At 42.3% G+C, this 134070-nt stretch overlaps 8 protein-coding genes across 14 annotated transcripts; 5 read left to right on the top strand and 3 right to left on the bottom strand.

Moving 5' to 3' along the window:
* Positions 1 to 14334: 14334 nt before the first annotated feature.
* ankrd28b (ankyrin repeat domain 28b) lies at positions 14335 to 30735 on the top strand. 2 transcript variants are annotated; one of them, XM_072394435.1, is made up of 28 exons: positions 14335 to 14543; positions 18021 to 18104; positions 18635 to 18713; positions 19241 to 19311; positions 19409 to 19609; positions 20863 to 20950; positions 21057 to 21199; positions 21345 to 21557; positions 23647 to 23725; positions 23829 to 23943; positions 24224 to 24306; positions 24506 to 24569; positions 24681 to 24749; positions 24838 to 24978; positions 25136 to 25247; positions 25330 to 25356; positions 25484 to 25558; positions 25937 to 26138; positions 26236 to 26323; positions 26410 to 26527; positions 27200 to 27419; positions 27765 to 27852; positions 27944 to 28027; positions 28160 to 28305; positions 28449 to 28531; positions 28652 to 28734; positions 28857 to 28948; positions 29661 to 30735. In XM_072394435.1, exons 1-28 carry the CDS (start codon positions 14517 to 14519, stop codon positions 29942 to 29944), a joined length of 3159 nt encoding a protein of 1052 aa, XP_072250536.1. In that variant the 5' UTR covers positions 14335 to 14516; the 3' UTR covers positions 29945 to 30735. The 2 variants fall into 2 exon arrangements, with proteins under 2 accessions (XP_072250536.1, XP_072250535.1); XM_072394434.1 differs by lacking the exon at positions 14335 to 14543 and adding an exon at positions 17735 to 17834.
* Positions 30736 to 31979: 1244 nt separating this feature from the next.
* hacl1 (2-hydroxyacyl-CoA lyase 1) lies at positions 31980 to 39279 on the top strand. Its single transcript, XM_072394433.1, has 17 exons — positions 31980 to 32144; positions 32333 to 32437; positions 32537 to 32577; positions 32655 to 32735; positions 32822 to 32894; positions 32969 to 33046; positions 33176 to 33270; positions 33372 to 33484; positions 33616 to 33751; positions 34846 to 34951; positions 35253 to 35336; positions 35441 to 35542; positions 36262 to 36416; positions 36528 to 36686; positions 36776 to 36883; positions 36984 to 37170; positions 38733 to 39279. The coding sequence occupies exons 1-17, from the start codon at positions 32094 to 32096 to the stop codon at positions 38763 to 38765; spliced, it is 1707 nt and encodes a 568-aa protein (XP_072250534.1). The 5' UTR covers positions 31980 to 32093; the 3' UTR covers positions 38766 to 39279.
* A 1029-nt stretch (positions 39280 to 40308) lies between these two features.
* On the top strand, positions 40309 to 47239 carry colq (collagen-like tail subunit (single strand of homotrimer) of asymmetric acetylcholinesterase). The gene is made up of 17 exons (XM_072394432.1): positions 40309 to 40600; positions 41168 to 41277; positions 41585 to 41692; positions 42517 to 42561; positions 42724 to 42750; positions 43506 to 43577; positions 43891 to 43953; positions 44040 to 44066; positions 44151 to 44195; positions 44279 to 44314; positions 44419 to 44499; positions 45201 to 45297; positions 45952 to 46082; positions 46437 to 46556; positions 46636 to 46777; positions 46873 to 46975; positions 47067 to 47239. The coding sequence occupies exons 1-17, from the start codon at positions 40504 to 40506 to the stop codon at positions 47134 to 47136; spliced, it is 1374 nt and encodes a 457-aa protein (XP_072250533.1). The 5' UTR covers positions 40309 to 40503; the 3' UTR covers positions 47137 to 47239.
* A 4840-nt stretch (positions 47240 to 52079) lies between these two features.
* On the bottom strand, positions 52080 to 60636 carry plekha8 (pleckstrin homology domain containing, family A (phosphoinositide binding specific) member 8). Of its 4 annotated transcripts, none has more exons than XM_072394429.1 (13): positions 60472 to 60636; positions 59928 to 60044; positions 59675 to 59830; positions 59238 to 59362; positions 58812 to 58970; positions 58651 to 58694; positions 58043 to 58161; positions 57200 to 57539; positions 56328 to 56413; positions 54737 to 54795; positions 54234 to 54435; positions 54088 to 54149; positions 52080 to 54003 (listed from the first exon to the last, which is right to left on the bottom strand). In XM_072394429.1, exons 1-13 carry the CDS (start codon positions 60509 to 60511, stop codon positions 53806 to 53808), a joined length of 1707 nt encoding a protein of 568 aa, XP_072250530.1. In that variant the 5' UTR covers positions 60512 to 60636; the 3' UTR covers positions 52080 to 53805. The 4 variants fall into 4 exon arrangements, with proteins under 4 accessions (XP_072250530.1, XP_072250529.1, XP_072250532.1 ...); XM_072394428.1 differs by having other exon boundaries at positions 54088 to 54153; positions 54238 to 54435; XM_072394431.1 differs by having other exon boundaries at positions 58651 to 58691.
* A 246-nt stretch (positions 60637 to 60882) lies between these two features.
* Positions 60883 to 62460, top strand: fkbp14 (FKBP prolyl isomerase 14). The gene is made up of 4 exons (XM_072393298.1): positions 60883 to 61203; positions 61478 to 61629; positions 61724 to 61851; positions 61946 to 62460. Exons 1-4 carry the CDS (start codon positions 60995 to 60997, stop codon positions 62102 to 62104), a joined length of 648 nt encoding a protein of 215 aa, XP_072249399.1. The 5' UTR covers positions 60883 to 60994; the 3' UTR covers positions 62105 to 62460.
* A 1614-nt stretch (positions 62461 to 64074) lies between these two features.
* chn2 (chimerin 2) lies at positions 64075 to 87550 on the bottom strand. The gene is made up of 13 exons (XM_072394427.1): positions 86919 to 87550; positions 78962 to 79000; positions 77657 to 77712; positions 75543 to 75574; positions 75189 to 75302; positions 74762 to 75032; positions 70488 to 70571; positions 69429 to 69513; positions 66631 to 66804; positions 66368 to 66445; positions 66015 to 66152; positions 65820 to 65925; positions 64075 to 65374 (listed from the first exon to the last, which is right to left on the bottom strand). The coding sequence occupies exons 1-13, from the start codon at positions 86965 to 86967 to the stop codon at positions 65203 to 65205; spliced, it is 1398 nt and encodes a 465-aa protein (XP_072250528.1). The 5' UTR covers positions 86968 to 87550; the 3' UTR covers positions 64075 to 65202.
* Positions 87551 to 88836: 1286 nt separating this feature from the next.
* Positions 88837 to 93405, top strand: cpvl (carboxypeptidase vitellogenic like). The gene is made up of 13 exons (XM_072394426.1): positions 88837 to 88945; positions 89079 to 89257; positions 89392 to 89513; positions 90572 to 90686; positions 90776 to 90834; positions 90951 to 91030; positions 91119 to 91185; positions 91373 to 91495; positions 91750 to 91881; positions 92065 to 92163; positions 92248 to 92421; positions 92654 to 92836; positions 92942 to 93405. Exons 1-13 carry the CDS (start codon positions 88941 to 88943, stop codon positions 93038 to 93040), a joined length of 1437 nt encoding a protein of 478 aa, XP_072250527.1. The 5' UTR covers positions 88837 to 88940; the 3' UTR covers positions 93041 to 93405.
* Positions 93406 to 95270: 1865 nt separating this feature from the next.
* On the bottom strand, positions 95271 to 133307 carry creb5b (cAMP responsive element binding protein 5b). Of its 3 annotated transcripts, none has more exons than XM_072394423.1 (11): positions 133142 to 133307; positions 128570 to 128647; positions 128200 to 128293; positions 126225 to 126346; positions 124546 to 124694; positions 112768 to 112894; positions 111302 to 111412; positions 100616 to 100939; positions 99100 to 99327; positions 98775 to 98883; positions 95271 to 97877 (listed from the first exon to the last, which is right to left on the bottom strand). In XM_072394423.1, the coding sequence occupies exons 1-11, from the start codon at positions 133169 to 133171 to the stop codon at positions 97723 to 97725; spliced, it is 1527 nt and encodes a 508-aa protein (XP_072250524.1). In that variant the 5' UTR covers positions 133172 to 133307; the 3' UTR covers positions 95271 to 97722. The 3 variants fall into 3 exon arrangements, with proteins under 3 accessions (XP_072250524.1, XP_072250525.1, XP_072250526.1); XM_072394424.1 differs by having other exon boundaries at positions 133194 to 133307; XM_072394425.1 differs by lacking the exon at positions 95271 to 97877 and adding an exon at positions 98017 to 98694.
* Positions 133308 to 134070: the final 763 nt, after the last annotated feature.

The following is a 134070-nucleotide window of genomic DNA, read 5'->3' as shown; positions in this document are numbered from 1 at the left end:
ACTTTCACAGCAATTAGTGCCCGCTTTGACATATGTTCTTGAAGAGCCTCAGTCATGACCTACTCCTAAAAATCTGCACAGACATTTCTCTTAGCTGCGATTAACCTACACTTTTTATTTATAACTAACTTCCTGCGGCTGATGAGGGATTGCGGGATTGGAAATAGCTTTGCCCAATAAGCAGAGTCCGGTAAACCTGCAATGTGGCAAGCCCATTATAGCTCCTACTGCGTCACTGGCGGCCTTTGTCTACTTTAGTCCTATTAAAGCATTGAACGTCAGCATCCCTGCTGGAGAGCCACTCTGCTCTGCACTCCGGGGTCCAGGGCTTCACTGTCTGTCACCTCCCTCATATCAAACATAAACTCTTGTGTGGCTGCGTATGTGAGAGTGTGTGTGTGTGCATTTGTATATATTTTCTAACCAAAGCGACTACGCAGGGTTGAAGAGTATTAGAGACGAGGCAACATGGCAACAGCACCTGTAACCCTTGTAATATGTAAGGCATGACCAGTTTCACAGAACATGACACCATACACACCATCATCAAGTTGTTTTAAAACGTCCCCCAAAATGACAAAAAAAACACAGACTTCCCACCATGGTGTTTCAACTCCCTCCGGCTATTTTGAGAAAACTGTGGTCATAACTTGGAGAATTTGTTTTTTTTTTTCCCAGCAAATGAGCCTACTGACATTACCACAATTACTGTACCAGTTCCAAATAAACTCCCAAAGTTCTCCGGCTTAATCACCATAGCGCTGCTGCCTTGTGACACATTGTGCGTGATGAAACCCAGCAGGGAGGCAGTCTGCAGAAGGAGGGGAGTGGAGCAGAGCTTAAGTGTTGCAACAGATATAAGAGGTGGACGAACGCCACACCTTCCATCTAATTCCATTTGGCAGGAAAGTGTTTTGTCCCACTTAAAAGTGCATGACCCATGCGTGGGAAGGGATGAATCAGCCATGTTTTTTAGTTTGTGTTCTCTGAACTTCAAAGTTGCTTGTCCCTCTGCCCCGTAATGAAGCGCATTTCATCATGCCACCTTGGGAGGACTGTGGCGGATGTGATCACCGTCAGGTGCTGATTTTTCCGTATCTTCTCAAGAGAACAAGAACACGCTGACGGCAGCCTCTCGCAAGTTACCATGCACCCTGTCCCCTGAGTTGTGTCTCTTTAGTGGTAAGTCACAGCTCTGAGGGCAGCCCTGGCACAGGAGGGAAATTACCTCTCCACACCAATTACCTCAGCACTCACCATCTTACTTACATAAGCCCCTGATGACTCACTGTTGTTAACTGTGGTGGAAATCTTAGATCAATTTATAACATGAAGCCAGAATCTGCTTATGGAGAGCAGCACACAGAGTTTGCAACCAAAATTCAGTCATTGTACCTGTTAAAAGCCACAGCTGAAGTTGTGTCACTTCAAACAGGCCTTTTCCCCCTTTACCTTGTGGTTAGGAACTCGTAAAAGCACAAAGGCCCTACGACTGTTGATTTGATGGTAAAATACAATTAGCCTGTACATCTGGGGGAGTTATGTGAGCATGTTTCCTCTCTAATGATTGTGGTGCTCTTGCTTTTATTGGGTTACTCTGTCTGGGATCCTGTGGAATTTCCTGTTGGACTTGCAGGGTGATATAGGTTGCACTTAACAGGTTGGATCAAATAACACCAAAAGCCATTCAAATGCATTTCATGTTTCGAATCGAATCTCCAAACATTCCCAACAAAGTTTTGAAATGCAGCTTCGTGACACAGTTAGAGGCAGCCCGTGCAACTTTGTGTGTTCCGTGTGATCATTTAAACAAAGAGATGAATCGAGTCTTTAAAAGGAAAGGAAAACCTCTCTGAAAAACGCAAGCCTTTTATCAGGGATGTGAGAGACAGACTGAGCGATAACAGCGTTCCAAAGTCAAAAACTCTATTTCAAAGTATCCACTTATTGTTAACTGACCTTGAGGTCATTTTACTTTCTAACATTGAATAGGTCCTTGATAACATGCCTTCATTTGCTGCCATAGGCTTTCTAAAAATAGATGTGCAGCACAAAGGCACACTGGAAACAGAGGGCAGCTCTCAGTAGTTTTACTGATCAATGTGCTCATCTCTGCTGGAAACCATTGATCTACTGTTTGTATCAAATTGACCGTGTTGCTGTTGTACAACTTCCACCCTAGATTCACTCATGACAAGCCCTCTTTATGTTCCAATTTGTCCCTGTTCTCCAGCACGTCCTCAAAGCAACATAAATCACTGTTGTCTCTAACAATATCCTCACATTAAAAGGCTTAGCATTGATCAGAACATGCAAAAGATACATTTCAACGTCAGCTGGCATTTCAGCAAGCTTTTAGCCAATGGACATTAGGCAAGATTCTTCCCCCTGAAACCATGACAAGCAGACGGTCTTAGACTTACATCGCTGAAAGGCCTAAAGAAATCAAATGAAGCATCTGTATCATTCAAACACAAGGCCCCAGTAGACACATGTGACTTTGATGGAATCCAGCCAAGCTTAGATGACCTTAGAAAATCCCTCAGGGATTAAAAAAAAGACAAATGTTGTCTGTTTAGAGGCATCCTTCCAATCTACCCTGCGAGTCAATAGTGGATAATCACAGCATCATCCTGCCTTGGAGTCATCGTCTTTATATGATAACAAAATATATAGTTTTTGTTAGCACGACAGGCTTTTGGAAAAATACATTTTGTCTGTTTTTTATCTAAATGTCAGTGCTGTTTTTTTCAGTCCTGTTCCAGATGTTCTTGAAAAAGGATCTCCCAGCAGACACCTCAGTACATTAAGCGCACTTCTCAAAGCGTGACCTGCCAGCGCCACATAAGAAAAACTGCAGTTGTTGCGCTTGCAGCTTGATTGGATCCGTCATTGACATTTAAAGATGCAAACAAAACTTCATTCATGGATTTTAAAGGTCCAGCTACAAAAAAAAAAAAGAAAAAGTGCAACAGGAAATCAAGTTTACTATGGGAAGGGCGGGCTGACGCTTATTGTCCAAGCCACTTCCACCTACGCCATCGCTTCTTTTCTTGACCGCAGAACAGAAACAGTGCTCTCCTCCTGTGGTGTCTCAAAGGTCTCTGACACAACAATACCTCTACAAAAAATTGCTCTTCCTCTGATTATTAAGGTAGTGTCGTGCAAGCCGGGAAATGTCCCACAGTGCACCCGCCACCTCTGTTGCAATGTTAATGTCTGGACTGCTTCATATGCATAAAAGCTGGCGGTACTCCAGATATATTTTTCAGTGCTTTGCTGGGGTGACCTTGACTTTCTGTATCTAATTACAGCATCATACTCTCATATGGAGACAAATTAACTATGACTAGCTATGAGTATCATATGTTTACACAACTGAAGATAAAGTCTTGTGATGAATAATCTCAGAAATGCACTCTGAAGACATGTTCTATTCCTAACCAAGTCACAAAGGCCCCCATTTCCTCTATGGATACGGTTCAGAGGTCATCTCACTTGTTTGGGAGGAAAACAATCAATTTGCAACAGTTGCTTGCTGAATTCTTTGTTAGTCTCTGTGAGTTTTTCCATGTTTTCGTGTCTGTTTTAAATCTTCCATCTGTCTCTACGTTTCATATTTATCAAATCGTTTAATAGCACATAAACACAATTAAGCTGTGTAGTGGTTTGTGCCACTGAATGTGAGAATAAAGACTTTAAAAATGTCATACCCTTACACAAACCATCGGTTCTACAACTGCCCGTGAGTTTTACCCGCTCGACTGTAACAGGAAAATGCAGCTGTAAGTAAGGCTGTGGGACTTCTAATTGTGGTACATTGTCCGAGTGGGGCAAAAAAAACCCGCTACTGGATCCTTCAGCAACAGTGCACCCTGCAGGTCGATTTAAAAACAAGAACAAGGAATGCAGAAACAGAAAAAAAAAAAAAAAGCAAGAGATATATTACTGTGAACTTTCCCTGGCATACAGCAAGAAACAAACAAACAATGTGACACACGGAGGACTCTGTGCTAAAGGCCTCCGGAAGAGAAAATGTTGTAGTAGCACCGACAGCACAGAGGTCCAGAGAGCGCAGAGATACTAACCAGAGAGCAAACTAATATTCATGCACAAACAAACCACAAACTTCCACACACACACAGCCATGCACATGTGCACAATACCAAGTAAAAATGCCATCGTGCTGGGAGCGACTGCGGCATTCCTGACTTCTGCCTTTCATCTTATACCCAGTAACCAAAGTGACTTTTAGACTCAGCCGCATCAGCAGCAGAGGCTCTGATAAGTCTTGGCTGTCTCTTTCGGAACATTCTGCTAACACACACACAAAAATCTGTTGAATCTACGTGACTTCGTCGACGCTGTTTGCAAAAACTCAAAAGATATCGTGTCGTTTCCTTCTGTAGAACAAAGTGTGGAGATTCCCTCTATTTTTAGAGCAAAACAGACGAGGTAAGTGAGAGAAAGGGAAAAAAAAAAAACTTCCAGCATTGATGGCATCCTCATTCTCTCTTTGGTGTGAATACATTCATTCATTGATGGGTTCTCCATTCATCTCGAGGAGAGCTTCCCTTTCCTTTTTTGGTACGGTCTGAACTGTATAATACCCTACTGGTCCCATTTGGCATTCATTCATTTTGTAAAACAGTTATTAGTCATAGGTTACTGTTAAAAAAAAAAGTGAGGGGGAATAAAATGCTGCTTTCAAACATCTCTTTTAAGAAATGTTTAGTTGTATGAGCAACTTTGCCAAGTTAGTAATAGCACTGGAAGCCAAAAGGGAGAATTTAGAGTGCTCTGAGGCCGTCACCTCAAAGCAGGGGGAATTTTCTGTTGGTGAAGCAGATGGGCTGGTAAACCTTTCACACCTATGCGGCCACAGCGGCCTGAATGTGGGCTCTGCTCTTAGATATACAGCTAGTGTGTCAAATCTGTGTGTAATTGCTGGATCCGTTTGTTCTGGACATTTCACGCCAGGTGGGGAGGGGTTATAGCCATGACCTCCTGCTGTCCCATAAGTCACGGAATGAGTTAAGAGGAGAGGCGAGTACCCTCAGATGAAAGGCAACAACAAAGAGTTGGCAGTGCGGTCTGGGCCCCGGAGGATGATGAGATGGCAAGGAGTGACAACTAATGGGCTTGTGAAGTCTGAGATTTGTCTGTTTCTGCCATCAGGGTAACCGGCTCCACCCTAAGACAGTTAAGTGACAGTCTGTCCATCAGGCTGGGCATACCAAAAGCTCCAGTGGACCACTCATCTATCACTTTCAGTGATTTCACCTCAGTGATTTGACAGACCTGGATCGAGTTAGCGCAGGAGCACTCTCGGTGGCACCTGTCAGTGGGCATACTGAAAGAGAGGCTGACGTGTTAAAGTAAATAGACAAAGCGACAACACAAACACGCACACACCAGATGAAAATAAACTGCGCGAAATGGCAAGGCAACGCAAAAGCTGACTTGACCTAAAGAATGAAAATGTACGCGTTAGGAAAAATGAGCTACAACGTACAAAGTAGCTACAATGATGAAAATCATATTAATCTATCTCAAGTACTTAAGACAGGGGCCTTAAACCTCCCCATTTTTCATCCACACAAGAGGCCTCTCAAAGACAAGAAGGATTCATTTCTCCAACCCTATTTCGACAGGGAGTGAAAACAAATGGAAGTAAGATCCCCAAGAGAGCCCGGGGGTCTACGGTGGGGTTGGATGAACAACAGCGAGAACACCAGGCTAAACCCACCAAGCTTTGTGCCTCAGCTGCAACAGGAGCCAGATCCAACCGCCCCCCCGGGCCACAACAACTCTCTTCTTACTATCTATAGAGACAGAAAAATATTCCTCACACGTACACCGCTACCCACCACGTTATTCACCTACAGGTCAGGACCCGGCTCCTTTCCAAGCTGCAGCTTTGTTTTATCAAGCAGGAGTTGGGACACATCATCCTGCTGCAGCATGCGCCGGTCCAAAGGTTCCCTGTGGGTGCAAGAGATTTTGGAATTACGACTGAAACTGAAAAAAAAAGGTTTTAAAAAGTAGAAAGTGAGGAAAAACACGTCTAAGTTAATGGATTTGTATCACCTGGGCTACATTCAGCTTGTCTGCACTGTGTCTGCGGTGCAGCAGCACTGCAGCCAAGAGCAGCTAAATAAATAAAGGTGTGAACAAGACTCTCCATTTCATTTTCATGACAACACACTGAGATAAAGCCCAGGACTGCTCTCCACACGATTCTGTTCAAACTTAAAACAGATACGGCACACACACACACACACACACACACACAGAAGAGACTAATCAAAAGCAGAGCTTTGGGGAAATGCAAGGTATACGTGACGTTCTACTACCTATGCTGTCAGGGAAAAACGCACGAGGTCGGAAGTTTGCTAATAATGCAGATGATTTGTGAGTTTAAAGGAATAAGAAAACAATGTCATGACTTTGGCAAACAGCTGCTCGTGATTCACGCACCGTAACTGATCTTACAACAAGACAAGCGAATATATATTTGCTCCTGCCAGATTAACAAGGCTCACAAGGAATACTGCAGGAATATTCCCTCCAGCGTGAAACCAAGTTTCTCTCATGCTGTAACTTTCCAACGTATTACCTTCTCAGAAAGCAAGAAAAAAGTGTAAATAATACAACATGTAAAGCTATAACCAGATGGTGAAAATCCATCTTCTTCTTATGGGAGGGATATGTAGATTGTGGTGGCGTAAATCTTTTAGCAAAAAAGCACCTGGTCACCTTTTTGTGTAATAAAATGCGAGGATCAAACAATGAGCCACTGCAGAACAGAGAGTAGCACCGTTCTCTGGGCATCAACAGCTCCCCTCCTCCCACAAAAACTCGCTGACCCAAACCCATATTTTCCAGTCTAAGAGAAATGTCAAGTCCAGACCTAGAAGTCATCTCTTTGAAGGGAACACAGCAGCCAAATATAGCCTTGTAGCCTCTCCGCCTCCTGACATACATCAAGCTCCACAGGCTCTGCTAGCGGTGGTTAAATTTGGAAGGCTGCCATGTAGTCACTTACGATTAACCATCATAACTATACAAAGAAAATTAGAACCAAAGCGGTGGAGTGTACACTGTTGCCTGGTAACCCTAATGCCATGTTGGGGATTCATCTTGTTATGGAACAGAAAACACTTGCAGAATGAGCCAATAATAGACCGTGGACCACATGAAAAATAGTTTCAGGGTGTCAACAACCACGGCGAACGTGAAGCTGAGGAACACATCATGAGAGTTGCATGCAGCAGAAAGAAAACCTCTCCCTCGCTTTTGTCTTTCTGACAATGAAACCACGGCCGAAATCATACAGTTATTAATCATTTGCCATCATGAAATGACAGGAAGAACGAGAGCTTGATTCCAAGTGTAAAAATGCATTTAAAAAAGCAGCTAGAGAGGATACTGATAAAGGCACTGATTATCAAAGCTGTCTTTGAATGTTTCTCATCATAAAGAACTGCAGAAACTGCCTCTATTCAAAAATATGTGAAGGCAGGAATACAACTACAAGTATACTCAGGGTATTCATACTGTGAATATTCGTCCACAATGCCATCAGGCAGGCTCTGCGCTTGGCAGTGCTGCGGTTTTGTGATCTCATTATTTCACAGATGCAAGCCTCGTGTTGTTACTTATTATGACAGCAGCCTGGGCACAAAAAAAAAACGAACATCCGTGACATACTGTACGACTCATTCGATGAAACTGTAAATAAACAAATTAGCAGAGAACTTTTTCTCATAAACGTCAAAGAAAAATGGATTTTTTTTTCCTTTTGTTTTTAGGTAAGACACATCTCTGAATCTCTGAATTAGAACATGTGCTCTAATGAGATTTGTCCCGATGAATGAAAAGAAAACGGAAAAACATTTAGACTCCAGCTTTATTCTAGTCCGTTAAGGTTACTCCACTAAAAGCTAATGATCAAATGCCAGTTTGGAAAATGCCAAACCTTTCCCTGATTCACAGCTGGTTCACAAGTAAAAATCACTTTCAAAAACAAATAAACTTGACTTGTCCTCCAGCCGTGTACTGGGTGTGTAATCACCCACACAGAAAGCCGTGCGCACACCCACGCGCAGAAAGCCGCGCGCACACCCACACACAGAAAGGCGCGCGCACACCCGCACACAGACTCGCAGCTGATATTTCCCCGCAGTTTGTCTTTGCCCAACTGGGGCAGAAGGCCAGCTCGGTCGTTTTGTCATGTCATACTTTCTCTCATCCAGAAACACCCGAAATCACCGCAGCATTCTTTCCTTCTGTTGGAGCTAAAAATCTCTGCTGCATCTGTCACAGAGGCTGCCTTCACACAACCACAGTCAGTCAAACACGGCGCTCAAACACAGGGAATAAATCCACAGTGACAACACGTTATTCGTCACCGTGGCTGTCAACGGGGAAAAGTATTGTATGATCTTCCCTTTGACAAACAAGCTCACTCCCACATCTTATGTCATCTCTCCAAGTGGTCCACAGAATACTCTTACATACACAAACCTGCCAGACCACAACTTCAGGACAACAATGCTAATAATAATAATCCAATATAGCCACCGTGGATTACACAGCAGGGACAGCCTGCGACACGCTGCTTCTGTGAACACTTTGTGCCAACTGAAGAGATGGACGTGGTAACTTATCAGGTCCAGTGAATAATTCACAGATGCCTGCCAAAATGTGTTCCAATCGAAAAACATTCGCTCTCATTAACACATTCATTGGTACTATGGAATGATGTGTTAGGCTAAGTGTAAGGTGCTGTTAAAATGACTTTCTCTCCCTGACACAGCTCAGATGGTACCTGCCCCCTCAAGCCATCTGAGCAGTGTAGACATCTGCGAGCCCGAACCTGCCAAGAACAAGTCTAATGTAAAAATATTATAAATATTCTGAAATGGAAAGACGTCTCAAAGGGTCATTTGGACTGGCTGTGAAAGGCTGTGAAAGCACAAGCAGGGCTGACTGCATTGTGGCGCTGTCAAAGTGAAAATGTACATTTAAAGAAAAAATAAAAAGCTCCTTGCTTTCTCTGTTCTATTCCCATATGCTTACGTCTCCATTCACTCGTGTTGCGGAATTATTACTTCATTATCTGTATGAAATGTAGAATATGCTGGAAAATGAGCAACTCAAAGATGCATCAGATATGCAGTTCAGTGGCTATCCACACAAACCTTTTATTGCAAGTGTATCAAAACTGAGGAAAAAACATAACACATACAAATAGGAACTGGAGCATGAGAAGCTGAATAGAAAAGCTGAATCCATGCAAAAAGAAATATTGTGCAACCAAAGGCAAACTTGCAGAATGTATAAAACATGGATGCTGCAGCACATATATGATGTGGTTTAGCATTATTGGCTATTTGAAATTTCTGTTATCTAACAAACAAACCACTGGTAAAAGATTGACCAAAAAAAGAAGAAAGAAAGCTACAATAACACAGCTAGATTTGGTTCAACCAGCAAGATCTGAGTACTGTTCAGATGATAATGTGACAACAATGAAGTAGCCTTCTTCTAAAATGAGCTATCACGAGTAAACATCATTAATTTCTTTCTGCCTTTATCTTTTTTCTTTCTTATTAACTATTTCATTGCCAGCCTTTAGCTTGCAGTATTTGCAGTATTTGCAGTATTTACATATTTACATTTACATGCCTTCATTGGTTTTATATCATTATCGAACGTTTCTTCCATCTTTGGAACAGCAGAACTGAGAATTGTGTAAATAAAGTGGAACTTGTATGTTGAGATATGTCTTACAAATACTTAATTACTGGCTGTAATTAGTAAACTCATGTCCTGGATGCTGTCCTGTTTGATTTACATATCTAAAAGCTATATTTAGACCCTTTTAGGCCATTGGTTCTATGTAACGAGGGGGTGATGTAGCTTGGCTGTCTGACGAGTTTTTCAATAAGCACTTTTACACCTCAGCCGCCTCTGATGAGATCATACATACGCAAGCAGGCCTATTTATAGATGGCAGCCCGCATTACAATACCCCACATATTGGAACTAATAACAGTCTGCGAAACCACTGATGATGAAGCCAGTCAGTACTTGAGCGACAACCATTCGCAGTTCTGTGGTTGTGTGAGGAATGTCACGACTGGCGGTAAAAGAGACAGTTTTGGTTCACTTTTACCGGCGGACTCACAATCGATTGGGAAACGACCACCTGTGACCGCAGAACGAACCGTTACATCAAATATTAATGCGCCAGCAGCGTCGTCTACTGTGGTTTCAATCCAACAAATCGTTGAGCATTTAGCTATTATTACCACATTACTAATACATTTAGGCTAAATATTAATCAACCATTTGCTTTTCAGAATATAAAATACCAGTTCAGTCAAGCATCTTGTTGTTGTCCATACGTTAACAAAGAGGGGCATATTCCTAGTGTTCACTGTCTACCTTTAGGACAGGTTTGAGGATTTATCTGAGATGTGATGGTTGTCTGTACCGACATGAGGATGGAGCTATAAATAGTCTTACTTGGTCGACAGTTATAAAATCCCGAGCAAGGTAGTGGTAGACTGAGCACGCTGCCTCCTCCTCTGTCCTCGGATAATCTCTGTGACTGAGGGAGGAGGGCGGCTGCTGCTGACTGTCCTCAGCAGGTGCAGCAGCTCGTTCATCAATCATTTCGCTTTGATGGGTGGAGGGGAGGAGTGGAGAAAACAAAGGAGAACAGTTATGGGTCTGATGCTAACTTTCAGGACTGCCACACAAGCTGCACGGGCCTTCAACTCATACATTTCATGGTTTTATCAGTGTAGGATATTGACTAACTGGTATTTTACACTGCTCTAGTGAACGTTTCCCAAACACTAATGAAAGATAAATGCACCAAGAACTGTGATGACAGGTATATAGTATGTGTGCTGATTGTAAAGAGGCTTTTTTTTTTCTTGTCAGAACCTGAAATTTCAAATGTGAACGTTTTAGCAGCTGCAAACAATGGTGCACCATCTAAAAATAGCACCTGTGTCGTCCACAGGTCCACCAAAAGACCATTCAAATGGAAACATCGCCATCTAGTGGTCGTACGACTCATCATCAACAGCTGAAAATTGGTTAATATAATTGTAAATTATTCAAGAATTACTACTAGATTTAAAAATCTAATCCTCATTGTCTCGTTGTTTTTAAAGCTTGAGTAGATATCATTTATCAGAAAATGAAACAACAGCTCTCTGTCACGGCACTAGATTTTAAAAAGGAACACCAAAAGCTAAGAACAGTTGTTCTCTTTCCCACTCATTTGGGTATACAAGTATCCACTGGTGAAAATTTTGGTAACAAAGGAGACGCTTTTACCTCAGCTGGAGCTATGCTTGACTGATTACATGATTAGCAAAGATTATATGCAGATTTGCCATTGTCATAAATCTACAGCTGTCCAGGGACTCACATTTTTATTTGTCACTTCAAAGCATTCTTCAGTACTCCATCTTCGTTTACTGTTCAGACCAGCGGACAAATGCCTGCCCTTTCGGAGAGGAACAAAGCACCGATCATCTGTTTTCACCTGTTTCCCACGTTACTGCCTGACAAATGTGTTGGGATGTTTTGGGCATTTCCAGTTTTGCTTTGTTCACCAAAAGAAGCTTCATAACTTATTTGTGCCTCGTGTTTCCTATTAAAGCCTTGTTATGTCTGTCTTTTCAACAGACTTTTAGGAGACTGTACGACAGGAACTTATTAACTATGTGACCTCTGGCTCTGCAGCAGCACTCCAGGAAGAGTGGTGGGAAACGGAGAGATGAAATTTTTCCCATCTTGCCACTGTTCTGCGGCAGCTGGGACTGACCCAGTGGGTGACACCACTTTCATCCCATGATCCTGACTGTCCAGCTGTGTGCTATCTCTCATTCTGACATGTGGACAGACAAGGGCACAGCCAAACATCAGTGCATCCGAGGCACGATCCTTCACGCACTTCAGTGAGGCTGTCTCTTCCATTTGCAGGACTCCACAGCTGGCATCTGGACACTAAGGACCATGTCATTTCTCAGCAACATGTTCACAACTGTAAGAATGTTGTGATCCTAACAAATATCTAGCTGTTGAGTTGTCGGAATGATCATTTATCGTTGTCTTAAAGTTTGATGAGACATCATCAAAAATTGGGGAAGTACAAGGAGACATATGCAAAATCGCATGGTTCTCTCTTATCTTTGAAAAAAGGAAAACTACAAAGAACTGGCTGATTTAACTTGTTCGTTTATACCTTTATTATTGTTTCCCTGCCAAAAATGTCTTCCTCACGCTCTAGTGCACATTTCTGACTGACTTGATTAAAATGTCAAAAGTTCAAGAGCTCTGTCGCTCATTGCCTCTCACTCGCATACACGCAGCCTTGTAAACAAGCGCGATTAAAACGCAGGGTCAGAGTGCAGTTTTAGAGCAGCGTGGAGAGAGGGAAGGTATGTGTGTCAGCATCTGTTTTCTTCATTTATTCCTGTTCTCCTCCTCTTAATTTAATTTGTGGGAACCCCGCTCCATCACAGCCTCCACGGTGAGAAAGTATTTCTGTTGGGGTTACTTTGGCCTTTGGAGAGCTTATAGACAGATCCAGGAGGATTACCCCCAGCAAAGGTGACCAGTTTGTACTCGAGATCGTCCACATAGCTGCCGCTGCATATTCTTCTCTCTCCCAATTTTCTATCTTGATGCACTGAAATGTGACACCCTTGCGGAAAGTTGGTGACCGTAGATCACATTCTTTCACAAGTCCTGCTGTCACTCACTGAAAATACTTATTTTTCAAACTTTCAGTCGGCTCCTGTACGACCGGGTTGGATGGTTGTGACTTTGGTATATTCACCTTTCCATCCTGTTAAGATTGGCAGCTATCAGTGTTGCGAAAGCTTAACATAGAGTCCTTGCTGCTGTTATATTTAACTTTTTTTAATAAGAAGAAACATTTATAATCACGACCAAATGAGGTAGCTTAAAAAAAGGCATCAATACAATTGTTTCGATGTTGCAGCGCGTTATGCTGCATAAAAATGTTCACGTTTTCCATTTGTGTTGAACTTTTGAAGCTGAACAGGCTACATTGAATGACTACAAAAGCTATAATTGTAGGAGTTCCCAGTAGTAGTAATCTATGGCAGTATTTCTCCCATTCCTGAATTACCATGTACTTAGTTATATTTTTGAATCTCCTCATGTTGTGAGCCTGTGTCTGTCACAGAATCACTGAGTCACTCAGGGCACCATAAACAGACATTTTTGTGTTCAGGCCTTTTGGCTTTTGTCCACGGTGTCATTCCAGCCAATCCTAATTCATTCATTCATTTTCCACACCCGCTTCCTCCTATTCAGGCTTGTGTACCCTGCCAGTGCTGTTTGTGGTATTTTTTTTTACTGTGCAGAGGAAATTACTGTCTCTCATCATCAGCTGTTGTGGCTGTGACAAGAAGGATTCAGATTCATGGACAGATGTCCTTACTTTCAGGATTGTTATGGTATACAACTGTTTTCATGAGATTTTTGTACAAAATTTCTGTGCTCTTCTAAGCTAATCAATTTTATACTATCGTAGGCCACGTGAGGTTGCATTTAGTGAGACATTTAAAAAAAAAAAAACATGGGTCAGGTAGTAATTAAAGTGCACAAGAGCTATTTCCAGTGCCTGCTTGTAATTGAGGGGTATGTCACTAGAGGGCAACATTTCATCATGTTTTGGTGTTACAATATTGGAACTTGATGCACACGCCGTATTTAAAACCCCACAACTTTGGGAGTTGCAAGAATGCTTGAAAGCATTTAATAAATGAATAATGGAGTGTCATTTTAGTGTTTCTTCAAAATGCGGGAGTCTTGTAATCGAAGGTCTGTCTCGAATGACATATTCAAATTTTCTGCATCTTCCCCTGGCCCAGTGATAGCGAGTCCATTACAAGATTGCAATAACGTGATTTTCGTATTTGTGCATGTTCAGGATGAGTCGCAGAGTATAAACTGAAATATAATTCGCTGCTTATAACACTCAACGCAGCTACGTTGTCTCTTGCTTTTCTTTTACAGAGGCGCCTCCTGTATACACTATCATATGTATTTAAAAAATAATAATTTTAAATGACATTTTTCCTAATTAACTATCTACAAATATTACAACATAGATAGAGCTAGACATAAATACAAAATTCAACACAGAGAATATGTTTTAGAGCACTGTTAGCTACAACCAATCACTGACTCTCTTACTTATACGTAGCGGTAATTCAGCCTATTGGATTGCGTGTCTTGGAGAGGTGAAATACGGTGGCGGCAATGTTATGGAGTTTCCGCTACTCCTCTGCTTTCATGCCATCAGCATAGGAAGCTAGCTAAAGAGCTAAGCTAGAGTCACGCTAGGCCTCCAGCAGACCAGCGGGGGAGCTACTAAGATCAAACACTGCTGTTTGGAAAGAGACAAGTATCTCTTTATGAATCTGCATGAGATCAGTTAAAATCTCAGAAATATGGTGGTTCTCAAAATTCGAGACCAGGTAAGTGATCTTGTGTCAAAAGCAGGCGTAAGTTTACGCTAACGTGGGTTTGCTCATGTTAGCCTAGCTTCCCCATTTCTGTCTTCGCCAGCGGAATGTAATTCGAGTCTCTCCAGCTAGTATCTGAAACGGAAGCATTTCTTAAATGCATCTCCTAAAGATAAATCAGATTGGTACCAAGTAGAGGAAAACCAACCGAAGCACAACCAGGCGAATCCCATCTGAAATCTCGTTTTTCAGCATAATATTTAGATTGAAACACTGACGATTTTAAGTTAAAACCAGGTCATGATAGTGTTTATCTCCAGTATTTAGCCACATCCAACGGGAAATGCTATCAGCCACACATTAGGAAAGTAGCTAGTTTGGATATTGGGACAAAACAACACAGACTGGGCTCAAGTGGTCGTGTAAAAGTGAATGTACGGTTTAAGAATAGCCCCCAAATCTCTGTAATGAAGTGTGAGATGATTGCCATAACAGTCTAAGCGATCTGTTGATTGTGACATTACTGTGACAACTGGACATTTGTGACATATTAACATGCTGCCAGCATAAACCGAAGAGGTTTGTGATGGCTTAAACAGCCGATAAAATGTAAACCCCAAGAAAAGGTCGAACTTTTCTGCAGAGAGTTTCTTGACTCAGTTTGAAATCGCTTCTTAACTCCACCAGGATTGGTGATTATAGGATCAGAAGCTTTGTACTAGTTAAGTCATTTACATATTTGTTTAAAGAGACATTTAAGTCTGTGAAGTGGTGTAGATGAGACGTGCCTTTAAGCTTAAACCTGTGGTGTGTCTACATACTAAAAAAAAAATGTTTTGTTTGAGCCATTTAGTAAGTATTTCACTAAAACGCATCTCTGTTAACCAGGTGGTAGCCTTTGCTTTGTATTTGCGGGTTTATCGCTGTGTAATGCTATTAATTTAAACGAGATGACTAGACGTGTGCCCTTTCAGTTATATTTACCACTTGACGCCTACTTCTGGAAACGAGAATAGCTCTCTGTTGCGACTCTTAAGTGCTTGTTTTGCACATGCCTGCTATTCTTGTCACATATGTACGTGCATGTGTCTTTTTGTTGTCTGCCTGCTTGAATGATCGTGTGCCTCTGCTCCTGTGAGCTGGTGGAGTTGCCAGAGAGCTGTCTCCATGGTGATGGTATTAACTTGCCTGGCTCGTGTGTGTGTTTGTGTGGAGAGGAGGTGCACAGGCGAGCAACCAGAGAGGAGCATAGAAAATCTCCTACACGGCTCATGCAGGACTGGAGAACTGAGAGCAACTAAATGCAGCACTGCCTTTCTTTTACATTGTGGAGCAAATACAGTAATCATTAGTGGATGCAGCACAATTGTCCGCTTGTCATCGTGAATTTGTCAGCAGTAACTGGACCCTCCATTGTGCCCGGCAGGCATTCATGAGCATTATAAAAACTAAATAAGAGGATTGTCCTGTGTTTTTTAAAAAAACGGGGACTGTATTTTAAATGCTCCCGAGTCTGCAATGGCGGTCATTGTCTTGCTTGTTCTGTACGCTTAATGATCGGCCCTTTTAAAATGGCTCATATGCGTAGAATTTGTACAAGGCCCATGACTTGTCTTGATGACTTTGGTCTGCTTCAGTGGGAATGTTACCCATGCAGCCATGTAAACCTGTTGTGGCTGATGAGCCGGCAGTATTGGTCTCAACAAAGTCTGTTTGAATGTCTTTTAGAAATGAGCAATAATGCCTACAGTATTTGCCTCTTGGCTTTGTTTCTTCTCAAAGTCTCCTGCAACAAGCTCAGTTTCTTTGGATAAGGACTTACTGTACAACTGCAGCTAAACAGCAAAGCGCTCAAATCCATGTTTATTTCATACAAAAGTTACGATTTGAGATTGAGAGCCACTGATGCATGCTGGGAAGTGGAACAGCAACACATGCAGGGTATTTCTATCAGTATTGGCTAGTTTCTGTTTGACCTTAGTTGTACCGGCTCAGCAGATGCACTTTAGCTAATTGGTTGCCTGGCGAGTTAAACGAGGAAGGAAAGTCTCAGTTAAAGAAGAGGAAGACGTCTTAGTTAATTAATGTAACTCGACTTGTTCCATTGGTTTTACTGTACGAGATGAGAGATACGCCCATGAAACTGGTTGTTTGCGAGAGATGAACTTTATTTGCAAGTTTTTGTGTGTGTGTCCTCTACTAATTAACGACCCTCGTTTAATATTTACTCATCCCCTGCAGGTGAGGTCGTAATTCAGACAGATTAAGGTCTCTACCGGATAATGCAGGTTTTATTCTGCCAACATTGGAGCAGGTGACTCATACAATCTGCTGTCTCTTGGCACCTTATGTGACAGGATCGTCCTGTTTCTTCGAGGGTGTTTGGTTTTGGATGCATTTGGTGTTAGTCTATGAAGATAATAGAAAATGTTGCAATCGGAGCAACTTGCAGGAAGTGTTGGCTGAATTCTTTAAGGGTAACTCTGGTGTGGCCTCAGTTCACACAAGGGAAGAGCGCAGCTACTCTTGGTGGCCATTAATGGGGTTTTTTTGAGGGGGGGGTTTAGTTACTCATAAATATCAATGCTTCTAGAGAAAAAACTCAGATTATATGTTTGTGGTGTATCATGTCTAACAGTGTAAAATACACAGTGATTGTTTTCCTGCATCAGCCCTTAAAGAGGGCGGGGCAATCTTAACTAGTTTTTAAGAAACCAAACCAGATTCGAGACGACATAAGAGTTCGACCTCGCAAAGGACCTCATCCCTTTTCTGACTTTTAACATTTTTTTTTTTATTTAAATCTCTGCCGCTTGGGATAATTTTTTTTGTCCCGTATTTTGGCTTCAGACAGGAGACCTACCATGCTTAAGCTTTTGTGTAGGCAAAGTGAAGATGAGCAGCAACATATGGCTGGACCTGCCTGGTTGAGGAGGGATATTTATTTCCGTACCACGGAATGTATATTGTTTGGCTCGCCAGCAGACACTGAGCAGAGAAGAGTTTCAGAAAAGCGGCTGCACAGTATTTGTCAGTGTCAGATCAGATGTGGGATAACGTCGTACGGTGAAATGTGGAAGTGTGACCGTTTAGCTTGAATGTGAAATCGAACGTCGCCTTACCACCTGCCCCTCGTGCCTCTCTCTTTCTTTCTTTCTTTCTTTTTTTTTGTGCTGAACCATCACAGTCCTGCCTCCGTTCGCCTCAGTTCGAGCTTTTCTAAAATTAGAACTTTTCGTATCTGAGGACCAAATGAGTCGTGTGTGTATTGTGGTGCTTGACGATGAAGATGAAGTCTCAAAGGTCTGAATGGATATTATTTTCTCTAGTTTGACCTGTTGTGTGAACGTGGCACGTCAGACCAAACAAACAAGAGTTTTCGTGTCGTCGATGTTGCATTACATGCAAATTGTACAATGGCCACGTGATTGATTGATTGAAATTGATGTTTTATTTGCTTTCTAACCCAAGTCCCTTTTTCTTTTACAGCCTGCTTTGCTGAAAGCTATTTTTAATGTCGACCCAGATGAAGTACGCTCCCTCATATTCAAAAAAGAGGATGTGAATGCACAGGTAATCCCAGCAGCCATCAATCTCTGCATCTGTTTCCTCATATTGTTGTGTGCTCTCGTTCGATAACGCCAAAGGAAACCCGGATTTAAAATCTCTAATGTAAAATTGTCCTTGAAAGGCCTTATGCAGCACTTTCAGTCAATAGCTGCATACAAATCAGCACGTGGTCTGTTTTTATGGTTCCCACTGCATGATCTGGCTCTGCTTATTTTATTGCATTCCTCACCGTTACTGTTGTGGTGGGGGTGTTTGTTTCAAAATCTGGCTGGTTTGTACTTGTTGGTGTTGTACTGGAATGCTTTTTCCCAATTTGTGTTTAACCCACTTTGTAGCTGTGAGTGGAGACGTATATTTGTCTTTGTTCACTGGTTATTCGTCCCCTCCGACACTGTAACGGTGGGAACGGTAAAGGCGAAGCGCTGCTTTTCTGCCCTGAACAAGTGGGCCCGTATAAGGTGGAGAAAGAGACCAAAGCCAGCCGTTTAATTTCATTTCAGTCACGGCGGTGTCTTTCTGATCTCTTGTGACAGGACAATGAGAAGAGAACCCCACTGCATGCTGCTGCCTACCTTGGAGATGCAGAAATTATAGAGTTGCTGATTCTTTCAGGTACGTTTTCTAACCAACATTAAGCTGTTGCTAAGCTGTTTGCGACACGAGTTGTTCAATGAATGAGCATTGTGGCTTGTTTTAATCTGCAAGGTTCAGAATTCTACAAATATGACCTCATTTATCACCCCTTTCCTGACGAGCAGGGTTGCTCATAAAGTCTGCATCCCCTTAAAGCTTTGAAAATCAGTCCTCCTCACCTTTTCATCTGTAAGCTGTTTATGTCGGCTCTGACATTCTGATTTCTCTTTTCTGGACTGAAGATACTGGTCAGTGACTCGTGCTGACATGTCTGAGAGCTAAATGTCACCTTTAAAAATGTGAAACTAAGTGGGAAACATATTTCCAGATGATGCATCTGCTTTCAATGAGGCTAAACTCATCTTGGCACAAACCTTCGCAGCCTGGCCTTCACTTCCCCTGTTCAAAATACTCGAGTCATTCTGTTTTAAGACATCACACCAGATGTCATCAAACTGTATGGTATTCAATAATCTTTAACAGTCGCATTGTTCTCTGACTTTTAGGTGCGAGAGTAAATGCCAAAGATAACAAGTGGCTGACTCCCCTGCACCGGGCTGTGGCCTCCTGCAGTGAGGTATGTGGATTTTCCTCTGGCTCTCTTTCATGCACGCGTGGCATCTTAAGCGAGCCATGCGGAACGTGGACCTTGATGGTTTTTGTTTTTCTTGCAGGAGGCTGTCCAGGTGTTGCTGAAACACTCGGCGGACGTAAATGCCAGAGACAAGAACTGGCAGACGCCGCTTCACATCGCGGCAGCCAATAAGGCCGTCCGCTGTGCCGAAGCCCTCGTTCCTCTACTTAGCAATGTGAATGTATCGGACAGAGCGGGCCGCACCGCGCTGCACCACGCAGCCTTCAGCGGTCACCTGGAGGTAATGTTAAGCCCGAAGAAGAGTCTGAGGCAGCTGCAGGCTGTACTCTAGGATGTGCTTTAGTATTGATTCAGATGTATCATAATGAATAGACATGGCAGAGCAAGAATCTAATTATTTATTAGAGGGCCGGGGCTTTTTAGTGGCTGGACATTCCGTCGTGTCTTCGTCTGAAGTAAAATCAATCGCTGGGGTACTGCTCAAATTGGTCTCCTCTCTGAGAGAAAACCTGTCTGAGTGGGTGAGTGTAACTTCCTGATATCCTCCTTTAGCTCAGAGGAAGTGTTTCTGCTTGCTTCATGAATGTGTAAACACAATGGCTATTGTACAACGTTCCGCAGCAACATCGAGAAAATCCGCTCCGTTTTTGTCCATTTAAGAAGTCTGAGGTAAAACCTGTCAACATCCTTCGCTCTCCAGCTCCTGGTAGCAGCTGTGCCACAGTGTTTGGCATGAGCTGAGGCCTAATCTTCCACTCTGTCTTTGACAACGTGACAGTTCTGCTAAAGTCGCGCGACACAGTTTTATTGTAGCGTTAATCATTGACTTTTTGCGTGTGGGAGTCGCACAAATCCAGTCATGTCCAATCTAAACATCGGGGACAGTAAGATGGGTCTTGTTTTATAGTCCAATAAAAGAACTCGCCCAGTTTTTAGGTCGTTGTTGCAGACTGACACTGTGGGCTAACAATCACACAGTGTCTCGCACAAAGATGCTGTGTGCACAGACGGCTCTCGCCCTGTCATGTGGAGCCATGCAAATTGCTCATTAGGATCGTGTGCTCGCCCGCAAACCAGTAATCTTACAAGTGGAAGTGTCTTTTCAAATGTTTATGCAAATAAAGTGTGCGACTGTTGTTCCGAGAGCCTTTTCGGCGGAGCTGGATTCCTAGAAAACGACAAATGTAGAGGTAATGAAAGACAGTTGTAGCCTTGGTTACGTAATCTGCCACAGTGTTGCTCCGGCTCAACTCTTTCGTGTTAGCGTGTGGGTCGGAGCTGCAACTTGTCTGTAGAAGTTTTTGCACTTAAACTTTGCTCAGAAACCTTTCAGATAAATTCCAGCCTTCTTTGGGTTCAGTAAGTGATGACGGTATCTGCACGTGGTGTTGGAAGAGTTGTCCATTAGCGCTATTATTAAGACATAGAACGCACTAATTATGCAACGGTTATGCAAGTAATTACTCAGACTGCCAAAGGAAGTCGTGTGCTGGTTTCAGCTTCCCCTGATGGTTATCCTGACCGCTCTTTTAGATGGTGAGGCTGCTGCTCTCTAGAGGCGCCAACATCAATGCTTTTGATAAGAAGGACCGACGTGCAATCCACTGGGCTGCCTACATGGGTAAAAAAAAAAAAGCCTTTTTATGCTCTGAGGTATTTACAAACATCTCTTCTATGTATATTCATGAAATTGAAATGATACCTTGTTTCTTTTTCTTTTTCTGCAGGGCACATAGAAGTGGTGAAGCTGCTGGCATCTCATGGAGCCGAGGTGTCCTGCAAAGATAAGAAGTCTTACACCCCCTTACATGCAGCTGCCTCCAGTGGAATGATAAGCGTTGTCAAATACCTCCTGGACCTGGGGGTGGATGTAAGTTCCACCCACAACACCTGCTTATTATCGTTGGACTTGGTTTTCTTCTGTAACAACTGCATCATGTGAAGTAAGAGCAGCGGTTTACCGATCCCACCTATCCTCTCGGTCGCGATGACCGCTTCCTGTTTGTCTCGCTTAGATCAACGAGCCGAACGCCTACGGCAACACACCCCTCCACGTGGCCTGCTACAACGGGCAGGACGTGGTTGTTAACGAGCTCATAGAGTGCAGAGCGAACGTCAACCAGGTGAACGAGAAGGGCTTTGCGCCTCTCCATTTCACTGCCGCGTCCCGCCACGGGGCGCTCTGTCTGGAGCTCCTGGTGTGCAACGGGGCGGATGTCAACATCAAGGTGAGTGAACCCGCCATGTTTGCCCTTATTACCGGCGAACTGAGAGCGCGTGTTGGGATCTTGGAAGCTGTTGCTCGGTTCAAACTCGCTCATGCGGGAAACTGCGGTAATGGGGAGTCTGTTGGTGGGGGGTTAACCGCAAGGCGTGCACACTTGGTGTTAGAATGCGTCTTGGGTGGCTTCTGAATTAGGCGAGCGGACATAAATGCAGGTGCAGATGCATTCAGGTTTACATCCATTCCCAACAGATCTTCCAAAGTATAAGATTTTTTTCAAATAGAGACCTAAAAAAACAGCACTGTTGCTACCGTCTGTATAGACCAGCAAATGCAAATGGCTAGTAGGTCAAAGCTACCCCCTTTTGATCCCATTTGCAAGTTGTAGGCAGTTAAAATATCGTTTGATTTATATCCCCATTTTCCCCGCTTGTGAATGGAGTTGCAAGCCAAAGCTGACATCACAATAGCTGGCACTTTCAGTTTTTGTAACCTGGAGCGAGTGGCACGGGTTTTAAAACAGGAAGAGCTGCAGGGGAAGAGTGTGCAAACAGGTCCTGTCACGTTGGGCCATACATTTCTCAGTAGCGATCCCTACAGTTGAGGAAGAAAAGTGTCCAGAGTGTTGCTCGCCAAAGCTTCGGTGCAGGTCAGAGACGCACGAGTAGCCACAGCACACTCCATCGTCCTGCATATTTGTGCTACTCCTTTTGAAGTAACACACCATTATTCTCCTGGTTTTTTTTCTAAACACCTGTTTGTGATGGTGCTTTGCGGTTGCATTTTACCCCCTTCAAAGTTAGAGCTGATGTTGAAAAGACAAGTTTCATTAGAAAAGATTAATAAAGTCTTTTGAGAGTCACTGAGTAGCTGGGTTAAAAGCTCATGAACATAATATTGACCAAAATAGTTCTGATATGGATTTTAGCTTTAATTTAGCTGGCAAAATATTGATTGAGATATTAACCAAAGCTTTTAAACAACTAAGCAGAAAATAACTGGTATTTACGGCCCTAGAATGGAACCGGAACGGATGGATGATGTATTGAGATCTGATTGTTCAGATTGCATTTGAGCCAATTACAGCCACATTCTTTTCCTTTGAATGGGAACTGGCTTGCCTGCTTTAAACCAAGTTCACATTACAGGTTTTTAAGCCAGATTCTTCACCTCGCGGAAAAACGTCAGAGGTTTTAGACGAACGGCGCCGATCTGAGGCCGATCGGCAGTCATCAGTCGCCATGTGAGAACGTTTCAAAGACATGATCTGTGAGGTTCATTGAGACGCCTCAGTCTCAGATCAAATGTCTAGCATGTTTGATATGCTCAGGAAATCAGAGGGGGAGGAGTTGTTAAGGGTGCCATCAGCAAGAGGAAGTGGTCAGGGAACACAGCAGGGCAAAAAAATGGGAAATGATAAACAGAGATGACAGAGAGCCGTGATGAAGGAAGGACGGTGTGCTCAGGAAACTGAGACAGACTCCACCAAGACAGGTTCTCCTGAAAGAAGCCCTGGAGGGAAACTGCCTCACCAGGAGCTTCTTGTGTCATCGTGTAATGTTGTGGCAACAGAGCTTCGTCGGCATGACCGCTGGAACTGCTCAAGGGCCGAAAAATCTCGCAGTATTTGTAGACCTAATAGCTCCTCAGAAAAGGAGCCCACGGAAGAGCGGATTTTAGCATTTTAAACAGCGCAACCTCAATATCATAGCCGTCTGAGTGAATGCTGTGTATGTGGCGAGTTGTTGTTTTGTTTTTGTTTTTTTTATCCAATAAAGAACATCCATTTTGCTTGACATCATCACACACACACACACACACACACACACACACACACACACACACACACACACACACACACACACACACAGCAGCTGTACGATCTGCTACCGATGAGCAGTGACTCAAACTGCCCGAGAACTCAAGTGGTGTCTTGCTATGCATCGGAACACTTGATGAAAGGCATTTAGAGTTGTCTACCTCTGGTCAGCTCACCAAATTTACATGCTAATTTCAGGCGCCAACAAGGCTTAAGTCGTACGACAAAGTATAAATCTGCCTCGTGATTCCAATACGTCTTCATTTAATTTCAGAGCAAAGATGGTAAGACTCCCCTCCACATGACGGCGATCCATGGGCGGTTTTCTAGGTCTCAAGCAATCATTGAGAATGGTGAGCTCATTTGAAGAATCAGCGTCCCTTTGACTCATTCTGCAGTGTTAAAAAAAAAAGCTAATTGGATACTTTTTTTGTTTTTTTTTCCCCTCTCCTCAAGGTGCTGAGATCGACTGTGAAGACAAGAATGGAAATACGCCTCTACACATTGCAGCTCGATATGGACACGAGCTCCTCATCAACACCCTCATCACGAACAGAGCTGACACCGCTAAGTAAGCCAGTCCGTCTGCCGTTTTTTTTCCCTTAAGTGTCCTGACTTCCAGTGTCCCCGAAAAGCTGCAGGTCGGCGGATTTCCTCAGCCCAAAACGTAGCGTTACGTAACCGTTACAAATGGGTTACATGTGCATTTCGTGAGAAAAGCCTCCTGCTCTGTAGCGTACGTGCGAGTCTCGGCCTAATTCTCGGGCTCGGGGTGCTCGTGAGGAAAAGAAAGCGCCTCGTGTTACAAGGTTAATCGATGTGACCGTCTTTTTTTTCTTTTTTTTTTTCAGACGAGGAATTCACGGCATGTTTCCACTGCATCTGGCGGCACTCAGCGGCTTCTCAGACTGCTGCCGAAAGCTTCTGTCTTCAGGTGAGCGTCTCTTGATTCGTATCGTGAGCCGGCCCAGCGTACAAAATCACAAAAGCCGTTTTATTTTAGTCACTCTCATCTTACATTTTGAAAAAGGCAAAAAATCTTGACCTTTTCTTAATATTCCACATTTTGTCCTGTGTCATATTAATAGCTTCGAACTCGCAGGATCTCACTCTTAACTCTTTTATCTACGCAGGCTTTGATATCGATACTCCTGATGACTTTGGAAGGACCTGTTTACATGCAGCAGCTGCTGGAGGGTGAGTACAGCACAGCTGAACATTAGGTTTGATATTAACTCTTACGTGTGGCAAATAAAAGTACTGTGTTTGATCTTTTTCTCTTTTTTTTTTACCCCTCTGTCCTCTTAGAAACTTAGAATGTCTCAATCTCCTCCTCAACACCGGGGCAGACTTTAACAGAAAGGACAGCTTTGGCAGGTTTGTCGGATTTGAGAGTAGATTCGGGGTTACGAGTCGCAGTTGAACAGGGAACCGAGCTGTGTTTTTTTTTGTTTTTTTTGCCCAGGACCCCTCTGCACTACGCTGCTGCCAACTGTAACTACCAGTGTCTGTTTGCTCTGGTGGGCTCTGGGGCCAGCGTCAACGATCTCGATGAGCGGGGCTGCACTCCTCTCCACTACGCCGCTGCCGCCGACACAGACGGAACGTCAGTAATGCCTCAGTTCTTTTTGTTTGCGACCGCCGTTTGTGGTTTTGCGCGAATAAAAGATGGCTTGAATTGTGCGTCATTCGGTGTGGTTTCGCAGGGCTTGGAGGCGGGGATGTTGTTCCCTTGACTGCAGCTTGTTTTGTTGTGTCTGCAGGTGCCTGGAATATTTACTGAGAAATGATGCAAATCCAGGGATCCGGGACAATCAGGGCTACAATGCTGTGCATTACGCCTCAGCGTACGGACATCGCCTCTGTCTGGAGCTGGTGAGGACCACAGGCCACTTAACACTTATCCCTATATATTTTTGTTCTTTCTGGTATTTAATTTGTTCTTTTTCTCCTTCAGATTGCAAGTGAAACACCCTTAGATGTGGTGAGTTTCCTTCACTCTGCAAGTTTTCCGGCCGCAGTGCCGTGGATATCTGTTGGGCTGAACTTCAACAATGAGCAGGTGATTGTATCTGAAGTGGGCTCTAAATTGTGTGCCATCTGTGTTTCAGCTAATGGAAACCTCAGGGACAGACATCCTGAATGACTCCGATGTCAGAGCTCCTGTCAGCCCTCTGCACCTTGCTGTGAGTAGTTTGGAACTGTTATCGGGCTCCTGTTTCTGTGCTTCAACCAACAGAGAACCGGTTAAGTTTTATGGGTACAAAAGTTGTGCCGTAGCCAACTGGATGCATCCTTTTCCAGCCTACAGTCTGGTAGGTTGTTTTCAGGGGGTTTAGTAGTACACACCCACTTATGCCAGCTACTGCATCCCCGTCCAAGTTCTGTCTTGGCTCTGGCTCTCATTTGGAACAAACCTTTTTGGCTCCGTTTCAGCCCATTTGTAGCTAAATGCCTGAAACTTTTGACAGCAAAAGACAACCAAATCAGTTCAGATAGTCCAACATCCACTCTGCTTGGGTATATTTACCAATATAATCAGTTTGAATGAATTCATCTTTCAGGCATACCATGGTCACCATCAAGCTATGGAAGTTCTGGTGCAGTCTCTGCTCGATTTGGATGTTAGAAACAGCCAAGGGCGCACACCTTTAGACTTGGCTGCCTTCAAGGGCCACGTCGAGTGTGTGGACGTCCTAATCAACCAGGGAGCCTCCATCTTGGTGAAAGATTTCACCCTGAAGCGGACCCCAATACATGCTGCAGGTACAGACTTGCGGGAAAGCCGTGGACTCGGTTGATTCTGTGATTTCAGACTTAAAATGCGAAATGAGTCATTTGTGTGGCCTTTCCTTCCCTGCAGCTACTAATGGTCATTCAGAATGTTTGCGTTTGCTGATCGGAAATGCTGATCTTCAAAGTGCAGTAGACATTCAGGATGGGAACGGACAGTAAGTATGAAATATCTTCTTTTTTTTCTTCTTCTTCCACACATTATTGATCCAGAGTAATCGTTAATGTCGGTGTCATCTTTCAGAACCCCGCTGATGCTGTCGGTCCTGAGCGGACACACAGATTGTGTGTATTCCCTTCTCAATAAGGGAGCCAACGTAGAAGCCAAAGACAAGTGGGGCAGGACAGCCTTACATAGAGGAGTATGTAACAATTCTCAAGAGTTTTCTGCTGTTACCAAATGTCACACTCAACATTTTTGTTCTCAGTTGTGCTGATTTTTGTTGTTTCGCAGCATCTGTAAGAGACCTTTGCTGTAACGTCTCTTCCCGCCACTAAGAGGCGTTCAGGTTGGAGCCGCATTAAAAATGGCAGTAATAAGAAGTTCTAATCAGTGCAGCGTTTAATGAAAAGAAAAGATTGCCAACTGGCATGTAGATGAAAATATACGGTTTATATAGTGCTAAAAGAATTGGCTCCACAAAATTCAGCAAATTTCAGGTTTAATTGTGATGTGGTAAACCAAAAACCAAGTGTTCAGAGGCGGGCTTCTAGACCGTATATTCAAACTGATCTCACAACCCACCGTGAACTATTTTCAGTCCTGTGTGGACCTCACATCCCTGCAACTGCTTTGAAACTCTGTCAGGAGTCTGTTGTGTTTGCCCGATTCGGCCGCAAGGTGACGAAGAACTTTCACCCACTTTTTATGTAGGTGAAAGTTCTCCGTGTCTCTCCTTATCCAGTCGTTGGCTGCAGAGATGTCTCGTGTGTTGTTTGTTTTGTTTTTTTTCCTCCAAGCTTTTGCTGACACTCGTTTCTCATCTCTCAGAAACGGACATCAGTAAAAACGTTTTCTGTTGTCTTGTCCTCAGGCAGTGACTGGTCACGAGGAATCCGTGGAGGCTTTGCTTCAGCACAGCGCCAACTTCCTGGTGCGAGACTGCAAAGGCCGCACGCCAGTCCACCTGGCAGCAGCATGTGGACACATAGGGGTACTGGGAGGCCTTCTGCATGCTGCCCAATCAGTGGAAACACTCCCTGCCTTAACAGACAACCAAGGCTACACTCCACTGCACTGGGCCTGCTACAATGGTACAAACAAGAGGGCTTAAAGACCTCTTAGCAAAGCAATCAAAGCATTTACAGAAATGTCCATCTGCTGTGTGATAATGTATGCTCTTAAATACAAGCCTGCTGCGAAACAGTAGATAAGTATGCAATGGATGTGAGTTTAAAGTAGGCATGCACATTTTTATTTTCCCTTTCAATGCCTGTTCTTACTGCATTTCAAGTCTCTCTTTTTCTTTCTTTTTTTCTGCTCCTAAATGTTTCATTTGGACACATTTTTTTTTTATTTATTTTTTTTTAAGTAAGCCGTTATTCTGAGCACCTTTTATGATGAAGGCTGATTTTTATTCGATGCGTTCTCTTCTGCAGGTCACGATACGTGCGTGGAGGTTCTGCTGGAGCAAGAGGTTTTTCACAAGGCCGAGGGCAATTCTTTCAGCCCCCTCCACTGTGCTGTGTAAGATCCCTTCTCTCTCCATCGCTGCGTCAGAGAGCCCAACCTCTAACGGATGAAACGATTAAGCCGCCTTTCTCTTTTACCTCTCCAGAATCCATGACAACGAAGGTGCTGCTGAAATGCTGATAGACACTTTGGGCCCCGCCATTGTCAACGCCAAAGACGGCAAAAACAGGTACACGGCCATTTCAGCTTTTAGAGTTTTGCAACGACGTCATTCAGCAAACTTTAAAGTGGCACAAAGGTTGAGATCTGGATTAGCAGCATTTGACTGAAGGTGTGCCTGGCTTTGATGTTATTTGTGCAGGACCCCCCTGCATGCCGCAGCATTCACCGACCACGTGGAGTGTCTCCAGCTTCTGTTGAGCCACAACGCTCAGGTCAACTGTGTCGATGCTGCAGGGAAGACTCCACTCATGATGGCTGCAGAGAACGGTCAGACCAACGCTGTCGGTACGAATGCCTTCGTTACTTTAACCACCAGCTGGCAGCTGTCACTGTGGAGCATGCTAACCGGGGCAATATTGAATTGCACAGTATTGCTTTATCTTCAGCTCGTTTTACCCTACATTTGATCATCTCCCTGTCGCACTTAGAGCTGCTGGTGAGCAGTGCAAAAGCAGATCTCACTCTGCAGGATGCTGTGAAGAACACTGCCCTCCATCTGGCCTGCAGTAAGGTATGTTTGACCACGTGGTGGCACTGTTCTGTCGCTTTTCAGCAGCCAATAAGTCGGAATGTGTCGATGCACACCACTGCCTGTGGCTCTTCTCAACTCTCATCCCATTGTTTTCTGCAGGGACACGAAACCAGTGCCTTGTTGATATTGGAGAAGATTGCAGACAGAAACCTCATAAATGCCACGAATGCCGCCTTACAGACGTACGTGTCACATTTGCGCTTTTCTGTTATTTGCGAAACGATGATGTGAGATTGCTGTTGTTAATGTAGAGAAAACGTGACAAAGTAGGCACACTTGAAGGTTGTTTCTTCCTTTTTTTCAGGCCTCTACATGTGGCTGCAAGAAATGGCCTGACTGTGGTGGTGCAAGAGCTGCTTGCAAAGGGAGCCAGTGTCCTTGCAGTTGATGAAAATGGTAAATATGTTGGCTTTTTTTGGGGACAGGGATTGTTTTGAGCTTTTACTGTACATTGAGAAATGAACTCATTCTAAAGTCCTCTTCAGCTGTAATAACTCGCAGTCTGTCCGTGTCGCACACTTTTTGTTTAGAGTCTTTTTGTTTGTGCCTTAGAGCATAACCGCAGTGAAAAGAAACCTTCATGGCTTAACCTATTATTTGCTCTAAATTACATCCTTGTTGTCACAGCCACAGCTGGCAGGGCAGCTTCCTAAGAAGGAAGCCCAAGTATAAGAGTTGCCTCCTGCAGACTATTCAATAGAACTGGGGTTTAAGGTAATTCTGCACAGGCTTCATTTTTCTGACCGGGATGTTTTGTCCGTCCTTTGCAGCACGAGGACTGGAGACGGATCAAACTCATATGAGACACTAAGTTGTAAATGATTCGGTTCAGTTTTGTTTATACAGTGCGTTTCGTACAGCAGACAACAGAGAGAGGCCTGGTGATTCCTTTGGAATAACCATTTGGCAAAAGTTGCCTTTGAGCCCAAAGGAAATCTCCAGCGGGATCGGATGCAGAGTGGTGCTCAGTGCATCCTCCATCAGGTCCCCTAATAGTTTATAGCAGCAATGGCCTTAAACATTTTACCAAGTACCAATCTAAGAACCTTAAATTGTGCATGAATTTTCTGAAATATGTTACAGTGGTGTATTATTTTCTTCTCTTCAGGTTACACACCCGCCTTGGCTTGTGCCCCCAACAAAGATGTGGCAGACTGCCTCGCCCTCATCCTGGCCACCATGATGCCCGTGTCCCCCTGCACCTCGGCACCCACCCTCCCTTTCAGTGCCATTAACCACTACACCACTAGCCCCTCCAAAAGCGTCACCTTCGACAGCCTGCCCGTGCTCGGCGGTGAGCACAGCTCCTACTGCAGCTTCAACAACATCAGCCATCAAGATGGCTTCTATAAAGACGAAGAGCTCAATGACTCTGATTCAGAGACGTACTGAGGGACGGGAAGGAGTGACGCGTGCATAAACACACACACACACACTGTGTCTTAAAAATCACCCGCAGCGAGCTTGGGAGGGCAGGAAAAAATGAAAAAAAAAAAAAAGATGCAAGATCGCACAGGAGCCTTAAGAGTCCCCAACACCACGAGAGCGCAAGCAAGCGGGGGAGGTGCAGCAGGCTGGCCCACACTCATCCCGACCTCATCCAGCTCTAGGTGTCCGTCAGCAGAAACTGGACCTCGATAACCACTGCTTTACCAACACTGACTTCAAGAGAGTGAGAAACAGTTGTTGGGCACGCAGCAACTGTTGTATGGCAATAACAATGCTGAAAAGGTGTGGTTGCACTCCGCAGAGAGTCAAACCAACAGGGACCAAAAGACCTGGATGCATTTTAACCCAGTTTTACCTGCATAAACAAACGATACTGGGAATTTGGGGGGGTTCATCGGTTAGCAATGATCAGGCGTGGGGGGTAAATTTTCATCGATTGATATACGCACACTACATCCGTTAGAATGCACTTGTGCTTCGAGTTTGTAAGTCAATGCAGGTGAGGGGGTGGGGGGGTGGGGTAAATCATTTATTTTTCGAGATCAAAATTTTAATATACCCATTTTAATGTCTTAAACTCCTTATCCTCTAGAAGTCTGATTCAGTGACCCGAGTAACTTCAAAACATTTGATACATTCACCTGGTTATGATTAAGTTGATCAACCCTACCTTTGTACATTGACCTGTTCATCGCGGTTTAGTCTTTAAAGAATAAATTATTTGTGTACTTTTGGTTCCTTTTCATGTGTTCATTTTGTGCCTTCAGTAGTTACTGAGAAAAGATGGGTTTGCAGAGGCAGCTGTGAAAGTGCGCATTAGGTAAGTATTAAAAGCACTGATCCAATACTGAAGCGCAGCTTAATGAGGAGAAACACTGTAAACCAATGATAGGACAGCATTTCTTTCTCTCTTTTTTTTTTTTCTGAGTGATATTTTTGCTCCTATATTAGTTTTGCTTGCTTTAACTTAAACAAAAAAAAAAAAACAACAACAAAAAAAAGAAAGAACAAACCACTCGATTATACCATGATTCAAAAACTCCCCAGTTCTGTCTGAAAAAAAAAAAAGAAATCGTATTAACTGGAAATATGTACATTTGCTGGCTTCATTAGAATGGAGAGGATTTTTTTTCCTTGCTTTTTCTTGAAGAGGAATGAAACTAGCATGTATATAGAAATTATGACTGTGAATTCAAAATTCCAATGAATTCTTTCAGTACTGAGATTGCTGTATATTTTATGAGTAATAAATGAGTTATTTAATAATGAGCACGAGTCTTTTTTTTTTTTAATCTGATCATTGCCTTTAATTGTTTTCAATGCCTGGCGATGGATATTTTGACATGGCACATGAAAAAAGTTAGGGAATACCTGTGTTTCATGCTTTCATTGTACTGGAATTGTGTTTGCTGTATGATACACTGTTGTTGGTACTGTCATTAGTATAACTAAGTTGGTGCTTTCGCTGTCATGAACGACTGCTCAAACTTAAGTGTTTTGATAGTAAGGGAAGTACTTAGTGCTGTTAAAAAGTTTTTAATCTAAATTTGTTATTAATAACTTCAAACTAAATGAAAAAATACTTTATTTATTCCAAAGGGAAACTATATCATTTGTAATGTACTGTTACATTTTACAGAAAATTCCAAATTATATTTAATCACAAACAGAAATTATAGATCAGATGTTATTCATAAAAGCCCATGTTCACCACTTCCGTAGTTTTGCCATTTAAATGGATAGATAGTGCCATCACTGACTAAGCTTTTTGGTTTCAGATTTTTCAGAACTTTTAATAATACAAGTAACTCGTATTATTACTGTGCTGATCACATCACATCACAAATATCGCGCTCTGTGTGTGTGTGTGTATGCCTTTAAGACAGCCTGTGGGAGGTCACACGCAGCGACTCTGGTGATTGGCTTATAACTAGGAAGTGGAGTGGAGAGGGTGTGTCCGCGGGGGTGGTACGTCGAGAGAAGAGGCAAAGTTGAGACAGTTCAATAAGTAAACAGCCAAAGTAACGGATTGAAACTGCCGACTATGGCAGTTTAATGTTACAAAGTATAGAATACAATTTGCTGAAGAGTCATGGACGAAGTGACAGGTGCTGAGCTGATTGCGGAGTCACTGAAAAATCAGGTAAGATGGTTTGGAAACAGGGAACATCATACTAAAATGTAACGTAAGTGCTCCGCAAACTATGTCAAAGTTCAAGTGCTATGCGGTCAGGTTTGGCAAACTTTTAATGCAGGACATTCGCTTAACTCCCACTTCCTTCTAAAACTGGCACACTGAGATAAGACTGAGATAAATGTTTCTTCCTGCAGAATGTGGAGTACATGTTTGGGATAGTTGGTGTTCCTATCATTGAGGTGGCCATGGCTGCTCAGGCTGCTGGGATCAAGTATGTGGGAATGCGCAACGAGCAAGCGGTAAGAAAAAAAAAACACATAGTGATTGATGAAGCTCAATCTGTGAAAAGGCCATTACACTGTAATTTTGATACATCATAAATATCTGTCCCTCCACAGGCGTGCTATGCAGCTTCTGCCATTGGCTACATTACAGGGAGGTAAGACCATAAGCTACTGAACAGAATAACGTGAGCAGCTGCTGTCCCTCTTTGTAACTGTGGTTATCTGAACCCAGACCCGGTGCCTGCCTGGTGGTGTCTGGTCCTGGACTCATTCATGCTCTGGGTGGGATGGCCAACGCCAACATGAACTGCTGGTAGTACTCCATAAATAAACTTCTACGCCTTGACATGCACACTGTCGGGTTGTGTTGTTTATAAAGTGATTGTTGCTTTTGTGCAGGCCAGTGGTTGTTATTGGGGGGTCCTCGGATCAAAACCAGGAGACAGCAGGAGCCTTTCAGGAGTTCCCTCAGGTAAGGCACACCTTCTTGTGGATTTTCACCTCACTTGGCTTCACGGAGCTCATGCTGTTTTCGTATGTTGCTAGGTGGAGGCATGCCGCCTGTACAGCAAGTTTTCTGCCAGACCCAGCAGTCTAGAAGCCATCCCCTCAGTCATAGAGAAGGTTTTTACATTACCTGTCTTTATCCTGGTTTACAAATGCATCCAAGTGACTTACAGTTGATGTTTTGCACTGATGGATGATGGTAAAAACAGATGTGATGGAAGTTTTGTGGCGTTCGGTTGCTCATAGGCTGTCCGCACGAGCATATATGGCCGTCCAGGGGCTGTTTATGTTGACATTGCGGGGGACATGGTCAATGCTAAAGTGGACAGGAGCAAAGTCAGGTTTGTTGGCATTCTTAAAATACTTATTAAAATGTTTTTAATGCATAACAACACTGCCGCAGCTCAGGTGTAAGACACTCAGAGAACTGTGTCTGCTGCAGAGAAGTCAGCTGCTGTCCACCTCCACCAGTGAGTTTGGCTGACCATGCTGCAGTCACAGAGGCCATCTCTGTGTTAAAAGCAGCCAAGACACCTTTAGTCATCATTGGCAAAGGTAACATTTCCTGTTTCTGTTGGAATCATCACACTGGTCAAACTAAAAACCCAGACTTTGTCTCATCACTGATGAAGGAGTTTGGTGTATTATATGAATCCCGATGACTGGAACCATGTTGTTCCTGACAGGAGCGGCCTACAGCAGAGCAGAAACTGTGCTGCGGGACTTTGTGGAAATGAGCGGCTTGCCGTTCCTCCCCACCCCCATGGGGAAAGGAGTCCTACCTGATGATCACCCCAACTGCGTGGCTGCTGCCCGCTCAAGGTCAGTCACACTCTCTATCTAAACTAAGCAAGCTGCTTAGTTTTGATAGTCGCCGCAACATTTGTGAACATTGTGAAATAACCCCAATAACTGTAATAACTCTAAAGTTATATATGAAAACTGCATACTTTTTTGCACATAATTTCCAAAAGTCAGGGTCTCAGCTTTATATTCCCCAGAATTAAGTTAATAGATTAGAATTAGAATTGAGTTAATAGCTGTCTAGTTTCATGTTCCTGACAATAATGGGTAACATTTGGCCTAAATGCGTGTTTTTGATTCAAAGATTCAGAAAACATGGAGGTTATTATTATGTTTATACCATACCAACAAGCCAATACATTTCTAGATGTAATCGCAATTGTACACCACAGGAAATAGTTTTGTGTGTTTGCAGGCAACACGTAGCTAAGTAACAAGGTGCTCACAAGGTCACTTGTCACTTGTAATTTCCTTTAAAGCCAGGAAAAGGAAATTTGACATGCATTCTGTTTCATGATTTTATTACAACCGTCTGCCAAGGTAAGGGAAAGTTATTAAGTGTGTGGAGTGATGAGAACAGAAGTAATCTGAGTCCAAGCTGAGTCTGACACAGTAAATGTGGAAAACTTTCCCCTCTCTGGCAGTTGTGAATGCTCCAAAAACTGATACGTGTTCCTACAAATTGTAGATTTTGACGTTTTGAGGGATATTACGCTGCCTCTTCTTCCTCATTCAGTGAACGGGGGACCTATAAATATGCTAATCTGGTCCTGCTTTCCCCTGTCTCCGCTAAGCAATGACCAATTCCAAAATTTGGCGTTGCTCAGACGTACTTTTATATATCCAATGTGTCATGACTGTACGTTTGATAAAGCTTAAGTTTAGAAGCTTAAGTTTAGAAAAAAAAAAAAAAGAAATTCAGGCCTACACCTTCGAACCAGAGTGCAATTTTCAAGAGAGCCAAATCCTAATAAGTAATTTGATTTGATTTCCTCTCTAGCTGATTTTTGACTGTCTAATTAGTTTCTTGTGTCAAGGTAATGAATAAACAAATAATAAATACAAAAAAAGTCTCTTAACCCAGTGATTTATGTCTTTTTACTGTTACCAAGAGCTCTTCTCCAGGCTGATGTCGTCCTTCTGCTCGGAGCCAGACTAAATTGGATCCTTCATTTTGGTCTGCCACCCAGATTTAACCCTCATGTTAAGATCATCCAGGTATGTAAACGGCTGCCAGGTTTTCTGGGATTTGTTGAACATACAGTAACTGCTACCTTTCAGAACAAAAATGCAACTGTGCTTTGTCATGAATTGAAATGAAATTAGAACTTTTTTTTCATTAAATTAGATCAAATGAAAGAAAACTGTATTTATCCCAGAGGATGGTTATTTTGTTGCAGTATATGTGTCACCCTTTTATAAGCTATGAAAGAAAAGTTTTATGCCTTTAATTTGCTGATTCTGCAAATGCTGTATCATGATAACATTAAAAAATAAATAAATGATGCTTCTCTTGCAGGTCGACCTCTGTGCTGAGGAGATTGGTAACAATGTGAGGCCAGCTGTTGCTCTCCTGGGTGACATCAGCGCCATTGTCACTCAGGTGATGAGACTGCGATTTGTTTAAAGACGTACTATATCTGAACAGCTCGTGTGTGCGTCTGTGTTTGTTTTGTTTTTTTAAATCGGTTTTCTTCTCTTCTTCAGCTCCTAACATGCGTCCGCAAAGATGGCTGGAAATATCCATACGATACTGCGTGGTGGAGCGCGCTGAAGGATAAGATGGCTGCCAATGAAAAAATATCAAAGGTTGGTTTGACTGGAGGAGTTCAAGTATCTCTGGGTCTTGTTCACGAGTGAGGGACGAATGGAGCGGGAGATTGGCGGGCGGATCGGTGCGGCGTCTGCAGTGTTGCGGGCTCTGCACCCACCAGTCGTTGTGAAGAAGGAGCTAAGCCAGAAGGAAGCTCTCTATTTGGTCTCTATCTGGTCAATCTACGTTCCCATCCTCACCTATGGTCATGAGTTGTGGGTAGTGACCGAAAGAACGAGATCGCGAATACAAGCGGCCGAAATGGGTTTCCTCCGCAGGGTGTCTGGGCTCTCTCTTAGAGACAGGGTGAGAAGCTCAGTCATCCGGGAGGGGCTCGGAGTAGAACCGCTGCTCCTCCGCATTGAGAGGAGTCAGGTGAGGTGGCTCGGGCATCTGGTTAGGATGCCCCCTGGACGCCTCCCTGGTGAGGTGTTCCGGGCACGTCCCACTGGGAGGAGACCCCGGGGGAGACCCAGGACACGCTGGAGAGACTATGTCTCTCGGCTGGCCTGGGAACGCCTCGGGGTCCCCCCGGAAGAGTTGGAGGAAGTGGCCGGGGACAGGGATGTCTGGGTTGCTCTGTTAAAGCTGCTGCCCCACGACCCAACCCCTGGATAAGCGGCAGATGATGGATGGATGGTTTGACTTGCTCGCTGTTGCGAGAAGTGTCTTAAATCACAAAATTGCAAGGTTGTCTCTTGTGTTTGTCCTCCAGTCGCTCGCTCTTCAGGAAACGTTGCCCATGAACTACTACACAGTGTTCCATCACATTTCCCAGCTGCTGCCACGTGACTGCATCATTGTCAGCGAGGGCGCCAACACCATGGACATTGGACGCACCATGCTGAATAACCACCTACCTCGACACAGGCAAGGCTCAATAAAGAGGAGTGGATGACAGAAATGTTTCTATGTTTGACTGGAGAAAGTCTTGCGCCTCGTTTTAGAAGAATGTCGTCAACCGATTCTGATGATGTACAGGCTGGACGCCGGCACCTTTGGAACGATGGGAGTGGGCCTTGGGTTTGCTATAGCAGCAGCTGCTGTGGAGAAGAGCAGGAACAAAGGCCGGAGAGTTGTGTGTGTTGAAGGAGACAGCGCCTTTGGATTTTCTGGCATGGAGGTTGAGACCATGTGCAGGTTAGTTCCATTCTAATCCTTCAATCCTGTTATGCACTTTGTTATGCGCGTTTCACAGTTTTCTGCTTTTTTTTTTGTCTTTTAATCAGGTATAATTTACCTGTGGTCATTGTTGTGGTCAATAATAATGGGATATACAGTGGAGTAAGTCCTGAGACGTGGAAAGAAATGACAAAAATGGGAGATCTGACCTCTATGTGAGTCTTAGCTCAGTGAGATGGTGGTCGCAATGCAGTACAGTCACTGTAATGGTTGATGATATAAGCTGTGATGTAATGAAAGCATGTTCCCTTGTAGCGTCCCTCCTGTGTCCCTCCTACCTGAGGCACGCTACGATGAGGTCATGACGGCCTTCGGAGGTCGAGGGTTGCTGGTGAGGACGGTGGAGGAGCTGCGCAGTGCCTTAGAACTCAGCCTGAGCGACTGGGAGAGGCCGAGTCTGCTCAATGTGCTCATTGACCCTTCATCCGACAGAAAACAGCAGGTACCTACAACCTTTAATGTACCTTTAATGTTTAATGTATCAGTCAAAATGAAGTGGTCCGCTGGAGTTATGACTTTCAGGGCTGCTCATCTGAATGGCTTCTTTCAGGACGTCACTGATTCAGTGACACTTCTTCCTATTTCTTTGCAGAACTTTTAAAATCCAAAAATAGCAAAGTTACATATATGACTCATCAAATAGATTAACGTCCCAATAAACGTTACAAAGATCATTTAAAATTCAATTTAGCCAATAGACAGCGTATAAAAGATGATATTTGTGATATCTGTGCTTTCATTTTTAATTCAATGTTAATTCTTTATTTTGTTTTCATCTTAGTGTTATTTTTTTATAGGAAAAAGTCTATTTATGTCACATTTTTAACCTATATATTATTATTATTTTATATCAACTGTAGCAACAATTTATCTATTGAGCTGCGTATGTGTTTCTGTATTTATTTTAGATTTTCTCAGTTTCAGTCCTCCATATGCTTCAGCTTCGCAGTCCGCTCTCCATTCCAGGTTTATGGAGCTTCTGCTGGTGACGACAGCAGGTCGCCGTTCACTTTGTGGCACACAACACCATTTAGCATTTCACAAAACAAGCCGCTCTGTGGTCGTCCCTCTAAAAGCGAAACAGACACAACATCTAAGCAGTGACAAGACTTTAAACTAATTCAGTCGCAGGATACAAATAGAAAAAATAAATACATCCACTTTTGTCCATCACACATTTGACAGGCTTAGTCGTCACCTCGATCACCTGTAGTTAAATCAGCTATTCGCCCAAACAAGTGTTTACAGCAGTGGTTGGAAATTGGAACAAGTCACCCCTCTTTTTTCTTCTTGAACAAGCATTTACTTCACTTCCTTACATGCACAGCCAAGCTCACAGTCAACTGTAAGGGGTAACAAGCTGTCTTCATCCATGGCTGAATCCAGATCTCTGGGCGCTCTCAAATGGACGCACGCTGGCGTAATATTTCCCAAATCCACGACATGTGGACACTTTTTGCTGCCTTTCATAAAGTTAGAATTAATTATGCATCACAAGTGATATCTTCTGGGTTTCCCGCTGGAGCATCAAAAACTCTCTTCTCAACCTCCCAGCACGATGTGACTGACGCGCTGTACTTAATATTAATCCATACAGTCCAGGTGCACTGTAGAACTGCTGTATCCCATTCACAATCCCTCCACCTCACACCAACCTGACCTTTCTATTTCAAGGCTCCCATAATTAGAAAGCGTAGCCCTCTGTGTTTATGTTGAATGTATCCACGCAACCCTTTTGTGGACATGATTGAAGGTCGTATGGAGCTCTGAATCCGTGGTCCTGAGCTCCATGGCTGCTCACTCGGTGGCCACAAGGAAGACGACACCTTGTTTGAGGTGTGCTGCCACTATTTTAATTTATTTTGTCAGACCTAAAATTGAGTTTGAGTGAAGAGGAAATCTTTTATGAGTCACTGGATGACAAATTTTATGTTGGTTGGATGGATTCCACAGTAGAAGGCTAAATTGCCCTTTAATGTGATGCTAATCTGTCTGTTTTTACAGGAGTTTCCTTGGCTGACACGCTCCAACCTCTAGACATGAATCTCCATCCAGAACACTGTCAGGGCAGCTGTGTGGTTTTTCCTTGGGAAACAAATTTTCTTTGTTGTTGTTGTGATTGTTTCTATGAAATAACTTAATCTTTCATGATTGCTACTACACTGTAGTAAATAACCGTCTCATGCCACAGCAAAACATTCTTAACGCTATTGTGTTGTGCTATTTTTTATGTTGAATTATACATGTCTTTCTCCTAAAAAGAGCTGTACCTATGTGTGCAGTGTCCAGATTGTCATTATTTAGATTAATTGATCAATCAAATGTAATAAAAAACCGAATCCAATTCACTGTTTTTTGTCCAAACAGACCGAAGAAAGAAAAAAAAAAGCTCTCTAACCAGAATACAAAAGATACAAATAAAGAATGATAAAAATGATTGTATCTGATAACCTGGAAACAAAGACTAGACCTTTTTCCTCTTATATTCATACATTTGCATCCTCTAATTTCACAGCTTGTATTGGGAGTCTAATAAAGTGCTTTTGGGTCATTCTGCTTTTTTCTGTCCTTTTACATGAAGGAGAAAAATATAATATATTTTTTTTATATATAGCTTATAAAGCCAGTCTCAGAGGCTAATATTTGTTTCAGGAGTAGATGTTGAAAGCTTACAGAGAGTTACTTGTTTTTTTGGCCACATTTGGGTGCCTGTATGTACATATCTGTCCCCATAAGCAGTAAGATTGATACACAACCCTTACAAGCAGCCTTTTGACTGCCTAAACTAGCTCAGTGTGACACACCGTCAGTTTATCAACCAAAGTTGATTAATATTTTCTCAATGGCTCTTATATGTATGGTTTCTTCATGATTTTGATCCAGGAAATTGGTTGAAAATTGATGGGCTGCTGTTTAGCTCAGTGGGATGAGCGAGCAGCCCATGTACGGAGGCTCTTTGCCCCTTGGCAGCTGTCCTGGGTTTCATTCTGGCCTGTAGCCCTTTACTAGATGCCGCCCTCCCTCTCTCTCTGCCCTGTTTCCTGTCAAGCTACTTTCAAATAAAGGCCGCTAGAGCCAACAAAATCTTAAAAAAAGAAAATTGTTTGAACTTCCACAGAAATATCTTCATATTTTTTAGTATTATTAGTTTAATCTCTGCCTTTAAAATCACTAAAATAATAGAAACACCTTCCTTTGCAGTGCTACTGATATGTGATCTCCTTACCTCCTTATTTTTGATTTTTTTAAAATAGCTCCCATATCCACCAAAGAACCTATTTTGAAATGCTGCCACTTGATTTGGTGGAACACGAGGGCAGTGAAAATGACCTAAACTAAACCGATACCACAGTGCATGGTGATATGGTCATCAATACAGAGGACTCAGCGTTGTCAAAGGATGCACAAATGCACTTTAGTGCCTTCATACAGAATCCTTTCGGTAGTGAGGCAAACTGGGAGTTTGTCTCTATTAAGTCTCCCAAGAGAAGTGGAAACAACAATAACACCCTCTACAGTAGTAGAGATCTAATATTGGCACCAGAGGCAGCTGGCGGGCTGTCTCCTGTAATTTTAGCGCACACTGATGCGGAGGAAAGATTTAATGGGCATTGGTCAGCGTACCCTCTTGTGAGGGCGTAAGGGAGACTGACAGAGCGAGCAGTGAGAGAGGGCAGCAGAGGGAGAGGACGGTGAGGAGAGAAGGAGAGGAAGAAGGCAGTGTGTGAAGGCTGCTGTGGCTCAGACATAAAGTCAGGCAACTATCCGTAGCAGCATGACTCTTCTAACACTTGGACTATATCTGCCATTGTGGTTTTGCTTTGGCCTGGCTCAATCTTCACTTCTGGACAGCTTCATTTCATTCCCAGCAGGTAGGTATATTCAATATATCTGAGCTTGCGCGTCTGTGTGCATGTGTGAGCCTTCTGCTTCGCAGTCAGTGTGCACAGGTGTAAAAGCACACTCTCCCAATGCCTCGTTTTGAGATTCACGTTGAGCTCAACTTAATCGAGTATACTTGTTTTTATTTTCTTGTTTCCCATGAGGTAGACTGGAAATGCCTCTATAAATAGCAAGAGCAGCTTCAGAGCTTCAGTGAGGGGCACTTCATATCTGTGACCAGCTCTAGGAATTCTGCTGGAAGCGTGTCATGAGTTGATAGTTTGCACCTGTTTCGCTGTTGCTTGGGCTTCTCGAGCATCTTGTAACCTCTTTGATTTATCCCATTTTTACAGTATGTGTGGGGTTTGTTGGCATTTTGACAGATGTTCCTCAGTCGCAGATACACCTCGGTGCGAGATGACGCATTTCTTTACTCATGTTCATGAGGATGATTCCGTTTCACTGGTGCAGAAGTTAAAACAACACATAAACATGACACGTTCCGACTGTCCTCTCCCAACTTTGACACGTGATGTAATTTGTGACTGCATGCACAGCTCCCAGATCCCAGGAGCGGCAGAAGAGCTTCAACCCATGCTGTTTACTGAGCCCTCCGCCACCCCCGCTGTTTCCTCCACCCCCTTCACTTTGGCGCCGCCACACACTTGTGAGTCAAAGTCATGTGACTTTCTATTGTGGAATATGCGACTGTTGATATGTCCTTGAGTTAGATCCATATGGCCTGTCGCTCAGCCTATTGACAGCTTCTTGGGTATACACTGATGGTAGAACATGCTCTTCGGGATTAATGAGTTTGCAGGTTGTAATATAAAGTCAAAACAAACCTAAGCCTCTGACAAACTTTGGTAAGCCACCGGAAGTAGGGTACTCATTTCTCTGACTTTTCCCCTCAGATTGAATTGGTCACATCTGTGAAAAATAAAAAAAGGTTTATTAGCATTTTTGTTTTACAGGATGAAGACAGTTCACATCGTGATAGTGGATCTAAGTTGGACCATGAGGAAAAAGGTTCTGCCTGTGTCCAGGGCCCTCCTGGGCCTGCTGGTCCCCTTGGACCTCAGGTAGCGCACCAGACACCTCTCAAAAACATCATGGTTATCGGAGCAGTAAGACTGAACTGTAGATCTGGGACCTTGTCATTAGATTCTTCCAAGGCTTCCAATTCAGTTTGACGCAGATCAGATTAATTATCAGTATGGCTACATCAGAAACCATTTCAACTGCATAGCTTCAAGGTGTTGAGCATTGGTACTCCCGCAACATATTAGCCCCATCCCCGCTCCAACTCGACAGTTCCTGCGGAGCAAGAGATGGGGATTTCTCTGACTCACACGGCACAGCAGCTCATTAACGCTCTACATTTAGCTGTGACGCAAATAGCCTTTTTCCACTGCCTGCCAGTGTGCCACACATCATTCTCAGAAACTGTCCGAAGGGCTGTCTGCTTGGAAAGGCATACTGTGTCGCGTAAATTCCAGGGATTACCAACACACACTCGTGTCCCTGTGTTTGTGTTTTCCAGTGATGAAAGATAGAGACATTTTGGTTCAATAGGTCCTTGCAATCCAACTTCCTCTGCTCTTCGCCCAGCGTTTCCGAGGTGAAATGCAGGATCAGCAAATGACCGTTGAAGCTTTTGTCGTAGTTGTACATTTCCGACAGTTACAGCACCGGCGGGACTGCAGCAGCATTTCAGAGTATCAAAAGAGACCCGCAAGGCACTTTTTAAATCAATAGGGACCAGTCAGCCTTTAGCTGATTTAAAATGCAGCTGTGCTCTTCCAGAAGCAGACATGAGTTTGTGGTGGGATGCTGTGGACAATAAAACTGATTTAGATAGCTATCTGTATGATTTATGAACAAGTATTGTTTTTATGTTCTTAAGGGCCCTCCTGGATTACCTGGGATAAGTGGGCCTAAAGGAGAGAAGGTAGGCAGTTTATTTAGTGTGCTTGCATTTGATTTTATAATCTACTCATTATTTTTTATAAACTCAGGTTTAATTGACCTGTTGCACATGACTGAAAAATGCTTTCGGGAAGTGCAGTAAGTGACTGCTTTCCTTGTCCCCTCCTCCGCATCCTGTTGTCAGGGAGAAATCGGAAGACCTGGGCAAAAGGTGAGAGTCTCCATTAATCACTCCATACTCTTTGCTACTGTAAGTGGATTTACTCAAAAATGAGATACAAACCCTCCGCCTACTCGCTGGCTATAAGTCAGAGCGCTGCCAGCACCAGGGTGTGTACATCAAGAAACTGTGTGCAGGTACAACCTTGACAGGAGACAGAACAGTCACACAGGCAGGATGCAAGGGATGCAGGCAGGATGCTGAGATAGGCTGTTTTTTTTATGGCAAAGGGACGGTTAGTCTCCTCTGCTATGGTAGAGCAGCATATTGCCTCCCTATCGACATGTCAGATGGACCTCCCTGCTGTTTGAACAGCAGGAAGATGCACACAGCTTTACTGAAAGATTAGGGTACAGTTTTTATGTGGTAGATGAGGAGAGACCTCCCAAATTATCTGTTGCTGTGGTAGAGCAGTAAAGGCAGCCTCCTTACTGAGCAGGTTTCCAGCACTGCAGTGCAATTTAGCTTAGTGCTTCAGCCAGATCATTAATCATTTTATTCCCAACAAGCACAGACTCCTGTTCTATATACAGCTCGTCATTTAATTAAAGGGAGCAAAGTGACAGGGATCGTTAAAGCCATTCTCCCCCCTGCATGTACAGCAGCGACTGATAGATGCTGTCGCGGGCTGGCCGTCAGCTAATACTGCGTTTGGATTTCTCTCTTTCTTTATTCTGTATGTAAAACCAACAGACATTAAAAGCCCTGATATTATGAGCTTTAAAAAAATCAATATGTCATCTCAGGGTCGGACAGGGCCTCCTGGACTTCCAGGGAAGCACGGACCGGCAGGATGGCCAGGGCCAAATGGGGCCAAAGTGAGTAAGTCAGACCTCGTAATGTAGATCATATAAACTATGACATTACATGAGAGCACTAAGTAGCGGGACAAAGACAAGATAAAGATTCCTTCATTGTCGCTTTACGTAGGCATCGTAGAGTGAAATTGGAAGTAATAAAGTAGAGTGAAATAGCATTATTGGGATTTCAAGTCAATCCCATACAGTGATATTTGTGTTACATTGTAAAGTGAGTTCAGAGTCTTTGGGTTGGGTTAATATTATTGGTATGTGTTTTTTTTTTAAAAAACATTAAGCCACTCCAATACTCAAATGTCTTTTTCCACGTTAGGGTGAGAAAGGTGACCCGGGGTTGATGGGTTTGCCTGGAGGCAGAGGACCAATTGGGCCAAGGGTATGATCCACGCATGAAGCACTGTATTCAGCTTTACTCTGTTTATGTTTTATCTCATCTCACGATTTGCATATCTTAAATTGTAGGGTTTGCCTGGGTATAAAGGGGAAAAGGTATGTGATTGAACTGGCAATTATCCTAAAGTGGAAGATAACATTAAGGAACGCGCTGTAACACATTGCATTCTGCACCATCAGGGCTCTCGAGGAGACCGTGGTGAGGGTGGACTGAAAGGAGACAAGGTGGGCAGAGTGTCAGCTTTATTGTGCATCCAGTATACTGTATGTAATCTGAGTTAACATTAGCTGCTGCTCTCTAACCACAGGGTGCAATGGGTTTCCCTGGAATGCTTGGACAAAAAGTAAGAAAAATAATAAGAACACACTCTCCAAGATCTCTAAAGAGGCAGATTGAATCTATGTTTGGGAATATTGAATTGATGTGATTTTTTTTGTGTGTATGCAGGGTGAAATGGGTCCAAAAGGAGAACCTGGAATCTCAGGAAACAGAGGACCCACAGGCCGACCAGGGAAGAGGGGCAAGCAGGTGAGGAGACTGTGGACGAATCTGTTTAGATTGAGTTTTTAAGCATGTGTAGCTATATAAAAAAAACCTTTGAAATCATGTTTTTGGAGAAAATACGACGCGAACACATCTGACAGCACAGGCAACAAGAAAATTCTTGACTGATTTAGCTGCTCAACAGTTCCGGGCCTCTTTAGTTGGATGTTTTTAACGCGACCGATGTTTTTTATTGCGTTACAAGTCTCGACTGCACTCAGTTTAGCTCTCAGATTATTTCACCATACAGACCAATGCTGTTTTAATAAGTGCAGTTTCCACCACAGAATCTGCTTTTAACAAAGCGCAGAGATTTCTCTGGATTCTTTTAATCTTTTATTCATTTTCCCTGCCTTAGAAGATAAAATCTCTGAATTCTTTGCTATTTAAACTTGACAAATATCACTTTTGAATAATTCAGCTTTTTGGGCCACGCAATCTTTCTTTGAGTACTGAACGTCTCCACAGCTACCTCTGAAGCACTCAGCCTCTCTGGGATGCTCTTCTTTTTCCAACACGAACACATTTACGAAGAAGAATAGATTGCTGCTCAAGTAATATCTCTGATGTGTATCCCTTAAATGTTTTCTTTTGCTTACTCTATACCTTAGTTTTACTCCTCTAAAACACGCTGTGAGGAGATATTCTAAACTTTGCCTACTTGTATTGTTTTGATTCGGTTTCAGGGAATGAAAGGAGACCCAGGAAGAATCGGCCCCATGGGACCTGCAGGCCCACAGGGACCTGCAGGTCACCCAGGTCCTCCCGGTGCACCTGCCACAGGTGAAAATCCTTAGCCGACTTAAAAGTTTTGAGAATACTTATTCAAAATTGACATATTGCAGAGTCAGAGCATGAATTTGCACTTGCAGGGATTCAACTCTGCTCTTTTTCCTGTGCTGAGTGTGTGAAAGGCTGCGTTTCTAATGAGAGGGGAGGCAAACACCTCAGTCAGCAAAAGCAAGCACACTTTAGAGCAAAGTAAGAGGTAACACCAGTGGTCTTATTTAGCCTCCAGAGAAATCTGATCTCCTGAGCTGAAACAGGATGCTCTCATGATGACATCATGTGGCTAAAGTGGGTTCAAACATGGCAAGCCTTCCTAAAGTTTTACAAATATTATGTCACCACATAGTCAAAGGGACATTTATCTTGATCATGTTTCTGTATGAAATAAGCTGATTGTGTTTGCCTCTTGACTGATAAATCACAGATATCATATTTAATGACATATGGTATTTATATTAACTCCTGTGGCCTGCACTCCTATTTACAGTGTAACTTCAGCTAATTAAGCCTGCAATGTGCTGTTAGTCTGCACTAAACATGAAGCCTCTGCTTGTCTGTTTTGTGTGTGTGTGTGTGTGTTGCTTTTCTTAAAAATCGAATTAATGCATTTACTTTGTGACTTTTCATACACTTTTTGGCTCTGTGTAGGACTATACATGGTCGGAACAAAAGGAGCACGTGGTCCACCAGGGCCCCCAGGAAAGTGTGGCTGCAGCCCCCGTAGTAGTTCTCCTGTTGATGATTATCTGTCTACAGGAAACTACCCCACAGTACCTGTGGTGAGCAATGAGCAGCTTTGTTGCAGTCAAATGCATATTGTCTGATTTATAACTGAAAAAAACTCAAATGCAAAACTATGATTATTTAAGAAAAGAAATGAAATCATATTCTTGGATTTAATGATGCAATATAGACTAAAGGTTATTTTCAATAATGATGTTTTCGATAATGATGTTAGCTTTTGATTTAGTGTGGATGAATCAACTGTGATGAACAATAATATCAAGACAGCATGGATATTTTGTTTTCATGTTAGTAATTCAAAACTACGCTTCCACGCGTCTAAACTGATGCCAAAGTAATTAACTATTGAAAACTTGAAAATAATTCTTCTAATTTTGCCTCTCATTTAGATATTTGTGGTAAGCAACGAGGAAGAACTGGAGCACCTTCATACTGATAATGCGCTTGCATTCCGAAAAGATCAGAGATCTCTCTATTTCAAAGACATCGATGGCTGGCTACCAATCCAGGTATCACTGAGTTCAGTAAAACTGTATGGTTTATTTTATTTTCTGTTTCCTCTTTGTTCACGTTATTACTCTGCAAAAGACTCTCCCATTCCAGCTGACGCCCTTCCAGTCCATGGAAAACGCACCCGATGATGACGGTTACTGCGGGGACGGGATAGTGCAGATCTCCAGTGGGGAGGAGTGTGACGACAGAAACAGAGTCGTCACTGACGGATGTGTCAGTAAGTCTGCATTAGATGGTTTTTAACTGTTCCTTAGCTGTGCTTTGCTGCGCACGTATAACTCCCACGCTCCTGCCGTTTCCCCTACCCTTTAGAGTGCAAACATGCCTATTGTGGAGACGGATACCGCCAAGAAGGGGCCGAGGAGTGTGATGGAAAAGACTTTGGATACCAGACATGTAACTCATATCTTCCAGGGTACGCACAGAATATATATGCAGTATGTGTGCACAAAACGAACTTCTGCATGAAAAAATAAAAACTTTTTTTCTTTCTCCTCTTGTTTTAGATCATATGGTTACCTCAAGTGCACACCATACTGTGCCATTGAGTCCACAAACTGCAAGTACTTCACTTGAGGCGGAGCCTGGACAGCGCAGCAGGATCTTCTGTGTGTCGTTTGTCTGGCACATGATAGGAATATTTTTATGCAAAAAAAAAAGAATTTAAAAAAAAAAAGAAGAGAACAATAATACTCCAAGCAAGGGACTGATGAAAGAGGCAACCAATGAGAGGGGAAAAAGCTAATCAAAACTCATATATACATACATATATACATATATATTTATATGTATATATGTATAAATATGCACACAACTCATCTGTATTTCTGCGGACATGCCTCCCCAGAATGACAGTCAGTCAGTGAAGGTGAAAATCCACACTCTGGAAATGTGCGGGACAACTGCACTGCACTGTCTTAACAAGCAGCATTTCAACTGGCCTCCTCACCATGCTGGACTGGACTGGAACCAACCTCTAAATGCAACAGCTGTGAGACAGTAATGCAGACTTAATTAAGTGCCAGTGGGGAGATGTTGCAGAAAAGCAGTGGCCGGTACAGAATCGTATCAATCCTTTACCCAGTTACTGTTGAGAAAGGAAGGCAGCGGGAAACCCAAAGCCATGGCCCCAGGAATTTTACCGCTGTGTGAATGAATGACGGTGCACAGCACTTGCACGAGGCTGGAATTGCTCAGTCCACGACAGCAGCTTTACTTATTATTGTCACAGCAACTTTTGTACTGTATTCTCTCAATATCACATCAGGACGTTCTTATGTAAAGGTGGCCAGGCTTGTAATCTCTGAGTGAGACTGTTACTGTAGAGCAGGGTGCCACACTTGAAGACTCCCTGGTCCTCATTTCATGCTGACTAAATGCTTCATTAGCTTCTGGTGTACTATACTTGAGAGTGACTTAAAGTCTGGACAAGAATTCATACATCCAAAAAACTTCTCAGGAACTAACTGGTAATGCTGCTTCAGTCAGCACCGTTTCCACACATGCCTCGTTGCTCTAGATGTAAATGATATGGCTCTGACGGCACACTGAGGCACAAAAGTAACTCAGACAAAAGCATTAACACATAGGTGTGCATGTGCAGACCTGAATAATCAAAATCCCGCCCTGTGCTTCTATGCCAAAATGAACTATGTGAAGGCTTGAAACTGTTATTGCTCTTAATTATCTCACTGCACAGGAACAGCTGGACTCGTCTGTAGCTGCTAGAGGGGGGGGGGGGGGGGGGGGGGGGGGGGCGGAATTATAAATTCCAGTCTGTTTTCTGGTCATTACTGTACTTACTCTAATACCTCTTTATCCAATCGTTCTGTCTTATACAACAGATAAACTCAAAAGTATCCTTAACAGTGTAGATGTAGTTTTCTGTGTGCTGAAAGCAACTGTGTCAGGTATAAGATGACATTTTCTATAAGCTACTGTATGAGTCTCAGTGCCAAGGGAGACCTTTTCTCACCAACACTTAGATGAAGTCAGGTGTTATATAAGCATTATTCTATAAAAGGAATCAAAAGAGCAAGACTGTTAAATGTGTCTGCATGCTTGTGAAAAACTGCTGTAGGGTGTGAAATACTTCCACTGTGTTAAACATTGTTTTGTATTTATCACTGCATTCATCAGCATAGTGGGTGTCTTAAGAAGTGCTCTGTCCAGTGTAGCCAAGTACCGTATGTATGACAAACCATATAGTGATGAATTGTCTCACAAAGCTCAAAAACTGTGAGGAAACTATGTTGAACTTCGTGTCTGTGATCTGTGCCGCTCTGATGCTAAATGCTGAAATATGCATGTGATAATGTACTGTACTCCAAAGCTTTATGAAGAATAGTAGGCACTGACTGAGATACTAAATATTCATGTTGTTTCATTATTCTGATAAGATTTGTATAGTTGTTGTGGACAATTTTTAAAAAAGAATGCAAACAAGAGTTTAAATCTTTCTTTGTCTTACGCAGGCAAGTTTAAAATTTGGCAAGACTTTGTCAGTATCTTAGTCCTGTCTGTTGTGATTGATTGATTAGAAGAGGCACAAAACACCAACAGACATTGATAGAGATACAGGTGGAAAAAAGATGCTGTCAGCAGCTTCCTTCAAAGTGCTGCAACACACTCAATGGTAAACAGACCACCTGTTGAACTGTCACTGTTTCTCAGACATGGCAACAGGTTTTCAGCTCTTCATCCTTTCATAATGAAGCCCCACAGAGCCGAGTCTGTGCCTATAGATGAGACAAGGCGATAAAGGCTGTGGATGGGCAGCCAGGCAGCAACGTAACCGAGATGTTTGAGACTGGGTGCATCCTTTTAAGTTTATTAGTATGCTGTATTCCTTCACTAAATCACATCAGAACAAATTGTCTGGGAAGATGCCTGAGTAAAAGCTTACCTTTGCTTACTTATCCTGTCATGTGCCTTCTGACCAGGCAAATCTGATTTGTACCTCAGATGTCTCATTGCAGCGGGGCCAACCTGACTCTTCTGACTTAGAAAACGGGATTTGCTGTCCTCACATAAGAATCCTCAAAGGAAAGTTTAACAACTTGAAACACCTTTTCTGAGAATAAATAGATCACTTTCATAATTACTCTAAAAAGGCACAAGGCACCACTTGAACTCATTGGAAGCTGTCCAATTTGAACCCCTACAGGTATATAAAAGTCAACTGGACATGGTGATGCAGGCATTAGTGGGACGCAGGGTGCTGTGTTCCTGACAGAGGACAAGCTACCGCACATGCAAAAACTAATTTAGAGTCAGGTGAAAAATAATGTACATCCTCTTTTAATTCTAAGACTTTACATATCAGGACATGATGAAATAAAGAAATAAAAAATAATACAAACAAACTTGTAAAGCTTTATCCAAGATGATCTGAGATCAAAGTGGCACCACGTTGTGAGAAAACAAAAGACAATTTACAGCAACTGGGTGGACCACTGACTCCATCCGTTGTCTATACCTCTGTAACTGGGCCATGCAACAGGTCAAGGATCCCAAGTATAACAGCGCTTTACAACAGAATAGTTAAAAAAGACAAGAACAGTGTTACAATGGGTCCGTCAAAGTCCAGACCTCAACCTGACTCGACGACTGTGGTGGGACCTTTAGAGACCTGTACATAAACAAATGTACGCAAACCTCAATGAATTGAAGCAACATTGTAAAAAAGAGAGGCTCAAAATTCCTTCACACCGATGTCAGAGACTGATAAGGTCATTCTTACAACTGCAGCGTCTTGTCTAATAATATGCTAATTGCAGTGCGCAGGTGCCGAGCTCTGATTGGATAACACTGCAAGAGCTCATAGACGATTGGCTACCGGGGGAAAAGAGCTCCGATAAAGACACCTGGGATGATGACGGCGGCCACACCCATCTCCCTCTCCTCCCAACCAGACATTCAGTTAGCACAAGTCATGTTTGAGTGTAACTTTCTACTTTCATAGAGAGAATGTAGAACAATTACTTAAAGTTGTTGCTGTAAAAGGTCTATTGTCTACATCTCTTTTGAAAGGTACTTTTTCTTTCTTTCTTTGAAACTGTAAAGTGTTAACTGTAAACTGTCTATACAGTTTAATTTCTTTTGTACTGCGGTTATTGTGACAATGGAGCTGTAATGCTAAAAAGTAAATCAAGCTCCTCTATATCTGGCACAAAGAGTGGCCCATCAACAGCTGCCTGTCAGTTTTAGCCTGTGCCGTTGTTGGCATCTCCCTGTGTTCAGAACCACCATGTGATCACTTACCTCCATTGCTTTAATTTGGGAACAACTGGAAATGTAGATGCAGACCCCTCTTGTTTCTGTGCTCTGGTTTGAAATGCTGTGCAGGTCTGTCTACCGTCAGCCTTGTCAGAACGCGATCTTCAACGTTGATTCGTGTCCTGGGAGGACTTTGACATGAGGTCAGGCTCTTGTCAAAAGAGAGAGAGGGAGTTATTCTCTCCTCGTCTCAAATCTCCCCCTCAGTGTCATCCTCCCATCTCAGCATGCTGACCGCTGTTTAGAGCCATTTCTTCTAAAGCTCTGACAGCGTGTCACAACATACGACGTGCTCTGCCCACACAGAAGTTTTTTTTGTTTGTTTGTTTGTTTCTGTGGAGTGAAGTGAAGATTGTGTGAAATCTAAACCCTGACAGCAGGTACAGAGAGGACAGAAAAACCTGGAGGTGTAGAGCTGGTGTTGGGGAATGGCTAACGACTCTGGAGGAGGGCAAATAACTAGGAGCCCATCATATTCAGAAAAATGATCCCCAAAAAATGTCAAGCAAAATGACGACAAAGGCATAAAGCGATGAATCAACAATCTAACTGATCACAGAGGCAAAACATCTACACAAACAGATTAAAATATTGGCCACAGATATACAGCATCTACAAAATGACGTATCATGCTACTTCCACACAGTTCAAACTGGCAACCACTGACATGAATGCTATTAGCAGAGAATTGGTGTCTCTAAATTGTCCCCAGGAGCGAGTCTGAGCATGTGTGTGGTTGTTTGTCTCTGTGTGGCCCCTTTGATGAACTGTCCAGGGTGTACCCTGCCTCTCATCCAATGACGGCTACGATAGGCTCCACCCTCCCCAGCGACCCTAAAATTGGATTAAGCGGGTATAGAAAATGGAAGGATGGATGGACTTCACTCACCAGTTCTATTTAGTTAAAGTTGACTAACCTCGTTAAGCAGGTTTACTACAGCAGGTGAACTTCTGACCGACTGCTCCGTGTTCAGATGTAGGAGGACTAATGCACTTTCATAGATCTGGTTGGCTGTTTTCATCACACCATTTGGCAAAATTGACAGGCTGAAAAAGTATCAGATTTCACTCAGGGATACCATGGTTTGTCGTTTTTCGTTTGTTCACTTGAGGAGGATTTCTAAAAACCTAGCTTCGTGATCCTGTGGCTTGTCAGTCTCCCTCTTTCTGTCGCCGTGTCATCTCTCCTCACATATTCACGCCCATTCTCCACCCACGAATAAGGCTCAGAGCCTGAGGTCAAGTTACACTGTAATAATATTTATTAGGTAAAAATCAAATAGCATCTTATGTACATTCATACAAAAGAAAATCGATATTTGCTGTAATATTACACGAACATTACAACAGCACAACAGGATTAATATTGAAACGCACCTGTAAATGGAAATCAGCCTATTGCACATCTGTGATGTAAACAAACTGCCAAACAACTAGTAATTGTACAAGGGTTTTCCAAAAGGCTAAAAAGGAAAAACAAAACAAAAAAAAAAGTTATAAAACTTTGTGGGAACTAACAGTGACTCCTGGTAAAGCCCTGTGAGGATGTTCCTGAAGTTCCCGCTTTCTTTGAAAGGACTCGCACTTTAAACTGGCTCATGGCTGAATCTACACCAAAAAGGATCGAGTGTGCCTGCTCGCGACACTCGTTTACATGGAGAGGTCACGGGGTGAGATGGCGAAAAAAAGAAAATTTGAGATATACAAAGCAGATCTGAGCTGGAAGTTACTGGTCATTCTACATAAAAAGAAGGCAGCACACTTTATATTCCACAATCCATCACCTTCAGGATTATTCACTTGCTTGGTTAAATTCAAGCTCTTAGCTTATGCTGAGTTCCCGCTGGCACCTCTGTTATTTCATAAATAAAACATGCTCTCAATAAACATGCCCTGTGGACACAAATGTCCAAACAGTCGCACAGAAGGTGTAATGATCTACATGTCGTTAATGTGAACTTCATAATTTAAGACACGATAAATAGACACTGAAAATGCATTCGATGCATAGGTTTGTGCAGAACACATCCACAAAAAACAGCAGTCGTCACCAACTGAACATTTCATTCTTGTGTGGCGTCACTGTAGGCAGCGCAGGTTTTTAAATCCAGTCGCATCACAACTCCTCGTTGGTCCCGTGGAAACACTCCAGAGCAACGGCAGCGTTAAACGGAAACAATACGTCCTCACAGCTGATTTCACAGCTTAAATTTGCAGGGGAAGAATACTCATATATACCGACCGTACAATACACTAAAGTCTAAAAGACAGGGTGGGAAGAAAAAAAAGCTAACATACTGCGATAAAGTTAGCCTACTATGCTACTGTCACATATTCAGTACATGTACGGGGGAATGTTTTCAGTAAGAGTGCTTTGTGCTAGTTCAACATATCACCCTGTTTCATAAAGACCAAGGAAATAGGACAATACTAATTAAAGAATTCTTGGCCTTCTTATCAGGTCAAAGGGAATAACAAGCTGACTTCCAGGGAAGTTACTGCAACTAAATACGATCTAGTTATACACCTTGAAACATGTAGCGTAAGAGTAAAAAAAATTTTTTTTTTTTATTTAAACAAGCCATAACAACAAAAGGTTAACCAGAACACAAATGCTATAATGAATAATTATGGTTGGAATCTGCATAATAGGGTTTAAAAGCCTTTCGTGGTCACTGGTCTTTAGAAAGGAACCTGGAATTCACATTTCCTCAAAGCATAGTGCTGTAATTGTTCCTTCTTGCCCTCTTAAGTCCAAACTTTAATACCTTTAAAATGGAGACCCCCCTGCAGCTGTAGAGTTTAAAAACCACTGAAACACTTCACATTGCCGTGACACTGTTTCCTACATACCATAAGATGCTCCCTACGCATCTGGCACCTTCCTTTTAGCGGTTAGCCACGACTCTACGCTTTCGGACAGGCTCTTGCCTTCCTCCAGCTCTCATCATCTCTTGTTTCCGAGTATCAAACCACCTCGTCGGACTCCAGGTTGTATTCTTCATACAGCGCATCGAGGATGGCCAGCTGCTTCTCCATGGCAGGCAGGTACACCCCCAGGTCCTTGTGCATGCCGTCGATAAAGTCGCTCCTCAGCTCGTCACCTTCCGTTGACACCAAGGCAGCGGTAAAGCTTTGATAAGACGGGGCAGCTCGCAGTGCCAGCTGTGGAAAATAAAACACCCAACGGTCACGCTTAAACGGCCAGATGCCAGTCAGAGGAGAGAAGTAAGAGGAAGAAATACCTACAGCAAATACACCTCGTACAACCCATCCGTGGTACTGCCTGAGAGTCTTTCCATAGGCATTATCTAGGTGAGACAATACAAAGAGTGTGACAAAGCCTGACACAGAGCCCGCATCTGTTTGGATGGGAACAACAGAATCAGACGCACTCAGTGCTCCCTGGATGTCTTGTTCCCCGGCGTTGACCCCTGACAGAAACTCCTTGAGGAACTTCAGGCCTCGTCTGAGCCACAGGAGAGCCTCGGTCGCCGAGTTGCGCACCTGGGCGACATCTGTCTGCACTTCATGCAGAACTATGGACTGTAGCGTGGGGAAGCTGTCGGGGTCTGACATCTGCTTTTGGTGAATTTTCTGCAAGCAGAAGAAAACCGGCCGATGCAGTCCGGGACAGAAGTTTGATCTATCCTGCCCGTAAGTCTTGTGGTTTTTTTTTTTTGAAAAACTAACAGTGAACGAATAATACTTTTAATGACATCATTTATCCTTACTGGTAGAGCAGATATTCAAAAGAAAAAAAAAGTGCCTGATTTCAAAGACAAACCAGAATGGTGATCACAACAAATGTCATTCTGCTTCACTGTCGATCAGATTTGTTTAAAATGAGAACGTCAGAATGGATGATCATTACATTCGTTAGTTGCTGAGAACTCACCTTAATATTTCCAACAAAATCCATTTTAACTGGTGCAAAAACTGTGGACCCCAGTTTGTCTGAGAAGAGAGAATCTAGCATCACTTTGCTGCCGCCTTTCAAAGAAAGATTTCACTTTTGCATCATTTTTGAGAACGTATATATACGATATCTTGATTTGACAATGCGATTAAACAAAATAGCTTTCTTATTTTCAACAATAAAGGCATCGTGTCAAAGTAATTTTTTCCTCCTATTGCACACTACATCATCTACTTTTTTTAATGTCTGCATTAAAAATCGGAGACGCATAACGATGCCGAATCACTCCGTGTCAACATCAAAGTTGTCATCAATTAGGGCTGCAAACTTTTACACTGAAATAATGCGAGACGGCTTTCTTCTGTCAAAGGTCACGTCCCGGGGTCTATTTTGTTTGTGCCACAGTTTTATCTCGACCGTTATGTCCTTACTGTATGAGTGTCTGGTTATAAGTCAAAGGAGTATTATCTAGTAGAGCGATGTTCAACATCCAAGTCTTTTTAGAATGAATCAAGCACAGCATGCTGATCAAATCTACGAGAAACATACGGTAACTGAAAACAAGCAGCATATCTGAAATTGTAAAACAGACATTCGGCAAACTGGGAACGCATGACGACGATCTCGTCTACTCAATAGTTAAGCATCGGTGCGAAAGTCTTGGGCATGAGCCTGTTGCTCATAAAGTTTCACTGCGTGTTTGAAACTGTTCCAACTGCCGTTTCATTATTTGTTGATACATAGAGCAGAGAAAGAAAATAATTCCCCTGCATTGCTCAAAGTCAAGCAGCCGCGAGCAGCAGCTTTTAAGGTGGAACGTTTTCTTGCATGTTGCCAAACGCACAAGCTTGCTTTTACTGGCTCTCTCGTTTGGCAAATGCTTTAATCGCGACTGGGTGTGCTATTCTAAAAGGGACGTGTATAAGAATTTCAACCACGAGTGTTTGTTCATTTGAGACACACCGATATCACCGTGCATGTCCGTGTCCATCTGTGTGTGCCAATTAAACCCATTTGCATGAGAGGAGATTACCAACAACACAGATTCTCTCCCCGAACACTGGCTTCAAGTCTGATGATGCTCTAAAAAGGGATTCTTCACACCGTCATGTTGACTATGAGCGACTACTTTTATCTTTGTGCAGTACGCGACTCAGCGTACTGCACAAAGATAAAAAAAAAACCTAAAAAAAACCCAACACACAACCACAACTATGTGCACGAGCCGACCGGTATGATAAACTTTGACATATGATAGGTTGTTAAGCTACAAAGAACAAATAAAGCCAATGTCAGACATACAAGTGCAGTAGGAAATAATACAGGGCATGACAGAAAAGGGTGATGTGGAAACCGAGACGGAAAGCTGCCACCTCATTAATCACAAACAATATGAATGAAAGGGCATGCACAAATGACAGGTCATAAAAAAATAAATAAAGGAGGAAAGAAGCTTCCTCAAAGTCAAAGTTACAAAGACCGAAATAACCAAAGAGGCAAATGGACATCAAGACAGGTAGGAAAAGGGAGGCATATTAAGATGAGGAGAGACGGAAATGAACCGGCCTACCTAATACAGGTACTATTGCATAGCATGAATCCAAAAACTCTTGTGTAGGGATACCATTGTCGCCATCCAGTCTTATATCACTAAATCTAAAAAAAGTAGAACAGATTCAGACAGGAGAATAAGTTAGAGGTAAGTAACCCGCTTCAATTTTTATTTGACCAAATCAAACAGAAAAAGAAAAAAGGGGTACAAATGTCAAAGCAAAGTCAGGAATATGAATCACACAAAACATCATGCAGTTCAAGGCCTGACGATACCTGAGACTTTTCAGCTACTTTGGCTACACCTTAACAGAGTTCCTTTTTTTTTTTCTTCTCTCCTTTCTTTTCTCTTCTTTCCATCACGGTTTCATCATTCTTTTTTTCTTTTTTTTTTTTTACAAGAGCCACTCAAAGCTGAATACTGTTGGGAAAATATGGTTGTTGTTTTTTTTTCTTCGTTATAACGTTTACCTCAGAGTTGATAGTGACAGAAATCACAATGCACACACTAATAATACTCTTCAGTGTCATAAAGACAACAGAATACGTTGGAATTACAGAGAGAACTGTTAACAAAAAAGCTTTACAAACCCAAACATCAGATGAGCGCCTCTCTGTGTCATGTGATCAAGAGAGAAAACACTAATAAAACACTTTATCATTGCATCTTGAAATATACTCAAATATGCCGTGTGCAACAGTGCAGAACAGATATGCCAGCAAACTTAGCCACTGTGCGGTTTAAAGATGGAGCACGAGTGCAGTGGCTCAATGACAAAACTACTACGTACAGCTTAAACTGGTTTATTCCAATACTGCTAAACTGAAGTGTCACAGACAGTTCCCGTTGTACCCTAAGAGATGTGACCTTCCTGAGTGGCATTTTCATACCTGTGACTCATTGTGCTGAAGAAAGTTTCCACCTGCTCTTTGTCCTCTGACTCGGTTAATTCTCCGGGAGTCTCAACCTCTTCTGGAGCCTCCTCTTGGTCTAAATCAGCATCCTGTTGGTGCTGGACAGCATTCTCCTCGCTGTCGTTGTTGTCGTGCTCTTGACTCTGGTCCTCTTTGTGCTTCAGCTCTTGGTCTGTATCCCTTTGATCAGCAGCTGCATTCCCTTCATCTCCCTCTGCTGGCTGGTGGCCGTGCTCGATCTCGGAGGCGTTCGGGTCGGTGTGTGGAGCAGGATTGACTCGCTCCTCGTCAACTGAGCTGATGGACGAGTCAACGCCTGTGTGATGTTTAAGGAAAACAAACAAACAAACAAAAAAAAACAGTAGACATGAGCGATGGATGTAACCAGACAAAAAGAACTGAAAAGAAACAGTTTTTAACAGGCTGTTAAGCTGTTTCAGAGTGTGTTCAGAAGTGTTATGTTTTCCTTGAACTCGTCTTTGTTCAGATTTTGAGGTTTTGGGCCACATGGAAAAGACTCAAAATTCAATGAGAATCCACCACAAATGATGTTCTAATGTAACATGATGCCCATCAGGTATCTGTATATCTTTAACAATACTTAACCATAATCTTTATATTTACAGAATGTGCATCATGGATCATTTAAACAATACATCCTAACAGACTCTTAACAGAACCTGTCCACTTCTGTTCAAATGATCCACACACAACAACAACAACCAGGCTCCTTGTGGGCTCTGTGGTTTTACCTCTGCGGGATCCAAATCCAGTAAACCCTGCAGGGCATCAAGTGACTGGCTGGGCAACCTGATTTACCTGACAGAGAAGGATGCAGTTCTGGTCTGTCTGGTTCATCTGATCCCTCTGCTCCCGAGTCAGGGCTCTGGTTGTCTTGTGCAATTGCTTCCCCAGAGGTTTCGGCCAAATCTCTCATCCTAGGAGTAAATCATTAGGACAAAGAGTCAAGAGTAAAATTCTTCTGGACACATCTCATTTCTGACTGTGGCTGCTCGCTTTTGTGCGATAGTGATAGTGATAGTGCTCGTGCGATGGGAGTTCTAGTGTGGACATAACAACAAACGACACAACTAATGTGTTGAAATCAGAAATGATAGCCACTAAAAAAAAAACCTGCTTGAGGATAAAAGACAATGCAATCGAATAGCATCTATATCATCTCAACGCTGAACTTTAGGGGATCTCCACTGGCCTGGAAGCTGCAGCTGAAGATCCTCTAAATAACACGAGTCCACAACCTTTTGGAAACAATACCTCGTCAACTAGAAAAAAAACCCAATAAACAAAAAAATTGTCCTTTACAAATAGCAAAAAGAATCAACAGAAAACATGAAATGGGATACCTCGAACATCTATTTGACAGACAACATAACTACATGATAATGAAAAGAAAAACAACAACCTACTTTTCTCCAGGGCTCTGGTGTAAATGGTTGATGGGTTTAATCTGCTGGGAAAACAACATTGCGTTGATACACTTTAATCATCGAAAAAACAACGGCAGACCGATTCCGCCAGCCCCCCCCCCCGTTACGCTGGTCAGCCAAAGAGGCGGCGTAAGAAATACCTTCTGGGGTTTGATGGCTGCTACTGGAGGAGTTCCTGGTGGACTGTGTGTTGCCATGTCAGTACTGAAAGTACGATTCGCTATCTGCATGCATTCCTCCAGAGTCTTAAGGAAAGTAGAGCATGTTGTCTTCACCATGTTTCCAGTGTCTATGCCAGTCTGAAATGACAAACCCATCAGCACAGCTGAGATGCATCCCAACACAGCTAAATGTCACACATGTATGTATTTTTTTCCTTATTTTTTTTAAAAACAGGATGCTAACAAAATGCGATCAAGTCACGTGACCAAGAGTTAAAAATTATAATTATATCTGCACACAGGTATTAAAAGTTTAGCTAATTGCAAGTGGGCTACTTTATATTGCCGTTTCACACTGCCTGCAGCTTCTCTTATTTCACAGGCTCATCCCGACCTCAACTTTACCTCTGCTGATGTTTCTCCTAGCTCATCGTTCTCCTTGATCTTGTTTACTTGCTGGAGAAGAAGGTCACAGTACAATCTGAGCTCCGACATCTTGGTTTTCAGCGCCTCTGTGTTTTCCTGGAGCTCTGTTACAATGTGCACAAAAAGCGAATGAGATCAAGTTTGAAAAAGTTTCCCCCGGTGGTTCTGAAAGGCTCAGGCAACGTATATAAGGGGTCAACAATTCAAGCAATTTTGTGAGCTCACTATCTGTGACACATTTGGGTCTCACACTTTAATAACTGACACACACTTTTATTTCAGACAACACGGTATCTTTTCTCTTCAGAACAAAGGAAAACTTTTCACATGTGTGAGCCGCACAAAACCGTTTATTCTTAAATTTGTGGTAAAAACCCATCGAAGATATGCAAATGTTTGCTATAACATCCACATACCCTTTTCTCTCTTGGTTCGGTTGTCTGTAAGGCAAGCTTTGGCTGTTCCCAGTGCCACCAGCCATTTCTGCCTCTCTGCTGCATTAATGGCTCTGAGGTAAAAGTACTGCTCTCCTGGTATGGTCAGGTCAACTCGTGTAGAGTCAGATGAGTGAACTACAACACAGACCCAAGCAAGAAGGCAGAATTATCAGTAATACATCCCAAAACACTAAAGTTAAGCAGCGAACAAGGCAAAGGGAGGTGTGCCGACCTTGGATTTCACACACTGAAATTTTAATGCTGCCCTTGCAGCCTTTCCAGGCATCTTCTTGAGAGTCATAGTAAGATAAAGTTCCTCCATCAAGCACAAACCAGCGAGGCTGCCAACCTGAGAAAAATAAGAGATCAATGATTTAGCATTGTTGTTCTGAAAAAAATTAACATGACGAAATGTCATCCAGCTATATAAACTTTGAGAGAGTTAACCCATATTTACGGTATGTTAGCACCCAACTAATCAGTTAAGTCAGATTACAAGGACAGATGGTGGAAACGAGCTAAAAGGGCTAGTACTTACGTTAAAGCCTTATTCGTATTCGTTAAACGGCTCACTTAGTAAGGTATAAACAATTGTGATATTCTAAAGTGGTACATAAAGTCGGGCAGTTGAAAGCTGACAGTTGCTAACGTTAGCTCCCCCATGTTAATATGACCACCAACTCTATTCAAGTGGGCTGTGACGTTTTCAGGCTAGCTAGCCGCCTTAAAACGAGCCCTACGAAAGAAAACAAGAACCTCTTCAGGCATGAACTTACCACTTATGTAATTGGTCCACTTATACAACATGCCTTCCATTGTTTAATTATGCGTTTCTCCCTTTCATTACTCGTTTGTTATAAGATGTGTTGTACAGCTGATCGCTACGACTCCATCGGGCCCGGAATGTGAATTGCGGAGTAAGCGACAAGTCCTTCATTTGCACTACGTAGATAAAAGTGCGTAAACTTTTTCCGTGAATAGGGCTCCAACCAATCATTAGAGAAGCAACCGAGGTTCATCCTGCTTACGTCAGAAGGGTTTAGGTATTTAGGGTGTGGATTGTAGTGGTTGACAGGCAAAGGAACCAATAGAAATGGAGATAATAAATAAAGGTTGGGACTTTTTGATAAATGTGTCCAATTGTAGCGGGAGGAGGGCAGAAACCCGAACAGTGGACGCATATTCGATGCAGAAGTTTGGCTGCCACGTATGGGATTCACGTTAAGTGTTTAGTATAGACTCTGTAACTCATGGAAGTATTAAAATAATCTATTTTTATATCAAACGAGAGAGTTAGCTATGCATATGAAAATGATAGTTTTTGGTCTGTGTTTGATGATATCCTCAATGTTTGTTTTTGTCAATGGGAGAAAACTCCCCGAACCCGAGGTGAAAATTGAGGTGATACACAAACCTTTTATGTGCCACCGTAAGTCAAAATATGGAGATATGCTTCTTGTACATTACGAGGGATTCCTGGAAAGTAATGGCACTATGTTTCAATCCAGGTAAAAGTTTGCATTAGCATCGCATGCATTGCTTTACAGCGGATTAAACTTCTTTAAAAGGAATCTGATTAGGGTAATAACTAACAAACCGTTATTCACAGGATTTTATAATAGTACGTAATATGCCAGTAACTGTGTAACGATCCATTCAAACATCAGTATTAATCTGTAATGCTTTCACATGTTCCAGTCACTGTTGTCTCATACTGTATTCATGATATTATTTTTCTGTGTTCTTGACTTAAAACTGATGGATGTTTTTTGGTCTTGGCAGTCGCAAAGATGGTGATAAAAATCCTGTGTGGTTCACTCTTGGGATCCGAGAGGTGCTCAAAGGTTGGGATAAAGGTCTGCAGGACATGTGTGCAGGAGAGCGCAGGAAGCTGACTGTCCCTCCATCACTGGCTTATGGCAAAGAAGGAAGAGGTAGCACCGACTATATGTAAAACATGTCGGAGAAGGTGTCCACCATCTTAACACGTCTTTATCATGGACATGTTTTGTTTTGTTTTGTTTACAGGAAAGATCCCGCCTAGCAGCACCCTCATTTTTGACATTGAGCTCATGGAGATCCAAAATGGTCCCAGGTCACACGACACTTTCCGGGTCATGGATCTCAATGATGACTGGAAGCTGTCCCGACAAGAGGTGTGAAAGTTTTCTTTTTCGATTGCCCTTTCTGTTTTAAGAGGATGCAACACGAATTGAAACAGTGTCATATTTATTTCTGTTCTCTTCTCAGGTGAAAGCGTACTTGAAGAAGGAGTTTGAGAAACATGGCTACTCTCCTAATGACACACATCATGAAGTGATGGTGGATGACATCTTCAAAAATGAGGATGAAGATAAGGATGGTTTCATATCTACCCGAGAATTCACTTACCAGCACGACGAGCTCTAAATGGCTGACTTGTATCAATTTTTTTAAGTGATTTCTTTTTTAAAACATTTTCTTTTGGAAATAAGTGACAAGACGGAAGAAATTGCTGTTTTACAGAAACCTCTTTCAGCATCTTGTTTTTTAAACAGTACACGTAAACAGTGCTGTCTTACCTTTGGCTGAACGTGAATACCTTTGGATGATTTTGTACTTTTTAAAAAATCTTTCTATTTAAAATTGCATCCATAACGTATTTATATTTCCATCCCACATGCACTGATATTGTCTCTACAGATTAGGTCCCAGTTCTGGATTCTTTGTTTAAGTTAATGACACAGATATTTTGGAAATAAACAACATTGTGTGTTAATCTTTAATCATTCTACATTTAATATCCCTACTACTGATCTTTGTGTTTGCAGTCAGCCTCATTCAAACTGGTTCTTTGCGTCTCCATCAGTCACTAGATGGCACTCTTGTCCTTAACATTTGTTCTACCCTTTCATCTCTTAAATCCTTTTAAACTGCAGACATGCTCAACCAGTGCCACCCCTCAGTATTTGACTGACCTATTTTTCAAAATGGGAATATGGTCACACACAGAATTACTTGTTATCAGAAGTAGTTGCAGTAGTGTGTGTTAACCCGGCATAGTAAGGGGTTGGTCAAGTGTAATTACTGGTATGCATGTTAATATTCGGCACGTTATTTCACATTTAGATTTATTTATCTGTCACTGTAATATCCCTGTAGTGGTATCCAGAATGTGGATTTAACAGTGTGAAAACCATGAGAATCCATTTTATTCAGGATTCAAATATAAAATGCGACCTTGAACTTCATAAATAGGAAACACACCTTATGAGATTTTCACATAAGTTGAAAAAAAATCAACAGTAAGGTTGGAGTGGATCTTCATCTGACAAAATGCAGCAACTTGTTTTGTATGTCAGAAGGCATGATAATCCACAGTGTACATTCAGCAATGGGATACGAGTGGGTTCATTTAGTACTAAACTGGCTCACAGAATTGTTCCTGATCTTAGGATAAGCAAACACTTATTCAAAAGGAAAATTGCAAGGCTGCAAAAACATTGCCAGTCACAGGCTTTTAAACGTGTAGTGTAATTGTGGTTTATGGCTCAACTACTAATGCTAGGATGGAATCAGCCACGAAGCAGCAACAATAAGCACCGTGTTTTAAAACTTCAAAGAAGTCTGTGAAAAATGGAAATGCTATCAGCACTATTCGTAATCTCCTCTTTTGTTTTGTCTATATCATTTTGAGCATTGTAAGCTTTTAGGTGAGCGTTAAAAAAGTCCAGTGCTAAACTGACTCTGGAAGTTATCAGATGATGCAGTTGAGACAGAAAAGTGTATAACCTCCTTCAAAGCTTTTAGGTTTAAGTAACAAAGCTAATATCATAGTTGCTACTACACAACTACACAGAGGTGCATGAAAATGACACCATAAGTTAGTAAAACTGTATGGATATATATAACTTACTGCTTGTTGGAGGCTTACTTTAGTCTCAATCTTATTCTCATCTCATGAATAAATAAAGCCATTTGAGCAGATGATAGTTTCATTATTCTGCAACTCTCTCTATCTAAAATAACATTCTGATGACAGCTGGAATGCATAAGCGTTATTCTCAGGAACCACAAAGAGATTTCAGAGAGACTGGAGCTTTTAAGTGGAAAGACAGGATGTGACTGTGGTGCAACTTTTTCACAAAGAGCTCCACTGTGGGGTTTTTTTTTTGCCCCCACTCCTTCAGTTTATCTGGTATTTAGCTAAGTGCCACACCCACAGGTAGAAAGGGATCAGTGGAAGAAGGGCTCTCTAGGTAATACATGAGCTAAAAGAAAGGATTTAAACTCACATACCAAGTCGTCAGTGTGCTGCAGGCTGTGCGGGCTCGAGCTTTTACTCCATCAGAACCACTTCCACAGTTGAGGTAACGCGTTGAAAGTCACACTGTTTACGCTCATGTTCGACATCCTTTAATAAATCATCATTTCTTAAATTACATCTTAAATTGCAACCGTCACAAAAATACACTTTGATAAAATGGATCTGTAGAAAGGGTTCAATAATCACATTAAAAGAAGTGAGAGAGGAACATGCTTGGCACATTTTTTGTCGCATGACTATGGTGTTTGCAAAGTAAATGAAAAAAATCCTGCTGCACTGATTAATGTTACTGGCATCAAAAAAGAGAAGATGGAGGAGAGGGACGGGAACGCAATTCTTTTTTGTTTTTTCAGTTGATCTGATCCCAGATTACAGCATGTACGCTGAAATACTGCAACACTGCCAACCAGCATATGTACAGAAGCGGTTTGGGACATGTGTTGCAGGCCTCAATAAGACTTAAATCATTGACCAGAGTTTAATCCACCAGTGTGCTCCTCACCTAACACTGAATACAGTGAAAATGGTAGATTTTCTCCTTTTCTCCCACCAACCGCTGCAGGCAGAGAGCGCCACTCTCACCAGCAAATATCCTTGTGACAAAAGAATAATGCAGAGTGACAACAAAAAATATACATCTTTACAAAATAAATCTTTACACTTGATGAAAAAAGTGCTTCACGAGTGCCCAATTGTCTCATTTCTTATTTTTTAGTACAAACAGTTAGTATAGATCATTGAATGATCTGATCTTATCTGCACTGAAAGGACCTACATGTTATCATTCCGTTTTTAGCCAGAGTTCCCACAATATGCTCGTGTCACGTAGGAGCATTAACTTGGCAGATCCGTTATCACACAGCACTGTCACCGTGACTGAGTCTACACCAGGTAGGAACAGTCCTCAGATTACAGAGAGGAGGAAACAGCACTGTAAATAGTAAAAAATACAGGACCCCTTCAAAATATAAAATGATGGTCTTGGCTGAGTCTCCAACCCCAAAGTTTACAGTAACAAGACAATATCAACACTAGACCAACATAAAACTAAAACTGTCATGCGAGAAAAAAGGTCTTTCAAGTTCAGTTTGTTCGCAGACTTTTCAGAGTCTTCATTGGAATCAAGGTGGCTTGAATTTCCTCTTTGACAGAATAAATAATAGTCCGTCACTTCTGTTACAAGGCTCGGGTGCCTCGGTCCTTAGAATAAGACATCTTCATGCTCGATCATAAGCTGCACCACCAGTTTCTGCTGCCTCATGTCGTTCAGGGTCGTCAAGGCATTCTGCTCCGGCGGCTGCATGAGAGTCGGACCAAAGACGATCCCCAGGTTCTCCGAGTTCATTAAGTTGTCCTTTTCGAACATCGTCACCCTGTAGGATATAAGGAAACAAGTGCGTAGGGAGAGCGCAATCAGGAAAAATCCGAAAACTGTTCAAATGACTGTTTAAGGGGGTTATGTGCAGATTCCCCTTCTGGATATTACGTAAAAGGAAAAGGTTGAAAACAGTCTATAATCTCTTATTTTCAATAAGTATCATGTAAAAAAAAAAAAACTAAAAACCTATCATGCGTCAGTCCCTCTCTTGCACTCATCCTGCAAGGTCCTTTCAAATGGATTTCAAGCATTATTGCTTTTTCAAATATACCAAATAATTTCCAAAGCAAATGCAACACAGACGGGGGTCAAAAAGGTATTTGGCACTCAGCTGGAAGGTGTAAGTGACTGAAAATAACCTACGGTTTAATTCCTCTTTAGTATTTGTAAAGGATTTACCCACTTAAAATAAAATAAAGCTGGTTTGTATATGGACTAACCTCTTGAGGTGAGCCATCAGGTAACGTAAGGTTTCATAATGTGCCGGAGGAAGCTGCAGCAACCCTTCGTGGATGGCCTCCAGTCTGGATTCAGCATTTGGATTTTCTACACATCACATTAGTAAACGTATCAGAGCACTGCAGAGCAGTACCAACACAGCAACGATATGAAAATGCCCCGAGAGGACCTCTTACTTGCAGCTTGAATAAATTTGGAGTACAAGTCGAATGTAATGACTGGAATAGGGAGGTCTCTCAGGTAGAGCTTCAAAGCACCAGCAATTATGTTGATGTCTGCATAGGCAGTGGCACTGATGTCGGCCTTCTCACCATCTGTTGCCATAAAGCAGAAAAAGTCAACTGAAATGTTACATTTTTTTTATAAATTAAAGAATAATACTTTCATGCAAGCCACAAAATAAACAAACAGCACTACTTTGTGCTGTACTGAAGCTGAAACAAGCTTCTTATTCAAAATGATAAACCCGTGACAAAGAAAAATGTCAGTGACAGCGATCCCGAGGCAAAGACATCTGCGATCAACAAACCTCGGTCAAAAGCCAGCCTCACATCCTCGATGTGCTCTGAGAAGCCAGAGACTCTGTAGAGACCTTCTGATTTCATACCTGCAGAGGAAGCATCGATGTTGTCAGCGTCTCACAGAAAGTTAAGGCTTTTGGTGTAATAAAAGGATTATTTACCTTTTAACACAATCGGAAGAACACTTGCACATTTGAGTTACACACTTGCTCATGAAACTTTACATTCACTGTAAAAACGGGTCAGATTTAATGCGTTAATTGCATCCTACCTCTCAGTTCTATCTCTCGAATACACATGTCCACCACCATGGGTCGCGTGGCGTTGTGGGCTTTCACAAGCGTGGTGAGGTCACAGCTGAACACTTTCTTTATCCTGCGCAGGTCCGGCTGGCAGTCGCTGGGAACCAGTTTGGAGCACTGTTTGTGTACATTCAGCCCACAATCTAGCCGAGTCAAAGTGAGATAAACACACGAGGGAGGGAAAGATTAGCCTCCGACTGATGATAACACAATCATCACAGCAGACTTAAGACAGCAGTTGGAAAAGCTTTCCCAGATAAACTGCACTGTCAGACAGCACAGCTGCAGCTAAGCTGTCTCAGTGTGCAGCATCAAAGGTAGATAACAGTGGACATGGCAGCATGGGCGGGGGGGGCTTCTTGTTGTTAAGAGATGTGCCTGCTTGTTGGCAGCCCGGCTTTGAATAAAGGATTTGAAGGAGCAATGTGCATAGACTGAGGGAGAGTTCTTCTGAAATCATTCATCGCAAAGACGTTTTCATTGCCTGAGAAAGGTTCCTGCTGGTCTGCTGACTGGGTTCCTCCTTCGCAAAGAGAGAGTGCAGCAGGATGCAAGAAAAATAGAGTGTGAGAAGGGAAAGTCTCTCCTGTTTCTCATAGCACACGAGGTGTCTGATGATATCAGTGTTTGCCTCAGGCTTATCAGGATGGAAAATGTCTCAACAACAAACACTCTGTTTAGGTGAAGAGTAAGACAGTCCCCTAGTGTTTTTACCAGTTTGGGGATTGCTTTTGAGCAGTGAACGTAACTCATGACAGCCTTGACAATCCCCCCAGCTCTAATACGTAACCAATCACTTGGTTCCAATCACTTGGTTCCGCTGCTATATGCGATCAACTATGTGTTTGACCTGCAATTCATCATGGCTGAGACATTTAATTTCCATTAGGAGTCCAGCGAACAATGAAGCTGCTTTGGTCCCAGTGTTTCTATTCTGATTCTTATTATCATTATCAGCAAGACCGTGAAACATTAAACTTCATAGCCTGGCCACAAAGATGGCGACGTGATGAACAAGATTACATTAAATTATCTTGAAAACACTTTTTTTACCCAAAATTTGTCATCTTGTTAGGAAACACTGGCTCAGAAAACTTCAATAAGTCAATCTGTTGAGAATTTAAGAATCAATAAAAAAAAACTAATTTATTTTGCAAAATTATATTGCAAAATTTTGCAATAAATCATGAATGTGTTGAGACATTAACCTGAAAGACACACAGACAGAGTCTGCACTCAACTGTGTTATGCAGATAAAATGTATATCTTATATGAGAGAATGTAAAGGTCACTGCGTGTTGTATGCTGGGACAGGGCCATCTTGTAAGGAATGTTCTCCAGTTACCTGGGCTAACCTGTACTTTTGTTTGGCTAAAAAGTTGGTCAACATGGTCAGATCAGGTGGAGAAGGGAAGAGGATGAGAAAGGTAACGGAAAGAGAAGATGGACCAAACTGGAAGAAATTAAATTGTGCTGCTCACTGTAAGATGAGAGTGACGATAAATTAAAAAGTTGATATTGTGCCGGAATCTGATCCCGTGCTAAATTGAAACCCTTTTTTTGGACCAATTTTTGTGACTGTAAATCAATTGTAACACATTCAGTGGTGAGTTGGTGTTGTGGAGTAATATGCAGTGAGTTTTATTACACACTATATCAGTAATAAGGATTTGCTATAATCTGGCAAACGTAAAAAATTAAAATAAATAAAAACATGTTTCTTCTAAGTTACACAGGGCATTTAGGGGCTAATCCTACAGTGTGCGTATTAAAACACAACTGTAAAGTTAAAATGTACAGTCCCTGTGTACAAAATACAGCCTCAAATAAAGCAGAAATACTAAATGGCATCTAAACGAATCCATGCTTGATGTCAACTTCACCTTCTCGACTAGCTGCATGGATTTGTGTGAAATTGAACTTTTAAAACAAGGTGGAAGGTGTGAATCTCCAAGTGATCATGCACTTTTTGCTAAATAATTAAGCAGGTGCTTTTTCTTCAGCTAATGATTGAGGTCGACAAATGCTAGAAGTTCAAGTGCTTACAAACAACTTTAGTGCTCGCAGATTCTACCAAACATAACTTTCAGTTTGATGCATCACATGGCACTAGATTGAATTTATAAGGACATCCAAGATCAGTGTGTCAAAGCATGCATTTGCTTTCATATGAAAGAGGGTTCAAACAGGGACAGCAATCATGGCGGTGATTATATAAAAGGGATTTTTGAAGTTTTTTTATGAGTCACTGATAGGAGGATGTGGAATTATTTGCCCACAACTGGTCCACAACTTTATAGCAATTTTGTTAACCTTGTTTGGGTTCTGCAAAGCGCTTTTAAATGTGTTTCTGGAGACACTCATGCAGCGCTTCTGATAATACATATGCACTCTATATATGTATGCACTGGTTCTTCTATAAAATCACACATCGATGAACACATCAGGGGTAATAATGGGGTTCAGTGAGTTGAAACCATGAACACACGGACACACTGGAAATCAAACTGCCAACCACCCGGTTGGAACACGACCACTCTATCCTCTGACCCTCCCTGTTTGTCCCAAATATACCAGGAAAAAGGAAAACAACCACAAAAAGGAACACAAGCGAGTTATCAGCTTTTTTTCAGACGGATTGTGCAACTGAAACACGCATAACAAGACAGAGTTAGCCACAGATCATACACTATTTCTGTAATCCCATGTGACATGGCATTTCACGTAATCCATGATTTGCAGTATTGATGCTGTAGTGTACAGTTACCTGAGCAGCGGACGCCCTGTGCGATGAGGCCCCACATGAAGTTGGCACAGTACTCGCACCAGTGCGGCCCTCGGAAGGTATGTACCTGTGGTTACAGACATATCATGTAAGGCAGTGCACAATTCAAAGAGCTGGACCTCCCCTTTGATGTACTGGACTGTGATCCCAAACTACACAGCCCCTCACCAAATGAGAGCATATGTGTATATACAAGGCAGATTAAAGGATTTGCGACAATGTGTCTGGCATCTGTTGCTGGGCAATTGGATACAGGCGGGCACAGGGGGTGAGCCTGAAAGTCAAAATAACAGATGTACACCCACTCTGCACCATAAGATCACAGATACGATCACAAAGGGAGTCACAGTCAGGTGCACAAGCACACACACACCTTCACGGTTACTTTGAATAGGTATCAGGGAGCTAATGAGCGAAGAAAGCATGTGGCAGGTGGCGAGTGGAAGTTTTTTTTGTTCCGTTTCAAAGGAGAAGGGAACAAAAGCTGGGGTTCATTATAACCTGCCTGTTAGTTGAAACCCAAGAATGTTAAGGCACCCAGAGGCAAAGTATGATCAAATTCTCTTTTGTATGTTTCCAAAACCATAACCCTGAGTCAGTTTCCAAAGCAGTGGTACTCTAAAACAACTTTGGTAACACGCTCGTTGTTTTTAAAAAAAAACCAAAAACAATCAGTAACTTGGAAAAAAAAAAGGGCTTTAAAATCAATCAAAGAGTTCGGCTTTTAATGGATTGTGGTATAGTGCATCCATTAGTTCCCCTGAGTGCATATGAGTGTCAGCTGGATGTGTTCACATCAACAACAACAGCAGCACACACTGTGGGCTGTGATAGGACAGACAAACATGTTTCTCTATATGAATCTGTCTAAAGAATACTAAAATACAGCAAAAGAACACTACGGTACAAGCTCAACACTGCTTATCTAAAAGAAAATATCAAAGTTACAAGACGATCAATGAAGTTGTGCACAGCTACTCAGCCATCAGTCTTTTGTTTAGATTATTTCTTCATTCATGTGTGAAATAAAAAGCTGCTCACCTTGAAGTTGTGGATCTTTTCATAGGAACACAGCTTCTCATGTGTGTCTTTCAAGGCACTCCGTCGCACCAGTGGAGAGGAGATCTGTGGACAAGAGGCCAACAGTTTAATAGGCTTCCACAGAAGAGTGCCCTTAGTCCCAAGCTTGACTCCCAAAGCCAAAGCCAGTAGCTCCTGACGCTTCCTCTCGTGTCTTTTCGCCTTATGGGTAATCATCTCCGCTCCTAAACCAGCTCTGTTTTCTTCTGGTTCCATGCTTGACTGGTTGGGTTCCCAGATACTCTCCAACTCCTCTTGGGTAAGGTGTGGAGGGGGGACGTGGGTGCTGTTCACCAGACGCTGCCGGCAACAGCCCAGCGCAGTGGCAGCAGCTACGCTACGCTCCCCTCTGACCCAGGAGGACGGCTGATGACAACCAGCACAGGGTTGCATCTGGTCTGAATGCAGTGGCAGCAGTGAACAAGAAGAGCAAGGGAACAGGACCGGTAGTGGGCGGCCTGAGGGCAGGAGCGTGCCTCAAACAATGGTCCTCTTTCACACGCCCCGAAAGGAAGAGAGAAAGAGAGAGAACAGAGTCCTAGATGGCAGGGGCCAGGATGTTGAGAGAGAAGTGCTGTCAGGACCGCTTCGCACAGCTCAACAGCTCTCTAAAGCAGGATCAATAGTGCAGACGACCTCTTTATAGCAGAGAGCACATTCCCATTAGCACGCTGCCTTCCGGCCACACTCCATTTCACTCAGCCAGAGATAATACTCCATTCCCAGCAGTTTTCAGTCAGCAGAGTCTCCAAAACGGGTCACTCGGCTGCTCAAAGACAAACCCAAGATTGTCCGGTCTGACAGAGCTGAGGCTGTGTCGTTGTAATTCAAACAGATCTTGACCTCCAGCTATGTCGGTCTGCTGGTGGAATTCCCCACACTGCCGTCCAGACTGGATCTTCCAGACACACTGGCTGCAGACTACTTCTGCCTGTCACAACCAGTTGTCTCGCAGAACCTGCAGAGCCAGACCATTAACTGAGATTGGGAAGGATTACTACCATAATCCAACACGGGCAATAATCCGGTAGTGCCCAAATCTATGTAAAACCCCAAAGCAAGCTCCTTTGCGGGTCTGAAGCCATGTCGTTTTTTTGCTAGTGGGGGGCTGTTGCTATGTTCACGCTGGATTAGTACTGCCAGTAAATATCCTCACATGGCTTGATGCACAGAAATAAGGCAGACAAAACTGACATCAACTACACGTCATATGACTGGCCAAACAATAAATATATGCAAGATTTCTTGCAACCAGCTTCTTTATTTCAGAACAGCTGGAATACGTCACAAGAATAAAAATGAACTGATTAATTAACAGGGGAGAAAAGTTCAGAAAGCCAGTGAACGCTGGATTTATGACAATAAAAAGCTGGAGTACAAGCAGGGTGGTGAGGCGGAGACAAAAGACCCATACGGCTGAGATAAAATAAAAAGTTATGGGCTGATAAGACATAGAAACAATGTCAAAAAATGGTGTTGACTTTTTGTGAACCAACTATCTTTCTGTCTGCTCGGCACAAGCAAACCGACTCTACAAGACTGACAGGACAGGTGAAGATATTTGTCACTGGCATTCTTTGACAAGTCCTACACACAACATACCACACAATTCTCCTCTACAATGTCTGCGAGGACAAATGAGGTATAGACAACTCTGAGATATTTTAGCCTTGTGAGGAGGGAGGGAGGGTGATGAGGGCTATTCTCTTTGTCTGCTGGCAGATGGCTTCTAGTCTCTTAAAGAAGAGCTTTGGAAAGAAAAGGACACAAAAGGTGGTCCACACAACAAGCTCTGCCTTCTTTTCAGTAGCTTGGCTCTTTCATTCCACCAAGGCTTTGTGAGAACACAGCTGAGTGGAGTGAGTGGAGAACAGCACAGTAAGACAACAGTGCACAACTCGAACAAAACAAGCCTAACAACATAACAGACAGAAAAATGGACATACTGTGAGAGCAGCAGTAAAAGAGAAAAAAGGGGGAAATTGACACTTTTGTCTGTATTAGCAACACTGGAAATTTCTTTCTGTCTTTTTCTGTTTCTGAGGCTGAAAAAAAAAAGCCTGGAAAACTACACTTAAAGTTGCAGTTCAAGTAGATTTCTACCTTTTACAAGGCACGAGACAAAGTTTAATTCATTTCTTTTTTTTAATTAATTTTTCATTTTTGTGCACCAAACCTCAGGAGAGAACAGAAAATGATCCCAACAAACACGACAATTCCTTTAAAAAATCTTCAGGGCCTGCAAGTTGGATTAAGCCAGTGTGATGAGTATCAGGAGCAATGAGGCAGAGCTTTTAGCCACTGTGCAAACTTATGCAAAGAGACTAAAGAGGTTGATCTCGCCAAGCACTACTTTTCACCTCCTAGGAGCATTTTAATTACACAAGCATTCACAGTCGTGGCATTATATGAGTTTCAACCCGACCCTGAGTAAATACACGAGAATTTTGACTTTACAGTGGGGCTTCTGTGGCTGTAAGGTCTTCAGGGTGTGGCTGTGTAATTGGTAAACACTAAGGTCAAAAAGCGACCACAGATGCGAGCTGAGGGGCCAGGTCTGCATCTGAGACATGCGATCTCCGAGCTGACAGAAGACAGCTTTTTCTTTTGGAAGTGACAGGCAGGTGACTTTCAAACGCAGTCTGCCATTACCGCAGCTGTCAGTGACAGAGATCCTCAAATGAAAATCTGGAAGGAGACATGGATTGCCACATTTCACAGTCATTTATTAAAAGATATGATCCACATTTATCTGCAAAAGGAAGGCTGTTTGAAAAAGAAATCTGTGAAACATTAAATGGAGCTGCAAATCCAATGCAAAGGAACACTGCGAGACTGTTTTCAATGACACACTTTATTTAAGCAAGCAGAGCTTAGTTTGCATGTCTTAGAGATTCTCTGAAGGCTCTAAAGGCTTCCTACAGGCAGCTTCTGCAGCGCTATATTTAAGCCACAATAAGTCAACAGGCTACTGACTGGCCGATAGCCATACAATCAAAAAGGCTTTCTTTAAACCTGAGACTGATGATATTAATACTGCAAATGATGCTCCAGCTGGCAGAGGCTGTCATCTGTCTGTCACTGAGTGACAAACTACAGGCGGACATTTTGAAGTCAAAAAACCCCCAAAGCAATGAATCAAAGCTGAGAGGTACATCAAGGATACAGCTCATGAAAAAAAAGAGAGAACCAAGAAAACATGAGCATCTGTTAATGAAAAGAGCTTGCCATGAATCTGTCAGCACTCTGAGAAGACGGGAGGAAACAGCTTAAGATTGCCACCTTGTGGAGGAGCATCTTTTATTCCAGCGAGAAGCGACGTTCCTCATTCCTCAATGATTAATCATTCATAGACTCTAATCAGACAACAGCTCAGGAGTGCCAAAGAGAGAGAAACGTGAAATGTGTCTCACTCAAAGTGTGTGACATGGTTGACGGGCAGAGCAAAGTCCCAGTCCCCTCGGTCATCATTACCTTTCAGTATAAGCAGTGAAGCATGGCAGCAGAGAACACACCCAGAGGCTACAGGGACAATGTACGTCTCACTCACAGGACTAAGTGTCCTCTCAGAAGAACTCGGAAGTAGATCAAAATCAAAGTATAATGCAGAGTCAAAATCAAAAGTCCCCAGTGAAAAAAATATATTGCTTTACAACTATTAAACATGTGATCAATAAAAAAAAACTCAGACTTATGGCTGCTTTTGAAAGATTGCAGAATGATTTTTGGTCAATAACTTCAAGTTTGGTTTCAAGTAAGAAATTCATGTAAGCATGCAGTATTTTTTAAACAATGACTAAAATGACATCATACAAAAGCTTCTCTGTTGCAAAGTTGATTTCTCAGGGATGGTGACCTCCTCACCCAGTTCCATTCACAGTAATGTGCAGCAGCTTCCTGTGCAAAAGTTTTATGTCAAACTTTGTGCACATTGCTTAAAGGTAGTTGGCGAGTGAGCTATTTAATCTTGTGGATTTTTAAAAGATGGATTAAAGCTACCACAGCATCATGTGTCTGTACATGTAATTAAAGAATGACTCCATGATGCTGATATCGGGGCTCTGTGGGGGTCTGCACCATCTGCTGCAGGACGTCTTCCTCTTGCAGCTGAATATTTCTGGCTATATATTTTGGGTTATCACCATGCGCTGCACTTGTTTTATGGATATCAATCTAAATATTTAAGTGCTTCAAAAAATACAATATCTGGAGACATGAGCAGTCATTAAACTTACCCTTTCATCCCTCTGGAAGGTGACCCTGCGTGGCTCCGTGCGTCCTCGGCTCAGTCTGTGCACCATTTTGTCTTTGAGCAACGATGTATAACCAAGATGCTCATAGATGGGGTTGGTGGTCATTTTGGCGATGTACTCCGCTGCCTTGGTCTCGATGTAAAGAGTGATGAGGGCATCTGTCACCAGGTCATGGACAGACTCAAACCTCTTCTCCCCAACAAAGTGCTTCCCATCATAAAATAATCTGTAGTTGAGCGTCTGGTGCCCAAACCTGGAACGAGATTTAATGGATATCGCGGAGAGGAGTTAGAGAGAGATGAGCAGAGTTTGAATCAGTCGAGGAAAAGTTGGAGACTGAATGAGGGGTGGGCTGCTGGTCGAGATGAAGTCTCAATGCTTCTGTGCAGCACATTGATGGTGATGGTACCTTAAGGCCAAGGTGTGTGTCCCTGGCTGCCTTTGGCTCTCCCTGATGAGGTAAGAACCCTCTGAACCCCCCAGCAGCTCATCTGCATAATCTCGAGAGATCAAACCGTGAAATCTGGGAAAAAACATCATTAAAAAAAAGGTAGAATTCAGTGATTCAATGCAGTGTCGCATTATCATAAAACAAGTAAAGACCCACAGAAAGAAACACTCACTCAAAGAAAACCTATTGCATCCACCCTCCTTTACCTTCACTAATACCTGACAGCAGACAGTAATGATAAACACAAGCATTCACTGCAGTAATAATAATTGAAAGGCGTATAAATAATGACAGTAATTAGGTTATACTCACTCTCTGCCATAGTATTTGGGTCTGCTCTCCATCTGTAAACCAGAGGAAGAAATATTGGCTGTGGCAATATGATATGAAAGCTCAATTTAATAGCTTTACAAATTGTTCTTAAAGCCTGTGTGAAAGATAAAGGACTCTGCAGCACAGACCAGATAATCTCCATCTGTGCCCCTGCGTCTGTTCACAGCTAGCAAACCATAAAGCCAAATCACAGAGTGGAGAGATAAATGAGAGGCAGCGCAGGAAAACAGCAGGCCAGCTGCAAGAAATTAACACTAAGCTCGTCACACCGAAATCTGGAGGGCAAATGTTGTTAAATACATGACTAAAGACATGACTAAAAGCATATTTCAACCCATGAATTTAACAATATATATATATAACATTTTTTGGTCTTTACAGCACTGTTGATTATAGAGTAGAAGCTTGATTTGCAAAACGTAGCTTTGTATTGAATTACTGGCCAGTATTTGTTCATCAAAGTGTGGAAATCTCAAAAAATAAATACATAAAAATAATTGATGAGACATGCATCGTTTCTGGTAGGTTGAACAATCGAAGTTTGACGGGTCTCAGTGTGGGCAGGGACAAGTATAGTAACAATCTTATTTGTTTATTTACAAAACTCGGAGATTAAAAGTCTAATCTGTCCCTCACTCTAGTGCCCTTGTTCTGTAATTCTGGCACCTGTCCTTGTAACTTGTTTACCTAAGGTTAAAATGCGCTGCTGAAGCTGCACAGACAGATGACTGGCAACTTCACACGCTTTGTGTACATGCACAGTTATAGTCTGACCTTCATCTAAATAAGACAATATTCCAGTTGAGGCAGCTGTAGTAAGGTTATTCCATTCATATTCCCATTTACTTGTTACAGAGCATTGCAAACAAAGTGTTTGTATCCAGCCAAAGTCTTAATTATATCTAATCATATCAACATCCCTCAAATCATGGGCCTCTGGCCAACTCGGGTCTCTCCCAAAAAGAGTGTCTTCCTTTTACCGCAGCCTTCCTGTTCTGCATTCAGCAGACTCCACCAGAGCTGGTGATGCCAGATCTTGTGACAGAAAAAAGCAACAAGCCCAAAACATGCAATGGTATTCTAAAAAAAAAAAGGTACAAAGTTGTAATTAATAGGGTTAATTAATAATAATACTTAATTAATAAGAAAATCTGGCAACTCGGAAGCCTAGAGCATGCTTTATAAAGCAGCAATGGGTGTGAAAACAGAGTAAGATTGGCATACCTCACATAGCTCAATTCCATTATTGCTTAAGTATTTTACAACTTTATGGGTAAATGTGATCAGAAAATGCTGTTTGCAAGGCAGTGCCTGATTAAGAATAAAGTCTTAATCAGGTTAATAATACTGTGCATGTAAACATAGCCAACAAAGCGCCCTGCGACATTATCAGCTGAAAAACCAGAGTGAATGTTTTGGAATATAAAACACTAGACGCTTGTGTTCAAAGAAGCAGCCGGTCACTCCCCAACGGGTTGGTACTGAAAGCCAGGCCAGATTAAATCGTTTCTCCCTGAATGTTTTCCAGGCTCAAACCTGAGAGCAAAATCAGTTTAACGCCAGAGTTAAACTCCAGACACAGTGTGGCTCTTGGTCTGGCATACTGGTTCATAAAGGGGAAATAAAAAGAAATAAATGGGCCCTGCAGGTGTTTCAGCACTAGAAATTTGCCAATCCTCGACTCATAATGAAAACACACAGATGAGACTTGTGCATTAATTGTACTGTATGTCAGCAGAATTTTTTACCTAGTTTTCCATTAGAGTCCACTGTCACACACCCTTTTGTGTCTATGATTTATGCACTCAATTGGACTCAAAAGTCCATTAATAAGTTACCGTAGTTTAATGATTATTTTTGCTACTGATAATAGGTTGAATCAAATCAATGGCTTTGGTTTATTATCCCTCACATGTCTGAAACCGATGTTTCTGAGCTGTGATTTATAACAGCTTGCTTGGACTCTAGGTGGTTAAATCCAAAATATGTTCTTCTTTTCTCTTATTTTTTACAGACTTAAATGAATAACAAAACAAGAACACTCTCCAGTCCTCTACAGTAGCTGATTTTCCAAAATGTACGGATGTACTGACCTCCTGAGGACATGTGATCCTCTTTGGTCTCGGGGCTTCCTGCTGCAGCTGGTACACTGTTAGAGAAACATGCATGTTAATGAAGCTTGTCTGCTCTTCTGAGCTGTAACAGCTCAGTGCTGCTCAGTGCGAGATGTAGCTGCATGCATATTGCAGGTTTGCCATCCAAAACTAACTAAATGTGGTTTACAGCATCTATATACATAGCGCTGCTGAACATGAAACATTGTTTCCATTAAACAGACTTCAGCTTCTGTCTGCTCTGAGCACAAAGGTACAAAAAGGTACAAAAGGAGCCATTAGCTTATGGATGCAAGGGTGAGCAGATTGGATTACATAACAAGAGCCATATATCTGAAATCTATATATGTGAACTAAGACTTGTTTTCCGTTTATCTAATGCACATTTAGAATTATACGCCAGCTCCTATGCATCAGGTCTAGTTAAAATATTGGGAATACTGGTTTATAAATCAGTAAAGCAAAATTTAAATGAGACATTGCTGCCATTTCTGCCACCTCTCATGATGCTGCCATCGTGAGACGTGGCATCTTCCTCGCTGTTGAGCACAGAAATCGCTGCATGAGGCCGAGCTAAGTCCTCACAGCAGCAGATTCTCCAGGCAGGGGAAGAAAGACTCCTGACTGTGAATCTTCATCTTATGTCAGGCTGACTTTAGCCAACCAGCAAGATCTGGACAGCATCCATTCCTGTGACACCAACACCTCTAAAAATACCTCAGTGGAGGAACAGAAGAGTCAGATGGGAGACTTCAGAAAAGGAACATTGTTGGGGGACTTTACGAATGAGAATTTCAATAACAGGAAAAGTTTTAGGTTAAATTTTTTTTTTTAAATAAGTAAAAACTAAATTTCCAAGACAAGCACAGCCAGAATGATTTCTGCTGAGCTATGCATCAAATTTACTCTGTGGAGCCACACTATTTCCTCCCACCTGACAACAACTCTGTATAATGAGGTGGGTGCGGTTTGAGGACCCCGTTTTAGCTGAGCCGCTTTGTAGGTAGAACATCTTGTTTTCCTGGGTGCTGGTAACCTATTTTACCGAGAGAACAGGAATCCACGGCTTTGTGTTGGTGTAGGTGTAAATGTGTAACGTGGGCAAGTGTGTTTGAGCGTGTCTTTTGTGCACATGTGTGTAGCCAAGACCTAATTTGTCGAAGTATAAAAAACAGTTGGTGTAATCTACAGACCACAAATATGTGTGCTGTTTCTAAAAGAAGCACACTGAAGGGCAAAATCAGGTTAAAACACTGTTAGTATTAAAATGAATTAATTACTCACAGTAGGACTTCCATATGGGTGGCTGATAATCATCAGGGTCTGTAAAACACACAAAAACAGGCTTCTGTCATGAGCTCACAATAGTTTTTATAGACTTCTCTAATTAAAAACTCAATCTCTCTCCCCTCCCCAGTGGTTTTTATATGAGCACTTCAATGGGGTTACTTCACTGCTGTTTATCGCTCTGTTATAATTATGCATATGACTTCCCGCTGTGCAACTGCCTCTTGAAATGCACCAACGAAGGCACCTCTAATCAGTACTTCAAGGACAGTCGATATGGATGTGCACTTGTTTTGCTAAGCATTGCACACAGCTGATCTCTATTAACCAGCTGCAGGAGCCTGAAAACACATCTCCTTGCTGAGATAACAGTACAATCAAACTTAAGAGAGGTAAACACAGCAAGCCCCACATCTGGGGAATGTGGTGGCTGAGTTAGGATCATATGAACACTCACATGGGATTACACAACAGTGTGCATTTGCATTAGCTCAATAGGTGATGGAGTAAACGCCCTGGAGCAAGTCATGGTTTACAGTCTTGTTTTAATGACTTTTAATACTCTTACAACATACTTCCCTCAGACTGTCATAAATACAGCAATATGTTGCCCTGCCATTCACTTCCTCAACAATTTGCGACTCATACATAACGATGATGACAGAAACTTGTTAGTGCAACCGATTTCTCATTTCAAGGACGTTTTCTCAATGTTTGATCATAGGGCAACTCAATATAATGAGGGAGAGATTTGGAAGTTTTGCAATAAATACATTTTGCATGATAAACATAGATGTTGTGTTGTGTTTTTTTTTTTTTTTGGCAGGTTTCAAATGTCAAGAATTGAGTCTCACACTCAAACAATGAGGTTGCTTTTGCATCCCATAACAAAACTGATTTAGGGATACCCTTGTCGATGGTGGCACTGTGATGGCCACTGTTGCTTGGCAGAAAGAAGGATGTGAGTTTAAACATGCCTGACAGATGAAGCCTTTCTTCACAAGGTTTGCATGCTGTCTCTGTGCCTGTGTGGGCTTTTGCTGGGTGCTCTGCTTTCCTTCCACAGTTCAAAGCTGCACATGACAGATTGAGAGGTAGTTATAAATGTAGTTGTAAATTTTCGGTCTCTTTCCTTGGTAAAAGACGAGCATTATGTCTAGGTTGTACCCTGTCTGTCAGCTGGTTTGGGATCCAGCCCACAACCCCCGCACCCCCCCATGACACTACGGGTCACAACAGGTGTGTCTCCTGGTTGGATGATTTTAATCATTTTTTCATCATACAATTCACCATTTAAAGGTCAAGTGTGAAAGACAGCTTCTAACAGTGAGGTTACAAATTGACACTAACTATTCCCAAGCATATAGGAGAATCTCTGAAGGCTGTGAAAAACATGGAAAAGCTCTCTCTTGACTGTTAGGTCTGCTACGGAAGAAATCTGACACTGGAACAGAGTGGTGAAAACAGGATCCACTCCTGCTGCAGATAAAGAGCTCATTCTGCCCAGTGAATTCCACTGTGGACTGTGGCTGCATCACGTTACGGCTGCGAAACTACCACCAGAGCTGATAGCGGCCACTCAAGACAATGTTTCAATGTTTGTCATTCCTTCGGGCGCAGTGCCGCATGTTTCAGAGGCTTTCTAGAAGTGTTTCTATGCTTCAAAAAAAAACAAAACCTTTACGTAAGCCATGCCAAGTTTAATAAAGGTCTGGGCGGGAATCAGAGGGCAAATGAACTGCATGGAGAATCCAGTTAGTCCTAGAAATCCTTCAGAACAGGTCAGACACTGTCTAAAAATGCTAAGTAGGTGATTTGACTGATGATCTGTCTGCAATCATCTGTCAGAAATTAAGTTCAATCAATCAGAACAACAAAACATAGCTAATGGAGAGTAGATAAAACCCGCCATTATGTCACACTGAAATCCCATTTGACACTGATTACACTGCTATATTCTGGCCACAGACAGGTAGTGTGGAGCCTGACAAAATAGATTATTTTATGACTGATATTTTGCAAAACTCATGCGAATCCAGCAGTCTTGCAAGCTAGCTTCAACACAAGTGCTGGTACGTGGCCAGAAGTCAACCAGACAGAGGATGTTCATCATGGACATGACAAGAGGTTCACCGTTTAGAAAGCTTAAGACGTTACATGATACCAAAGATGTTTTTTTTTTAAAGACAACACCAGTTTTGGGAGTCTGCAGTATACTTTTATTCCTATGGAATAGAAACGTGTGATTTTGTCCAAGTGAATGTCACTTGTGTGGTCTGGCAGACAAACATAGAGCTTCAGAAACAATTAAGATGTGGTCTGAGGCTGTATGGAGAACAAACAAACCACACGAACGAAAAAGATGTGACAGACCTACGCCTGGTAGAGGTAACAAAAACAACAATCCTTTTTTTTCAGATGCTCTTACTCTAATGAAAACACTATGTGTACTAGATTCCATTTCTGCCCATTTCTACTAATGAGTATGTTTTACACACCGGCCACAGGTTTTCACCCACTTGCAAAAAAAACAAAAAAACTGCTGCATGCCAAGCACAGTGAGACCATAAGAAGAACACTGTCATGCAGCATCAATCCTGGTGGGCTTCATGTTTTGATGACACTTTGTTCTGTTTCTATCAAATGCAAAAGACCCATCTCTGATAAAAATCTCAGTGCCTCTGCAGAAAGATTTAATGGACTGCGTAAACAATGAGTCATGTTGGTCCAGAGGATACATGCTGTTCGTGTAAAGCATTCCTTTGTACTCATCAGCCGATCAGCGCCACACCTCTCTGGCCAGAGGGTAAGAAGTAAAGCACAAGGACGGGAATTAGTTCATTAAAACCAGTAAGCACATGTTGACTATGAGCACTGACGTCCGGATAGTTTCACTGAGACGCTCACTGCTTATTCAAATTGCATCAGTCCTAAAACTGCATCATTAAATGCTTATATTAAAGTTTTATTTTTGACTGTTTAACTGACAGCTTTAGGAGCAGGGGACCAGAGCTTTCTCCTCATGCTGTTCTCGTTGCTCACTGCAGCAGGAGTGTGATTGGAAGCTGCAGCATTAATGAAAGAAAAAAGAAAAACAGCTCATCTTTGCCTCTCGTCACAAAAGCACATCTACTTTGAAAAGAGCTGGATTCATGACGGAGAAAATACCATTCAGTTACACAAGATCACAAGCTAAATCATTTGGAAAAAATTATAGAGAGCAACTCAGTCGAGAGGCTGATGTTTTTTCGCGTAAATGCTGTTGCAAACTACACAATATCTGCTTCAAATGCAACTAAACGGCCTTCAAGGTCTGTTGGCTGATGAAAGGCCAAGCTGCATTGTCCTAAGGCGGAAGCTTTGTCACTGTGTACCGCACTGGCAACAGTCTGGAAGATTTATTCCACTGCGGCTTATTTAAAGAATGTGATTTTACCTGGTTGGCTGCCAAATACTCTCTTTTCGATCTAATTCTTATTAATGACAAACGGCATTTCGGTCTGGATTTCTGCAGCAGCTTCGGCCACAAAAAGAGAGAGCTCTTCGGGGTTGCTTCATATACTCCCTCTTAGCCTGCTACACACTCGCATACACAAGCACACGCGTGCACACGGACGCACAGAAATCCGAGGAACATGAAAAAGAATTTCTAAGTGGTTTGTGTGGCGTCTGATGATCATGGAGAATTTTTGAATTCTGGGGCAGCCAGAGGGCTCCTCCCCCCCGAAGAAACAACTATCAATTGTGTTGTCCTCCATTACTCACCAGTCAGAAGCATTCAACACTATAACTACCGCTGGGTGTTTGCTTCGGCAACAAAAGAGAATATGTGATGAATAAAGATCAAGCTAGGACTTCTATACCCCTGAGATAGCGTCTGCTCTGTCCATGTAGAAATAAATGTTAAACTTCAGCCTGTTCAGAGATATATTGGGTACATGGCAAAAAGCTCAGAAAAAGGCTGATGAAAACCCAAGAACAACAGATACTAACAGAAACAAGACCTAACAGCAGCTGATTGCACAGTGTGATAATATATTTTGAAGAGATTAATGTATTTGCTCCATATGGATTGTGAAACAGGATTTACACAGAATATGGCGTTGATCGTTTAAACAGCAAGTTACGTAGCTCTCTTGTAACGGCATCATGTTTCTAACTTTACAATCCTGCTAATCCGATCTGATTATTTTCAGCTTTACAGACTTACACAGCAGGAGGCATGAGTTAATCTTCTAACTATAAAAACGTCCATGCGGTCGGTCACAAGTAGTGGCTGCATGTATCCATAAGTTAGTTTGTAGTTTTCCTGATCTGCTACTTATCTGTAATATTTTAGGATCATAGTGACTGAGGCAGAATACTTTGTCTGCATCTCTCAACTGACGGAGGATGCAGCTGTAGAACAACAAGACAGTTTACAGTCCAAAAGTCAGAAGACACAAGAAAAGAAGAAAAAGAGAAGAAGAAAAAAATCAGGAAAGAGGCACAATCCACATATATATTAAATATATATACATGTAAAGGAAAAGAAAATCAGCTAAAAAAACACAGTTGTGTATTAGTCAGCTAACTGAATATAGATGGGGAGCCAACAAAGGCGGAAACCTGCTGCGCCACAAGAAAGATAACAATGACAACAAAACCGCAGTCGAGAGTGATGTTCATCTCTGGTGAGAGAATACTATCATTTCAGTCTGTTTGCTGCTCCAATATCGCTCAACTTTGTATATTGAATATTTATCAGTCCACTCAAATGCTCAAAAACACATCCTTTTCGTCCATTTTCAGTCCTTAGCTGTTCTACCAGCTACGATCCTTCTTTTGAAATCTTTCCTGAAATTCAAACTTGAAAAAAAAAAAAAAAGTCCAGAATTGAACGGTCTTTGCATCCCTTTTGAATGCATTTCGAATACAACTTATTTTCTTCCTTTGTTTACGTAGACACGAAAACAATTCTGTTAATTATGACAAGGCAAAAAAGTCTGTGCCGTAATGAACTATCATCTGTAGGACAGAATTTGCCCCTTTTGAATTTGTTCCACATTACACACATCCCATTTGTTTTCAGACTCTGCAGAATCTCACTGTTACTCCCGGTTTGGTGAGAAACGGGCATCTGAACAACTTTGTTTGGATCGTGCAATGAAAATCCATTTGAATTTGAATGAATCACTCAACTATTTCAATTAACCGTCTACTAATTTGAAAAAAAAAAGTATAGTTTCATTGCATTTATGTCTCACATCACATTTATTCTCATACACATGACTGGCATAACCCACTGGATTTGAACTGCGCTGCATACAGACCCTCGAGCACACACAAACACACACGACACACTGTGATGTCAGTTGGATGTAGCGGAGTGGCAGCAGGGATACCATCTGTGTATTGCACAATTTCAAAACACGAATGTTCACACTGTTGACTGACCGGATGAATATGTGACAGGTTTGAGGCTGCCTCTCTGAGGTGTGTTTGTGTGCCCCTTGATTAGGCATCCTCAGGGAAACAATGCTGTTAACAAGGCCTGTAGGTCAGTTAAAAAATGTGATAATTATAATTTGGGAACCTGTTTCTGACACTTCCTTATGTCTGCCACCGAGAGCATATGGTTTTTGCTATTGATCCTTCATTAATGATTAATGACAGGGTACAGTAGACTACCTGAGGGACAAGGTTGCCCTCTTATGCAGCAAAACATGCAGGTAATTTGTAGGTGGATCAGTGTACAAATCCATTGCCATGTGATTTACGCTGGAGACAAATAGAAGTAATGAAAGGCTGTAAAGGTGAAGTGCAACATTTTCCAGAAATATGTGCTGCATCACGTAGAATACATGGCTGGAATTCTCCCTTCCTGACCAACTTTGTCATTTATGGCCTGGAGCTGAAGACATGCTTTCATGGCCTATCCCTGGATTTATTTTCCAAACCTTTATTTCCTGGAGCAGTTTGGCAAAATGTGTTCTGCTGGTACAGTACAAGCTTTGATGCATACTCAAACCAAGAATGTGCAGGAATGTCTCGATATCTCGACAAATAGCCAGAAAAATGTCTTAGCAGGGAAATGGAGAGATTGCAATCATGCATTTCACCAGGATGTATACACATATTTTCAGCTGTGGATCGAGGATGCATTTAAGAGTTTTTAATGCGTACGCTGCAATATTTACACAAAGTGCTCCACTTTTCTTTGCATTCCGATAATGTGCAGGAAGTGCATGATGCTTGCTTACAGTCAGAACTCTGTCAGTAGTCAGCATCAAAAGCTAACGTCTGTGACACTTTGATTACTTGCACAGTCCAGTTGGATGAACTTTGTTGACTCACTATGCCCCAAATAATAGCCTCAAAAAAAAGCATTACAAGACAGACCACTCACTAGAAGCAGCAACACTAAATTCCCTATGGCGGCAGCCAAAACATATGACCTAATATGGCGCACAGATTTTAGCTGAGATCCATTTTTGAGTCATATACCTCATAGACAAGATTATTCAACTGTAGTGTCTGGCTGCCAAAGAGCTCTCCACGAAAATAATAATACCCTTGTGACAACCTCTCCATCCCTGGCAGCAGTACAGCTTGTAACCTCTGATAATTATATTGAGAGGCCGACAGTAATGACAACCCTCCGATGCCACAGAAAGAGAAGACTTTCCTCTTAAAGCAGCAGTGGTCAAGCGCTGTTTTCTGAAATGTACACATGAGATAATGCTTTGTGAGGCATGTGGTTACCACAGGCTATATCAGCTTGGAATACCAGCTTCTGTCCCGCCCACTGGGCAGTGCTTTGGGAAATGTGACGCTGCTGTGTGGTCTGGTTGGGATGCAGAGACAGTCAGAAAGTAAAACAAACACTGCTTACATAAAGCTTTTCCACGCAATATTCCACTTCAATCTTTTGTAGTCGGAAAAAGGATCTGGACATGTTTTAATATGAGTTTCCATCATAGTTCTGTTCCTGGTATACGAAGCAGCTCCCTCCCCCCATCACACACACATACACACACACCTCCAGTTACTTCTGCATTAACCAGTGGGGAGAGAGTGGAGTTTGAACTTTAAGCCCTGGTAAACATGAGGAACACAGTTATCAACACCAAGAGGAGCAAGGTATTGGTCTTTTGCTCAGGGTGTATTTCAACAGCCGCTAATCTACTCTTTCCTTCCATTCTGTGAAAACTGAACCCCAGTGTGTCCCTCGCTTGTAAAAATGCTTTGTCTGCTAAATGTGCAAAAAGGCAAATGTAGTTGCAGATCACTGAACTATACCGCCTTCTACGCAAAAGGGATTTGGTTGGACTTTTACTGTCGCTGTGCCATGGCATGTTTGAGTTTTTTCACATTGTCAGAAAACATCTCGGCCTGGAGCTGCATTTCGGGAAAATGGGCGACTACTTTATGCCAAAAATAATCTTTAAAGCCAGCCAAGTGGAAAGTCAATAAGGGATTTGTGAAAATGATTGGCAATCTAACAATAACGTTCAAAGCCAGCATCACGCTGACTGCTTCTCGGAACCTTATGATCCTTGAGCACAAAAAGAGGCCTCCTTTACATGTAACATTTCCACTGCTGCATCCAGTTATTACAGTCAGAGGCTCCTCCATCATCATTCATCCTAAATCACAGCAGTCTGGAAGACACTTTCACGAGAGGTGTGTGTTACTCAGCACCTATGAGCCAGCTGAGGTCCAATGAAGATGCCCCATTTATGGTGCATTTGTATGTGGTGCACAAGTAAAGGGTGTAAATCACATTTTCTTTTGTCAAAAGTTTGATTCAAGCCTACTGAAAGCAGAAATATGAAAACACGTTGACAAGCATGCTGATAAACATCTCACATTAAACATGAATATCAATAATAAACAGGAGCTGTTAACTGATTTTATCATCCTAAATGCAAAGGTGCGGTGTCTCCTCTGTGTGGGATATGCCAACTCTTACCAGAGGACATAGATGAACCTGAGAGGCTTGAGTTACTAGATGCTGCCATCCCAACCGGTTTCACGACCAGTGTCACTCCCGCTTGTCCAAGGTGGGCTCACAGCAGCTCGTCCCCGGCGGTGCCTCCATGTCACTCAGCGTGCTTCACCTCTGACGGCCCGACTGCTGATTATTTCACGTCTGCTTTAACCCCGAGCCCACCACGCGTCTGTGAGAATGTGCTGATCGCTGGTTTCCCTCTGCTCGCCGTGCGCCTTCAGGGGCTCGCGCTGCCGCAGACACCGGAGGTTGTCGCTGCTGCTTTGGATAAAAGAGAGAGGCTACAGGAACACGCTCCGTGGACCAGTCTCGCTAAAAACGTTTCCTCACACTGGACAGAAAGTGTGTAGGTTCGTGCCACGCACAAATCAGCTATGGTTTCCATGTGCCACTTTAAGGATTGCAATAAACACACCGCAGCGGAGGCGCGCCTTCTTAAAGTGAAAGTTTGTCAGATAAAATGCAAAACAAGCCCCAAACAAGCGACTTTTCCTTGGTCTGCAAAATCCCGGGCAGTTACTTTTTCCACGAAACTCGTAGTTTAATGATTCATTCAACGACCTGACTGGCTAAACCACATGACACCAGCTCCAGCACTGCATATTTTCATCAGATGTCATGTTATGTCATGTTATGTGCAAAGAGCCGATGGAATTGTTGTGTTTTTGCGCCATCTGGTGGCCTCTCTCCATGCCACGAGTTCACAGTTTGAATGAAAAGGTGGGCGTGATAATAAACATGTCAACCCAAATTAAACGAAGTAAAATGAACGAGAAAAATCCGAGAAAAAGATTGAAAACTGCCAAAAAGTTATTCAAAACCACAAAATGAGAAACAAACAACCAGGAAGTTGTCATTTTGGGTAGTGAAGGTGGTATGTGTGCAACCCAAATTAAACATAAAATCCCCAAAAAATGTAAAACAAAACTAGATGCAAAATGACTACAAAGCGAACAACCAAACCTGGGCCACAAAATGACAACGAGAGGCTGCAATGCAAACTTACCTGAAAAGTGACACGAAGCACACAAACAACAACAACAAAAAAACATTAACAGGAGACGCAAAACAGAAACAAACAGTATCTGCATGGTGTGAAGTTGTATCGTGTCCCCAATTCGTTTATCCTCAATGTGACAAGCATTAGAAGCAACTTCCTGCTCTTCACTCTTCACTCACTTTTTCTTAATGCAGTACCTCCTACAATCACCCCCGGTGTGAAAGCAGACATCCTTCACCCAAGAGCCTCCAAATAAACGTTCAAGCATTAGCTGCTTCTTTTTCTAAACTGTCAGATTTCCCATCGAGCCTTGAGAAGAAGCCAGATCAGCTCTGAAAAAGGCTCTCCGGCATCCTCATCTGTTGCATCCCAGTCCACAGTTTCCTCCAGTCTCCCAGAAGCTTCTTAATCTGCGCTTAATGGCAGGAAAACCGTTATCACAGAGATTTTATAGTTTGGAGTTCCTCGCTCCATAGTTTCAGAGTTGTGGCGTCTTACTGGGACACCCCGGTGCTGATGGAGGTGCTTTCCTCTTACATGTGGTTATTTTATTTCCACTGTAGCCGTGCGCTGGCCCTGAATGAATTGCTGGATTTATCTCTCAATGTAAATTGTCCTGAGATGACTTTTTCTTGACTTGAAATTGGTTTTAACTATTTCATGAATTAGTGTGAGAATAACAAGGTAGGCGGTCATTTTAGAGCGATGCTCCTGAACAAGTTGTCACAAACAAATCCATGGACTAATTGCCCATCAGCCCACGTGAGCAGCGTTTATTGAGAGCATCCTGCAAGACAGCGCTCAGGGCAAAATCTATGGTCCCGCGAATAAGCAGATCACGTGATCCACAATCTCACATGACTTTCACAAAGTTGGTCACGTGACTCACATTTACAGGCAGGATTGTTTTGTAACCGCCCCCCCCTGCATGTCCCTCTGATCGGGACAGAAGTTTTGCCCTTTCCCAAAGAAACGACAGGAGAATGAGGTGAGTTGCCCCCCCCTCTTGTAAGAGCCGCTGTGGTCGGACTGTCTGCACATGTGCGCCACTGGCGGAGTTTGAGGGTCACATATCGGTGGCCAGGCCTGTAGTCTGATATGACCTGTGTGGATGTTGGCAGGCTGCTGAGGGAAACTCTGGCTCTCCTGTTACTGTGGGCCTGTCTGGACTCTGCTGCTTCACGGAGCTGCTCGTCGTTTTTCTGCCGAAAATCTCACCGTGTCAGCGCCCCGAATGGAGTCGACCCCGGCTCCCCTCTCTTCCTCACTCCTTATCTGGAGAAGGGCGACATAACTGAAGGTAAATAATCATAATACAGCCGGGTTGCCCTTTATTTGGTGTAATAACTAGCACACTATGACACATCCTCGCCTCTTTGTGTTGCATGGACGTTGGGGCACACTGCGACAACATGTTGACTCTTGTTCTCTCAGCCAGGGAACGGAGTCTGGTCGGGAAGCTGCCTGGAGCAAACGTCAAGAGTTATGCTGGATACCTCACAGTCAACAAAAAATACAACAGCAACCTCTTCTTCTGGTTCTTCCCAGCAGTCCAGGTAGGCTCGAATCCTTCACATTTGACTGCAGTTTGAGAGAGGATCGGATCCTTTCTATTGGAACCCAACTTTTCTCACATACTTCACCTTTACCCCCTCAATCAACAGAGTGTGTGCATATATTTAACCAGCTGCCTTCTGTGATGATAGGGCACTGAGTGTTATGTCTGGGTACTCAAACCTTATTTGTCTGAGCTATTAATTAGTAACCAGTGGTTGTATGTAAGTCACATGCCATCCCCTCCATTTGTTCTGCATCCTGATTATTCTAATAGGTTTGAGATAGTGCATGAAATAGGGTTAAGGGCTGTATATATTTAGACACCATCACGATGTTTGTGTTTTCAGCTGTTCACCAAAACATGTTCATGTCGCATTCAAATGTGCTTCTGATCATACACGGCTTTGCAGGCCTCGGTGCTTAACAGTTTCCAAATGCGAATGCCACACCTGGAATGAACCTTTTACCTAATGAATAGCCCGCATCTGTCCGTTTTAACAGCTTTTGAGGAAATTATTGAGTTACATTTGAGCCTCTGAAAAATAGAACTCCTCACACGGGAGACACGCAAACAGCTAAAATAGCAAATTGCTTCTGTGTTCAAAGCATTTTCAGACACAGCTGCACTTTGCCAGAACACTGCACCCAATAGAAAAGTTCTGACAAAATATACAGAGAAGTTTACCAAACATGTTAACCCCTTATTAAGATACTGGACATCATCTGAACGAAGAAGCACTTTTGTATTGAAAGTGTGTTCCTCGTCATTCCACATGGTGATTCAATGTCGGTGATGCAGAAAAAGGAAAAAGCTGCATTATTCAACAACAACATGACCGGACTAATGCTTCAGATTGTGTCACATCTCTGCAGTCCTTTAGTCTCTGACAGCCATCTTAATCACCGTGACTGTTATTTGCCCGGAAGCTGAGTAATAGCATGGGCCTCTGTGCGAGTGAATCACAGTAAAACCGTTTGTACTTTTGGTGACAAACCAAAGCCACCACGAGGTGGTGCTGAGGGTTTAACTTGGTCTTTCCTCTGCTCTGACTGACAGGCAGACCCAGAGAAAGCTCCTGTCCTGCTCTGGCTGCAAGGCGGGCCCGGCGGCACCTCCATGTTCGGTCTCTTTGTGGAGCACGGACCTTATGTGGTGTACAAGAACCTGACAGGTAAGAACTGACCGGCTGCAGCAGACATACCATGTTGTGTAAGTCTTTGCTTTGTGCCGGAGCATTGTTCTTTTTCTCTGCCTCTACAGTCGGTTTGAGGGATTATGCGTGGACGAGCAGCTATTCAGTTTTGTACATAGACAATCCGGTATGTATTTCTTATTGAACATCCAATTGCATTTTTTTGAAAAGTCCCAAATAAACAAAAGACATTTCTCAAAGGTCAGTAAGTGTTTTTTTTTTTTTCTCTTTTCTATTTTTAAGGTTGGGACAGGTTTCAGCTTCACTGATGATGACAGAGGTTTTGCTCAGAACCAGGACGATGTTGGCAGAGATCTGTACAGGTTAGCATCTAACTCAGTCATTTCTGTTGGGTCATCATAATAGTATCTGTTACCAACTCTTAGTATTGCCATCTCTTTCTTTTCAAAGTGCTTTAACGCAGTTCTTCCAGATCTTTCCTGAGTATCAGGCCAATGATTTCTATGCCACTGGAGAGGTATGTTTAGCCTTTTATTCATTGCTAATTACCATTGACTTCACATTTCAACACAGCAAAATGACACAAGGTTAGCAAAACTGAGCTCATTAAAACTGACGCCATAGTTTTTAAACATCTAGTAGATGACATAGGAATACTTCGTGGTGTGAGATGTTTTACTTATACTTTCTCTGTTTCTGTGTAGTCATATGCAGGGAAGTATGTTCCTGCCATTTCTTACTACATCCACAAAAACAACCCCACTGCCAAAGTAAAGATCAACTTTAAGGGCATGGCTATCGGAGATGGGCTCTGTGATCCGGAACTGGTGTGTATCCAGCAAAAGTTCCCTTTTTGTCGTTCTTTCAACTGTTGCACGAGTTATATCTGCAGACATTACATGTTACTGAGGGCTCTCAAGTCTAATCTCTGCTCTGAAATCATGCAAACGGCATTACTTTTAAGTGGTGAAACATGTTTATATATTTTTTTCTAATTGTCCATACTGTATATTTGCACAGTTCTCATTGAGGTGCAGATGTGGAATGAATATACACCGATTTTACTTGTCTTCCGCGTCAGATGCTGGGCGGTTATGGCGAGTTCCTGTATCAAACGGGAATGATAGACGAACTCCAAAAACAGTATGTGGACAAGCAGACGGACCTCGGCGTTGAACTCATCCAGCAGCAAAAATGGGTGGAGGCTTTTCAAGTAAGACATGTTTGGGACATCCTCTGTCAATATACAGTGTAAAGTCATTTATCACGGATTATCTTCAAGATTTGCTGTTATTTCTACTCATCCCAGAAATGCAGATGTTGACGCAAACATCGAAATGTTTTATGAGCAAAATCAAACATCATACCAAAAACGTTTCCCCTTTTCTGACTTCAGGTTTTTGATAGTTTGCTGAACGGAGATGTGAACCCGTATCCCTCCTTCTTTCAAAATGCCACAGGCTGCACCAACTACTTCAACTATATGACATGTCAGGTACTCGGACCACAGAGCTGCCTTCCTCTGCGATGTCAAATCCTTCCGTGTTTCCATCCAACAGCGTTTTATTTGTGTACGCAGGAGCCTGAAGACCAGGAATACTTCTCCCAGTTTGTGACTCTGCCGGAGGTGCGACGCGCCATCCACGTGGGCAACCTGTCTTTCCATGATGGCTCACAGGTGGAGAAGCACCTCCTGCAGGATGTCATGAAGAGCATCAAGCCATGGCTGGGAGTGCTGATGGACAACTACAGGGTGAGGAACGCAGGCCTCCCATACACAGTGGCAGCATGTATATTTGCAGATAAGCATATGGCAGGAGAGTGTAGTTCTATTTATATATATATATATATATATATATATATATATATATATATGTGTTGACATGATATGGCAATTTTTACTCATCAGAATGTTTTAATTTGACTGAGATTTTGTCTTACATTCTGCATGATACCTCACTAATGCAAATTGAATGTATGTGCAGGTCCTAATCTACAGCGGTCAGCTGGATGTGATTGTCGCAGCTCCTTTAACTGAGAGGTTCCTGCCTACCGTCAACTGGACCAGGGCTGCCGAGTACAAAACAGCCCCTCGCTTCCACTGGAAGCTTCAGCCCACTGACACAGAGGTGGCGGGTTACGTCAGACAAGTCGGAGAGTTTTACCAGGCGAGCCGATAGTTACAGTAGTCCATGCAATGCGTTTCCGTGATCAGATGTCCCAGAGTATTATTTTTTTCTTTTTAAAAATGTTTCTGTCCTTTGGTCACGCAGGTCATAATACGAGGAGGAGGACACATTCTGCCTTACGACCAGCCAGCCAGGTCTTTTGATATGATTGACAGATTCTTGTCAACGCAGGACTGGAAGTGAGAGGAACCGGTGCTGAAAGACAGCTGATTAAAGCGTGTTTGCCACATTGAACACATTGATTATTGACTGTTGATTTGAAAGACTATTGATTGTCACATGCAATGTAAATGAACATCTTGTGCTTTTTTAAAAAAAAAAAACCCAACATTTTACCAGTGAAAGCATTTGATTTTTGGATGTTAGTCTGCTCTCCAATGCATCACAAAAGAATTACTGCAAGTTCTCTCAGATTGAATCCGAATTGTGTTTTTATTTGTTTTTTAGGATCGCTGTGAGGGAAAATACTGTTTGTGTCGTATCTGATCAGTGCGAGTCTGAAGACAAAACAATGACATGAAATAAAAAGATTGTTTGTTCTTTTCTATGCATTCTTTTAAATGGCTTACCATTTTGCAGTCCTAACAACGTCTGTGACAGATTGCTGTTGCAGTGAAAATACAGTCATTACGAACCTTTGGTTGATCAACAAAATGTACACCAGGGGTCACTGCCCTCCAAAAACTTTTCACTATTTGCAGACAAACTCCAGATTAGATGTCAGTCATTTAATGCTTTTTGAAAAGTCTTTAATCAACTGAATGTAGGTAATGAAAACAAAGAAATCGCCCCTTGTTGTTCTTTAATAAAACATGCTGGGTTCTTTGCTTAGTTTTATTGGATTCCTCGTAGATTAGTTAACTACATAATGTGCTTGCTTCGTTGTTATGACCGTGTAGATTATTTGGATTATTTCCTTTTTTCGAGCCGTTTGAACGTGAAAACATTTGATCATTTTTGAAACAGTGCCTACAAGTTAAGATATCATACACAACATAAGGAAGAAGAGGTCTGTAAGTCGCTTTGGACAAAAGCATCTGTCAAATGCATAAACAACATAAACAAGAAGCTTTTTCAATAGGGAAAAACCACCAAAAATGTCAGTAGATGTGCTATTCTTCAGCTGAAAAAAAATGTTTGTGCCTGTTTGTTCAAGCTAATAATTCCCCCTTTAGCAGAGTTGCCTTCTTGCAGGTGTTTGTTATATCTTGGATTGGTTTGCTGCAGTTTCTGACAAATCTATCATGCACACCTCCTTCATTTGCAAGACTTTTTTGCATGTAGTGCCCATTTAATTTTGAGCACAATTAACTTGACCATTTTATAATACTCTATTTTTTTTCTTTTTGAGTCATTCCTTGGCGGGCTTACTTGAGTTCTCCTCGTATTGAATTGTTCTGGACTCTGTTTCGGACTCCTAGGCAGACGGCCTCACATTGTCTCCGAGCCCTCTTTGATATGTTGCAGAATTTTTAATCAAATTAATGACTCCAAGCCATTGTCTCTATTGCAGCTCAGGATCTGCAAACAAGAAAATTCCATCCACCGTGTTTCATAGTTTGTTTGAGGATCTCACAAAGTTTCCATTTGTCTGCAGCACACACGCTAATGGCTTTCTTTGGCCAAACAACTGTACCGTTGATTAATATGTTCAGCGCACATTGTAGCAAAGGCTGTGTCTTTGCATGGAGTGTTGTTTTGCTCAAATCATCTTTCTTGACAGGCATATGTGCACCAGTTGAGATTGAAATCCTTTTTACAGACCCATGGACATTTTCTTGACTACCTTCTATTTCTTCTAATAACGACACCACACAATTCTATCTCAAAAGTCCTGATGTCAGCAGTTATGTAAGCCAGGTTTTACCTGTCAATTTCCAATCAAGTATCTGCTCTGACTGGAACCCTTGATTCCTCTGATTCTGATTTTACGGATTTGAAAGTGTGACGTGTGTGACTGATTTGACCTTAATTCTTTCTCATGAAAAGTTATGAAAGGTGTCCTCTCGTTTAAATTCGTCAAAAAAAACAACAACTCAAAGGTTTCTATGGGCGTGTACATTTTCCCATAAGTGTAACTGGCCCACCGCATCTATCTGCAGTAAGCTGACATTCTGACAAAGAAGCGTGTACTAAAGTTAACTGCCATGTTATTTCATCAGGCATCTATCAAGCTGTCTAGACAGTTCAATAATTAATGAGTACTCTAAACCTTTAAAGCATCTGACTTTTTCATGAGCAGCTATTTTTCAAGGGCAAGCATCGGGAAATGCTGTTGATCCTTTGATTTAAATATAGATTTAAAAGTTTTAAACACACATAAATGATCTGTCGGGCAAATAACCTTAACTAGACTTCAAGAAAAGTGACGCCGACTCAAAAAACTAAATCTTATCTTACAGAACAAGTGCTTTATTTTCATACCGTAATGTAACTGCAAAGATACTCTAACATCTGTACAAATGCGAAATAAGACGAAGACAATAATTACAAGACACACACGCACACGAAAATGTACAAAGTTATGCAGGCAAGACGGGATTCATCAGTTCATTACACGTCAACAATGTATTTAAGCGCTGTAATGAGCTTCAACGTACAACAAAAGGCAACAAGTGCTATGAAAACATTATTTACAAACGTACCACACATTTATTCTCCCTTCAAAAAGAAAGGTGGTTGCATTACATGTACAAGATTATAGAAATTAATGATATTATGTACAATATTTATAGTTTTAGATTTAGAATAATACAATTACATAATTAATATGTAGGAATTGTCATCCTCTCACACACAAGTCCACACAGATACACACACACGCTGCACTTCCATCTGACCTTTTTGTTTGCCTACACACTAACATTTGCTTTCTGAACCTGGATCCACTGTCAAAAAAAATTAAATTCAGATGCAACTTTTAGGCCACCCTAAAGTTATTCCAGTTGAGAGAATTTTGAGGTCACCAAACATATCTTTATATTTCACAAAATAACGCTAAATTTTGGAATGGGTTTTGGAAACTTGAAAATAAGGCAAGCATTAGTTCAGAGGGTTGGTACAACAAAGCCCTTTTCAAGAGAATCTCTCTGACTCATCAACACACATACTGAACTGCACATGTAGGCTCCAATGTTAAGAAAAACTACATAAAAACTACAAATTCCCCCCACTTTCAATTTCCTCATCTTTGACAAGAAAACCTTTCCAAAATAAGAAGAGCACAAATGAAATGGTGATCTTCTTATTCTAAGCTCCAAGTTCCCATGTGAAGAAAGCCAGGCACAGTATCTCCAGAAAAACACAGTTAGGTTTCTCGCTGGTGTGTGAAGACGGGGGATCACTGAGAATTACTCTGACCTTAATATGGCTATTCCACCCTCTGGTATGACAGAGGACAAAGTGCAAGGACAGCTCTGCGATTGCTCCACCTGTCAGTGGAATGTATTTCACTCATCCTACTGTAAAACAGTGCATTGTGGTCTTCATGCTAATTAACTGACATTCCTGGTCATAGGAAAGAGGAAAGAAAGAGGAGCTGCGGTCAACATGTGAAGGTATTACGTTTCAAGGCAGGCAGGGTGACAGAAAAGGTCAGGCATAATCCATCTGGGACACAAAGGATTTTTGGCTTTTTATGCAACAGACAAAACGAGTAAAGGTTACGGTATAAAAAAAAATTTAAAAAAGTGAAAGAAAACGATAATAACCGAGGTTAAAATAGGTTGTTGTCTACAGTAAGCCAACAAAGATTTAGGCACATTGTGACATCTTGGAGAGCATGCTAAGGAATGACCACTTCAAGAATGCCAGTTCCCCAAAGAAAAAAGGAAAAGGTTAAAAGCTTTCTCATTTTCTCACACACCTCTTACTTTTCTCTGTCAGCGCAGCTGCAGAACTTTGTTCCGCAGCGGAAAGAAGGGAAAAAAAAGAGCACAAATATACAATATTCACATGCTAAACTATGCTGACACACACACGCAGTCATAGGTTATTTTTTCATTTTGGAATTTGACTCCAAAATATGGATCCAAATGCACAACACACAGAAAAAGAGGCCTCAATGATTAAAGCTTCAGTTGGTCCTGCAGTGCGGAGGAGTTGCTCTCAACCCCTGAGCTGCCTCGCCAGTATCACAGTGTACAGTTCTGTAGCTGAAACAGCGTCGTAAGTCCTTGGCCAGTCTGATCGTAATGTGGGCGAACAGTAGAGAAGGTGATCAATACTGAGATGTATTGCTTACATTTGATAATACAGTGTTATCACTGTCATGCTGTATATCATTAAGCTCTGTAAGAATACCGCTGACAGAGAGAATGTTAACAGTCGTTTCTAGGAAAAAAGAGAAGCGTTACACCTGCTTGCATATTCTTGTCTTTCTGACGTCATGGCGACTATTTCACTTGGTTTCTGTATGCAATGCGGTTTGCAGATGCACATTATGAATTGACTGGTTATTCAGTCCATTAGGCATACAGAGATGTAAGACATGTTTATAGAGATGATACATAGAGTCTGATGTTCATGTCTCTGCTCTCTGGTTCCATGACCACTGTGGTTCCATGGTTTGTACCATTACATAAAAGACGAAGTCACAGAAATGGTGCATGAGGTTAGTAAAATTCTCTTTCGGCCAAGCTTGAAAAAACGTGGAGAGAAAAACAAGAATGAACGAACCTTAGAACATTCATGCCTTAATAGGGTTGCTCTATGAAAATATACTGTAGCTACTGTAAAAAGAACAGCCTCACAGGCCTTTGAGGTTTTTCTTGACTGAGGGGGGAGGGGGGGCAGCATGAGCAGCAGGTAACCCTCACAAAGCAGGGGTGGTGGTAGGAGGGGATTCGTAGCTGCGGCTCTTGTCCTTAGTGGATGGGGTTAATGTCTGTGCGGTGGTTGGCCTGCCCGTGCACACTGCTGCCCCCTACAGTTGTGGTGGAGGTGGTGATGGTGTTGTGCTGGATGACCTGCTGCTGGGAGCATGCTGGAGCTGGACTACCCGCTGGACTGCTCTCTGGACCTGAGGAGACAGCAGAGACATCACTGAGGATGAACAGGATGTGTGTACGTTGTGATTTATGTGCCGCTGGAGCACCACACAAAGATTTCAAGGTACGACCTGATGATAAAATGTCAAAACAAACACAAGCCAAGCATCATTAAAATAGAAAAAGCATTTTATTAGAAGAAATAATTATTTCACATTCAATTCACATGTGTCATTCCAAAGACAAAAATAAAGGGATAACACAAATATGGAAAGGTGAATCACTCAGCTCCGTAAACATGCATGATGAATGTTTGACACATCGAAGGTGACATCTGTACAAACGCTAGACTCATCGATGAAAGTCATTCCAGCCCAGTCTGGGAGTTGGCTTTCTCCTGCATAAAAGAACCATTCAGCCACCGGGGATGTGAGCCTTATTTTCCTGCGCTAAAGCCACACAGGGAGGTGCCTTATCCTAATTACATGGAAATGTCACTCGAACCCATATCAAAGGGAGGGGTTCTGATGTCATGTGAAGCTGAGCCGAAGCATTGGTCCAAGAGTCTCTGAGATCGTTGGCATTTGTAAGAGTTTGCCAAAGAGCAGACTGTGATGCCTTTCTCACGTCGAGTCTCAGCCGCCTCTTTGCACAGAGGTGCTGTCAGATGGAAAAATAAGTCTCTTAGGAGATTCAGACGACCAACTCCCAGCCCAGGCCGGCCACCAAAGCGTGCAACACCCATATGTGAAAGGAAGAGTCTTGTGGCGAGCGTGGGAGCTGGATACCAGCACATCTGAGCGAAGCATCTTGGCAGTCACTTTGTCCATCAGACTTACGTCTGCAGGGCTAAGGCACACCAGTGATGGGGTGTTTTTAGTATAATTCCAAAGTGTGTGTAGGTCTGTGTTTGTGTTTGAGCTACTCACTGAGGTAACCTTGGGACTCTTTCTGCATAGTGGTGATGGGGCAGTCCTTGTGTGTGAGCAGAAGCTGCTTGAGTTGGGTCACCTCATTCTTTAGCATGGTCACTTCATTCTGAAATAAAAGGAAAACAAAACTATTTTAAGAACCTTGTGGCATCCGTCCTTACTACTTAATGACTACTTTTAGTATTAGACCTCATCAGAATGTAAACTATTGTTATTTCTGTATCTTTGTTGTAAAATGGGACAACATGAGCAAGTCAAAATAGCAGTGAGTCAGTGTGTTATGCGAGATTGATTTAAAAGCGCAGAGGGTTATTGTTTGTACCTGAAGCTGCATGTTGGTCTGGGTGAGCTCTTCTGCTTTCTTCTCTAAGGACATCACCCACACTTTTCTCTTCTGTCTGCATCTTGTTGCAGCTGCTCTGTTTCTCTCCAGAAACTTCCGCCGCCGTTCATCTGGATCCTCATCCACTACTCTTCTGCGCCGTCCACCACTGGGTGGCGGAGACTGCAATGTCTGCGTGGGCTGCATCTGCTGGGTCGCAGGTGACATCTGAAACACGTGGCACATAGGATCAGCAATTTTGGGCTCTCTGATGAGACATCATCTGTCTGCCAACATCCAACTACATATGTAAGCACTGACACCTGGAAAACAGCCCGTCACCTGTCTGCTGTCACCACTCCACTGCCCCTAAAAGCCTCATGCCTGTAAACAAGCATCTATACATTATCTCCTTCAGCTATTTAATGCCTGGCAACATCCCCAAAAACAACATCTGTTTGCACCACGTGCCTTAAGAGCCGGGCTGTGTGCGTCAGGAGTGAATGAGTGACTGGACTGATTCACAAGGCTGCCCACCTTGTTAAAGAGGTGTCAGGAGGCAGTTTTCCAACGCCCACTTCCACTCATACTAATAACACCAGACACCGTCAAACGGCCCGTTTCTAAAAGCGTACATGCACCGACAGATCTTGACATATACTTGGCAAAGTCAAGTGTTTTCAGTCTTCAGATCATTACCATTTTTATGAGAACCATGGAAAATACAAGCTGCTTTAATGGCCGCTGTGCATACAGAAAGTGTTGTTCTAATGCCTTAATGGTACATCTGGAACATACAGTGAATTGCATTTCTTCAAGTCAGGCTGTCCTTCATCCAAAATGATTGGCTCTGCAAAGGGTGTTGGACAATGCAAGGACAAAGACTTTCACATTACAATGCAATTCTTTCAATCAAAATGAAATCAAATACATTCACAGCTAAAATGTTCCAGAACTATTAGTCAAGACTGTCTGTTCACCATCAGGACCAGCACTGGTAAAGGTTCTCCTGCACCTGGAGCGCACTAATACTGGCTGCATAATTGCAGCTTGGTGGAGCAGGTTTGCGGGAAGAAAAGTTTCCAAAAGGCAGTGCTGAGAATCTTTTATAATCGCCACCTTATGACCCCTTCCCAACCCCGTCAGGTTTATGACAGGCATCAAACTCTGACCTGCGGCTGACCAACTTCACAAGAAAAAATACATTTGAGAAACATGCCAGGAAACTACTTGGCATTATGGTTGAAGCAGCAGAAAATTTGTTAGTCCACTAACTTACTGTGGAATTTAAGCATCATAGCAGCTTTGCTTCAACACTAAACCACTAATGGCTGACTTCAAAACTGCTCAAAGAGTTACTGAGGCACTCCTTTGTTTTAGTCGTGGTACATACACATTGGCTTCTTTCTTTGTAATTGAGTTTAATGTGTAGCATAGTTAATGTGTTATTGAACTTGCGGCTTTGCCTTTGGGCAGTCTGAGAGCTTCAACTCTCATGGGAAAGCGCTTTGTTTACCTGGGAAGCAGAGTGCATTGGAGGGTGCGGTGAAGTCTGATGTGGGTGCCCAGGATGGAGGTGGGGATTGTGAGAGTTGTGATGGGGATTGTGTCCTTGCGGGTGATGGTGTGCGCCCTGGCCGTGGCCCTGGCTGTGGTGGTGGTGTCCGTGGTGCTGGTACGCATGGGGAGGGGCTTGCAGGTGCTGGTGCGGGTGTGAGTGCATGTGATGATGACCGCCTTGCTCCTGCCGTGACGACATCATCTCCATCATGTGGCCCATGGAGTTCATGTTGCCGTTGGCGATGGCACCAGGGTGGTGTGAAAGTGCAGCCTTCAGCCTCTGTGTAGAGAAAATGGACACAAAACACAGCCTTTAACTGTATTCTAAGAATTCTTTCATTTTCATGTTTGTGTGAAAACACATGTTTTCATGTATGTCTATCTCTTCTCCTGATAGAGAGATAGAGAGCAGGATCATGTGCTGACTATGACAAGACAAACAGCTTCATAAATCCACGTGTCAGGAGAACAAATCAAAGCCACTTAGACTGTCCTCTGTGTCTCCTTCAGTCTTGTCATTCTTGATCTTCACCCTCCATGACTGCAATCACACCAGTCACTCCTCTTCATATGCCTAATAGCCTACTTTCGTTCTGTGCATGAGTGTGTGCGTGTGTGTGTGTGATGTCAGTGAGATGAGCGTGCTGATACTATAAGGTAAGGTGTGAGCCTCAGACTGTTGACCCAGCTAACAGTGAATTTGTTGCTTTAACTCTGTGGTCTACTTAGCCCCGACTGAGACGGTGTCTCTGAGCAGTGAGTGTGAGAGAGACCAGAGAGGGGCTCACTGAAGGCACGCTTGTGTTACCTTATGTTTACCAAATGCACTTCTCCCCTCCTCAAGTCTGTTTTTCTGGGCATTACATTAAGACAAACATGAGAGCAGAAGCCTAGACATAAATAAAATACATGACTTGTTTACATTTAAGTGGCTTCAAACAGGTTCCAAGGTTTGTTAAATGCGATTTTTTTGTAAATCTAAGTATTTCCTCACCTTATATATTTTGTCTCCTAATACTTTTAGCAAAAATATTACCAGCAAAAAGGCAACCGAAGTCATTCCAAGGCTACTGTTGTGGATTCCACAAAGTTTTCTATTCTCTTTCCCAGTGCTCCCTTTTCTCTCCCTGCTCCCTTCCCCCTTCTCCCAGCTGCTGTCAGTAAGTCCACGCTCAGTCCAAGGCTCCATATCTTTTAACAACCTTCACATTCATGATTCCCATCGGGAATGGCATCCAGCTGGTCCGGCTCACGATGCTAGGACATGACCAGAGCACATCAGCCCTCCAACAACAGCTCACACTGTCTGTGAGGGGAACGCGTTTTACAAGTAGGCGAGAGGCACAGTCCAACAAATCGCTTCACAAAAGGTTGTAACGTATTTACAAATTACATATCTGTATTTGTGAAAATCCTTGCAAGTAGTACAGTTGTCGTTACCTGCTTTTCCACGAAGACAGTGAAATACAGAGAGCGGCACGTGAAACTACCACAGAGAAATTATGACCTTGCCAAGCCTGTTTCAGCTGAGTAGAGTTTCTGTTTGTCATACCAAGAGATGCCAAACATTGTGACACAAGTACTTCTCTGAAGGTCTGTCTTTTGTAACTCACAAAGGGTTGTTTAAAATTTTCTCACGCACAGATTAAAAATATATATATTTAAAAAAAAAAATCATGATTCTTTCCCAAATCACACGTGGTAACTACCCTCACCACAGCCTCATGAGCACACGTATAAGGTGTAACAGCCCTTCTTTTTCTAACCGGTGAGATCATTGTTAAAATACCACAGAGTTTACAATAATACACAGCAGGTGTCCACAAGCCCACAGCTACATTGTCACAAGTGTTGACAAGGACATCTTCTGCGTGTCATGGGGAGAATTCTGAGGCTGACATCACTAAACACCTTCTCTTCAGTTTTCAGCTTGTCAGTATGCACCATAGAGGTGAGGCCCACCCCTCTTGTAAAAGAGAAAACCAATCGAGGTTTGACAAGATCCTGTCGATCGCAGAACAGGCAATCTGTTTACCTCGGCACTCTGCTTTTGTAGCCCTGGCAAAGTTGCCTGTATGTGGGTAAGATGCTCATTTAGTGCAACTGGAGCTCCCTGCAGACTGGGCGCCAGGGGAGAAAGAAAGAGAAGGAGGAGGGAGGTGGAAGCAAGCAATGAGAGAGTAAGAGACAAGAGGTGGGGAGAGATTAGATGGATTCCGGTGTCTCTTCCTCACACACAATCAGCCCAAGACAGCGATTGCTCATTTGTCAGTGTCTCAGGGAGCTATCCAGCTGGCAGTGAAGCACTTTAAGTTTATTAATTGAATTAGCCGACATCCAAAGAGGACAGAGAGTGTCAACGCATAGAGGCAGGTCAGAGAGCTGAGGGATGGCACCACAAGTCTCTGCAGCGATGATTATGAACACGACAAAACACAAAATTAACTAAATGTAATGCTACGTGGGCTAATGTTTATGAGACATCAAATTGAGCATAAAAAGACAGCTTCAAGGTATGAACATACACAAAGTGGTGATGAAAGGCCTCACAGCTCCAAAATGATGGTATTGTTTGCCTGAGAAGTTCAGAGTTGCAAACTCAGTTTTGTAGCCAAAAATCACTTTTTAAAATCTGATCCTTTTGTTATTATGAACCCTAAAATGTTGTGTGCTATGTTTGTATTCTAAGGAACTGTGTAACCAGTATACTGTATAAATGGAGCAGAATTTAACTACTTTGACTGGTGTGTGTAAGAGTTAAAGGAAAAAGCCGCAGATTACATTTCGTTGAAAGAGAAAACCCTTACCGTGATATAAGTCTGTTCCTGATGCTATCTCTGCACTAGTTTCTGCTTCTGCTCCATCCTGAGTTGAGACACAGCTAGTTAAACCCCACTCAGCCAGAACTTAAATCTTTGTATCCAGAACCACAGTGACGCAACTAAGGGACGTTAGCAGAGTGATGATGAGCAGGCTGTGACTCTCAAACACCTTCATCAACTCTCTAATGACTCTTTAACACATGGTTGTATTTCCCCAGACTGTGCTGAGCACAAGAACTTAACCGCAATGTGCATTTTGCTCTAATGACACACACATACATACACATTTCTCCTGCTGCAACATGGCTGCCACAGAAAACAGTCATTAAATCAGTGCAGGTGTTAGCCTGTGGCAGCACACAGCACTCACACAGATGGGATGGCACACAGCCTATCCCACCAATGTCTGCCCTGCAGTCATTGGAAAATGGAAAACAAAGCAAAGACACAATAGGAGGATGAGGTCTTTAAAACACCATAAAGTCAGCTTCTTCCACCATAACGCGATCAAGCAGCAGCATAAATACATGCAGTTGACACTACATTTCATGTATTCTGGGAGTGCACTAAAAGTAGTGGCGGTATTGATTTTTCACTGTTAAAACACCATCCCTGATTCAGCCATCTTTTGCCTTGAGGGAAGCTATCTTCTTTCAGACCTTTACCCCTTAACCTCTCCACTCCCAGTCCTTTTTTAGGCTTCTCTCATTTATGTGGTTGCAGAGATACCAGGTGATCATCCATTAATGATATTTATTAATGGGTGTTTCCTCTCTGACACGACGAGCTGTGAGTGATGTCGCTTTGAGTGCTCTGGGCACATCCTGAGAACACACTCAGGTTTCTCCTCGCAAGATGACTTCATATCTATTAACCCTGAGAGGAGAAAGCAAGAGCATGGAGCAGGTACAAAGGGAGAGGACCACGCCTGGCCGAAGATGGGTAAATCAAATTCACTGAGGTCAGGGTGAGCACTTTTATTCGCCTTAAAAGTGGAGCAGTGTGCTATCAGGGGACCTGTGGCCCTCTGGCGCCTTACAGCAGGTTAGGAAGATTTAACCAGTCTGTGGAGTCATAGTTTAACGGCAAAAAGATCAAAGTTTTAAATGGAGATCTTCCTCTTCCCATAAAAACGGACCGCAAAGAAATATTAAAGCTTCTGTCTGTCTCTGTCAGCTTTTTTGTTAACACTAGCACAGTGTGTAAGCGCACAGTATTGCTAATTGTGTAATATATCATAGCTGTAACTTTCCTGGCAGAATTTATATATGCCTAGCCCCCCCTACCTCACACTCTAAGCCTGACATGGGTTCACCAGCTGCAGTTGAAAGCAGGAGTTTGGCTCTGCTGCTTTGCCAAACACTCAGCGGATCTTGTTCCATCCTCCACCACCACCATTACCCACGAGTGCCTGCCTGCAAAACCCACTCTCTGTCCCCTAAAACTCCACACCCCCATTAGTTCAATTTTATTAGATTTCCCTCTCACCCAGAAAGGCAGTAACAACCCCCCTTCTTTCTCTTCTTTCTCCCATACACACGTCTTTCCTGTCCCTCCACCCCCTCTCCCTCTGCTTGCCAAGAGCTGGGGACTGTTAAACTGATTTCCTTGGGGAACAGTGAGGCAGACAGTCTGATGGGAGCGCTGGGCTGTAATGTCGCCCCCTCTCTCCTCTCTCAGGTTCTGGACCAAGCTGATCGGGGCAGAGCTGAACAGAGCTTCCCTGTGGTTCCAGACACAGACGGGGAGATGGACATAGACTGGCTGTTCTGCCAGAGCCAGACGCTGTGGTGGTGCTTGGACAAACCAAGGCGGTATGGGCGCAGCGAAACACACGCCCACCGAGGAGCATGCTCCAAAGCATGCGCTCATACTCTTGGCAGCTTCTGCACCCTGTCAAGTTAATGGATGGGCCTCTGACTCCAGTCTGCATATCCCCACTGTTTCTTCTCTTGTAAAAGCCCTGCTCCAGTGCAGCCTACATGATTATCACAACACCCACTGTCATGATGTTGAATATAGTGAATGCCCCAGACTTACAGGAACAGACAGTGCATGAGCCAAATACTAAACACAACATTCTCTGAAGTTATGAGATCAAAAGGATGCTCATGTGTCATAGCATAGCAAATGTAAGCTGAAATCTAAAAACTTAATTTGTAAATGAAGATGCCCTCTACTGTTCTTTATTTTGGCAGAGAAGGGCTTTTGACTTCCCTGCTGCTCACTATTTATATCTAAAAAGCAACAAGTATCCCTCTTTGTGTTTGGTGTTGTGATCCAGAATTTGTTAAAGAAAGAAAAAAAACTGCTTTTGTGTCAACTTAAGTTACTTAATTATTATAGAATAGAATAGATTACAGAATACTTTCCCCGAAACATATGTAAATAAGCAATTCATTTACTGTTATTTATCTAACAGGCTGCCAAATTCTAAACTTTATCGAGCTAAAAGTGTCTGACCAAACAGGCTTTTTAAAATCACTCCTCTAGTGTTTCATATTTCATTATGTTGCTCCTGTGAGTCTTTTGTCCATAGCTCGAGCTTCAGGGGGCTTCATGGTGGCTGGACCAGTCCAGCCTGGCCTGTGTGGTGATGGCAGCTGGTTTACCCAAGCTTGGCTCGACAAGAGTCTCATCCGATTCATGAGCCCTGAACCATGACGAAATGGTCTTCACATACACCTCCCATCAGCACCCCTGAAACAACACCCGGTCATCCAAAGACAAACAGATGCAACACTCTGCTCCACAAATGCCCGCCTTGTCCTCATAACCCAACCCCTAGACAAGCAAAGAGAAACGCACACACAGAAACTTATACATGCACACACAAACTCACATGTATCAACTTAATTATAAGAGAAACAATATGAACAGTTCTTAAAGATCTGAAATGTTGCAGGTGTGGATTTGTCATTAAATCTCTTTCTGTCTGATATAGTGGCATAGAAAAGGTAAGTTATCAATTACGATTCTGAGGGAAAGTTTTTAGACCCTTTAATTATTTTCATGTTTGAAACTCGTCCTAAAATCGATTTAGGCTGTTTTTGACAAAGCAAAATCAAGTCGAGTGTTTTGTTAAGATGGATTGAAAAAAATAAAGAGCTGTCCTGATTGAAAACCAGTTGCAGTGAAGTCCTGAAGTGACCGAGCCAGAGTTTAGGTGAGTGGATCATCTCTGGAGCGATAAGACAATCACTGAGAAGTGATGCTCCTCGTCAAACCAGGTTTAATGTGGAAATCTCAGTCAAGAAAAACAGGACAAACTTCCAAAGTAAAGAAGTGTCAGGCTTGTAGGGATTATTTGTGAAAACAACTTGAGGCTGTCATTGATGTTAATGGTGTTTCAACCAAGTACAAAGTGCATGAATATTTTTTTAAGAATTTTATTTCGGCATAAAAACAGTTCAAAGAATTGTCTTTGGACTGATGAGAAAAAACTACCATTTTAGTCATCAGGAATTGTATTAAGAAAAAAGTGAAAACTTTTTGTATGCATTATACCTGGGATTGCTTGTTTAACAAATACATATGAGATGTGATATATATATGTGATATATATATGTTTATTATGTTCATGTAGCAGTGATGTATGTGGAACGAAAGATACAGACCCCAAAGGGTCTGTACCTTGTGCAGAAGGCAGGGATTAATCAGTTAAAACAGTATGAATGATGCAGAGAAAACCTCATATTTATGACTGTATCATACATGAATGACTATGGGTCATAGGACTGACTATAAATCTTCACAGGCATTTTGTATCACGTCTATTTTGACAACAATTTGATTAAAAATAGATTTGGTTACATAGGGGAAGCAGTGAGAGAAGGGCATCTGTCTGGTTTATATCCAACATTGATAAACTGGCAGACACATTGATCCAGAAGCTACACTCTGATAAAACCACTCCTCTCTATGGAAATAAGTAGAAACATTCAAAAACCTCTTGTTTATTGTGTCCCTTTTACCACACATCCATGTATACTTAACTAACCACGAACATGCATATAACACATCCGTACCAAAAACCATGTGCAAACTCCAACTTAATGATTTGCGTTATCCCACTTTGTCCACAGATGTGTTTTGACTCCAAGGACAATGCGTACCAGAGAAGGTGCCAGTGCTCTGAAAAGGAGCCACTTTCACACACAGTGAGCATGTATATCAACATATACAGTGAACATACACATAGTGAGTGAAGAAGGCTGCAGATTCAGCTGTGCTCTTAGATCACCATCCCTGCTCAGTGACATCACACCCTGACAATGCCACCATTCATACAGATGTTGCTCACAAAACCTGGAGTTAGCCTCCTATTGTCAGTACTGCTCCTCCTAAGGTTTAGCCAAGACATTTAGCCAGAGGTGCTTCTCTGCTATAGGATAAGAAAATGAATGGGAGACATACAGCAATAGCTTTACTGTTTGGTTTCATATTGAACCAACCTCTCAACTGATCATCACTTTATAGAGAGGAAAACCAACACATATGAGGTCGCTTCACAAGTTTCAATTTCTTGGCATTAGGGAAAATCATTGTTACTTGTTCACTGTTCAGGGCATAACCCCATCTCTGATCTAAATGCCTCTCTCAACTCTAACTGTTCTAAAAAAATACTACAGTAAGTTTATAAATTGTAAAAACTGACATTAATGCGGTCGGAATTCTTTGATTATAGGTCCTCTTGTGTGCTATGAATTGTTGCTTTAAGAGAAGCACCATTTTTTTCCCCCCTCTTGAAGTAAAAAGGAGCATATTTAGAGCATGCCAGGAATTATGTCATCCACAAATCTAGTGCCAGCTCCACAGCCAAGAGGGCTGCAGTGAAAGAACATATAGTATTGTTTACCACATAAAAACCTCAGCACCTAGCCTGATGCTTAGTGACAAATTTATTGTCCTTGGTAACAATGTAAACAATAGATAATTGGGAGATAATAAATGACACATTTTCATAAACCAGCACCAAACTGTTTCAAGGCTGCTCTGTCTGAAATTAGAAAGCAGGCAGGATATGTGGAAAGCATGGGCTTGATTCAAAAGAGACTAAAAAACAATGCTAACGTCTTCCAGTCACTGACATGAGCTGAGTCATGTGCCAAAATTGGCATTCACAGATGTTTTTTTGGGGGGGTTTCTTTAAGGAAACAACATAAGTGCTTGCTTGGTCTTTTCTTGTTGTAGAAGAAAAACAATAGAGGATACATTTCCTCATGTATACAAAGGTATCAAACTGAGTATAGTATGAGGATGTTTATATAGTTTATTCTCAGCGTGCCATCTGTACATGTGTCTGATGTGTTGCTTCTATTTAATCACCTGACTGTCTCTCTCTCTCTCTGCGTATGTTAGTTTGTGGCTATCTAAATGTGCACACCATGCAAAGATGACAACACAGAACTGGAGAAAGCAAATGTGTGTGCATGTATGCGTGTATGAGTGTTTGCAAGGCCCTGTGGAGAACTGGCTCTGAGTGGTGATGTCATGCTTTGGCCAGCATGCTGTGGAACTTGGCTTCGTCTCTGCTGCGTTTCCTCCACGCTGCGAGGGTCAGCTATCCCACAACCTCCAGCACACAACACGCACCATTCAATTCCCCAGACCACAACAGAGCAGAACTCAACCACACCCAGCACCACAAGCACCCGGTCCTTCACAAGAAGAACATAAAAATAAAAAAAAAACACTTGAACCAAGACTAATAAAACATTCCAATCTCAGCAACAGCCCCAGACAACAAACTTGAAGCATTAAGGAAGGGTATGCGTGGCAATTAATCCACCATCAGGCTGTGCTGCACCGCTTAAACGATGGCACTTAAGGGGAAAATCTGGACAGCAAAGTATGGCAGTGAGGCAGATACGGTCTTTGGCCCAGAGAGAACAAACAGAGAGCTTAGAGTGAGATATGAGTCCCCCAGGGGCCACAGCAGTCCTTTGGCTCATTAACTATTTACACCAGAGACAGGCCTCCAAACTGCTCTGGCCCACCACAAAATCAATTAGCCTTCATTAGCCCAGGCTCTGGGCATGCTTTCTCTGACAGGGGAGGGATAATCCTTCAACTGATGCCTCCAGTTACCACAAAATATCAAGCAATCACACCCATATGTACAGTACATGAATGCACAAACAAGAATGCCAAAAAACATGGCTAAGTTTTCATTTCATCCACATAATTCTTCCAGATTCTCACACAAATTCAACATTTGGTCTCTCAGAATATCAATATTGTCTCTCACCTTTCAACTCCCTGGCTCATTCTGCCTGTCTATCTATTTCCTTCATGTCTATCAAAGTCCCACTCAATCCCCTTCTCCGCTCTCACAATGTAAACGTTGAGCAGAAAGAGTGCATCCAGGTCCGCTCCTCTGAGGTGTGGGGTTACAGTGTGGAGATTTCCCATTGGCGGAAAGTCAACATGGTCGGGGTAATGCGATTAGAGCCGGATTGAGAACGTCGCAGGGGACACATGGGCCTGATCATGGCCCAGTTATTCGATAGCAAGGCCGTATTTATCGACCTGGCCCGGGCGAGGATATTACAGACATTAGAGACCCCGTCTATGCTTATGAAACCCATGCTGGAGATCGCACCCAGATAACACAATTAGTCTCTCACTTTCTGTTCACAATCACGGAATTCCATCAGTTGCGTTCAGACATCAGGCAGCAGAATCTCAATTGATCCACATTTGGTTGCCGTGCCTTATATCTGAATGGCCAACTAACCAGAAAGTTGCACGGTTAAGGGGCCTGCAGCCATTTAGTGAGAGCATATGTTTATGGGAGAGCTAACTGAGCATTTACAATTCAATTACACAGATAGGAGGAGGGAAAAAAAGACTAAGATGTGTCTGGATGACGGCCAGAGGAGAGATAAGCTTAATACACTAATATTGTGTTACCCTCGTGTGTTACCATAGGAACAGTTGAGGAGATTCAAAAGAGTACAAAGACGATCAATCTTGAGAGAGCAGGAGGAAGAGGGAGAATTAAATGCCCTGGGACTGCTCCCGCTCTCCTCTATCAGAGCAATAACTCTTCTAATGACCTCTGCTACCTCCTCTTTCTCTACATGATGTTTTTCTCTTGAAAACTCTGCTATCTGCAAGCCTCTCCAAACACAAAGAGCAGCCAAAGCTTTTCATCAAGGTTTGTGATTTGATATCTAAGTTAGGACTCTCTACTTATTTATTTTGAAAACAAAGGTTGGCATTTGGCGATGTTGCTACAGTATTAATCAATCCCTATCACCTTGAGTGTAACCATTGAGGCTTTTTACATTAATCAGAGGAATCCTGTCAGTCAAAGCCATTAGTGTTGCAGCATTACTCGCATGCAAAGTCTTTCCCTTGAGCTTTTTCCTCTGCAAGTTATCCTCTATACGTTTTTAACTTTCAAAAACCCATATACTTTAAGCCGTTCTCTTGCTTCAGCCACATCTCTTTCCCACTGTTATAACTGACTGCTTTGTGAAGGATGAGGTCATTTTATTTTTTTCCCCGCTGTGTTAAAACTAGTGCTAACAAGTTACAGGACTTACAGAACATGTTCTGTACATTAAGATATACATCAGGCAGTCGGTGGGCAACCGAGCCACAACCACATAAAGGGCCCATTATTCCAACCGGAGTCTCCAGCGCTGCACTGGCAGGTTCAGACACAGCTTTGATTACACACCAAATGATGAAATCCACACAGGCCTAGGAGCACAGCTTTGCTGGCACAGCCAGTGGAAAAGAAAGTTGCAACACTCGTGCATGTGCAGAAATGTGTATGTATCCATGTGAATACTTGCATATATACTCACCAGTTTGGCTTCTGAGTGCATGGAGGGAATGTGAGTGGAGGAGCAGGAGCTGTTGTGGGCGGGGCTTTGCATGCCCATCATATTCGAACCCATAGACATTTGTCTCTCCATCTGAAGATTACAACAATATTGGAACAGTTATATTCACATGTGCAGACATATTACTCACTTTCTAAAAACACCTGCATACTAAATGTTAAGATTTTTATACTATTTATGGTGATGTTTCACATCCCGATGAGATGGCCCCACTGCTTGCGTAAATAAACCATTAGCATTAAAAGTGTGAGAGCTCCAATCCAGTGGGCTATGATAGATCAAATGAGAGAGCACGAGAGCCTGATTTCACATGACAGGCTAGCCCTGTGCACAGCTCTGTGTGATGATAACTGGAGCTGACCCAAAACAGGAAGCCAGAACAGAGGGACTTAACACAGGAAGCTGGTGCAACAGGGGTGTTTGTGTGCATGTTTCTGATAGTAGTGTGGTGACTGTCTTTCAGACCAACACATAAAACCTCAGCCCGTTCGAGCTGCAGGATGGCTTAATAAAGTGGACACAATGCAAATCAGTTGTACATAAGCATTTGATTCTGTCCTCATGTGTGCGTGCCAACAGCCTGCCCCTCACTGACCCTGGTCAGAGAGGTCAAGTGTTACAGCTGAGACCTGAATGTGAGGAAATCAGCTGCATAAGCTGACAGGGGTGAGGGGTCACCTGCGCGGGGTGATAATGTGAGTAGTGTTCGCCATGCAATGTAAGCAGGAAAGAAGAAATCTTTGTCTCAGCGTCTGAAAGCATATAAGTGTGTGCATGTGTGCGTATGAGCTGATGTGGCCTCCCAGCTGCTGAACTCTGGCTGGTGTGGTGGTCTCCACGAGCAATGCTGCCCCCCCTTTGCCTGACTCCCCTCCTTCTCCTATGTCCATAGAGACTCAGGTCTAGAACCTGACACACAACCTTAATTGCAGTAAGAGTGTTTTGTGTAAAAATATCACCCAAACTTGCACCCCTTTCCTGAACCGTCAATCTTCCCCAAAATCGCTTAGCTCTTAATTTAATAAACATGGGAGGGATTTTTCCATACCGTAAACACGGGCTGTCTTGTGTTACAATGAGAACATATGTTATAGCATAACAGTCCTGATATGAGGAGTTTTTTCTGCATTGTTATCATTTCCTGTTACACAGTGTGGGTCTCCTAAATCCTTTTGGCCTAATTACAATAAAGTTTCTATCTTACACCCACAGGAAGAATCATTCATTCCTGCAGGCTATGATATGCTCAAAGTACCGCGATAAGTCATTTTAATGGCGATAGAAAATATCCACAAGCGCAAACCCTCACACGGAGTTTATATGCAAGTCAGTTTGTACAGTAGATGGTCATCATCATGCGAATAAATGGTTTTGCTCCTACATGCATCCTTATGTGAACGTGCTCTATAATTCGTTGTTGTACTCACAGGCATCAGCACAGCGGAGGAGCCAGGCATGGTCGGGTCTGGCAGAGTTCCAGGCATGGAGGCTGGCAGAGGCTGTCTCTGTCTGTTTCTAAGGTGCAGCAGTGAGGACAGAGAGCCGGGGACAGGCCTGAAAGGACACACACATATAACGAACTTTAGATTTTGCACTAATACATAATAGATAATTTTCACAGTGTAATTCTTTATTAAGTAATTATTTGTGTCAAAACCCAAAATGAGCAACATCAAACCCATTGATCATTAATATAGCTGCTCCTTGTAGGCAGAATATAAGATTATAATTAAGATAATGCGGTACTTTTAATCTTAGTTAAAGATACACCCATCAGTCCCAACAGTAAAACCACTGAAAGGTTAAGTGGGTAACACTGCTCATCTTGTTAAAGTGCTGTGTTCTGGTGAGAGAACCTGTATCCTGGCATTCATATGGATGCTATTTTGCCACCTAACTAAACATTTTTGCAGACCAGTCCCACCCCTTATGGCAACAGCAGTCTCCCAGAGTAGCAGCCTTCCCCAACAGGGCAACAGCGGGCCCAACGGTGGAGTTTGAGACGTTCACCCAGCCTCCAGACTCCCCTGATACCAGTCTGATGGCATCTGTGGGAAACAAGCCCAGTCTACAAAGAGCCCACTCCACAGCCCACAGGGCCACCAGGACACCTTCAGATTTTATTTCAACCATGCCCCAACCAATCAGAGCTCTTCTGGCTGCAAAAGGATGATCTACATCACATTACAAGGGGAGTTAATGTTCTAGATAATTGAAATATACTGATAAGCTACATAAAAATAAAAAATAAAAAATATATATATACTTATATATTTTTTTTATTTTAATTTTTTTATTGTAAAACAGTTCTAAAGAAAAACACGAGGATTAATAGGTGTTTTTAAAACTTCTGAAAACAGAAAGTTTGATGTCTGACATTCTTAACATGAAGAATGAATGAATGAATGCCTGCTCTGTATTTTTCTTTTTTTTAGTTAAAAGGTTTTGATAAATAAATATAACATAAATTTTACATCCATAAATTCAAGGCATATACCATCACTGAAATTATGCAAAAACAGCAGTAAAACTACTAGTATAACAGTGTTGATGTTGATGAAGTATGAAAGAACATTCATGACAAGTGAAAAAGAAATGATGGTTAAGAGTTAAAAAAATCTTCTTTACAGTTGAAAAACAGAAGAAAAAAAGAGAAACACTGAATAATCTATAAAAAATATACAGCTGGACATCCTCTACTGGTAGCTCAGTGCTTCCTAATCTTCACAACTCATTTGGTCTAATGGAGCATGTAAACTTAATAAAATGTTCATAAATTACTACTTTCACTCCTTCAAAAGTAAAATAATTTAATAAAACAGCTGCATATTGCTGTTATCAGCAGACTGTAGGCAGGCAGATTTGGCACACTTTACAGCAGTCACCAAGTTCAACTGTGAGGCTCACGGATGTGTTTTTAAATAGACTCTGAGAAGGAATGCAAGGTTTTAAAAGTTAAAACACTGCATGAATCTTCCAAAAACAAACGATGAATGTCACACAAAGAGAAATCTTAGGATATTTCAGGATATGTGTATTTCTGGTGAAAAGTTATTTCAGAAACATTTGAGCTGGCTGCAGCGCCATGTTTGGAAAAGAGGTTTGACTAAAGCGAGACACACACACACACACACACACACACACACACACACACGTGTTCCCCACATCTTTTTCAGTTTCTGCAGCTACAAACTCAGAACAGAAAGAAGTCCTGCTGCACTTTAAGTTGAGACATCATGGGAGCTTTGGAATGCACTTTAAACAATTACAATTGTTGTACTGCAAAGGCTAAATAATGAAGGTGGTGATGCTGACTGAGTAATATTTGTCTTAACAACCACATGGGATAAGCATAAAGAGAATCACATTTAGAAACTGCCACAGCAGTGTAGGCCCTGTGGGGAAAATCTCTTTCAGTGACCACAAAACCATGTGCGGACCAACAGGCCTATCCACACTCTCTGCCACATCAATAAATCACATTTACAGAGGCCCAGACTAAGCTTAAACTAATGACAACAGTTCTTTCTCAGTCACTGGCATCCAAACACCCACACCACCAACATCTGTATACCATGACATCATTTATACAACTGCCACCAAATCCCTGCTTCTGAGAACACTAACTCTCAGCTGCACGATGTCACTAGACCCATGCGCATACAGTTACTATTCAGCCTAAAAACAGCACAAACTACACGACTCTTTAATAACCTGGAGGAGCAGAAGAATCAATAATGGTCCAGTTATCAGCATCATGAGGATGAACGTTACTGCTCGACACTCAATACAGCTCGGCCTCCTTGAGGATTAAAAAATTAGGACAAGCAAGAAGTATTTGGGTTAGCTGTGTGTTGAATGAGTTCATGTAATCAATTGACAACATCTCGCCTGGATTACCGTAATAGTGAGTGGTGAAGGAGTGATGGCCAAATGGAGGGGTGCTCCAGAGCAAATGGTCCACCACCTGAATAAATACCTGTATTTTTCCACAGCTAAATATGTGCATTTATGCTCCAGACGTTTTAGATTGCTCCACACACACACACACACACACACGCACACACACACACACAGGACCATTACCATCCTGACTGTTTGTCATTCTCGTCCAACATCCCAATTTATCACAATCACACTCATTTAACAGCACATATGACATCTGAGCAACATTGGGAATCCAAACATTTCCACATGGGAAAAGTCATGAAAGTACAATGAGGTATGTAGTGTGGCTGCAGACTACATCAACACAGTTTCCCTCAACGTTCAAACTCTGCCAGTGTTGAGCAAGTTAAAATAACAGTCACGTGGCACTGACATGCTGTTGATTTTGTGGATAAAAACTGGCTTGCTGGATTTTTTTTAATCCAGTGTAGTAACTCCTTAACGAGTGTTTTTTTAAAAAAAAAACATTATAGATGTTGCACAAGATTTTCTTTTTTTTTTCTCCCTTCTTCATCCCAATATAAGGGATAAATCAATTTTATAACTTTTTTTTTAAATACCACACCATAACGCTCTCAGTCTCAGTACTCGAAGTTTAAACATTCACTTTGGTTTTGCTTTTGTTACCTGTGTTATCCTGCTCACTTAAACAAACTCCGTTTCATTTAATGGTCATTCTTAAGCATCCATATCATATGAGATATATATGTTCCACAGATGAAGCAGCCTGATTTCACTCACACATGATCCATAGATGAAGAGTTACAGTAGTACTACACAGACAGAGCAAACGCAAATAAATATACAAGAGGGGAAAAAAAAGGCACGACATATTACAGGTATTTTCGGCTCTTGCTCTCTCGAGAAGAAAGACTCCTTTGAAGCCTGTACAGGCTGTACTCCTGCACCTGCCTGTTAGCAATGCTAACACAAAACGCTGTGTCTGTCATCACCACACGCACCAAAACGCAACGTGTTTCTTCAGTGGAGGGAAAAAAACAACACTCGCATCTGACAGCACATCCTCTCTGGATTAACTGAGCTTTGTGCCGACTCTGCTGATAGACAAAGATATGTTAGTGAGCGAGACCTTAACTTATCAAAGAAATTATCAAAAAGGGATGAGGAGATGATGAATATTTTCAGATGCGTTACGGTCTTCGTTGCATAGGGAAAAAAATAGTTGTTGAATTGATCAGTTATCTGACAGAAACTTGTTTAGCAACAGCTGTCAAGTGAAATCAAAAGTTCAGCCTCTAAAAAGACAACGTTTCCTGCTTCTTATGAAATCTGTCATGTTGGGTGCTGTTGCTTGTGCTCCCTTATTTGTTAAACTCCAAATTAAACACTACTGTAAGCCCTACTACGTGAAAGCATTTAAGATAACAGTAGATCTAAACGATAGAAATAATTGTTGGCTTCAACGTACTTTAAGTTGTGATGCAGCACTATCGGTATCTATATACAGTATGTGATCATGATTTTGGTTCTCTGGAGTGAATTTTCCAGATCTGTTTGGCAATGAATAGAATGATAACAAGAGTGAGTGTGAATAAATGCACATGCCAGTTTGAATAGGGAGTGTGTGAACTTGTGTGTGTATGTATATCAGTGAATAATAACAGGCCACAGCTCCACTGAGGGGATTGATAAAAGCCTGGGCTGTGGGCCCCAAGGGAGAGCAGGTAGACACTCTGCAGTCCTGACCCTGCACTCTCACATTACCGAGTGCCTCGCTCTCAACCCAGCTCTCCTCCACAATCCCCGCCCAGGAACCACCACCACCCCCAATCCACCTTCACACCACCATGACATCATTACTAGATCTTCTTCCCTCTCCGAATCCTTCTTTTACTTTTTCTGCTCGCTTGTTCCAAAGTCTGTTTCTTGAAGGTACCCTGGTTATTTCTTTCTGCAGTGGAGCACAAATGACAATCGTTCATTGTTCTGCTAATCCTCCATAACTTTCTTCTGGACCGCTCATTCCTCTACTCAAGTCCCTCTTACAAACCTACAGACCCTACAGTCTGAACACACACTAAGCTTTACTGTCCCAGTCTTCACAGTCCCAACTCCAACTCAAGCACTGGGGACTTTAACACAAGAGGCTTGGCTGTCATCCAAAAGGAGCGAGAGAAGGAGAGAGGTGCAGTCAGTCCACTGACTCACGTCCTTCCCTTTTTGACTCTGCTCCAGCAATGATGTAATGCTCTTGGCTTTTCGCCCTCCCCCCACCCAGTGCCTGCCTACCCCTTGATTTTGTTCCTCCCTCCTCTCCTCCTCTCACTTTTCCCTCTCTTTCCCTCCTCGACTCATCCAACATCACTGCACTGGCTTCTCGCTTGGTGAAGTCACTGCAAGCTCTGGGTAGACACAGCAGCTAAAAACTTTTGAACGTAACCAAAACAGCCCAGGGCCAAGTTCCAGACATTTGGGAGATGGTGGTGCAGTCACCATGGGAACGGAGGTAAACACAGGGAGAAACAAGGGCCTCAAACAGCTTGCAGCTGCCTGGCTCTCTGAGTAAACACTACACAGGACCTGCCCCTGATTTACTGCCTTTAATCACTGGTGGGAGGAGAGTGCCATGGGGTTTGGACTGAGGAAATAATACGAATCTGATCAAATAAATCAGCCGTAATGGGTTACGACACATGCTGACTTTTATTAGCGAGCTAGAGAGGAGATAGATACTGGGAGGGTGCTTTACTGGGATGGATCTGGGATGGGGTGTCCTCACATCAGGGTGCCTCAAGCTGAGTAAATCCATGCCAAAGCACAGTTGAGGAATGCTTGTGAATGATACTCTGGAGCAAATTAGCGCGAGTGTTGCTGTACTTATTCATGAAATATGATATTGTTTTGATTCTTCAGATGCTGTTGGCAAAGGACAGCAAATATGGGTTGCCTTTCATTTTCATGAAAAGCATGGCAGTACAGTCACATCAGCAGAGAATCAGGAAAACTTATCGGTCTTCTTTTTTCAAGCCAACCTGGTATCTGTTATCAGTACCTGACTGGTTCTGTAACAGCTGGCAAACACAGATCCTTTCACTTTCAATTACATTCTCCCTGTGTGTTTTCATCTAAAACTTGTCTGTTTATTGGTCCTCCACCAACTACTTTCCCTAAATCCTGCCACCTGATTGCTCTATACTCCCCATCTTCATTGTCTTTTCATAATCTCAGCACATTTATCTGCGCACCTTCATTCTCCTTATGCAAATTTGTCCATGCTTCCACCCAAACATGATCCATCTTTTCCTTTCCGTGTGCAGACGTGTTCTATCCTCTCCCCCCACACGACGTGGTATAGAACTTATGTCTTCCACCTCTTCTCTGTCTATTCTCCACCCACCTGATCCTTCATTTCCTTTTCTCCATCTACCTACTAATACCCTCTTCCTCTCTTTCATATACCTCTGATCCCATTTTCCTCTTCTCTGTCCACCTCTGATCCCCCTTTTCCACACTTCCCCATGTTTTGATGCTTGCGCACCCTGAAGCTGCGAGGCACATCCCTGTGTGTGAGTTGCTTGTGTAGGAGCCTGCATGTGTGGTGGCCCTGGGGCAGGGATGACACAGACCCGCTGGAATGAGAGGGAATAGAGTCTGGGCGTTCCTCTACAAACGCACTATTAAACCCACTGCAGTACACAATGAGCTCATCTTAATTCAGGTCAGATGTACATCCTGCTTTCTCTCTTTTTACATTTTTGCAATTGATTACTCTGTAAACATTTGTCTACCTACTACCTAATAATTCTACATTAGACCCACAATTCATACACACAGAGCTCAATTTTAATTGTGGAAAGTAGCATTTGTCATATCAAATCAGTGCATAAGGGCAACTTGAGCATTTTGTAAAGGTCCTATACTCCTGCACTCAGGATGGACCTCCCTCCTTATCACAGTTTTGTGAATGCAATCTAATCATAAACAATAATATAAGATGTTTTGTTTGAATTGTTGAAAAGGTTAGGAGGTTAAGTTTTCTCTGAGGAAAGCCTCATTCTTTTGCTGCTCTTACACTGGCATGGCGCATAGATTAATCAGCACAGTTTTATCATACGCATGGAAAAAAAAATGTTTTGCACTCAGCAATTAAAAGTGATATGCAATTGACCTCTGCATAAGAGATGATCAAAACTATGAGCAACTGTGTTTTTGCATACTGCATAAGTAGTATTTATGAATTAAAGAATATTTCATCAGGTTCAAAGTTCACTGAATATAATAGAGAACACGTAGATTGAACTCATTTTATAGTTCCGCATCATATCTATCAACAATGATGGACTGATATAAAGACCAAAATGTATATTGATAAAAAAAAAAGTGCTTTCAGAACACGTTTACAAGAAACCAATAACCAACAACAAATCCTAAACAGCATATCACCAAATCTGTTTGCAAAAACAGCCTACATGTTGCATGAAACCCTGCTATTCAGAAAGCATGACGACCAGCATCTATTTGTGCAACTTCCCTTAACGGCAAAAACAAGGACCACAAGTAGGTAGGTACCCGAGGTGTGAAAGACACTGTGCATTTAAAGCAGCATGGGAAACAAAACCACGAATTGACTTCCTTCAAAGCTTTGCACAATGATGAGACATTATATGCATCACCAACAACACAAATAAGATATAAATCCTCCTTCTAGAAAAAGGGAAGAAAGACGCTACATTGAAGCACTGAACCATAATTGTGAATTGCTTTCAACTATTTCGCTTTTACTTTGCTTTATTACTTTATCAAATATGCACGTAGGTCCATAGCAATCAGGAAAAGAAACGAAAAATGGCACAAATTTACATAAAGGCTACGTCCTCAATGGTTCTACATATTAGAAAAAAAGCCTCACTGAGCCTAATGCAAGGTCCATCAATGATAAAAGTATGCTGTTTGTAGAGTCCATTAACCTGCACATACATCTGTACATGAGCGTCGAGTACATTTTTCAGGGTCACATTTTCACAAGAATCAATTAGACAAATTCCTTCTTTTAAAAATCTCAAAACTTACTATACACAATTCATGTAAAGCATGCATTTGGCATAAAATCCACACATGCTCACCCCATTGTGACAATGTGGTTTTTGGCTTTAATAATCAGTAACTACAGTGACTTTCGTTCTCATATACTTGCTGCTGGGGATGTTGTTGCTGTTTGTTTATTGTGGGTTTTATTTCCATTTATGTTTCTGCAGGTGCTCCTGACGATGCTGTGCATGGCCATGGTTTGCTTTCTTTTCTCTCCACAGATGCAGGTGTCTAGCTTTTAAAGCTCTCTGCTTTCCTCTCTTTTAACTCCCCTTCTTTATTTAATCTCTCCTTTAAAGTATTATTAAGGGGAAAAAAAAACAAACTCTGATGAGAACATTACCACTGTGGGCTTTGGCTTTGCTGATGCCTGTGCTTCTGAGTACAGCAAGACAAGGAAAAGTCAAAACTGTGTTTGTTAAGATGGTTACAGACCAAAACCATCTGACATCAACAGTCAGTGGTTTTGAGTTGTACCTTTTAGGTTCACACAGTGAGAGTAAATGGGAACTGTGCTGTACTTAAATTCTTGTGAAAAAGAAAATAAAAACAGCTGTGTCATTATTCATGAAAAAGACGAAATGCAAAAAGTCTGTGGTATACAGTGGTAAAACAGTGTGTGGTATACACCCTAAGTGCGTCCATGAGAATTAGAGGGGTAAAGAACAGCTAGGTGCTGTTAATCAAATACTCTTGACTAATTGATCATCAGCATGTGCAGCAGTTTGCTGGTGTAGAGCATCCAGGTGTGCTTTGACAAAATGCAAAACATAAAAGACACAAGCAATGATATAAAAGAAACAAATGTTGCTGCCCATCAATGTGGGTGGGATTATGCAGCCATTTCCAAACTACTTGAACTCCATAATTCTTTGGAGAGAAATATTTTTAACAAGTGGAAAACATTCCAGACAGTTGACAATCTACACAGAAGTGGAAATCCCAGCAAGTTTTTGGATAGACAAACCAAAAGTAGGTATATCTGGTCCAAATGCACAGAACATGTTTGGTGAAAACCAAACACAGCATATCAACACAAACACCTCATACCAGTTATCAAACATTATGATAGAGAGCTGATCATTTGGGCTTGTCTTGCAACCATAGGACTTGGGCACCTTGCAGTCCACCAAGAACTCTTCTATATACCAAAGTCTTTGAGAGTCAAATACGATGCCATCTGTCCGATAGCTAAAGCTTGGCTGAATTGGGGTTGTGCAACAGAGCAATGATCAAAGGACCATTATTATGTGCTGATACATTAAACCTTAGATTTAAAACAGGGTATACTTTTTTTTCATATGATTGTATTTAGCATCTTTTAACCTTAGTAATGTCCAACAAACTGTTTAACAAAGTGTATTGCATGCACCCACTCATACACATGCAAGCCTGTCATCAGGAGCAACTTTGAGTTCAGTTTATTGCTCGATGATGTTTCAGCAGGCGTTCACATCTACAACCGCAAAGTCTACTTTACTTGTCAATGAAATGTCTCCTTCAGGCAATTAAAGAAGTATCAAAAGCCAAACAAAGAGGCCTGTCTTTAAACAGAGACTAAATTAGGACCGATATTTAAATAATGCATCATCATAAACTGATGAACTGATAGTTTTCTACATCTAAACAGCAATCACTTAGTTAAAACAGCAGCATTTAGCTTTAGTGCTTTGTAATGGAAACAGCTTGACTGCAGTCCTTTTTTTGAGCTGGAATAGACAAATGTCATTTTAATGTATTGTGCCCACACCCATTAATTCGCAGATCTCCACTTACAAGTCAAAAGGTTGAGGTTTCTACAAAATGTTGTATCTCACATGGTTGGCTGGAAATGTCCAACGCGTTTACCTCTGAAATAACTCAGCACCAGATGTTTATAATCGAAAAGCAGAGAACACTCTGAAGAGTTGGACACCGCCTCCCTTTGTATGATAATGATAGCCGTGACATTAAGATCTGCTGGCTGTTTCTTATGCCTGGTTTTAACGCTGGCTTGTGTCAGCGCAGCTCCCCAAAGACCTTGTTTGAGGACTCAGAGCAGAGGGAGGGAGAGGAAAAGACGAAGAAAGAGGTCCTCAGGTTTCACAGCTGCAAGCCCGGCTCAATCCTAAAGTAAATGGACTTGAGGAAAGCCAATCCTAATTGATTCCAAGCCTCAAAGCTCTTTAGTAAACATTGTGGAGCAATGAAAATGACTTGTTATCCTAATTCATTGGATGCTCACGCTGTGCACTCAGTGGCACAGAGGAACAAAACGAGGAAGCAGATGGAAGAAAGATTAAACTGATTTTGTTTGTCTCATTTAGAGATACATTCACAGCAAAGCTCCATCAAGTGTGTCAGGATTAAAAGATTTATGGGCACACATATACATACCTTACTATACTTGAAAGAAGAATTGTTTCTTCGTCTGTCTTTTATGTTATTAAGATGCACAGCAGGAACCTGTGCTTTGACTTTTATATGAAACACTTGTCAACAAAGACACTGAAAATCACTGAAGACTTTCGTTTTACTGGCTTGAAAGGATAACAGGGCAATTAAAACATGTGTCATAGGGTATCACTAATCCTAACTGTCTTTCAGTAGAGAGCACAGCTTGCTTGTGAAGTGTTCAGCATGATCTCCGAGAAGGAAGTTCCTGTGAAGAGACCCTGTGCTTCTGTTAGTGGTAATGGCTTCCTGTGGAAGCACTGCTTTTCAGCGGAGGGGTTTCCTCAGTCCATTTTCCTGCTGATATGAACATTTCCAGCTCAGCTTTCTCTCATGTGAATCTTCTCTTCCTATTCATGTGTCAGGATTCCACCATCCGTGTAAACAAGTTACGCTCCTGCAGGCTCAGCACATGCATCGGCTGCTTAGAGCCTTCATCAAACAATATGTGACAGATAAGTGGAGCTGAGACTTGAGATGCAATTAAAGTGGCTGGCAAAACAACCACATTTAAAAGTGATGTTAAAAAACAGTAACACCACTGATATCTCAACAAATCATGGAAGGCTTTATGATCATTACAGTCTGTAGGGTGAAGCTGCAAGTCTGTGCCTTAGCGAGGGAAGGAGTTTTTAATGACAGGTAAACTCAGGTGAAGCAGGCCCAGCAAAGTCTCTGTTACTGGCAGTGATTGCTGCTCCTCCAAGGGGATGAAATTCCATCCCTCTGCTCGACAAAGAGCCTGACGAGGTGTCAGTCAGGCTTAGTGATGGGCCTCCCATCCAATATTCACCAGCTCCTCCAGCTGTAAATCTACACAGGACAACCTTGACACAGGACTGGCTGAACACTGAGCCATCTCAATGTTTAACTAGCTTGCCACAGGCCTGGTTTACAGTGACAAAGTCCTGGCACAAGTCTGAAGGTGGTTGGGGTTAAGGCATAAGGAATGAATAAGGTTATTTGAGCATCCTCATAAGGGTAACAGGTACGTCTGCGTTAATGATTTGATCCTGATGTAGAAGCCAAACCACAGCTACAAAAAAGAAAAGGTGTCATGCTCAAAGAGGAGATTGGCCCCTAACAGTTGGCAGAGTTTTAAAAAAATCAATGCCACGCAGCCTCGCTACATATAGCATGCATATATGTATACTCATGACTGAGTATGATGATAAAATAGCACACTACGCATGTTGCTGTTAACATATCTTCATATTTGCAAAGGGATTATAGAAACAATGCTGTAAGGGGGCTGACATTCCCATACACTGAAAAGAACTATTTTGGAGCATGAAATGCTAAACCGTTGTAGAAGCAGTCACGACCGAGGCTTCAACAATGACCTCATCTGGTCCATTGGGACCCTCTTTAGCATACTCTGCTTTGGGACAATACTGAATGTACAGCAAAACATGAATTGTCAACCCCACATACACTGTTCCAAATGTAACTAAACACTGACATTACCTCAGAGACTATGGAGGGATGACAGCCAGCACAAACACAAAGAGACCAGGCTGAGCCTAAGGCTGTCACTGTAACAGGGGCACACTTGAGGTGAGAGGATACAATCTGGCACTTGTCAGATAGATTTTAATCTGTCAGCAAATTCTCAGCAGTGCCTCTACCCCATGGTAATGAAAGCAGAAAAGCTACTAAAGTATATTTGTTCATTTTTTTTGTCAAATAAAATTACAGTCTCCCTGCATTTTAATTTACTTTGTTGATGTGTCATTGGATTTTTTTTTTCCCCTTTGGCTTTGAGGCTCACTCACCCTATCTGTCTGTTTGTGGATGGAGCCTGAGTGATGACAGAGCTGGACTGAGGAGAAGGCAGAGCCTGCTGGATCACTATGCTGGTGTCATGATTGGCCATCCGTGAATGGGACTGCTGGTGCTGGCCTTGGCCATGGACTGAGATGTTCTGCAAAGAAGAAGAGAGGAAAAGAGCAAAGGCTGAGTACACAAAATCAGGAATCTGTTGAGAGACTTCGGAGCATGACTGTGCAGCAGTTCAGTTGTTCGGGCTTTGGTCCTCAAACTTTAATGTGTGAGGAGGATTGACGTAAACTATCGTCTCCAAGCTTTTCTGTGTTGCACTCAGCCTAATAAAGACCAGGTTCTCTTGCAAATTTCTTTTCGACTCTGTCATAAGTAATAAGTATACATTTTACCTCTAAAATACCTCTGCACTGCATGGAACAATACTGTAAATCTCCCATGGAGGTTTTCTGGCTGCATGACAAAACTGAAAATGAACCTGTCCGTAGCAAAAATCAATTGCCACTGAAATAAAGTGAATGAAAAACATCAATAGTGTCCTTCTCATGATTAACAGAAACACAGTGACATAAAACTAACCGTCAGTTTAACTAATCCGCTTTCAGCCACTACCGTATAAATGAACAGGTATTTAAAAGAATACAGTCAAACTCACTCACCCGCCGGCTAATACTGCAGCATTGTGTAATCCATTAATACATGACTATTTTTCACTGATACTAGCCATTCAAATCTTTCCACAAGCTTCAATCCTTTACTCTTTATCTCTGCTTATTGTGCATTACACTTCCACAGCTTCTTGCTCCGACTCGCTTCCTGCTGACTTAGCAAAGACTCCCATCATAAACCACACAGGCTGGGCAGGCTAGACAAGGTTGACCTGAGCACAGATGAGCTGCAGAGCCAAACCTCCCAGACAACAGCTTAGCTACAGTATGCACTACATATCTTTCCAGACATTAGATAAGCTGTCTGTCTTGTGGTGATTTGACTAGTACCCATGTTTTAGGTGAGGGTGCCTCGGGGCAGATCTATAATGCATAAATGATAATGTCCTTTGACAAATGTTAAATCTTTAGGACTCTGCTCTCATGCAAGCGTGTCTGGCCAGTCTGTCTGGTCTTGCTATTGCTGCCAAAAACTTGTCTCAGGGGTCTGGCATTATTTCTGGGAAGAAATACGACTCCCTCCCTGAAAGATGGCTGGAGAGCTGTTTGAAGTTACAGGTGAAGAACCTGATCTCTGCTCACTTCACCTGTGGTTGGTGACAAATCTCCATATGCTAGCCCTGTCTGTCACTGTTGACAAGATAAATGAGGATCATGGAGTGTGGCATCTGGGGCATAAACAAATGTAGATGTGCAACACATGGGTATGTTAGACAAAGTGAGACAAAAAGGAGAAAATATATCAGAAATGCTGGAGGTATATAAACATTTGCAGTTATCGGCTTTTTGACAAGTGAGCAGATGCAGTTATATGAGGTCTATGTGTTTTTGATCTGTTTAGACTGCTTCACCAGGTCAAAGAGTGTGGGCAGCTATTTGTGAAGCAGCTGATGATCACACTAGATAAGAGTTCACAACCGCCAAACCTAACCCCTGCGGATGGCTGTGGCTTTGGGTTTTTCTGGCTTTTTCAGCTAGAGGCTTTGTTCTTTTTGTAGCAATACCTGTTTACTGTCCTCCTCTTCTTGGGCTTTGCAAAACTCCTGCTCAATGGAGCAGTCCAGTTCATTAAACAATCCCACCTCCTCACAGTTCTTCAAGAAACGTGTAGGTGTGGGCGTCTGGTCTGGAAAACAAAGAAGAGTTGGTCAAGGTTTACCTCTGAAATCAGGCATAGCTATCAGTTGGGGTTAATATTGGACATATTTTCATTATTCTAAATGGCCTATCTTTTATTCATCTGGAAAGAATAAAAAGGAAATAATACCAAACTTCCATCTGCAGGTCACACCTGAAGAACTGAAAAAAGTTTAGTAAAATGTAAAAGAAAATATAAGCATGCAATATTTTGCAAATCTCTGGAAGTTTTATTCATAATAGATATCGAAAGCGAGACATTTTACTACTTGTTTGAAAATATTATCTCATTTTGAACCCCTGGGTTTGCTACACACATCAAAAATGTTGAATGGGGCCAACAAAAAAGCTGGAAAAGTAACAGACAGTTGAGGAACATGTTGAAACTGATAGGCAATGAAAAAAAAAACAACGCCTTACAGAGTGTCAATCAACCGCTTGTGTTTTAAGCGAACAGGTTCAGCAATATGCAAATATCTGCATCTACAAAGTGTTGAGTGTTGAGAAATCTAAGAACAATAAAGAATAGCACACATTTGTAAATGCAGTCGTACTGATATCAGATACATTTACTGTTTGTTTCTGATTATTAGTGAAATCTGTTTGCTAATAACTTGTACTAGCCTCACTGATTCTGCACAAGTTCATATTGCTTTTTATTTAGCCTATTTATCGATGTGGGCCTACACCAGCAGTTTATGCAGGCAAATGGAGATCCAATAAACATAATGTACAGTACTCTCACACATAGATTTTAAAGAAAGCATAACTTCCCATTAGTTTCAGAGAGAAGCAGATGCACCCTTGACAGCCCCATTTTTAGCTGACAAAGTGCAGATCCCACCATATTGGTGGGGGTCTCATTTGTTTGGGTCAGTCAAGCTGCGGTATTCGACTTGACGTTGTGGGGGGTGCACACATATCATATTTCAGACAGTTGAAGGTGATTTTAGGATCACGGTTGTTTCAAAGGCTAAAAGCATACTTCATGGTCTGTTTATCCATTTGGGCTAGACTGAGGATTGACTCGAACTTTCAACATGACCTGTCTACCCAAAATAGTGTTTTAAGCAGAGTAGACCTTTTCAATTGAAAAAAGCTGTATAAAAGCTGTATAAAATGAGTATAAATTTTTAGATGAAGTTCAGGGCAGCAATTACAATATTGAAAGTTAAAGAATAAACCATTTTCCCATGTAACCATGTGTGGCTGAGCTGTAACTTAAGAACAGCATAACCACTGACTAATTTCTCCTGAGTTTAACATCTAAATAAGAGAAGTAATCAGAGTTGTAACTCAGAGAGGATGCTTTAAAGACACCTGGCCTAGAAAATCTGATCCTGCTGTCCACTCTGTAAATAATAAAGAGGACACGTTCTAGTTTGGCCCCAGCGGTTCACTCGAGTGTCTTGAGAATGGCCAGTGAAGTATGGACTCTTCTAGGAAAGGAGATCTATATGTATGGATCAGCCTTGGGTTGACACTTGACTCCAGATAAATATCTCACTCCAACTCCATACGTACTGTAAAGTACTGTCACTTCAAATGACTAGAAAAAGCTTAACACCCTGAACAATAAGGAGGAGAAATTTAGCACAACATACTGATTTGTCAGGTTGTAAGTCAGTGTCTCGCGTCCCATTGGAGTGTCCACGTGTGATATGCACTAAACTAACGCTTCATATGATTTACATTACTGTGAACAGCTTATTCAGGACATGCCATAAAGGTTTCTAATGATAGACAAGTGTGTCTGTGCATGAGTCACCTTGGCCCACGTCTGAAACAAACCTGCCTCGCTCAAGTGGCCAACGTGTCTGTATTGATGCAGGCATAACTCACCTGATAACATGTTGTCGTTCTTTATGGAGGGGAACTTAAGTGTCATCTCATGTTTGTGTCGGTGTATCATCAGATGGTCCTCCGTGGGGAATCGCTGGTCAAAATTTAAAAAGAAGAATTGTATGAGACAAATGTGCGTTCTAGTGACTGATAATAAAATTGCCAAATACCTCAGTACATTGAGTATATGCTAAAATAATGCAATCTCCATTTAAAGACATAATCATGAACAGGTATTAAAGCTGCCCACAGCTATTTTTAAACTTGTAGTGTTATCTACAATCACTCTCGCGTTATTCTCAGGCAGGCACTTGCACACACGCGTTCAGATATGTATACTTTTTTTTTTTTTTGGTCTCAACACACTCACCTGAGAACAGCCAGGAGCGTTGCAAACGAACGGCCTTTCGTGGTCTGAGTTCATCACTCTGGCAAACGTCTCATAAAACTACAAAACAAAAAAAAAAAGAAGAAGAAATAGAGAAATAAATACGCTGCTCGTGTCATGACAAAATACCACGGCACCTACAACAGTTCCTGCACTTGTGAGTGCCTGCAAAAAATGCTATTCACATTTAACGTTGTCATTAACAGGGAAACAAAACAACTTCCATTTACTGAGAAAGCATCTAGTTATAGTAAATATTATCTTATCACACATCCAGAAGCCATATAAACAAATTCTAAATCTATTTCCAAATATAGATTGACAATGAAAATAATATATTGCTAGCAATACAATTACTGTCTGGCAGTTTTTGGAAAATGTTCCAAAAAAAAAAGGAAAACGAAAATGAATGTTAAATAAAAGGCATTTGCATGAAATCAGTCACTGTATTTTCAAGTTTCAGTCATGTAGCATTCGTGAATTCATTTATTCAGTTGATACAGATGTTTGAGTGAGATCAGGTTGAGGTGGTTGTGTCTGAGCAGCCGTGCTAAAGAGGGAAGGAGAGGGAAGTTTATTTGGTCTGAGAACAGAAACTTTTAACACAAGAGCATGGGCCATACTATCTCCCCCCTTCATTTACTTCCCAAAAAAATAAATCCTGCACAAGACGAAAAACATCCCATTCAAACTAACATTCAACATGAAACGTTTCCAAACTTTACGCCTCATTTATTGCACATAAAAAAAGTGGATCTCAACAGTTTATAATCTAAAAGCTTTGCTGCCCACTTATATCATTTACAGCATCCGATGCATTTCTCATGCCATTTAGATATCTGTACCTTTAAGTTTCAAAACAGCTTACGTTCCCATCTAAAATATCTAATGTAAAGATTTTTTAACATTCTTTTTCTTTAAAGAAAAAAAAAATAGACTTTACAGTGGTCCGCTTTGGTGCACATTCCAAGGCAATACTGCCGAACACTGGAGGTGGAAGTTTGGTCAGATATGTATTTTGCCATCTCTGATCTGAGGCTTTTTGGTTTTTAGGAATATTCTTCTGGAATATTTGTGTTCAGGCAACATTGAACACAGATTCAAGTTTAGTTCAGTTATATAAATATGTAAAAAGATTTTCATCGTACGCCACAAAGTGCGGTAGTAAAAATCGTGTCCGAGTATTCTTTATATTTTATATCACTACGGTATACCAGGCTGAAAGCAAATTTCAGATTTCAACATATCGGGACTGTCCAGCACGATAGTGTCACTTGTCGGCACTGCTGACGTGCAGCACCTTCAGACAGATGTTCCCCCAGATGTTAAGTGATTATCATTACTATTTCTCACTTAGCAGCAGCAGCCACACAGCAGAATATAGGGACCATTTTCAGCTTTGAGTCGGCGCTGAGCTCACGGCACGATCTTTTGAACGTGCACACAGAAAAGCGTCAGTATGCTGATGTGGGATTTGTACCAAAAGCTTACAAAGTGCAAGTGAATTACGTCATTTGAGTTGAGTTTGACTGGCTGGTACTGCGCCACATAATTCTCATTTATAACACACTTCCAATACACGCGTTTGGTTCTCACATGCCGCCGTCAGCTGACAAGAACTACAGCGCATCTGTATCTCCAGTCAGTGCCACATTTCACGTGTCCAGCGTGAATAACTTTATACACTATATGTACATGAGTGTCTGTTTCATGAGTACAGACTACTTCCTCAAGCACGGTCAAAACACTCTAATATTGTGTTATGCTAAGCAGTGGTGTTTTCCTAACAAGCTGTACTTCATGACCAAGCCTGCAGAACAGGGTCTGGACAGGGTCTCTCTGTCAGGGAGCAAGGAGTCCTGTTCTCTCTTTCTCTCACCAGTTCCCTCAGTCTCTTCTACAGGGCCCCTAAAAACTCACCTGGTCTCCTTTGACACAACAAACAGGACCAACGCCGCTGGTCCTAACCCTCGGCCCAAACTAAACACAGGATGACAGCAAGTAGAACCAGTGCCTGAATTATTCATGTGTTGAACCAACATATTCTGCCACATTTGATATCTCTAAATGTGAACTTTTCAGCTGTTTGCACAACTTTTGTTGCCCGGTTGTTTTGTCATATTCTCAATTAGAATATATATTGTTCAAAGCACACAAATAATGTCACTTCGGAGTGTAACTACAAACAAAAAACATTCTAACACTACTGAAGCCGATGCTAAAAAATAGACTTTAACCTTCCTGTTCCTGCTTCTAAAATGGGATCTGATCATTTCAGCACATTTACCAGGAAATTCAAACCATATGATACATAAAACTCTCAACCATTAATTCTGCAAATGCCTCTGTGAATTATCCAATAGCTTTCACACTTCAAATTATCAGTACTCAACGCCCTTTCCACAAAAAGGACTCTTGGCTCACATTTAATATAGATGTTTTAGTTTAGCTGAGGAAATTTGGTTACACTTTACATTAACCATATCCTGATGTGAGCGAGGGGAAGGATTAGGGTTCGGCATTCGATTTCAAGAGGAACTGGGGAGGAATTCTCCAGGTGGACCACGCATTAGAATTTAAACAATATGGTGAGGAAAGGGGGGGGTAGGGTTGAGGTGCAAAGGCACATGGGGTTAAAGCGAGCACAAACTTGCAGAGCAATTCAAATCTCCGGCTTCTCATAACCTTGGCTTTTGACAGCACAAGTTCAAGGCAGGATTAGGGCAATCCCTGAGGCAAGGCACATGGACCTCTCAGACAATGTCTGCCCCAAACTTCTGCTCTTGAGTCAAATGTGTGACAACAAAAACGCTGATGTACACCTCAAGAGCTCAGAAAAAAATGTAAGAAAAAAAACAAACACTCACATTCCTCTAACTAAACACATGAAAGGTTTCAACACCACTGCAGAAAAGGAGAAAGAAGTCCCAGTATCAAAAAACACAATGAGAAACAAGACTTCTGCAAGTGAAGTGCGGACTGTGGGACTGGTGTTAAGATTGATGTCATTTTACCCCCTTCTTACATTAGCACAATCATTACCGGGGCAACCTTGAGCACATAAAAAAAAAAAAACATCCACAAATAAACTCAATGCAGTTCACATTTCACTGGTGCAATCAGCCACCGGACTGCAATCAAGCATGTGTAAAACGAGGAAGGCATCTGCACTGTATAATTGAACCAAAGTTACAGAATAACACAGGCTATCCGGTAAGTTTAAAGCACGATCACATCAGTGTTATTTTGCAGCTTAGAATATTAGGTGTTGTCCATTATTTTTTCTTTCGTCAACAATACTCAGTCAATTTCAGGATGACTGAGATAAACAGCTGATGTATCACTGCTAATCATTTCTAGGTTGAAGCTAACTGAAATCTAAAAAGATAACTGCAAGCATGTTTGTGTCTCACTTCTTGCAACAAAGAAGGTGTGTGAGAGTGAGAGTTTTAATCTTGCGTTTTCCTTCCAGCTTTTTTCCAAACATTTCATATGAACTGCAGTTACTCAAAGCCTACTAAACAGGAACAACATATCTGCAAAATGCCTTCTGAAAGCATAGAACATACAACTTAAATCCACCCTGGCAGCAAATGTCATCATTTGGCTTGTTTTCAGATTTAATTAATGCAGCAAACCAAAGGGGAAATAATAAGACTGGGAGTCTAGGCAATAACTGAAGGCGTGCATGGAGGAAAAGTAGTTATTGACAGTGCTGTCAGTCACATAGCCTAAACGCAATGACAGTGGCCAAAGAACCATCAAATAAATAAAGCACGTTTCTTTTCTTTCTCGCGGCACAGCCACAAAGCGCGCCCCGTCAGCACAAGCTTACTGAAAGTAACCCTCCACATCTCAGCGGTTAATCAAATAGGCCTATCGACTTGCCTGCAGAATGACGTAATGTTGCTATTCAAGAAAAAGAAGGGAACGTGAATTTCATGGAAACACACGCGTCAGTTCTGTCTTTTTAACTGGCATGACAGCAGAAGCAGCGGGGCTATCGTTTTCCAGACGATCAGTGGTGAACTGCAGCACGCAGAGTCCGGGACGGACGCCGGCTCTCCTTATCCCGAGATGGGACAGGCACGAAAATGATGGAGAGGTCCAACTGCTTTAGTGCTGAAAGAAAACTCGGAAGGCATGTCAGACTGATGTGAAGCGCAGTGAATATCGTCCCCTGCATTAACCCGTTCTGAGGTTGACAGTGGCCTGGGGTGAATTCCTGCAGACTTGTCTCCGCTGGTACCTGACAGACCGAGCAGCAGCGGCACTTGACTCCGCGTTCAACTTCAACAACGGACAGCAGTCCAGCGCACGGACCCCGAAGTGAGATGACAACGCCGCCACACAAACAAAACTCTCTCGAGACTGTATATATATATGTATTTCTTTTAGTTTCCAGCGTAAATTCGTTTTGAGCAAGACGGAGAAAAAGAAAAAAAAAAGACATCTTCACCAAGACTGCTGAAGCGAACGACAAAAACAAGCTGTTGCATGAAAAAAAGGAGGAGGAAAAAGTCAAAAGAATCGCCTTTAACAAAGACAACAAACCTGCAGAGGCTCGTGCATGGTCCTCTGCATGGTGGCACGGCTTTCAACTTACCAAACAAGTGTAGAAAAACGTGAAGCACTCGCTTAGAAGAAACCACGTTGGACTGAGAAAAGATTACAATACGATCTATTTAGAGAAGCATAACGTCACCCTTGGGTGACGTCACGTGGGATTCCTGAACTTCTAAATCATTGCGGTCCGCTTGCAGGCGGCGAAAGAGAGGGGCGGGGTTTGCGAATGCACGCCCAGAAGCATGGATGGACACCGCTCGTCCTGGAGTGGGTGTGGTGCAACAAAGCGGGGTGACCGCTGCTGACCAGTCACACAGGAAAAGAAGCGCGCCACAAGTGCATCCTTACCGACAGCACAGAAGTGTTTCAAAAGCAGAGTGGTATCACTCAACTTTGTAAGAGGCCAGAGGGTTCAGCCACTTGAGTCATCTCTTCAAAAATAGACATTAGAGCTTAGTGAAACTTCAAGCAGCATAGTGTTGATTTCAAAAGTGCCATTTTTCAGCCAATAATACAAATAGAGTTAAAATAGTGTTTTCAGACAGAGAGCCAAGGAGACTCGTGGTTTGTGGTCCTGCTTTGCTGAGGCATGAAACATTACTTATTGGTGTTTCTATGCTGAAATACAACCTGACCTAAGTGGCCACTGAAAAGATCACAAATTAATGTAGAAAAACGACACCTGTTAACACAAACTTGAAATGATAAAACTAGATGGTGGCACTGGCATTCTATCCTGGCCATTAATAATGTGCTTCAGTGGTGAAGTAAGGTTAAATAACCTCTCGGGTCATGGTAAAGATTTCTGGTTACATCACCTCGCTCGCCCCTATTGACAACTTTCAGATTCCCAGAAGTGACATATTACCATCACACTTCTCTAATAAAGTGTCGACAGATTGTTTTCTTTACAATTA

This window comes from Leuresthes tenuis, unplaced genomic scaffold (assembly GCF_036924035.1).
Source record: "Leuresthes tenuis unplaced genomic scaffold, fLeuTen1.0.hap1 SCAF_10, whole genome shotgun sequence".
NCBI classification, from domain to species: Eukaryota; Metazoa; Chordata; class Actinopteri; order Atheriniformes; family Atherinopsidae; genus Leuresthes; species Leuresthes tenuis.
Note: the sequence above shows the minus strand (reverse complement) of the source record. Positions and strands in the feature narration are given on the sequence as shown.

Bases quoted from the DNA above. Each gene is read 5' to 3' on its own strand.
- ankrd28b (XM_072394434.1), top strand. From the start codon at position 17,784: ATGAGTCGTGTGTGTATTGTGGTGCTTGACGATGAAGATGAAGTCTCA. The intron at 21,558-23,646 runs GTGAGTGAACCC...ATTTAATTTCAG, and splicing joins GGGCGGATGTCAACATCAAG to AGCAAAGATGGTAAGACTCC. The intron at 25,248-25,329 runs GTGAGGACCACA...TTTCTCCTTCAG, and splicing joins ATCGCCTCTGTCTGGAGCTG to ATTGCAAGTGAAACACCCTT.
- hacl1 (XM_072394433.1), top strand. From the start codon at position 32,094: ATGGACGAAGTGACAGGTGCTGAGCTGATTGCGGAGTCACTGAAAAAT. The intron at 33,752-34,845 runs GTCAGTCACACT...ACTGTTACCAAG, and splicing joins GTGGCTGCTGCCCGCTCAAG to AGCTCTTCTCCAGGCTGATG. The intron at 36,417-36,527 runs GCAAGGCTCAAT...GATGATGTACAG, and splicing joins AACCACCTACCTCGACACAG to GCTGGACGCCGGCACCTTTG.
- colq (XM_072394432.1), top strand. From the start codon at position 40,504: ATGACTCTTCTAACACTTGGACTATATCTGCCATTGTGGTTTTGCTTT. The intron at 44,196-44,278 runs GTGGGCAGAGTG...CTCTAACCACAG, and splicing joins GTGGACTGAAAGGAGACAAG to GGTGCAATGGGTTTCCCTGG. The intron at 46,778-46,872 runs GTAAGTCTGCAT...CCTACCCTTTAG, and splicing joins CGTCACTGACGGATGTGTCA to AGTGCAAACATGCCTATTGT.
- plekha8 (XM_072394429.1), bottom strand. From the start codon at position 60,511: ATGGAAGGCATGTTGTATAAGTGGACCAATTACATAAGTG. The intron at 59,831-59,927 runs GTCGGCACACCT...TCTGTGTTGTAG, and splicing joins TTCAGTGTGTGAAATCCAAG to TTCACTCATCTGACTCTACA. The intron at 58,695-58,811 runs GTATTTCTTACG...TTGTTTTCCCAG, and splicing joins CAGCCATCAAACCCCAGAAG to CAGATTAAACCCATCAACCA.
- fkbp14 (XM_072393298.1), top strand. From the start codon at position 60,995: ATGCATATGAAAATGATAGTTTTTGGTCTGTGTTTGATGATATCCTCA. The intron at 61,204-61,477 runs GTAAAAGTTTGC...TGGTCTTGGCAG, and splicing joins GGCACTATGTTTCAATCCAG to TCGCAAAGATGGTGATAAAA. The intron at 61,630-61,723 runs GTAGCACCGACT...TTTTGTTTACAG, and splicing joins TTATGGCAAAGAAGGAAGAG to GAAAGATCCCGCCTAGCAGC.
- chn2 (XM_072394427.1), bottom strand. From the start codon at position 86,967: ATGGCAGCATCTAGTAACTCAAGCCTCTCAGGTTCATCTATGTCCTCT. The intron at 75,575-77,656 runs GTCAGTACATCC...TCTGGTTTACAG, and splicing joins GGATCACATGTCCTCAGGAG to ATGGAGAGCAGACCCAAATA. The intron at 65,375-65,819 runs GTTAGTCCATAT...TATATCCTACAG, and splicing joins CTGATGGCTCACCTCAAGAG to GGTGACGATGTTCGAAAAGG.
- cpvl (XM_072394426.1), top strand. The intron at 92,164-92,247 runs GTACTCGGACCA...TTGTGTACGCAG, and splicing joins TCAACTATATGACATGTCAG to GAGCCTGAAGACCAGGAATA. The intron at 92,837-92,941 runs GCGAGCCGATAG...TTGGTCACGCAG, and splicing joins AAGTCGGAGAGTTTTACCAG to GTCATAATACGAGGAGGAGG.
- creb5b (XM_072394423.1), bottom strand. From the start codon at position 133,171: ATGCAGAGGACCATGCACGAGCCTCTGCAG. The intron at 126,347-128,199 runs GTGAGTTATGCC...TTTGTTTTCCAG, and splicing joins GAACGACAACATGTTATCAG to ACCAGACGCCCACACCTACA. The intron at 99,328-100,615 runs GTAAACAAAGCG...CACGTGTTTCAG, and splicing joins CAATGCACTCTGCTTCCCAG to ATGTCACCTGCGACCCAGCA.